This window comes from Crinia signifera, chromosome 2, assembly GCF_055691185.1.
Source record: "Crinia signifera chromosome 2, ASM5569118v1, whole genome shotgun sequence".
NCBI lineage: Eukaryota > Metazoa > Chordata > Amphibia > Anura > Myobatrachidae > Crinia > Crinia signifera.
In genome coordinates this window covers 74,256,984-74,390,284 of record NC_139218.1, presented here as the reverse complement: position 1 = coordinate 74,390,284, position 133,301 = coordinate 74,256,984, and the positions used below count along the sequence as shown (strand labels likewise).

The 133,301-nt window shown below is 45.0% G+C and overlaps 1 protein-coding gene across 1 annotated transcript; it reads right to left on the bottom strand.

The window, feature by feature from the left end:
- Nucleotides 1–15,175: 15,175 nt before the first annotated feature.
- Nucleotides 15,176–132,603, bottom strand: P2RX5 (purinergic receptor P2X 5). Its single transcript, XM_083172405.1, has 12 exons — nt 132,290–132,603; nt 76,752–76,902; nt 76,609–76,680; nt 60,040–60,115; nt 45,551–45,650; nt 44,499–44,579; nt 39,077–39,215; nt 33,162–33,283; nt 28,679–28,772; nt 26,991–27,056; nt 21,680–21,762; nt 15,176–18,546 (listed from the first exon to the last, which is right to left on the bottom strand). The coding sequence occupies exons 1-12, from the start codon at nt 132,424–132,426 to the stop codon at nt 18,450–18,452; spliced, it is 1,218 nt and encodes a 405-aa protein (XP_083028531.1). The 5' UTR covers nt 132,427–132,603; the 3' UTR covers nt 15,176–18,449.
- Between the last annotated feature and the right edge of the window lie 698 nt (nt 132,604–133,301).

The following is a 133,301-nucleotide window of genomic DNA, read 5'->3' as shown; positions in this document are numbered from 1 at the left end:
TGCGAGGACACTGGTTGCTTGACGACACAGGCACACTAAAGTAATATAGTAAATGTCCTTTATTGTAAATATATACAATGCAACATTAAAAATTACAAGCCAGTATAGTATTTCACTAATATCCAATTCAGATCACAATGCAGGGTCCGACCAGGGATTGCAATCATGGGTCTAGTGATTTCACACTAAACCCAGGTTGGCCATTATATAGAGAGTGATCCGGGTTTAACACTTCTTATAATGCCGGGTTGTTCGACCCGAGTTATACATTTTGGTACTTTCGCATTGCACCTCGACCTGGGGTTGGTACGCCACTGACCCGTCAGTAACACAGGTCGAGAATGCGGTGTGGAGGGGGTATTACTAAGATCCCATGGTATAGGATTGAAGAAGTCTGTGATTGCTGTCGGTATTCTGGTGTCTCCTGGCCTGGAATACCAACTTGCATAGCGCCCTTTACCTTCTCTATAAACTGACCATAACTTTCAGACTAGATGTCTGGTTTCTTGTACACAATCACGTGTATGTGATCAGATTACCTGCAGCTCTAGAGGTAAGAGGTTGCTACTTCTCCTAAAATATTCCTTATGGCGCCCATACAATTATGCGATCGGGTGTGACAATGTCCTTGGAAAATCTTTCTTGTCTGGATGTGGTCATTATGCCGACCATGTCTAGGTTGAAAGTCAAAAGGTCCACACATCAAAAAGGTTGACATTCTTAAAGTTGGACATGCGTTTTTTTTTTTTTTTTAAATAAATAAAACTAGCTTGTTCATACTTTACCATCCCAGTGGGCACAGAGGGAGAATAAATCAGTGTGCCGAGTGCAGTGGTACACTTATCAGGTGTCCATGGTGACTTTTGTTGGTCAAAAACAAAAGTGAAAAACTCATGTCCACCATTCTCATGTTTTCTTTTCCATAGTGTTGATCTTTTGACCTAATGCATTAGTCAACCTTTTGGCTGTTGACCTAATGACCCATAGCCATCTTGGCACAAGAAAGTGGTATGGTTTGGGTTTATTCCAGTTTCACTGCCTTTGAGGCAGCCACCTAAATTGCGTGAAGGTATCACCAAGGTTGCCTTCCTCAACTATACCAATAGTAAACCTGAAAAAGGTATCATTTATACTCGCACTAAGGCCCTTATTCTGATCGGTGCGGATATTCCCGCATTCTTACGGAGCGGTCCGTACGCCACGGTGTTTTGCCGCGTGCGGCCATCGTCCGTAGAAACGCCCACGTGTCCTCCGCATTCGGACGGACTCACTCTTTAAGAACAGGGCGTGTTTACGGACGACATACAAACCATGCGTGTGCGGGAGAAACACTCCGATTCTGCACGGTATTACAGAGTATTACAGAGTATGCTCGGGAATACCGCATCCAAACGGGAGCCAAGCGGTGCTACCGCCCGTAAGCGGAGTATTTACGCCAAACAACCCACTATGATGTATATTCTGCAATACATCACATGACCCACTTATTCAATTACCTATCCTCATAAAAAAATGCTTCTTTGGAATTGGAATCAATTAGATGCCAATATATACTTACAAGCATGCCTAACACATGCATTGCACACATTAACCCTTACAGCAAATCAAGTGCAATGGTTTGTATTAGACCCTGTGTAAAAGATTATAAACAATCTACACATATACTGTTTAATGGGCAAAGAAAACCAACAACTTTCAACTTGCATAAATAGTTTATTATGCTGAACAAATAAATACAAAAAAATAATCAAACATTTTAAAGTAGGAGATCGCGCAGGTCCTGCAGGTCTGCGATGAGCAAGCGCAAATGGTGGCCCATCCGCAGCAGGGCCCCACGAATTCCCTCATCTGCCGGCGTTGTGGCATCTGTGGGCATGTCAAAGGGGCAAAAATTAGTCATGATATTCATGCATACATTTCACATACTGCTACATACATTGCAGAAATGCTAGGTGACATGTCTGTGTATGTATATATATATATATATATCTATGTAGAGAGATAGAGACACACATAGATAAATAGATATGACACATACATATATACATACATGCAAACTTCTTTGCTACATACTGTGTTTTTTGCCCTCTAGCCTTTACTCTGCAGAAGACATAACAGTCATAGTGTTTCTTCTCAGTCACAACCCACCCATGACTAACCAATGACAAGCATGTCATGGCCTCCGTCAATAAGAACTTGTCACAATCTCCTCAGTCTAAGTTCAGTGATGGTTCGTGCAATGGGAGTTATGCAAATGTCAGGAATGCACAGTACACATCCTCAAAATCATCATTCAGTCTAAACCAACCTACAAATCTGTGAGGGCAAAAAAACAATCTGAACTACAGGGGGTGTTTAGGTAGAGTAGGCTCCTGGGACACTGGCAACTTGTGACTCCATTCCAAGGTAGGCCGGGCCCTACTCCATTTATAGCATACATCCTATAGTTTATAAATAACATTCACCAACAATATAGATTCCACTATTTGATGGGTCATAATCAACGCTTGCAGCAGGTGAATTTAATCCACAAATGATCCACTCATCCCTTTACTCCAGGATCCTGTTTAACTACAACGGTTATGTGGCAGTCAAAATGGAGCTCCAAGCCATCCCCCAAACCAGTGTAATTCAGAGGTGTCCTGGATGAAAGGGATGCCTTGGACACCCCATCTAACCCGTACCTGTATCTGTAGCTACCCACTTTGGGGTCTGTATTAATAGTATTGGAACAAAATTTTTAATCACCAGTGCTACATAACAAATACCACTACAACTACTTCATGAATGATGCATTATGTAAACATACCGATCTGATGGGACTCCGGGGCCTGACACGCCTCCTCCCCCTCGGATTCCGACACCTCTGGGGCAACCCTGGCCTCCTCAGCCCCCTCCTCCGCCAGCTCCTCCGCCACCGTCACCTCGTCCACCTCCTCCGCCACAACCACCTCCTCCACCACCTCCACCTCCTCCGCCACAACCACCTCCTCCACCACCTCCTCCACCTCCTCCTCCGCCACCAACACCTCCTCCTCTGCCACCAACTTCTCTTCCACCTCCTCCACCACCACCGCCTCAGGCACCTCCTCCTCCTCCACCACCACCGCCTCAGGCACCTCCTCCTCCTCCACCACCTCCTCCACCATCTCCTCCACCTCCTCCACCATCTCCTCCACCATCTCCTCCACTTGCTCCTCCAACATTTCCTCCTCCTCCTCCACTTCCTCCTCCTCCACCCTTGCCGCCACCTCCTCCTCCGGCTCTTGGCCCTCCTCCTCGGCCAGGGCTGCCTCGGCCTCTTCACGGGCCTGTCGGGCTCGGGCTCGTGCTGTGTGGTAGAAAAAAAAATCATGGTCAATGTCGGGTCATTGGGGCACATGTATTAATCCATAACAAGACATACATGGAAGGGTGATAATGATGGCAAACGATGCTGGAAAGTAGCTCCTTACTGTTAATGGACTCCAAAATGTGACATTTCAATTATTATGTGATTGTTAGTAATTTGTTCAAACATTACAACCCTGGCATTTATCAATGTGTAACACATATTAGATCTGGCACATTGTATGCATCAGAATCATCAATGCTATGTCATTACATATAAAAGCCACATGACTGCATGTTAACCAGGAAGAAGCACACATAACAGTCTATGGACTTTTAAACCCATGGACACCCACTTATCATGAGACACATTTTATTGTTTCTAGATGCTATGTTGTAAGTGCGAAATTTCATAGCTAAAATACTCACACTCAGCTATTTCGCCCCTAATTTGCTGTAACAGCTGGGGCTGGCGCCTGCGGAGGTCCGACCACCGCCTCTCGAGCTGGCCGATCGTCCTCCGCACCCGAGTGCGGGCGTAAATCCGGCGGCCTGCCGCAGCATAGGCCCTCCGCTTATGGCGGTTACTGATAAAGGGCCCCGCACGGCCCAGCCTTGTCTCCATGACGGAGACAAGAACCCTCAGCTCCGCAGCCGAAAACGGGTCTGCCCTTCGTGTCTCCGCCATGTTAACAATGGCATCAATCAACCAATCAGGTGGTGGCATTGGTTTATCACAGTTATTTGTGTTAATAACTTTATTGTTCATCTTTACATGAACAGCGTCTCTGCGCCAACACAAATGGTGACAAATTCGCATGCCTTCAAAACAGTAGTGCTGATGTATGGCAATGAACAAATCTGATATATATAAAACACAGTGTGTATGCACTTAGCAAATCCAATGACGCCTCGCTCCGCCAAGCAACGCGTGCTATAGCTTAGCAACGCATAGCTGTAGTTAGCATTACTTACTCTATGCATCTATGTGTATGCGTACATTTATGTTTAAAAGACACATACACATACTTGCAGGTATCCTGAGTCCAGCATTATACACCAGCCCTGCCTGCCTGCCTGCCTGCCTGCCTGGGTGCCTGGCTGCCTGCCTGCTCCTTGAAATTTTTAAACATGTTAATAAATTCAAATATCATATATATATATATATATATATATATATATATATATATATATATATCTGCAAACAAATCATACATCAACACAGGAAAAAATCCACAACACATTAGAGAATAAATCAATGTACTCACCAGTCATCAGGGATAGTATCAACTACAATAATGAAGATATAACAAACACATAAGATCCCTTGTACAAGGTATAATAATGAGCACCTATATTGAACTTCCCCCAAAACTAAGCACATATGATAAATATCTACTATTTCTTTGCCATTAGGAGGGCAGGCTGCCTAATTTTCGTTTTGTAACACTGACAACTAACACACTGTACTTATTTGAAGGGGTGATTTTTACTAAAATTGGTGTGTTCTGTCAACTAGATAAAATGTACCTGAAGTATCTTTGCGCCACAGAGTCCCGCAGCTGGTATCCCCTCCGGCATTCAGGGGCGCGGGATGGGCGCATGGGCGGATCTTGCGGCTCAGATGGTACCTCCCACTCATCAAAGGGTATCTCACGCCGCACAGCAATGTTGTGGAAAAATATACACAGGCCCACGATCCTCGACACCATTTGAGGCGCATATTGTAAGTCACCACCAGTGCGGTGGAGCACTCTAAATCGACCCTTTAAAAGGCCAATTGAGCGCTCCACCACTTGCCTGGTGGCAACATGCGCCCGATTGAATGCCTCCTGTGGGCCCGGTGCTGGGTAGCTGTACGGCGTAAGTAGCCAGGGCGTACATGGGTAACCGGAGTCACCCAGAACCCACGCATCACGGCCTTCCAGCTCTTGTAGTCTTTGCCATATCCCGGTTTGTCGGATGACATGAGAGTCATGGGCACTTCCGGGAAACTTCGAGTTGAAGGCGAGAATCTCCATGGATGGGCCACATACCACCATCACGTTCAGTGAGTGGAACAATTTGCGGTTCCTATATATCTTCTCACTTCGAGATGGAGGCACAAATGGTACATGGGTGCCATCCACAGCCCCTATCACATTAGGGAAGCCAGCAATTTGATGGAAGGCCTGCTGGCTTCTGCGCAGGGTCTCGGTGGCAAATGTCATGGCCATGAAGTGCCCCTTGCGCCTGAACATGGCCGACGTCACACGCCTCAGGATTCGGCAGAAGGCCGGCTGAGATATTCCAGCAAGTACTGCCACTACTTGTTGGAATGATCCTGAGGCGCAGAAATGCAACACCGCCAGCAGCTGTGTGTGAGGCGGAATTGCTGTCGTGATCCCGTGTAGAGGTTCCAGATCACTCTCAATTAACGAGAGCAGATCCAGAATTACATGTGGCGGTAACCGGTACCTAGTAAGTACCTCATCATCGGGCATAGCAAACAGAGTCACCCGTGTGCGATAGATTCTAGCACGTCCTGGCCTCCTTGGGCGACGAGTGGGGAGAGCCGCAAGTGCCCTTAGCCTCCTCTCCATGTAGCGCATCATTGCTTCAGCAACCTATAAAGAAATGAACATAAATACTGATGCACCTATGCACATAATGGCCATATCCGACTACAAATAGATTTGTAGGCTTCAATACGTACAATAGATGGCCGCCCCGTGAAATCCCGCAGATCCATTTGACTCTATAATGATGTAACAATAATATGAACTCAATACACACCGTCCTAAACACACAGATAAAGGTGTCAGCATTTTTTGCCGACATCATGTACTATGAGACATTTCATCTATTGCTGGGACATGTTGTCCTGCAATAGATGAACACACACAGGTTTAAGACCTGTGAGTGAAATAGTGAACATGTGACATGTTGCAATAATGCGACACGCACTTTGCTGGCCCAACAATCTGTAGGCAGTGAGGCAATGGTGCATACATTCATACACTTACATTGTTAATAGATATCATATCTACAAGGAGCATGGAAGAGCTTACCTTAGACCCTGACAAGTCCAGATCTGGAGACAAATGATTCTAGCAGCCAGTCACTATTTATAGGCCTCTCACATGTGTGGTCTATAACAGTAGAGATGAGTATTGCATGACTTGTGGCCTGGATTATCTAAGGGATTGGGCTACTTTTAGCTTGCAAACAAACTCCACAATACCACAGTAGTCATGAATCAAATGTCATGTCATGCTAGCAAATAGCATGTGTATTGTGCAATAGTCACAGGTGTATCAGAAGATTCTATGCAATGTTAGCATTGGTGACCAGTATTTCATGTCGAACTTTCGCCAGGTTTTACACAATGGAATTTCCGCCACCGTATGCGGCGCGAAAAAACAGCGACGTACGCTCACGCACGGAACGCAGCTGCCGCTGATGTCCGCCAAACAGGATACACAAACAGTATATAAAGGTGTATTAGAAGGTGACAATGTTGTTGCTAACATGTCTGGATCACAACCAGAGGTGGACCCAGAGCTGCAGCACCTTTTTGACCATCTGGACTCCAGCACCACCTATGTGCCACTGCACATGCAGGCAGTGGGTAATGAGGAGGCTGCTGGCCCTTCTACAGCAGGGCAACCTGCACCTGACCATTCTACAGCAGGGCAACCTGCACCTGGCCCTTCTGCAGCAGGCCAACCTGCAGCTGGCTCATATGCACCATCAGCAGAATTGTTTGGAACACAACCGGGGACTTCACAAGGTAGTACCATGGCCAGCACTTCAAGTGCAGCGACACGTGACAGGGGGCGTGGCCATGGACGTGGCAAGGGGAGAGCCAGGGCAACAGAGGAACCACCAAAAAAAAATAAGGCATATGAAGCACAGGAGCTTGCCATCCTGGTTCCCCGAGCACGTGATTGGATTGAGTGTCCATCGGAGAAGCTGACACACACACGCAGATGGAAGATTTGGGAACAGATAACGGCAGAGATTAATGAAGTAGCGCCACAAGTTCGTGAGACGGACCATGTGAAGAAGAGGCAAGTTGTTTTGTGATACATGTGCCCAGTAATAGCCAAGTAATGATTTAATTGATGCTTAGATGGATTTTGCAAATGGCCCGTGAGGTTGTTACGATACACAGACATTATTGACATGTTATTTCGTTGAGAGTTAGAGTAGGGTGATTGTGAATGTGTATTGTAACGGTTGATATCATAGTTGCATGTAATATTATCTATTGGACATTAATCACATGTCGTAATATGTAGCACAGAGCAATGGCTGCAACAGCTAACATCTGGAGTGACATGTATTAATATGTCAACTTACATTGCAGGTGGCAGGACTTCAAAACCAACCTGAAGAGGAAGATGACCAAGCGGTGGGAACACAGCCAGACATCTGGGGCCGGGCCCATGCCATCAGGGCTAGAGCTCACCCCCCTGGAGTTGATGGCCGAGAGCTGTATATCAGTTGAGGAGATCAGGGGGGTGAGCACGATGGATAGCGAGGCCCCAGCTGAAGTGTTTGCGTCTTTTATTGAAGGTAAATATTGCTCATGCCATAAACTTGTGCAAGTAATTATCTTAGAATGTGTCCTAATTTTGTTTATCTTTTTCCACAGACACCCCACCGCTTGGTGCCGACTCTGCTCAGGAGGTGGAGGAGTCCGTGCCACCTGGCCCCAGGGGTAGGCCTGTGCAGCAGCAGCCATCGGACCAAGCCGATTTGGCCGCCTTGGCCAACATGCTTGGGGACATCAACCAGCAGGGAGAGTTGGCATCAGAACGGATGCATAGGACCGAGGAGATCCTGGCGAGCTTGGTCAGCACCCAGCAGGCCATCGCTGCGAGCATGCAGGCCATGGCTGAGTCACATCAGGCCATGGCTGCAAGTGCTCAGGTGCTGGCCGAGCAAGCCACCCGCCAAAATGATCTCCTCCTCCACCATAATGAGCTTATGGTGGAGCTGGTTACCAGCAACAGGGTCCTAATGTCATCCGTTTCTGGTGCATTACCACCGGCAACACTCCCTGCTGGCAGGAGGGGTAGACCAGCCAACCCCTCAACATCATCTGCTCCACCTGCCCCAGCATCTGCCCGTGCCAGAAGAGCTGCTGCACAGGCCAAGGAGCCTACCAAGGCCAAACGTGGTCGCAAATGAACTTGTGGCTGCATTAATCTCCACCGTTATGTGGTCCCAAATCTTCCATTGTGCTGTGTGTGTCAGCTTCTTGTGTCCAATCACGTGCTGAGGGTAACCAGATGAGCCCTTGCTTCATATGTCCTTTTTGGTGCCCCTGTTGCCCTCTTTTGCCTGCCATTACTGTCAGCTGTACTTGAAGTGATGGCCATGGTACTATCTTGTGAAGTCCCCGGTTGTGTTCCAAATGATTCTGCTGATGGTGCATATGAGCCAGCTGCAGGTTGGCCTGCTGCAGAAGGGCCAGGTGTAGGTTGCCCTGCTGTAGAATGGTCAGGTGCAGGTTGGCCTGCTGTAGAAGGGCCAGCAGCCTCCTCATTTCCCACTGGCTGCATGTGCAGTGGCACATAGGAGGTGCTGGAGTCCATCTGTGTGCAATTATATTTGTTTTGTTTTATTATTTATTTTGGGACATTCCTGCCATGTTGTTTATTTTTGGGATTTTGTATTTTTTGGTCATTGCATCACAGTGGCATTGACTGTGACATGTATAGAAATAAATTTGTTTACTTTACCAAAAATGTGTGGTTTCATGAGTACATATCGAATACACATGTGTATTGATAGTATTAATATTCAGTCATGTCCATTGTTAGCAGTTTTTAAGTGTCTGACAAGTACAGCATATGTGGGGGATTAGTAAGGTTTCCTTGAAGCAGCAATGGTTTCAATTAAAGCACTGACAAGCGGCCTATTAGTGAGTAATGAGTAAAGGAGTAGATTCTATTGGGTTCAGGTGTTAATGCTTGTAGTCATTAGGCGGTACGTTCGCCTACCGCATGAACGAGTGGTGTCCGCAAAGCAATAGTACACTTGTGGACACCGCACATTTCTGCCCTTTTTGATCGCGTGCATTCGGAGTGGTATCCGAATGTACGCCCCCCAACATAAGTGTACTCCCCCGTGTCCGCCCATGTTTCCGCCCCGTTTTGCCCACTTTGAAACTACGCCCATGTGTCATTCCGCATGACGCCCATAATACGCCCATATTTCCCGACTGATTGCGGGGAACAGTTTTGGACGGGATTTGGCCGAACAGGTACGGAGTCAAGGCGTGGCACATGCGCGTTGCGTTCTCCACGCATGCGCAGACGCCGTAAAGACGCGATCCGAAAGTATGCGGTAAAGTACGCGTCAATCAGAATAAGGGCCTTAGTCGTGTGGTTCATACATGTCAGTGGGTGACATCAAATAGCAATCGGCATGGCCACAAGCTCTCTTATTCGATTCACTGCATTGCGTTTCATCAGAACTCTCCTACAGTACGGAGACCACCTTCCCCATAGAACTCTTAAGAGCACTAGGTTTATTAAGGCCCTGTTTTTGTGATGCAATAACTTAGAATAGAGAAGATAATTGGGAATCTCCATGGGCATTTGAAACCGTGTACTGCTGATTCAGGTCCTCAGCACATTCAGGGGAAGAGGGGCAACAAACACGCATTTAGAAACATAGAATTTGATGGTAGATAACCATTTGGCCCATCTCGTCTGCCCCTTTTTTTTAACCATATGGTTACTTCAAACCCTAGTTGCCCATTTGAATCTTATTCTTTATAAAGATATCCTTATGTTTATTCCAAGCATGTTTAAATTGCTCTATTGTCTAAGCCTCTAGTCTACCACCTCTGATGGGAGGTTATTACATTTGTCCGCTACCCTTTCTGTCAAGTTATTTTTTTACTCAGATTTTCCCTGAACCTCCCTTCAGTGCCATTGCATATTGTCATGTTCTAATACTTCTCTTTATTTGAAAAAAAATGCTTCCCTCCTGGACATTTTTAAAACCCTTGATAGGATATATATATATATATATCCTATCATGCCCCCCTTCCCCATCTCCTTTCCGGCCTTTACATTTCCAATAAAGTGCAATTATTACTATATAGTATTTACTGTAACCTTTAAATATTTGAGACCCAAGTGCATGAGTTTGCCTTTTTGGCATTAAACTGTAATTGCCATTCTCTTGCACATTCCTCTTGTCTACCTAGATCATCAATCATTTGACTTACCCCTCCCGGTGTGTGTACACTGTTGCATACCTTTTGTGTCATCTGCAAAAAGGCATATTTTCCCTTCAATTACCATTTGCAATGTCACCAATAAAGATCCCTGGGGTACCTTGTTGGAAATATTACCATCATGTGAATAACTGAATACACTCCATTTACTACAACTCTCATTTACCTGTGATAGGGGTTTACCAGAGGGTCAGAAAAATAGTTATACTCCAGTTGTACCCCTGGAACGTTGTTCAAGAGCAGTTGCCTGGGCACACGGACAAGAGAATGTAAACACAAAACTCATGAGACTGGGTCTATCGCTAAACCTACTGTAGCGATATATCACATAGACAATTTTCACGGAATAGTGCAGGGTGCTAAAATGAACACCACTTGGCCAAACTCACATTCACTTGTGTGGCTACATTAACAAGATGAATGTTTGTTACTGGGTAGAAAATCATCCTCATCAGCTTCATGAATAGGCCTTTATGCAGCCAACGGGGCAATCTAAGAGCTAAGTCTACAAACATCTGCCTAGAACCATTAATGATCCGAAGGCCGATAAACACAAAGATATCAAATTCAATACCAATTGAAAACAAACTGTATTCTATGCATGTTTGGATCATGTACTAACATTTTGATTAACATTTACCATGCATTTAGTGGTAACCTCTTAAATCTGGGCTGTTTTCTTTGCTTCACCGTCAGTGAGGGGAACATTTCCTAAGAAGAGAGTCCTATTGATGAGGGGATGTTGTCCATAGCAAACAATCAGCTTCTACTTATTTATTTAGCACTTCCTATAAGATAATAGATACAATCTGATTGGTTGCTATGAGGAGCATCTCATCTTCAATAGTGCTCCCATCTTAGTATATACCCCATATAATCACAGACAGAATTATTGTAGCACTGGCATTCTTTGGCTAGAAATCGTATCTAGAGTTTAAAGAGGATTTAACTTGCTGCAGGGCACATTGGGGGAAGAGGGGGAGGATCAATCCAGTGTGATATGAATAGTGCTGGGAAGGAGGTCCTAAAGCTATTCAATTGATTGTGATATTATGACCAACTAGAGGATTTCTGCTTGCACCCTTTCTGAGCTGCAAGCAGAAATCCAACTAAACTGTGCAGCAATGCTATTTTCTGCCTAAAGGTGGCCATACACCAGAAAGACCAGTCATACAATAATGATTGCACTCACAATCTGTCATACAATCCATCTGCTGTATGATTGAAGCTTAATTTAAAAAGGGGGCTTGCCTACTAGGATCAAAAGATTTGGAGTACCAAATATCCATTTTTTTTTTAATTTACAGGTTGCCACAACTACCAATGTGCTCACATCTGCTCTGTTATGCCATTATTAAATAGCCCTAATGCAGCAATCCTCTGAAAACTGTTTTTAGAGTGGTGACAGAATTGAGCAAAAGGACGTCCACCTCTCTCTTCAGCCGCCCGCTGGTCTCTTGAGCCGCCCGCCGGTCTGCTGCTTGGAAGCCTCTGCGGCTCCCAGCATCTTCACTGCCACTGGCCGCCAAGAATCTGCACCACTCTTCTCTGCTAGTCAGGGAGGGAGTGTCACATGACCCCGATTGTATGAGCCATCTAATGACAGATTGCATGTCCTAAAAAAATCATGCAATCTGCTCCCAATCCTCCAATCCCCCGGGGCCGGCATTCTATGATTGTGTTCACACGATGTGCATACAATCCATTTTACAATCCATTGAGATTGTATGATTGGTTGCAATGTCTTTCAGGTGTATAGCGGTCTAAAGCGTGTGCGCAAACAACATCTACAAAGTGCAGGGGACAATTGAATTGCTCCAGGACCTCCTTCTTGGTGCCATTCATATCAAGCTGAATCGATGATTGTTGATCTCCACAAGAATATAGATGTTATATTCTGGTGGTTGGAAGCTGTATATAAACAGCAAATACAGTTATTTACACAGACTGTTTGTTGTACTTGTCTCCCCTGTTACTTTTAGTTAGCCTTGGCTCCTAGGAATTTAGGCAGCCGTCTGCATTCTGTATGACTAGGTATGTATAATGTGCAAATGTAAATAAAGCCATAATGGATCGGCAAAAAAAAAAAATTATTCAAGGTTGGTAAAACAGTTTCCGTTTGGTGTCCTGGTTTCCAGTTGTCCCACATACTGTAAGTCCTGTATGACTGGATTTGCTTGACTTTTGACTAAACACTGCTTGATGGCTGAGCTTAAAGTCAATATCACATTGTATGAGGGCTCCAAATAGTGTAAGCCTAAGAAGCCAAATAAACAGCTGCCTAATTACTTTATTAATAGCACATTCCCAATGAGGCCAATCAGCGTCGCTATGGAAGGTGGTGCACAGTGATGTTCACAGACCATATAGAACTGTTCTCCAACACACAAACTCATAACATTGTACTCAGAAAAACTGTATTAACCCCCAACCGTACCTGTTAGATTTCCAATGGGCAGAAACGTCTAGCATTTTATTCAACAATTTAAGACATTTTGTAGGATTTTATATAAATCACCAACCACATTATTTGTTTTTCTCCATTTCCTGAGAAATATTTGGACTATGGGCCTTATTCTGATGACTCGCAAGGCAGCGAAATTTGCAGCCTTGCAAGTCCATCAGACGCCGCCCTCTGCCCGCAGTGCCGGCCGCCCCCACCCCCTCGCACGCCATGCCCCCGCGCATGGCTGCGAATGAATGATTTACATAATCATCCATTTGCAGGCAGGGAGAAATCATTCAATGGTCGCTGACCATCGAATGATTTCTCCCGTGCACGCAGTTCACAGTGACCTATATAGTTAGTCTAAACTGCGGGCGCCCTGTGCAAGGACAGGGCGGGCAGCTGACATCCAGTGATGTTAGCTGCCTGCCCCCCGCATGTCCGTAAGGCCTCATTAGCCTGGGAACGCCCATGGAACGCTGGGTGTTCCCATATGCTAATGGGGCTGCCCGGGCCCCCCGCCCTTCTCTGCACCCCCCTCGGCGTGTAGGAAGCCGTGGGTGCACGCACCCTGTGTCTGCACTTGCGCAGAAACATGCCTGCGCATGCGCAGACACTAAACATCGGTTGCACGGTGAGTAGCATATGAAGTGGGAGGTGAAAAGGGTGCAGGGTTGGTCCAGGGGAAGGGCCAGCCCAAAGTGACTAGTACCACACTGTAGGGACTGGAGCTGACTGGGTACAAGAGGGTGAAGGGCCCAGATGGAGAAGATGGTCTGTGTGAGCAGTCAAAAAGAGCCTCTGTCCTCTTATTGACCATGGTAACCCTAGATCTGGGGTAGCCAACCCTAGTCCTCGAGAGCTACCAACAGTGCATGTTTTGCAGGTCTCCTCACAGAATCACAAGTGAGCTAATTAGCTCCATCTGTGGATCTTTTAAAATGTGTCAGTGATTAATGAGTGCAGCTGTGCAGCAGCTAGGTTGTCTGGAAAATGTGAACTGTTGGTAGCTCTCGAGGGCTAGGGTTGGCTACCACTGCCCTAGATGATGGCTGCACTCAACCCTATGACCATGACTTGCATACTTAATTGAATTCCTGCACAGCCTGCATCTCACAGGCTAATGCATAAATCTGCCCCAAACAATGTGCAGCTTAGTGCTGATCAGCTTTCCTGTGCCAACTCAGGCAGTGACAGCGTGTCACTCTTCGCCCTGTGCTCTGTTTCCCGGAGGCTGGCGTATCCTCAGTCTGTCACAGCGCAGTCTAGTACATAGGGGTGTACTGATCAGCATCAGCGTGGCACTCCCTTTTCCATGGGGGAGGGGGTAGAGAGGAGATGTGATAGAACTTACACAGGGGAAGGGGAGGGGAACATGGCTGGCACTGGGTGGGGAAAAGGTTGTCTAAATTCAAGTGGGCTAAGGGACCTTGTCAGGTGACAGGGCAGGAGAGGGGACGGAGAGAAGAAGCAAGGTCAGAACAAGGGGCCCAAATGGACAATCGCCGGCACAGGCTAGATTGTACAAGGCTATATGACAACTGATGTCACAAACACAGGGTGAACCAAGGTTGAAACCCATGTCCCTAAATGTACCCTTGTGGGCTTGGTGGCTCGCTCTGCTCCACTTCACTCGCCACCAGGTAACTATGGGGAATAGATGTTAAACATAAATAGTAAAACTGGTCAGGGTAACATGTTTGTGATGTCAGAGGTATTTTAGCCCAATTGGATCTAGCATCGACCCCTGGCTCACACAGGAGATTGGGGGCTCAGGGATTGCACTCACAGAGTGGTAGGAGAATATGGCTCACACATGAAGTGGGATGCAGTTATAATCACGGAGGTCGGAATGCCGGTGTTCAAAATCCCGACCGCCGAAATCCCGACACTTTCTCCCTCTATGGGTGTCCACGACACCCATAGAGGGAGAGTAAATTAGTGTGCCGAGCGCAGTGAGGCACCGGGCCCGACACTTTCTCCCTCTATGGGTGTCCACGACACCCATAGAGGGAGAGTAAATTAGTGTGCCGAGCGCAGTGAGGCACCGGGCCCGACACTTTCTCCCTCTATGGGTGTCCACGACACCCATAGAGGGAGAGTAAATTAGTGTGCCGAGCGCAGTGAGGCACCGGGCCCGCAGGGGGGGGGGGGGGGGCGATCCACATCCCCTCTTGTCGGGATTTAGGGGGTCGTGATTCCGGCGTCGGGATTTCGTATCAAACACCATGGGGTAGGGGGAGACATCATTCACACAGGGAGAGGGAGTATATCGCTTATACAGGGGGAAATGGGTCACACAGAAGGGATGGGAGGATATTGCTCACACAGAAGGGAGGGGGGACATGGCTCTCAGGGTTAAGGAATGGGACATGACTCACAGAGGGGCCAAAGGAGGAGATGATGACACAGGGGCCCATAGTTATAATAAAATGGAGAGACACACCATGCAGCCAAATAGAGGGCACCACAGCCTGAGGCTTAGACACGTGATCATTGTAGTTTTTGATTTTCCTATCAGCACTGATGTGTTTGCTATTTTTCTGGTAAAGCCAATGGGCGGTATTCAATGAGCCTGATTCGCCATGTTTTTATGGCGAATTTGTGCTGTTTGGCGAATTTCTGACTAAAACGGTGAATCACCCTATTCAATGACCACATGGCGAATACATTTCAAGGTTTTTTTCACCATGATTCACCGAGTAGCAATCGCTATCTTTTTATGGTGAAGTGGAATGTGAACTTTTAAAATAAAGTGTTTTGTTTTTTACATTTGGTGTCAAAAAATCAGGAATTTTATTCTGAGGAGGGGCATGCTATTTTTATTCATGTGTATATATATTTAATTTAAAAAAAATATATATATATTTTTTTTTTTTACACAGCAGCCAGCAGGGGGCGCCGGAGCAAAGCCGCTCATTACATATTCATATATTCACTGCACACGATCGTTACGATCGGGTATAGTGAATATAGGTCCCCTGCTGGCACCCCCGGGGGGCAGCCTGTGCTGCCTGGCACCCGGGGAGCCCACCTACCCCCCACAAAGTTCTGGAGCAGGCAGAGAGACTTCCATCTCTTTGCCTGCCACCGTCCTCAGGCTCCCTGCGGCATACGCCGCAGGAGCTCATATTCGTCAGTCAGGGGCAGCGAGCCCCTGACACGTTGAATACCGGAGCCCGCCGGCTCCGGAACGTGGCGAATGTGCAGCGAATCCTAAAAAGAATTCGCTGCACCTCGCAGGTATTCACATTGAATACCGCCCAATGTGTTATATTATTATTTTCATTCTGGTGGCCTATGCGCGTTATTCTTTTACTATCAATGCCAATGTGTCTTATTATTTTCCTGTTGGGGCCTATGAGCTTTTTGTGGTGGCCTATGAGCTTTTTGTGGTGGCCTATGTGCCTTATTATTCTTTTATCAGTGCTAATGTATGTGTTTGTATCTACAACAAGGTCAGTAATGTAATGTATAGAGCGGTCAGTGATATAGTGTAGGGTACAATGGGGTCAATAGTGTTTGGTAGAGTATAGAAAGGTCAAAGATGTAGTTTAGTGTATAGAGGGACCAGTGATGTAGGGTAGGGTATAGATGGGTCAGTGAAGCAGTGCAGGGTACAAGGGGTCAGTGACATAGTGTTAGTTTATAGAGGTGTCAGTGATGCAGAGTAGGGTGTAGAGGGATCAGTGATGTAGTGTAGGATATGGAGAGGTCAGTGATGTAGTACAGGGTATAGAGATGTTATGAATGTAGTAGAGGGTATAGAGGAGTCAAGTCACGTACTAATAATTTTTTTCCTAAGGGGAACAAAATATTTATCTTGCCCCAGGCAACTGGGATGAAGTTACGCCACTGGCCCTGCTTACCATCTTCCTTTGAAACTTCTTCATTACTCATTGCATTAAGTGGACAAAGGGCAATGTGTTTTATTTATGTGTCAGGTATTTACAAATTAATTATTTACTTTATGACCTCGTTCAGCTTCCTAATGATAGTGCAGGTTTTACACTATGGAGGTATCAAGTATAACAGCCAGGTCACTTCAGTGTCATCACCATTTCTTGTTTATTTAAATGTTGTGCGAAAACTGTCACCACTACGGTTTCGTTCTGTTCACACAATGGGGGTGATTCAGGTTGGTTTGCAAAAGCAAACTCCTTCTTTAATGGACAAAACCATGCTGCACTGCAGGTGGGGCAGATGTAACATGTGCAGAATTATAGTGTGTACACACGCAGTGGCGTAACTATCATGTGGCAGACCCTGCGATGGCTTGGGGGAGCCAGGTCTGCGGGGTCTGTGGGGAGCGCCTTGAATAAACTGAAGCTGCTATAGGTACTTACTGAACCCGCAGCCGCAAAACTGTTTTGGCTGGGGGGAGCACAATTTATAGTTACGCCACTGTACACACGGTACAATCCAGCATAAGATTTTGACTATATAGTCAAAATGGTATCGGGATCGCATGCAGATCGCACAGGTTTTTTACCTTGCGATCTCGATACACGCTCCCGGGACAGCACAAATCGAAACCCAGAATGACTATATAGTAGAAATCTAATGCAGAAAGCATGAATTGTATGTAAATAGAACATGAGTTAGCAAAGATTGCATAGCAAGTCGAATAGCAAAGGAATCTCACCGTGTGCACACACCATTACATTTGGGAGAGGTGTGTTCAAACTGAAATCTAAATTGCAGTTTAAAAATAAAGCAGCCAGTATTTATTCTGCACAGAAACAAAATAACTCACCCAAAATGTAACTCTCTGGACATCAGCCCCACCTGCAGTGCACATGGATTTGTCCATTAAAGAAGGAGTTTGGTTTTGCAAACCAACCTGAATCACCCCAATAAGTGATCTACTGTGCCCTGATCTGCCTCAATGACTAGTACAGCCCTGTGTCCATATGAAACAAAACATCATCATTTGGTTTATATCTTTCATTTTGGCTTCCTTTACTTTTTTACTGGACTTGTTACCGAGCTGTGCAATAGTTATGACAACTAGGGTCCAATCCATGCTTCACAAAGATAATTATTGACAAAAAAAGGTGGTCAAGAAGTAGGAAGCTAAAAAACAACACTGCCCTTTAGCTGCAAAGCAGTGAATATTAGAAGCAGACATCCCTTTATGAGTCTCTGAAGTGTTTGCTCTCCAGGTAGAATACATTATTGAGCAACCTTTCATTGAGCATGGAGAGTTCTGTAAATACATTGCCTTGTATAAACAGTAATGTAGCAACCCAGTAAATAAATAGGTTAATGCGGTAGTATCTGATAGAGCAGTTCTTATACCCAGCTCCTTGCAGCACAAAAAGAAGCAGTGGATGGAACAAACAGTTGATGGTCCAGCACTGGACCAGTGTGTCCAGCCTTCAAAGTATCCAGCCCTTTCTTTGTAATAAAAGTTCATTCTTGCATCATAATTTATGTTTCCACACTCTGTAGCTGTTTCATTTGGTCTATTGCATCGTGGCTTTTGGATTTCTTTTGTCCATTAATGTGCATTGCTTTCTTAAATGATCTGTAGATATAAATGTATTAGCCCGATATAACATGAATACAACAATCAATAGTGACCAATTATATTTCATTTTAGTCTATAGCAGTGGTTCCCAAACTGTGTGCTTAGGCACCATGGTGTGCCACAATACTTTTTAGGGGTGCCCTGGGTTATTGGTTCAGGACCAGATCCAAGGCACAACCAGTGCTAGTGGATGCCAACAGAGGGAGAGGGCAATTTGTTGAATAAATGTTACAAATATTTGCATGTTTATAAATTCATACGTTCTGCAAAGGTAGTTGCTATATCCTCATAGTCGCTATATGATACTAACCAGAAATATACATATGCTGTACTATTCAAGATATATATATATATATTATACAGTATATATCTAGTGTCAGTGAGTCTCAGAAACACTGCCATCTGCTGGCAGAGAGTGAAACGACATCTCTTTCTCACACATGAACAAACACAGAAGGTAGCAGACTAGCTTCAAGTGGGCTTACTTATTATATACTAGCTGACCCGCCCCAGCGTTGCCCGGGAAAACCTCATCTTATGATGGCCAAGATTGTGATTTGTTAAAAACTCCACCAAAATGTTAGAATGTGTTTGCATTGATACTCAATGCCAGCAAGGAAATCAGGTGTGGTGGTGTTGACTTGATAGCTAGTGTGTGTTGATGAATTCCACATCAGGCTCTCCTGAAATTTAGTACCTATGATGCATTTTTTTGTGTGTGTTTGTGTGTTGTACTGTTTTTGTGTGTGTTGTAATGTATGTGTGTGTGTACTGTGTGTGGTGTGTTGTGTTGTGTGTATCTGCCCAATGTGTAATTGTGTGAGGTGCGCTATGTATATGTAAATGTGTGTGTGCAGTAGTCAAAGTGGAAATTTTGAAGTGGGGGTATGGGAAATTAAAGGCTGAAGTTATGTGCACACTCCAGAAAAAGATTGTCCTGGCACTCAAAAGGGGGCATGTCCTTGAGTGTAGTGTACCATGCCATATGCTCCTTATAAACATTAACCACTATGCCACGCGGAAAGAGCCAAAATTCCCCTTATGCGACACAGAATGAGCAAAACAAATTCACATGGAATGAGCCAAAATTCATGTTATGCCAAACTGAAAGAGCCAAAATTCACATTATGCTACATAAATTGAGCCAAAATTCACATTATGCCACATGGCGGGGTGACGCATGGTCAGAGATGGTGGGGTGACACATGGACAGAGATGGTGGGGTGATGCAGGGACAGAAATGGTGGGGTGACGCATGAACATGCACCTCTATGTCACACTAGATGTCACATTCCTCCCACCTGCTACCTGTCACATTCATTTGACCCGGCTCCTGTTTACATCAATGGGGGATGCCCAACCTCCGGACCACAACGTCCTGCGGTCAGTATGGAGGTTGGATGGGGGTCGCACACAGCCTCCGCTGCTGTGTACTCTGCAGACAGCAGCGGAGGCAGGGAGGAGGTGAATGGATGCCTGTATGCGGCATCAATTCACCTCGCGGATGGGGGCTGGGGGGGTGCACGGGGGCTGGGGCAGCCCAGCAGCTTACCTTGGTGCTGAGCTTTCCCCCAGCATGATGATCGGAGGTCCCGGCAGGGGTGATCGCCATCCCAGCGCTTGGAGATTATGTCATCTTCAAGCACTGCCTCAGTTTACACTGCAGGTAGGCACCGCAGTGTAAATGGTGCAAATCCTGGATCTCACCTTGCTTGGATCCATTTTCCAAATGCTTGGTTGGATCTGGGATTTTTGATGTAAAAGGAGTATAAGCGTGTGTGTGTTCTGTGTATTTGTGTGTGTTGTACTGTTTTTGGGTGTGTTGTAGTGTATATGGGTGTGTGTTGTACTGCTTGTGGTGTGTTATGTGTGTGTGTGTGTGTGTGTGTGTTTGTTTGTTGTGTTGTGTGTATCTGTCCAATGTGTAAGTGTGTGAGGTGTGCTATGTATATATGTGTGTGTAGTCTGTTGTGTGTGCGTATATGGTGTACTGTGTGTGTGATGTGTGATCTATGTATTTCCCCAAATATTCCCAAATGTTGAAAGCCTCCACCATAATGTTAGACTGTGTTTGCATTCATAAGCTGTGTACACACGGTGCAATATCGCTGGCTATATGGTCGCTGAGCGACCAGATTGCCAGTGATTTGTTTGTGTTGCAGCGATAAATCGCCGGGTGCACGCTCCCATGTTCAGCCTCCTAATGGTCGCTGGTCGATCAGCTGTTTCCCTCTGAGACTCCCCTGGCAGAGTCTCCTGTTCAGTCGCTGATGAAAACTGCACCCTGTGTACACAGCTATACGTAATGACAGCAATGAAATCAGGTGTGGTGTTGTTCCTTTGTCTTCAGTTTCCCAGATCAGCAATCTTTTTTCCAGATCATCAATTAAGCCAAATTGAACCTTGGTGTTTTTTATATTTATAAGTGAAATTTCCCAAAAACGGCTTCGAGGTGCACACCACCAGGTCAAGAGGAACCTTGTTGCCGAATTTGGCGGCTCTGAGTGCCACAATGTGCCTGCAATGCAACAGACATGCACACAAACACACACACTCCAACTTATTATATAAAGATATATCTACAGTATATAGAGCAAACATACTGTGGTGGCACTCGTTCAATAAAGAGTCAAACACATGTCATATGTGTCAATGTTTCAAGGCTTTTAATGCGCCTCTTCGTCAGGACATCAATAAACAAATAGCCGTCACTGCATGCAGGTTGCGTCAGTGCTGTGGATTGCGCCGACGGACGTGCTAGGCCAGTGCTGATGACGTCATGATAGTGGGAGCGTGCCGGAATGCGGGTACTCTATGGAGCTTATTGGTATGTATTTAAACCCCTTTTTCACGGTTATTTGTTGATTGATGTCCTGACGAAGAGGCGCATTAAAAGCCTCGAAACGTTGACGCATATGACATGTGTTTGACTCTTTATTGAACGAATGCCACCACAATGTGTTTGCTCTATATAGATATATATATATTATATATCTATATAATAAGTTGGAGAGTGAGTTTGAGTGCCACCACGATATGTTTGCTGTCTTTGGCCCTTGATTTGTGTATTGCTGAGGAGTGCTGCTTCATACTGGAGATTTATATATATATAACCTTAAATTCTACTTACTTTACTTCTTCAAATTTCTTGTCTCTGTAAAAGTTGCTTTTTTTGATAAAATACAGTAAGACCATGTCACAGAAGAAGGCTCCCTAAAATGTAAGGAAATGTAAGTGAATACACAAACACTCAATAACTATCCAATCAGATACTGTAGGTTCACATCTAGGTCAGTGATGGGCACTGAGACCAGTTATGCCAATGATTCTGTACCTCTATAAACAAGTCTGAACATAAATCTTCTAAGGCCCTTTGCTTTAGAGACGGGAATATTCATACCTCCTAAATTTTAGTAGTTGGCAGCAGAAACTTTGGTACTTGTTTCCTAGCACGGCCACAACGATCATAATCACGGTCATCGGGGGTAAAATCGGGGCCATCGCAGGCATTGCATGCGCAAAAAAATCGGGTGCGATGGGCCAGACGCGATGCCCGCGATTTCCCCATAGAGAACAATGTTAAATGCCTCAATTTACCTGCGATGACCACGATTTCCCATAGGAAACAATGTGAAATGGCTCAATTTACCCAAATTATCATAGGAACAATGGTAAATGGGCCAAAAACACCCCTGAACATTGAAATGTCCCCCCAAAAGTAGTTTACCCCACCACGTGATCAACGTGAACCCGAAGCGTGGCGAGCGTAGCGAGCCCGCAAGGGGCGGCGGTACGCGTCCTCCGACCTTTTCATACCCCTACTATCCACTAGGGCGTGGAGTGAGAATAGAATAGTGTGGCGAGCGTAGCGAGACACCGAGCCCAAAGCGTGGCGAGGGGACGCGGATACCTGTGAAGGCCGCGAAGGGACGCGTTTACCTGTGAAGGTATCCGCATCCCCTTGCGGGGCTCGCTGCGCTCGCCACGCTTCGGGCTCGGTGGCTCGCTGCGCTCGCCACACTATTCTATTCTCACTCCACGCCCTAGTGGATAGTGGGGGTATGAAAAGGTCGGAGGACGCGTACCGCCGCCCCTCGCGGACTCGCTGCGCTCGCCACGCTTCGGGTTCACGTTCATCACGGGGTGGCGTGAACTACTTTTGGGGGGACATTTCACTGGTCAGGGGTTTTTTTTGGGCTTTCTGGCCCATTTACCATTCTTCCCTATGATGATTTGGGAAAATTGACCCATTTAACATTGTTTCCTATGGGAAATCGGGGTCATCGCGGGTAAATTGAGGCATTTAACATTGTTCCCTATGGGGAAATCGCGGGTGGACCATTTAAGCATTTTTAGGCGCACACGACGCGACCGACCCGATTTTTCAATGCATTTCAATGGAAAAATCGGGGGCATCGCGTCGGTCGCGTCGCAGGCCACTAAAATTACCCCCGATGGCCAAGATTTGTGGCCGTGCTAGGAAACAAGTACCGAAACTTTTGGATGGTGTTACTGCTTCATGGTGCTGTGCCTCTAACTGCAGTCAGTTTCAATTTGACAAAAGAGTTTCTAGACAGTGACAATCTACATTACATGCACCAACACCCAACACTGCTGTGTGATGTTGCAACAACCTAGGGATGGCCACCGACCATCATTGATTCAAAATCATTGATGGTTTGTGGCCGAAGTAGAATAGTTTTGCCATGGATGGGCGAGAACCAGTTGGTTTCCCACCATCGATGTCAAGCATAAACGAAGAGTTTCTTTTTTCTTTTTCCCCCATGTTTTGATTCACAGGCCAATCTGTCAAAGAAAGTGGATGACCATCGATAGGAAAATATTGATGGTCATCCATTGCAAAGTATTACACTATCGATGGCCAGTTGCACTATTGCCATCGATGGCAATGGCAATGATGGCCATCCCTACTACAACCCAGCCAGTGCTAGACCCATCTCCTTACTGGTGTCGCGCACAACGGTCTCGCTTATCCAGGAATATTGATTGTCTGTTTTACCAGCATGATTTAAATGCTAACCATGTGTAGGTACAGGTTGAGTATCCCTTATCCAAAATTCTCGGGATCAGAAGCATTTTGGATAATGGAAATTATTCCGTATTTCATAATATTGTTATGACGTATCTTGCATTCATATTGTATAAGCATCAAACACATGAAATACACACAAATATATATTATTTGTGCATGAAACAAGTTTTTAACATAGTTTGTGTACTATCTCAGGCACTGAACTTGAATGTCAAGCAATCATTTTCTTGCACATATTTAGTGCCAGTTACATATAATTACCCAGTAGTGCCAGTTACAGATGTACCCAGTAGGTTTTTAGCAAAAAAAAATGTACATTTTGAGAAGTATGGTTTTCAGAATAATTTAGATAACGTAGTGTTCATTCTAGCACCCGCCATATTTGAAAACCCAAACAGTTCCTCTTCCCTGCCTGAGGTGTTGCTGTCTGCTGTAGTGCTACTAGCACAGTGTGGTCTGTATATCAGCACTGATATGCAAACCAGACCTATGCTAGAAACACCACGGCAGAGAGCGACACCCCAGGCAGGGAAGAGGAACTGCATGGGTAATCAAATATGGCGGGTGCTAGAATGAACACTAGATAATGGATATTTGGATAAGGGATACTCAACCTGTATTATATTGCAGCCCATCAAGGTCTGCCATGTTTTATCAGAAGAAACTTTTTGACAGTATGGTGGAGATGTACTAAGCCTTGTAGAATGAGAAAGTGGAAAGCAATAAAGTATCATCTCCTAACTGGCAAGTTTCAGGCTGTGTATGAAACAGTGGTTGGTAGTTTATCTCTCACCCAGTGCTATTTTTCAGCAGGAACAAGCAGGAACTCAGTTCCTGAACCTCTAACTAAATATGACATCATCAGGAACTAGGTTCTTGAATCTGTTCTGGGCCACAATGTACTTTCCATTAGATAAGTTTTATTTTAAAGTCATCTGCGAGTGTCTTTGTTTCTAAGTACAATATATACATCTCTCTCTCTCTCTCTCTATATATATTTTTTATTTATTTAATCGATCCACCCCCAGACCCGGAGTTCCTGGACTTATTTTTACCAGAAAAATAGTACTGATCTCACCACTTTATCACTCTCCAAGTCTTAGTACATCAGCCTCTCTAAATGGGAGACTCATTAGACCCCTACCCATGTGTGGAATCCTGTGTGCTCTTTAAGTCATTGACTGGTAGTTTCCCAACAATGGGGGAAATTTACTAAGAATACAAATACGAAATTTCGTATTTGTATTCTTACTACGACTGCATACGGCTGTTTCAGCCATATGCAAAGTCATGTTCCAGAGGGGAATTTACAAAGCAGTCATATACGATTGCTTTGTAACCCTCCGATGTCGTAGTAATTCGTATTAGCGGCACATATATAAGGCCGCTAATACGAATTTTTCAGGCGGTCTGCACGGATCAGTCAGATCCGTGCAGGCTGCAGTGTGTAAAAAAAAATGGAAAAAAATTTAAATAAATAAAAAAAAAAACGCGTGGGGTCCCCCCCCAAGGCTGTAACCAGCACCAGGCTGAAAGAGCCGGGCCGGTAATAAAAAAAATCAGGAAACCCGACAAATAGGGGTTCCCAATTTTTTTAAAACCAGCCCCAGGCTCCAGGTCCGGGGCTGGTTCACAAAATACGGGTGTCAAAATGACTAGGGGGTCCCCCGTATTTTAAGAACCAGCCCCAGGCCAAACCAGCCAGCAGGGTAATGTCACAGCCGGGGGACACTTATATAAGTTCCCGCGGCCAAAACATCACCCTACTGATCAGTCAGCCTGGCCAGGGGTCCTGGGGGAGTGGGGACCCCCCAATGAAGGGGCCCCCCCTCCAGGACTTACCTGACCAGGCTGAAGCCTGGTGCTGTCCCCGGTGGCCCTTGAGCGGTGGCCACCGGGCTGATTGAGTGTAAAAAAATAGAATAATAAACGGTACTTGTGAGTTATCTGGGCTGCCGATTTTTTGATTGTATGCCTTAAGTTAAGGCATACAATCAGATGCGATGCGATGCGATATCGCATCGCATCGCATCGCATGCGATCATCGGATGCGATGACCCGATTTTTCCATAGGAATCAATGTTGAAATTGACTGAGTCCATTTTAACATGGAATTCAATGGGAAAAAGGGGTCCTTTTCATACCCCTACTATCCAAGTGGGCATGGAGTTGGATATAAACCTGTGGCGAGCGTAGCGAGCCACCGAGCCCGAAGCGTGGCGAGCGAAGCGAGCCCCGCGAGGGGACGGTATTCTGTGTCCCCTCGCGGGGCTCGCTACGCTCGCCACGCTTCGGGCTCGGTGGCTCGCTACGCTCGCCACAGGTTTATATCCAACTCCATGCCCACTTGGATAGTAGGGGTATGAAAAGGACCCCTTTTTCCCATTGAATTCCATGTTAAAATGGACTCAGTCCATTTTAACATTGATTCCTATGGAAAAATCGGGTCATCGCATCGCATCGCATCCGATGGTCGCATGCGATGCGATGCGATGTGCCCGATCCGACCCGATTTAGAAATCGGCAGCCCGGATAACTCACAAGTACCTAATAAACTATTGTTTTTAACTGTGGAACTATGACTCCCAGCAAGTCTCCCCCGCAAGCTTGGACTTGGAGAACCACAAGTCCCAGCCTGCGGGGCATTAAAGGGCCCGCTGGCACTTGTAGTTCCACAGTAAAAAAAATAGTGAAATAAACACACACTGACACACAATAAAAATAAAACTTTAATACATCCAAAGCCCATACATACTGATACTTACCTATCTTGAGCCCGTAGGTAGGTCCCTGGGTCATGGTCCGGTGCTTTGTCCTGTTCCGGAACCATGTCGGCATTCGGCTCCATGTCTATGTCCATGTCGGCGGCGTCTGTCGGCGTCCATCCGGGTCCGAAGAACTCCATGGGGGACCTGTGGAAGGAAATCACAGTTGGCGGCACCTTTAAGTGAACCAAGGCAGTAGCCCAGGGTGCCAATGGCTAGGGTATGATTAAAAACCTGAATGAGTGACATAATTATCTAGTGGCTTTTATAACCACATGGTGACCCCACATAGAGGATTGCCAGCTTCTTATTGTGAATCTTTCAGTTGCTGTTCCTCCTCCATGACAGTATTACACTGGGAGTGCCGCACTCGGCTATACAGCCCAACGCAATATTACCACTCAGAGTGGCACCAACTGTGATAGGGGCACAACTTTTGGTGTAAGTTATGCCCATATTGCCAGCAAAGTTTGCACCAAGCCTGTGTGCAGTTGATTCAAAGTGGCAAGAGACAGGTGTAACGTTATTGCCGGAATTTAACTAAGAAAAAAACACTAATCTCCCTCCCAATAACAATATGAAATTACAGAAACACAATTATTAAATAAATCAAATTTCCTTACCGCACCCATTAGAGCCAGGCCAGAAGCAATGTTGATAATTGTTGGAATGATATTAAATTTCCCAGCCTGCAGAAATACACATACAGTACACAATTTATCTTTATTATGTATCAGGGTAGATTTACTAAGATGGTAGTTCTATTGCAGATGGGATGTTGCTGATAGCGATGTATGTAATTAAGTTTTATTTTCATACAGTGTGTGTCTTTGTTTTAGTATTGGTTATGCTGTGGACCTACAAGTTCCTGCGGGCCTTTTAATGCCCCGCATGCATGCACTTGTGGCTCTCAAAGTACCTGCATGCAGGGGAGGCTTGCTGGGACTTGGGTTCCACAGCTGAACCCAATATTATTGTTAACCATTTATTTTACACTTAAAAAGCTATCAACCCAGCACCCACTGCCCAGGGGTGCAGGGATCGCCCCGGACTTCAACCCTGGCCTTGAGGGGACCCCAACCAGTTCTGACCAGTCACAGAGGTAATGGCATGGCCTCAGGACCTTATAAAAAAAGTGTCCCCCGGTTGTGGCTGTTGGAGCCCGGTGCTGGTTTCAGAAATACGAGGGACCACTACTTAATTTTTCCCCTGTATTTTTGGATCCATGCATGCTTCATCAAATATGAATGGAAAATGTGTCGTATTTTTCATTCGTATTTTGAGCTGAATTCGTGGCCTACTACTAAAGATAGTAAATTGGACGATCCGATAGCACTCTATGACCATAAGCGGCCGAGTTCAATCGATGTTCTATTCATTCATACAGCCAAATTCGGCAAAGCTTGGCGTTCGTAAAAACGGCAACTCAGCCAAATTCTGCTGTTTCTAAATCTGCTGACCACCGGGCCCTGGCCGCAAGTAGAATAGAATAGGTATGAATGGATGCATTAGTAGTACCCACTCGATCTTAGTACATTTTCCTAACAATATTTCCTGACAACACTACTGAGCAGCAGTGAAGACATTTTGGGCGGGATTCTCTAAAATCCGCAGCCCAGTATCGCCGGCATTCGCATTTCTAATGACCGCATATTCTCTAAAATATGCGGTCATTAACGCAAGGAACAGCTCTTGCGGTAAGAGCTGTCCCTTGCGATCCGGCGCCGTTGCTGGACTTCCGGATCTATGACCCGGGAGTCCGTCTGCGCATGCGCAGACCGACGCTCCGGCCGCGGGGCATGCTGGGAGGGATCCGTAAATCTCGCCTTTTTTCCCTCTGTGTAATTCCTCAAATCATACCTCCCAACCGTCCCGATAATGGCAGAAATGTCCCGGTTTTCGGGGACGTTCCAGCATCCCTCCCGCCACTGGCAGTGTCCCGGGGGGGGGGGGCAGTTGGGAGTCTCCCCTTAGTTGCTGGCGAGCGGAAAATAGATGCTGTACGCATGCGCACAGCGTCTATCCCCCACATGCAGAGGGGCTGGGGGCTTGGCTAGAGGCTCACAGAGCTTCAGGGCCATGTCCCCACAGTGTAAAACAGGGGCGTGGCCTCGCGGATCGACGCGATTATAGGGCGCGCGCAAGTGTCCCTCCTCGGACAAACTAGAAGTTTGGAGGTATGCCTCAAATATCTCCACATAGTTCAATTACCAAGCAGTGAAGACTATTACCCATTGTATACTATAACAGGTACTGGTGTTACACTGAATACACTCTTATTTAGCATGATAGTATGAATGTTATACAGTACCTTTCCATTCACCATGATGTCAAAACGAATACCATAAGCTTTAATCAGCGTCCTGTAATCAGTTCCATTAATGTCATGGTAATACTTAGCGTACCTTGATAACATAAGGAACATATGTAAAATAAATGATAATATTGCATTTCTTTCATTTCTAAAAACAGTCCTGTGCTTTTTTCACTTATTTATTTATTTATTTATTACATTTTCTGATATATGTGCTAAAAGGAAAAGAAAAGGTTATGGGACATGTTTAGGTAATGACGTGTGTTAGGCTCTAATACAATCGGATTGGTCATCTGGGTCTGCATATCAGCTGTGACATGTACAGTATAACATGTTTCCAGATATACCAAAAATCTAACAGGTCTGGTTTTTCACATAAAAACTTTATAGCGATAGTCCCACTGGAAGGGGAAGCACTGCTGGTGCAATGGTTAGCATTACTGCCTCACAGTGCTGAGGTCATGGGTTTGATTCCCACCATGGCCCTAACTGTGCGGAGTTTGTATATTCTCTTCGTACTTGCGTGGGTTTCCACCGGGCACTCCGGTTTCCTCCCACAATCCAAAAATATACTGGTAGGTTAATTGGCTCCCAACAAATTAACCCTAGAATGTCTGTGTATACCTGTGGTAGGGAATATAGATTGTAAGCTCCACTGGGGCAGGGACTGATGTGAATGTTCTAATATTCTCTGGAAAGTGCTGCGGAAAATGTGTGCACTATATAAGAAACTTATTAATAATAATAATAATAATAATAATAATAATAATAATAATAATGACTGGGTATGATGAGTATATGGCAAGGGGGAAAGAATGGGCATTCTTCCTGATGCAGGAGATATACAAATCAGTGTTCACGTTCCCAGGGCCGGAGCTACCATTAGGCAGCTTTAGGCATTTGCCTAGGGCGCTGCACACTGGAGGGCGGCACAACACGCTTCTGATGAATAGTTCCTTTGCTATGTACTATCAGTACAGCTCAGCCCTTCCTCTCCCACACATCCGCCCCCTCTGATTATCCCCCCTTCCGGCACCAGAATAGTCCCGCTATTCGCCGGTATTCACATGCCGGCTGCACCAACCATCTCCTCCAGACCCGCTCCCCTCACCACATACACTCTCACTTTAACTGGAGCAGCGGCAGGAGGTGTCGCGCCGGTGTTACCGCTGGCTCTTTTTTTCTATCTCCTGCTGCTGCTTATGCCGCCAGCGCCGAGGAGCAGTAGTGCCGAGCCTGCTCGGTGCTCAGCAAGGTGGCTGTGAGACTACAGTCTCCAGTCAGCGCTGGGCTGAGGTTTTTCCTATTCACAGAGAAGCCGCGGACCCTCTAGCCAGCATATACATGATCCTGGCTGTGGTGAGTCCCCTCCTTCCTGGCACTCAGTGTGAAAATCATGGGGGTTATTCTAGTTCACTCTTTCTGACAAAATCCTTCTTAGATGGACAAAACCATGTGCACTGCAGGGGGGCAGATGTAAAATGTGCAGAGAGAATTAGATTAGGGTGAGTTATTTTGTTTCTGTGCAGGGTAAATAAGGACTGCTTTATTTTTACACTGCAATATAGATCTCACTTTGAAGTAAAACCCCACCCAAATCTAATTCTCTCTGCACAAGTAACATCTGCCCCACCTGCAGTGCACATGGTTCTGTCCATCTAAGAAGGATTTTGTCAGAAAGAATGAACTAGAATAAGGCCCCATATGTGATAATGTGCACATAATATGTATACGAGTGTATATATATATATATATATATATATATATATATATATATATATATATATATACCAATGATGGCACTTCAGAAGCAGGTTATAATAATATAGTCAATCAGGTGTATTCAGTAATCTGATTGATTATATTATAACCTGCTTATGGAGGGCCATCGTTTCTGGATTTGGTATTTATTTTATTTGGGCACCAGAGCCAGGTGATTCACTATTGTGAGTGCTGGCTGACTTGGACATATAGATAGAGAGATATATATATATATGTCCAGGTATATATCCATCTAAGTATTTATATGTGTGCATGTATGTGTGTGTGTGTGTGTGTGTATATGTATGTGTATATGTATATACATACATATGCACACACACACACACACACACATACACTATTAATGTGTATATGTATGTCAAGGATGGGGGGGGGGAGGGTGTTGTGCTGACAATTTGCCTAGGGTGCCAAGAAATCTTGCACCGGCCCTGCACGTTCCTATGCACTGGCATCCCTGCAAAGGCATAGAAACCTGAAGCTGGTTTTTTCTTTGCAGACACTTCAGATACATACAGTAAAAGGTAGCGGTTCATAGATTCCAGGAATAACTTCAGCTATATTTTCTGAGAACTTTGAGGCAGGAGTACAGCAATATTGGTACTATATGTAATATAAGCACCCCATATGGCGATATCCAGGAGAATATCTTATTCCAAATTTTCATCTATCTCAAGACAACATGAGGCATTTTCTCTAAATGTCCTAATTGAAGCAGAACATTCCTGATTTTCAGGTGCTGTAAAACTATTTTGCTGGTCACAGTGATCAGCCAAACCTGCTGCACACAGGGAAATGCAATCAAAGAACAATAGTAAAGTGTTTAAAGTTTGTGCACAGTATACCATAAACAATGCTATTTTTATGGTATACTGTGTTTAAAATTATTATGTTTAAAAAAATAAAATTGTGTTGCATAAGGTTTAAATTAATGTTCTGGACCTATTTAACCCCTTCACTAGTAATCCCGAGAATTTTCCGGGCTATGCCTTAATGCCAACACTGGCAAGCCCGGAAAATTCTCTGGATTCCCAGTGTGTAGCCTGGCTCCCTTGATATTGCGGCCTTCTCAGACACGCTGTGTCCTCTTTTCGCCCCAATCGCCGCCATATCATGCACGAACCTCGACGCCTCCCTCTATAACGACACCCTATCTTCGGCATTGTACTCTGCCTGCCGTCCCTCCTCTATCCCCCTTCGATGCTCCAACCCCCAACCGTGGCACTCGCCTATCACCCGATTCCTTAAAAAGTGCTCTCGCACTGCTGAGCGCTTCAGGAAGAAATCACGCTCACTTGCGGATTATCTCCATTTCAAATTCATTCTTTCCTCCTTCAGCTCTACCCTTGCTCTGGCCAAGGAATCCTACTTTAAGTCCCTCATCCTTTCCCAATCATCCAAACCCTGCAGGCTCTTCGCCCCTTCGACTCCTTGCTCTCCTCCCTCCTCCAGCTCTTCCATCTTCCATCGTAGCCGATGATTTTGCTACCTACTTCTCAACCAAAATCTCCTCTCTCAGGACTGCCATCACTGCTGCCATGACCTCACCCTCGCCCTCCTCCCCTCCTACATCTCCACTCCCCTCCTTCCTACCCCTGTCCTCGTTTTACCCCACCACTGCCGCTGAAGTCCATTCTATCCTTCAATCCGCTTCTCCCTCCACCTGCCCGCTCGATCCTATCCCCTCCAATATTATCCGTCGTCTCAGTCAGTCGGTCTGCTCCCACCTGGCTCACCTCTTTAATCTTTCCCTATCCTCTAAGATCTTCCCCTCCTCCTTCAAACATGCTCTTGTATCCCCAATTCTCAAAAAAAAACAAATCTGGACCCTAACTCTCCTTCCAACTACAGGCCCATCTCCCTCCTCCCTTTTGCCTCCAAACTCCTAGAACGTCTGGCCTATAATCGTCTCCTAAGCCACCTTACTGATAACTCCATTCTAGACCCCCTCCAATCCGGGTTCCGCCCTTTACATTCCACTAAACTGCCCTGACCAAAGTCACTTACGATCTACTATAGGCTAAATCCAAAGGCATCTTCTCTATCCTCATCCAGCTTGATCTGTCGGCTGCCGTTGACAATGTTGACCACCCTCTGCTGCTCAACACCCTCCACTCCTTTGGCATCACTGGCACGGTCTTCTCCTGGTTCACATCAGACCTCTCCAATTGCTCCGTCTCCACTCCGAGCTCCTCCTTTCCTACTGCCCCACAGCCAGACGGTGTTCCTCAAGGGTCTGTCCTTGGCCCTCTCCTCTTCTCCCTCTACACCACCTCTCTGGGCACCCTCATCAGCTCCTTCGGCTTCCATTACCACCTTTATGCTTATGATACCCTAATCTATCTCTCCTCTAACGACCTATCCCCATCACTCCTGTCTAAGGTCTCCAAATGCCTCACGGCCATCTCAGCCTGGATGATCCAACACTTCCTGAAACTAAACATGGCTAAAACTGAACTTCTAATCTTCCATCCCCCAAACATCCCCTCTTCTCCCACTAGCTCCTTCAGCATTGTTGAAACCAAGATCACCTCCACCTACCAAACGAGCTGCCTCTGTGTCATCATTGACTCCTCCCTCTTTTTCACCCCCCCACATCCGTGCTCTCTCACAGTCTTGCCGCTTTCACCTCCGCAACATCTCGTGCATCAGACCATTACTCTCCATTGACGCGACCAAAATTCTCATTCTTTAGCTGTACCTGAAATTGTATCCAGAGGAGATTCTGTTATCCAAGCGAATGAAGGAATAGCGCGGGTGGCATTCAGACACGTCCCTATCCAAGTTACAGTCCCACTCTATCTGAATGCCAATGACTCCACCCTGAGAGAAGACAGTTATGTTAAAAGGGCATTTATTATCTTATCAAATATGTATGTATCTGTATGCATACTATAATATACTGTAGTGTTCATTCTAGCACTCGCCATCTTTGAAAACCCATGCAGTTCCTCTTCCCTGCCTGGGGTGTTGCTGTCTGCTGTAGTGCTTCTAGCACAGTGTGGTCTGTATATCAGCACTGATATGCAAACCAGACGTGTGCTAGAAACACCACAGCAGACAGCGACCCCCCAAGCAGGGAACAGGAACTGCATGGGTTTTCAAAGATGGTGAGTGCTAGAATGAACACTATACTGTTAATGATAATTACACATAAACACATAAAAAAGTTCAGTTATAAATTTTTTTTTTAAATAAAACATTCTTGAATATCACTTGTTTATTGGCGAGATGCTCCAAACAAAAAATGCCGTAAAAACCCAGTTTTCGGGTTTTTTACAGCATTTTCATATGCAGCAAAGCCTCACCGCCGGGGCTTCACTGTGGGGGGTTACGACAGCAGGGAAGGACTCATAGGCAGTCACAATAATGAAGAAAGATCAGGTGTGCCGCACATGCGCAGTAAGGTTGGTGGGGTGCGCATTGCAGCAGGGAGACAGTCGACTCAGGCTCAGCCTCTGAGTGCTGAGCGCCGGCTGCAGCCTGGACTGACGGTGCCGGCGGAGTCCGGACACTTTGAGTGACACATCAGCGCTGGCATGCGCTGCGGCAGCCTTCAGGAGAGACCAGGGGCGGTGCGCGCAGTCACACAAGTGAGTCGGGCAGCACACAGACACTAGACTGCCATGGCCAAGGGGGGAACACACAGACGGGCCCTGGGGCCCTTCAGATCGCCAGGGCCCGTCACACATGCCCCCCTTGACCCCCCCCTGTCGCCGGCCCTGCACCAGTCTCGCCGCCAGGAGGGAGGTCCCAGGATGGGTGGTCGGACGGCCAGCCGGTCCGACCACCTGCTCAGATCCGATGCGCACGGGACAGCGCATTGGACCTGAAGGCATGTCAAATACAGCTGATTTGGTCCGATTTAACGGCCCAATTGGTCACAATCAGACCAAATTGGCTCAGTGTATGGGGGCCTATCGTTTTACACTATCGATGGAGTTGCACTTTTGCCATTGATGGCAAAGGCGCCGATGGCCATCCCTAGCTCCTGGGTCCTAAACCCAGAAATCTTTCTATACCAAAGAACAGCTCTTATCAGGAGAGATGTCCTTCGCATTTCCAGTTACATACCGCTGTTATCAACACCAGTAAGTACCAAATGAGTGGTGAGATGCATCGTAGTGCATCCTGCCCAAAGTATGCCAAATGATGTATGTTCAAAATCAGACACTAATGTCATTTATGAATGTGTAAAATGTATTTGCCATTTTGTGACATCTTGTGGCTGTTTTTGTGAAAATGCACCAATTTGTGAAGAAGATGGATCTGCCCATCCTTATACAGTACCATGGTTTATGGCTGTTCCTATTGAAACATGGGTTGAGTTCATGAATGAATTGTGCCCACATGACATAAAATGTATCATGATTTTTGCCATGTAGATAATGGACCAAAGGGATCATTGGTCCAGAATTAAATGGACAGAATGAATGCATATTTTGCCACTCATAAAACGTCTCATTAATATATGTAGTTCCTCAAATTGAACAGAAGAGGGAGACACAGCTTTCATTTAGAAAATGGTAAAGGCAATTTATTTTCAAGCTTTTGATGCCAACACATGGTGCTATAATCACCCTATTAATTTCTCATATATAGTTTTGTTCACAGCAATTTTGGTTAGTCCAGTGATCCATATTTTGACTGACTTCTAATAATAATATGCCTCCCTTTGCCTCAAGAAAATCACTGATGTAAGAAAGAACTATCCTGCTCCACAAAGCAAAATGCATTTTATAAAGGTAGATTAAAGGCAATGCTTTGTGTGGGTGAGTTCCTGTCATAGTTTGTAATTATAAGATTTTTCAACGTGAAAGCAAATTCTAGTTTTTTTTGGATGAATTAATGAACAATAATAATAATAATACAGGTTGAGTATCCTTTTTCCAAATATCCGTTATCCAAATTATTCAGAAAACCATAGTCTCCAGAATTAACTTTTTTTTTTGTGCTAAAAACCTACTGGGCACATCTGTAACTGGCACTACTGGGTGCATGATATGTAACTGGCACTACTGGGTGCATTATATGTAACTGGCACTACTGGGCACATCTGTAACTGGCACTACTGGGTGCATGATATGTAACTGGCACTACTGGGGACATGATATGTAACTGGTACTACTGGGGACATGATATGTAACTGGCACTACTGGGGACATGATATGTAACTGGCCCTACTGGGGACATGATATATAACTGGCACTACTGGGGACATGATATGTAACTGGCACTACTGGGGACATGATATGTAACTGGCACTACTGGGGACATGATATGTAACTGGCACTACTGGGAACATGATATGTAACTGGCCCTACTGGGAACATGATATGTAACTGGCACTACTGGGGACATGATATGTAACTGGCCCTACTGGGGACATGATATGGTACTTGTTTCCTATCTGGGCGCCCGTCGTGGTGATCGCGGGTACATTTATGTCTGGCCGCGACGCGACCGACACGATGCCCCCGATTTCCCATTGAAACCCATGTTAAACATGGAAATCGCGTCGGTCGCGTCGCGGCCGGCCATAAATGTACCCACGATGCCCGCGACGCGATGCACCCGATTTCCCATAGGAATCAATGTTAAATGGCCCGACCGACGCGATTTTACTGTTAAATGCCTCAATGGACCCGATGTGGCCATAGGAATCAATGTTAAATGGGCTACAGAGCCCAAATAGGCACAATTAACCCTTAAATGTCCCCCCAAATTTTTAACGCCACCCCACGATCCACGCCAACCCGAAGCGTGGCGAGCGCAGCGAGCCCGCGAGGGGCGGCGGTACGTGTCCTCCGACCTTTTCATGCCCTACTATCCACTAGGGCGTGGAGTGAGAATAGAATAGTGTGGCGAGCGCAGCGAGCCACCGAGCCCAAAGCGTGGCGAGCGCAGCGAGCCCTGCGAGGGGACGCGGACACCTTCACAGGTAAACGCGTCCCTTCGCGGGCTTCCCAGGTGGCCGCGTCGCCATGGACACCTGGGAAGCCCGCGAGGGGACGCGTATAACTGTGAAGGTATCCGCGTCCCCTCGCGGGGCTCGCTGCGCTCGCCACGTTTCGGGCTCGGTGGCTCGCTGCGCTCGCCACACTATTCTATTCTCACTCCACGCCCTAGTGGATAGTAGGGCATGAAAAGGTCGGAGGACGCGTACCGCCGCCCCTCGCGGGCTCGCTGCGCTCGCCACGCTTCGGGTTCACGTTGATGGCGGGGTGGCGTCAACTACTTTTGGGGGGACATTTTTATGTTCAGGGGTGTTTTTGCCCCATTTCCCATTGTTCCCTATGATAATTTGGGGAAATTTATCCATTTAACATTGTTTCCTATGGTAAATCGCGGTCATCGCGGGTAAATTGAGGCATTTAACATTGTTCTCTATGGGAAAATCGCGGGCATCGCGTCTGGCACATCGCACCCGATTTTTTATCGACCGCGATGCCCGCGATGGCCCCGATTTTACCCCCGATGCCCGCGATTAAAATCGTGGGCGCCCAGATAGGAAACAAGTACCCATGATATATATAACTGGTACTGCTGGGGACATGATATGTAACTGGCACTACTGGGGACATGATATGTAACTGGCACTACTGGGGACATGATATGTAACTGGCACTACTGGGGACATGATATGTAACTGGCACTACTGGGAACATGATATGTAACTGGCCCTACTGGGAACATGATATGTAACTGGCACTACTGGGGACATGATATGTAACTGGCCCTACTGGGGACATGATATATATAACTGGTACTGCTGGGGACATGATATGTAACTGGCACTACTGGGGACATGATATGTAACTGGCACTACTGGGGACATGATATGTAACTGGCCCTACTGGGAACATGATTTGTAACTGGCCCTACTGGGAACATTATATGTAACTGGCACTACTGGGGACATGATATGTAACTGGCCCTACTGGGGACATGATATATATAACTGGTACTACTGGGGACATGATATGTAACTGGCACTACTGGGGACATGATATGTAACTGGCACTACTGGGGACATGATATGTAACTGGCACTACTGGGGACATGATATGTAACTGGCCCTACTGGGAACATGATATGTAACTGGCCCTACTTGGAACATGATATGTAACTGGCACTACTGGGGACATGATATGTAACTGGCCCTACTAGGGACATGATATTTAACTGGTACTACTGGGGACATGATATGTAACTGGAACTACTGGGGACATGATATGTAACTGGCACTACTGGGGACATGATATGTAACTGGCCCTACTGGGAACATGATATGTAACTGGCCCTACTGGGAACATGATATGTAACTGGCCCTACTGGGGACATGATATGTAACTGGCCCTACTGGGGACATGATATATATAACTGGTACTACTGGGGACATGATATGTAACTGGCACTACTGGGGACATAATATGTAACTGGCACTACTGGGGACATGATATGTAACTGGCACTACTGGGGACATGATATGTAACTGGCCCTACTGGGAACATGATATGTAACTGGCCCTACTGGGAACATGATATGTAACTGGAACTACTGGGGACATGACATGTAACTGGCCCTACTGGGGACATGATATATATAACTGGTACTACTGTGGACATGACATGTAACTGGCACTACTGGGGACATGATATGTAACTGGCACTACTGGGGACATGATATGTAACTGGCCCTACTGGGAACATGATATGTAACTGGCCCTACTGAGAACATGATATGTAACTGGCACTACTGGGGACATGATATGTAACTGGCACTACTGGGGACATGACATGTAACTGGCACTACTGGGGACATGATATGTAACTGGCACTACTGGGGACATGATATGTAACTGGCCCTACTGGGAACATGATATGTAACTGGCCCTACTGAGAACATGATATGTAACTGGCACTACTGGGGACATGATATGTAACTGGCACTTTCTGGAAACTATAGTTTTCTATAGCGGGGCGCCGTGCAGGTGACAGCCAAGGAATAAAATTACTGTAGGGCCTAGCTTATTCCATGCTAGTTAGCTGTCACCCATCCCGATGTACTGTGTGTGTGTGTGGGGGGGGGGGGGTAAAATTCTTACAGTGGCTAAGCCAGATGGCTGCACCAATGTACGTAACTTATTGTTGAAACCATTACTTGATGTACATTGTGCTACAACTCCAACTGGACCGCCTAAGGCCAACGCCTCCCTCACAGGCCACAAGCATTAGATCGTACATGCCAGTTATATAACCTTCGTTACATGTACATGGGCAGTATGACCGGCGAGTCCCTGAGCACCCATACACGTGTGTTTAGAACTATTACATGGGAAGCTACATGCATTAGCCTATGAGACACCTGGACACAGCTGATAATTAACCGCAATGAACAAACTGACATTATGGGCCAGATGCACTAAAGCTTTAAAAGTGATAAATTGGAGAGTGATAAACTCCCAATCAGATCCTACCTTCCATGTCATAGACTGTGTTTGAAAAATGTCAGGCAGGAGCTGATTGGCTTTTTGTTTATCACTCTCCATTTTATCACTTTTGAAGCTTTAGTGCCCTATGAAAGAAATGCATTAAATAGTGCTTAGTGATGTACCTCCATTGCCATGTCCTGAAATTTATTCCCACTCCATGAGACAATTTCCCCCAGGTTAAAGATGGGGCAGTAATGATTCTCTTTGCTATAGCGACACTTCTTCAGGTATGAATCGTCTTCTGTGTTTAAAATATTAGTTCTATGAGGGAGAATAAGAACATTAAAGTCAATGGTGTATTCCAGTCACCAACACATTTATTGGAGAAAATCCTAAAGAAGGAAAACATGTAAAACTTACTGTTCACATTAGGTAAAGTTCACTCATTTATGATAAATGAACCCTGTCTTATATGGCACCCAATGTCACTAGCTCCCATAGTCCAGTGTTGTTCACCTCTCTGCTACTAGAACATGAATGGGAAGGTCACAGGTGAGGGGCATCGTGTATAAGGGCCAGCACACTAATACCCCTTTTAGACATACTACCCGGGATTTTGGCCAGGTTTACCCGGGATTTTCAACCCAGGTCACTCCCGGGATTTTAGTAACAGACCCCCTTTCACACTTCACCTCAGACCTGGGAAAAACCTGGGTATACCCCTTTCACACATAAGCCAGGCTTTTCAAGCATTTCAGTGTTTCATCATTAAAATGGGACACTTTGCTGGCTCACAAGAATGACATCATGCAAAGGTGGGGGCTGACTACAAAAGGGCCTGTCGGGAGTTCCCACAATACATTGCTGTTATGGCTGCTGAGAACATGTGGAGGATGGAGAGTTTGTATGCTCTTGTGGATTTGCTGTGTTTTGCAGGCTGTGATGCTTGGATTAAGCTACACATGCTGTTCATTGTTGCACAGTGTGAGATGCAGAGAAGGAGGTATCATTTTTTGGTGGAGAGGGAGGCTAATTGCCGGCATTACTTACGCCGGAGGAGAACTTTGATCATGTCCAGCATCGCATCTATACTCATGACCTCATCAGAAGACGCCCGAGCAGCAAAAAAAAAGCGTTGTCACATGTGTAAAACTGAAAAACCCGGGTAAACCCATTCAGACATAAGCCGGATATTATACCCGGGAGTTAAATACCGGGAAAAACCCTGGTCAATTGCAGGTGCTCAGTATCTGGGAGTGAAGTCCCGGGTATACCCTTTCAGACATACGCTAGTCCCGGGTTTGGGCGCGTTCATGTGAAAAAACCCGGGATTTTCGCGTATGTCTGAAAGGGGTATTAGCTTCAAAAGTGATCAAATGGAGAGTGATAAACAGCCAGCCAATCACCTCTTAGCTGCCATGTCAGAGGCTGTGTTTGAAAAATGTCAGACAGGAGCTGATTGGTTGGTTGTTTATCACTCTCCATTTTATCACTTTTGAAGCTTAGTGCATCTGCTCAAAGACCACCTTAGTTAGGGCCTAAAAGCTTGTTCTTGATAACAGCGAGTGACAGCGAAATGCATCAGTAGCTTATTGGCATCCCCACTCTGCTGCCACTCACATGGACCTGGACTTATGCTGAAAGATACCCGTATCTCAAGGCACAGACTGAGGACTCGTGGTAACTATACCAGGGGACATATCACATTCCATGCCCTGTTAATGAGGACATATATCAGTATCATTCGAACGGACTGTCATACTTACTTGCTAATATATGCATAGTGTGAGAAAGGTGGCAGAATATGTACTTTATCATGAAATAATAAATTTAGCAATTTCCACATTGGTTGGTTTTAGCACTAATGTTTTTAATAGTTTTTTTTCCTTTTGAATATACACCAGAAAACGTCTATCTCTTGTGGATGTTAAGCTGAGTCTACACCATCCGATGGTGTGACATTATGTAGTGGTGCATTGTATCTACTCTACACACTATCGGCCTTATTCTAGTTCACTCTTTCTGACAAATTCCTTCTTAATAACTCACCCAAATCTAATCTCTGCACATTTTATATCTGCCCCCCTGCAGTGCACATGGTTTTGTCCATCTAAGAAGGATTTTGTCAGAAAGAGTGAACTAGAATAAGGGCCTAACTGATCTACTGCATGATGGCGCAATGTATGGTTGCATGCTGCATATAGCTACACTGTGTCTGCCATGGAATTTTCCCTTTGAACATCTGTACATCCAATAAATGATTGCCAGAAATGACAATCTGGGAGTACAAACTATTATGATGTGTACAATATATAATATATCATTCTAATCTGGTTTAGATGTGTACAATATACAATATATCATTCTAATCTGCATATATATATATATATATATATATATGTATTTATTTACAGTTTCTTATATAGCGCAGCATATTCCGTTGCCCTTCCAATCCAAAAATGTATTCTTTAAGTAGGCAAAAGATTCAAGATAAATGTGTTCGAGCATGGCAGGCTTGCAGGGGACCCTGTTAAGTTTTGAATTGAGCTGCTTGTTTTTCCCACTGCATGGAATTTAAAACTTTTATCTTGAATCTTTTGCCTACTTAAAGAATCAATTTTTGGATTACTTTTTGGTGTGCCAGTTTCTAATACTTTGGAATATATATATATATCGTACCATGGCTCTCAATCTGGTCGGTTCGCTACGTTGCGGGTTGAGACCAAAGTTTCCTACCTGTGCATCCACATAATTGCTTATTTCCATTGCAGGCCCCTTGCAGACTTGCATAGTCTCCATGGTGCTCACACAGGGGGGCATGCCAGAGGCGGGTAGGTGGTGTCCACATGTAAATGCCCTGCGTTTCCTGGGCATACCGAGGAAAACACTGAGTGCACCCAGGAAACCGCTGGGCGTCCCCATGTGAACATGGGCAGTTGACGTCACCAGATGGAGCCGCTAATCTAAGTCAGCAGAGACTGACTTCGATTTACAAGCGCTACAGAAATCATTCGATGGTCATGGAATGATTTCGGGGGGTGTGGTATGGGGCTCCGACAGTCAGTATCCCGACTGCCAGTGCTCTGACAGGGAGGCGAGCACAAAGAAGCCCCTTGCGGGCCCGGTGGCTCGCTATGCTTGCCACAGGTTGTATTCTGCCTCTATGGGGGTCGTGGACCGCTACAAGGGCGAACAGCCCCTGTGAGTCGGGATCCCCCAGGTTGCTCTGATTTCTGGTGCTCTACCAGCAGTCAGGATTCTGATGTCGGTATACTGACTGTCGGGATCCCCACTGTTGGAGCGTCACTCGGCACCCTATTTCGGGCACCCACGCAAGGTTGGGAATGGATGTTTATGCAAAACATCCATTCACAGCGCTGTGGGGGAAATCAGCGAATAGCAGGGGGGGGGAGGGGGGAACATTCAAGCGCACAGCGTGCTACAAAGCTCACGAAGCAACGAACAAATGCTGCTTTGCGAGCCAACTCCAATGAGGGCCAATATGTATACCCAGCTTTAGGGCCAGATTCTCTAAGCTTCAAAAGTGATAAAATGGAGAGTGATAAACAGCCAGCCAATCAGCTCCTACCTGCCATGTCACAGACTGTGTTTGAAAAATGTCTGACAGGAGCTGATTGGCTGGCTGTTTATCACTCTCCATTTTATCACTTTTGAAGCTTAGAGAATCTGGCCCTTAGTCTTTTGGTGACCTGATAATGAAGGTGATCAGAAGCACTACTTGGCTAGCCATCTCCATCTGTTTGTACATGAGTGTGTCGGTTTATTGATAACGTGATAACTTCTCATTGTATGTCATGAAATAATTTAGCTTTTATCATCCAGAGCTATTACTGGCAACAAATGCCATTTTCTCTCCTCAGCACCATCGGGTCTTTCATATTACTGTTTCCAATATGTACAAGATTTCACAACCGCTGATTAATTAAATTACTGCCCTACAAGAGTCCTTGGTTCCCACAGTCTTTAATCAAGATAAAAGCACATCATTAATTAAGCTGCCATATATTCTGACCCTATAAATATGGAGTCTATGACTCATATGCCTCACTATAAATAGAGCTTTCTCCATAATGCATTCTGGGTGCAGTCTGGGAGCATCTTTCTTGTCATTTGTCCAGCCCAGCATGCAGTGGTCAGCATGACTGACGTCTGCTTATACTGCATTCACCTTTTGGTCATAGATGTGAAGGTTAATGTTGCTCGGGCGCATAAACGGGTCGACCAGGGCCTTTTGAAAAATCCCTAGTCCTGTAACCTGGAAATCTGACCCGGGTCCCATTCAAACTATTGGTAGGAGCCAGCTTGTGGGTAAATTTACACTATTCTCTGAATACAGTGAAAACTAACTCAGGGTGTTAAGTTCTGTAGATCTGACAAGTATAGGCAGAGCCAAGGTGAGTATCATGCTAAGTGCCAGATGTATCAAGCTTCAAAAAGTGATAAAGAGGAGAGTGATAATAAACCAGCCAATCAGCTCCTACCTTTCATTTTTCAAACCCAGTCTGTAACATGACAGGTAGGAGCTGATTGGCTGGTTGTTTATCAATCTCCATTTTATCACTTTTTGAAGCTTGATACAGCTGGCCCTAAGGGGGTAATTCAACATTGATAAGATGGGACTGAATACGTTCCGACGGTGGACTGTTCTGCACATGCGTGTATTTGCACATGTACAGACCCCGTAAGCAAACGGCTCCGGCAAGTTTCGTACTTTCTGAGACATTTGCTCCAGAGGGGGTGGGCGGGGGGGGGGGGGTTGGCGGAAACTGGGCCAGAGGAGAGGAGCACCCAGTGTTTTATAAAAATGCTGTGCATTCCCCTGGGAATCCTGGCGGGTCAAGGGTGGCCAGCTGCCGTCACATTACGTCAGCGCCCACCCCCTCTTCCGCGGACTACCACCAATATTGGCGACCAGCGAATAATTTTGCTCCCCTTCAGCAACATGCGAGGGGATGTGTTCTTGTACACATGGTACCGAGGGGATTTGGCAGTAGGGGAGGCGGGCGATCGGCCGGGCGGGCGGCTTTAACAACTGCTGCTTAGCAAGCGGTACAGAATCAGGACCTACCTGTAGGGGTTTAATACACTGGAACCAGGATTGGACTAACAGTAGTTTGTGGAAATGTATGACCTGCTAATAGGGCTGGTCCGACTTATATGCTAATTAGGCTGGCGCTTGTAGAGGCAGCCAGCAGAATGTGCCATGAGAAAGCAATCCAGGATTGTACAGAGCAGCTCTGCCACAACTCCAGAGACACAACAGACAGAAAAGGAATGTAATCAGGGCAGGGGCTCACCTGGCTTCCCCTGCAGCCTGCTGCAAACCCTGCTCAGGAGATCCCAGTACTCCCCTCAGCAGCAATGCATGAGACCTGGGGGGGCACAATGTACTGTTGTTGCAGCTTACTACATCTATAAGGAATAGGATTGCCACCTACTGTATCATCAGCAGGTGGGTGGTCAGCAAGCTGTATGCAAGCATCACTAATAACTAATGAAATATTAATCTTCATTACCAGCATTTTGTTAATGTAGTACATTAGACTATAACAGTATTACCGTAACAAGGAAACAAGCACTTACTTTGAAAAGCGAAACTTTGGAAACCGGATGGAGTTTTTGATGTAGACTGTAAAGTTCTCTGCTTTTCCAAGCAATGGCAGCCTATGAAAGAATAATGAGAACATAAATAGTGAGAAAATCCCACACATTTTCTAACAATAATATTAAAGGTGTTTTTAAAAGTCATTATTATGTAGTAAGGACTGGTTTTAAATGCAATGGATATGAAAACTATGATTCAGACCTGTTTGCTAGCCTGCGTATACTCACAGCCTAGAGAACAGGTCAGCGCCGCCCCACCGAAAGATCGTACGGCTGCAAATTCGCACAGCAGTCAATTTTTTGACAGTCTGGGCTACAATGCAAAGTTTCTTAATAATAAAGTTTGTTGTTATTGCTGTCCAGGGTACTACCAGAACAAGTATGGCAGCTGCATGATCCTTGCAAAATAGGCTTTTCCATGCAGAACCAACAGCAAACTGTAGGGTGAAGCCCTGCCACTGGTGAAATCACTATTTGTCGGCCATTGTGATCTTTGCCATTTTTAATTATTTTTGACCAATTTCACTGAAAGACATTGATGACCAATTTCCCTTGAACCCAGAGTCCTGGAGGAAAGATGATGAAAGACGAAAGATCTAGCTACAGTTTATAGGCTTTTTTTGAAAGATATCCAAATTGAGCTGCCTGCACAGTTGACGAACAACCTTGATGAACAACTGGTGGGTATGCGCCTCATCATTCATCGTTCCTCGAATTCACGCCGAAAGATATTTTGACCAATTTTGTTCAGAATGGCAGAAATTAACAAAATTGGTCAAAAAAATTGATCAAAACAATTGTACCTTAAATGTTAGAGAATGGTAATGGCTAATTTGTACCGGGAAACATGATTCTAATGGCTAGATTTACTAAATGTCAGGTTTACTCTTGCCCTTTGAAATCTTTCAGTCAATACCGCTGACATTTAGAAAACCCAAAGTTTAGAAAAAAAATCTACCCTTAGGGGGAGATTCAATCTCCCGCCGCCATTCCCTACGGGGGAAATGGGGGACATGCTAAATGGATCTTACTTTGGCTTCTGCTTCTTCTCCAGTGGACACCATGCAAATATTTCACATATTCCTGTTGTGTTTTCAGCACCTGTCTTTAAGCAGCGTCCGGTCCTCACCCCTATAATCATACATATAATAAAAGACTGTAGTTGAAGGTTTTCTCATTTATTTTGTTCCATAAATATTCCACAGTAAATAATGTAGTACAAACTGCCAATGAAAATATGTGATACACATAATAAGACCAATCCCTAACAATTGTGTCATCAATACTATAATTAATTATAAGAATACAGACCACATAATACACCCCAACCCCTCCCATTTTGATTTCTTATCCCCTCTCCTCCCCCACACAATGGTTGCCCCCTCCTAATTTACTCTTACAGATTATTAAGCACTATAGTGTCATTAAGACCTTGTGGAGTCTAATGGGGCCTACACACATGCCGATATTAAGGCATTTTCTCAGCAACTTTGCTTCGTTTGGCAAAGTCGCTTCGAACTGCCCCTACATCGGTGTGTGTGTACAGGCTATAGTGACAGCAATGCATGTCCCCGCGCGTTGCTGGCCAAGATTGATGGGCACTGTAAATCAATATTGATGATCGCCATCTTGCTCAGCACACAGCGCTTACAGCAAGTGCTGTGTTTGGGCTGTCAGCGCTGTGTGCTGAGTGACAGCGGTGCAGCAGAGGCCTACCTAGCTAGGAAGTACTACACACATCGCTATGTATGGGGCCTTACCCTTGTAAGGGAAGAGACTTGTTGCTATAAAGCAGGGATTATTGGGTCTATACAAGGACATACTACAATTACCATATGGTCAGTGGAAATATCTATACTCTGAAGTGGGACTGGTAGTCTATAAATGACTTTCTACATAATACAGCCTTGGCACTGGTAGTCTGTGAATGACTTTTGCATATTACAGTCTTGTTACAGATGGAGCGCCCTGTCAGCGCCGGGGCTTGCCAGAATGCCCCCACTGGCGAGATGGTGCTCCGTCTGACTCCGCTTCAGGGAGACGGGCAGGGTTGGGGGGGGGGGGGGGGCAGGGAGGTGGGGGCGAGGCAGGAGAGACTGGTGGTGGGGACCGGCGGGGTGCTCTCTTGTAAGGAAACGCATGGGCGGCCCTTTCCGGGGGCTGGCGGTTGGTGATACGACCGCCAGACCCCCACTGTATGGAGTGCGCTCCATCTGTATGTATGCATGCCTCTCCTCTCCATCTGTCAGTCTATGCCCCCTTATGGTGATCTGTGTTTTCATCTATAGTCCCCCCATCTGGCCATCTTTGCCCCATATGGTACTCTTTCCATCCATCTATGTCCCCATCTGCCAATGCTGCCCCCCCCCCCCCCCATCCATCATCTGTCTGTTTCCTACCTCTGTTCTGTGCTGTAGTCAGGTTGTGTCTTTCCTGCTCACTCCCCCTCCCTGTTTCTCTTTACCTCTCTCGCTCTCTCTCCCTCCCTCCCTCCGACATTGTCGCTCTCTCCCTGATACTCTCTACATCCCTCCCTCTCTCTATCCTTGACATGGTCTTTCTACATTATCTTGCTTGCACCTCTTTCATTCCCTCTTTTCCATAAAGCCCTCTCTATCTCCCTCACTTTCTCGCTTCTCTATCTCTTTTTCTCCCTCTCTTTCCCCCTGACAGCCTATTTGTGTCTCATTCCCCTCACTCTCTCTGCTGCCCCCTGCCTGGCATTGAAGTCACATTAGTGTGGGTGTGGGCCTTTCAATATTTTGCTATGGAGCTCATAGAGTTCTAGTTATGCTTAAATACAGGGGAATTTAATTGAAGGGGCACGCCTGTTTTCTTCGAATTCATCTATATGACATTGGACATTAGAGATGCATAGGTACAGACAATAATTGACTGCAAAGGCTGTTCTAATGTGAAATTGTAAGAGTTCTTCAAAATCCATAAGTTTTTCAGTCATACTGACAGAAAAGGCAACTATGCCTTAGGGTAGGTTCTAAGGCATAGTGGGGTCCTAGTGCCTTCAGGAGTACTACCAGTGGTACTTTCTTTATTGTCTGAACAGGACACCCAGGTTATTATGCAAAGGGAAAGCAACGATTTAGAGATCCCAAGTCCCATGCATCACAGGAGTTGCCTAATAATAGAATTAATAGAGCTTAATCCTGTAAAAGAAAGCATATGAGGGCTATACCGTAATTGTATTCTTCATTAATCTGGTACATGCATGCACTAACAGGATTCTCTCTCTCACACACATCCCCTCTGGGGACCGGACAAACCCCTAAATAGGGCCCATGTCATTGTATTTGCTGGTGGGCGCCTCCTGCATTAGCATATTAATGATGTTCCTGCTGATTTTATATAAGCAGCAGCGATCGCTACTCCGACAACATCAGAATAGGATCCCATTGGGGGAAAACCCCCACTGAAGCCCATCTTGGGTAAAATGAAGGGCCGTGCTGTTATGAATAGCGACAGTATCTGCCCATTTTTTCTTGGAGGACTGAATTGGGGAACTCTTCATTAAGAAAATGATTTGTGTTACAGAAAGCCACTGTGAGTCCATTTGCATCTACATCAGCAGCAGCATTCTATGGCAATTTGGCATATGGCAAGTTCTCTCACTGTGAATTCCTTATTGAGTGTTCCACCAACTCTTGCTATTAGAGATCAGGTCCCTTCCTATACTGTCAATGAGAAGCAGTTAACATCGCTGCCATTTGTTATAAAGCACATTTTTGTTATAAAGCACTGGAAATGTATCAGTACTCTCGCTGAACTTTTATGGGTTTATTTATCAAGTATCCAGTTGTTAGAACCTGCTGTTGCTGACCGTGTTTATATTCAAAGGACAATGATTTAACTATCAAGATACTTAGTAAATATATTGCCCTTATAAGTATTGTTTAACACACAGTATTTCTCTTGGTTGACAATGAAGTTATCAATTAACAGGGTTCAACACCTGAAACGATAGCTACCTATTCACACAATAAATGTGACATAGGGGGCAGAACATAGAACATAAATAGTGCAGATTATCTTTGATTAAAAGGTATTTTAATATAAGTCCACACTTACAAGGGTAGACGTTTAAAACAGCATATGATATCCCCAAGAGGCAAACAGCTGGGCATAGATGGTAATTGCAGGCTCAGATAAAGGTCCACCAAACAAGTCTGGAACAAGGGATGGTTTCCTTGGATCGGCGCCGCGTTGTCCACGCTGAAGGCTTCTTTTCAAATGGGGGTACCAGTCACACTCAACGCGTTTCTGTATCTTCCTTCATCAGGAGTGTATAAGATATACACTCCTGACGTAGGAAGATACCATTCCATTTGGAAAAGAAGCCTTCAGCGTGGACAATGCGGCGCCGATCCAAGGAAACCATCCCTTGTTCCGGACTTGTTTGGTGGACCTTTATCTGAGCCTGCAATTACAATCTATGCCCAGCTGTTTGCCTCTTGGGGATATCATATGCTGTTTTAAACGTCTACCCTTGTAAGTGTGGACTTGTATTAAAATACCTTTTAATCAAAGATAATCTATGTTCTGCCCCCTATGTCACACTTATTGTGTGAATAGGTGCCTATCGTTTCAGGTGTTGAACCCTGTTAATTGATAACTTCATTGTCAACCAAGAGAAATACGGTGACTTTGTTTCAATTTATATTGTAAAAAAGGTTACACTGTGTGCTGTGTGTTAAACACCCCTTGTTACCTTCTGGGTATTTCTGGATGTTTACACTTTTTGGTGTTATATATACGTGGTTTGCACCTTGTTTAATTGCGCACTCCTGTGGTACTTCCAATTTTTTCCTTATAAGTATTGGCCATAAACACGATCAAAGGCGTTGGGGTTTACAAGCACATGCTTCATAAATAAATCCCCAACACTGACATTTTGTGGTCTATTAATGAGCCTAAAATAAGTCATGTGTCTTATGAACGCCTTCAAGTAACCTTACAATTAAGGCTTTATTTAAAACATGGGCCCCGATTCAGACCTAATTGTACGGGTTCAACAGTGGGCGATTATCGATACACTGGGTACGATTTACAGTACGCATGGGCGAGGCCGTCCTGCGATGAACTCCTGTAGCTAGTTCTGTTCGCTGACCATTCGCATGGTGATTGGCAGGGAGTGGGCGTGTGGGGATGGTGGTGGAAACCAATCGTTTTTTTGGGAGTGCTAAGAAAAATGTAAGGCATGTCTAGAAATACCCAGCTGGGAGTGTCTGGGAAAACGCAGGCATGCCAAGCTGCCTTAGGTGAGGGTTTGTGATATCAGCTTTAGCCCAGATGTGCCTGTTTTTCATTGCACCGCCGCGTAAGTCTCAGGCTACATGGCGCCTGTGATGACTTGCGCGCTGTGTAAAAATCAATCGATGTTGAGTCTGTTACGAAGGATTTTGGACATATTCGCATGGGTGCAAACGGATGTGCACCCTTACACATTCATTTGCACAGCGAGCACATTAATTGGCAAGGCGGGATTTCACTGGAGCAGGGAGGAGGCTAAACGGATTGCTGGCTGCTGCTAATTCGCAGTCATGTGATCAGGCTTGACTAACCCCCCATAGGCAAATTCTAAATGTTAGTATGTATGTGTATGTGTATGTCAGTATCAGCACTTCACTAACTTTACAGAGCTACAAAATAATTACTGTATGAATTAATAATGGTAAATATTAGTCTAGTTGGTCTTGCAGCAAAGTGACGGGAAGCCTGACCTGCTTCTCTGCTATTCTAATAATAAAGCTTCCTGCAATTTATTGGCATCTGCGCAAACATTATCTACAAATTCTAACTCATTAACGTTCAAGTGTAATAAGAGAAATTAATCGAACCAGATGACCATATATAAGTAGCTGATAATAAATATTTACACCAAAAAAATATGGAACCGCTAAAATTATTTTGTATGGAGACATAAATGACACATTAACTAATATTTATTAGCAGGGCAGCAGTTTTTCTTTATAAGTGTATTTAAAAGTATCAATGCGTGCTTTAGCTATTATACTTCAGTAAGGCAAAATCGTTCCCCTTCTGACTTCCTAAAGGCCCATACACACTGGGCGACTTTGAGCTGTTTTAGCTTAGCGAGCAGGTTGATGCTGATTAAATGAATGCCCGCTCCCCGCCAGGGGGTTGTCGCATGGAGATGCCCAGAGTTTCCTGGGCATGCCCACAAAAATGGTGGGTGCATCCAGGAAACGTGGATGTCACAGGACTTCAGCCATCTGTTCTCAGACCCGGACGATGCAAATATAGGTCAGTCAAGACCTATAGCAATGTGGCGGGGAAATTCACACTGCAGCAGGGGGCGGGAATCACTCACCTGGCAGGCAGCGTTAGATCGAGTCAAACAGAATCAGGCCCAGTATTTTACCAACATGCAAAAAAACAACAACTATATTTTCTGCTTGCATTGCAATTTAGTTTGTGCAGTTACAAATCGTATCTTTATTTCCACCACAAAATTAGGCTCTCTGGGCCTAATTCAGTACGCATTGTAGTTTTTTTTATAATTATAGTGTACTGGCAGACTTGTGCTCTATGTAAACTTGGCTGAAACTAAGTCATTTTAATCAATTTAAATACATTGTTATAAAAGCATAAATGAGTACTAATTATTAGCATAAATGCACCCGTCTCTTGCCGGCCAATTGAAATGTTGTTCCGAAAGGTATTATATAAGGCCTATTGGCTCTAAATAATTTTTGGCTGATAAAAGCAACCTGATATTGGGATTAATAACCGATGGCCATTATCGTAGTACCCAAGTAGAGGACAATTTTTAATGGGACCCAAGAAAACAAATGGGCTGTTTATCAGGCACACAATGCATAATAGCCAATAAGAGAGGGTATTGGGGAAAAGGTTGCTGGCATTGGGGCAAGGAAAGCCCCGGGTGAACCTATCAGCAGGGGGTAAAGAACTGCTGCTAATAGGAAACCCCCATAATACTACTTTGCTACAAAATACAATATTAATGTATGCATAAGTAAATAGAAAAATTAATAGTAATACATGACTCTTATTTGACCTTGAAACTTGTTTGCGGTCTGTTAAGCTACCAAATAAACACACCATAGCAAGCAACCATTGCATCTAATGTAATACACCTATTGATTGTTATATGGCCTACTGTGACATTAATAGGAAAACATAACAATGAAGTAAAGGATTGCTTTCAAAAATAAACCCCATTGATCTACAGTAAGATGCAGCAGGGACAGAGATAGAGTATACATAGAAAATATGTACCAAAAATATATTTTCACTACAAGGTACTGTACATTGAAAAATATATGCCTCTACCCAGAGTCATCCATGGGCTGCTCTATGCAGTTATTTTCCCCAGGGCTCCATCATTCTTCATGTTGACCCCTTATTTGAAAGTTCTTTGAATCTGTAGGGCAGGAGTTCCTAACCACAGGATCAAGGCACACTAATACGCCTTTCACATCGTAAATGCCACCTGAGATTTGTATACGGGCCCATCCCGGGAGCAACCTGTCATATGCGATGTATAGAAGCTCACAGCTGGGTTGCTGACATCATACAGGGGTGGGGTGAAGCTGCAGCGTGTTATAGGGGGTGGGGGAGGAGGCAAAGATTAGAGCTGACGCTGTATCCAAGGGCTGCCTTGACCTGAGTCACTCGACCATGCTGCACAGTAACCAGGGCCCGACCGGGGATTAACCCTTCTTTTAGCGTGGGTGAGAATGCCGGGTTGCTGGACCCAGGAAATTGTTGACCCGGGTTATTTTTGCGATGTGATAGGAGTACAACAGTCAAGGTTTGTTAGTGTGGTTATTTTGTTTTAAACATCTGGATATTACTAAAGCCTGAACTGTTAAGGTGCGTTCACTATATATAGTTAGCTATACACACGCTAACAATATGGTTAACCCCTTCCCGACATTTGACGTACATGTACGTCATGGCCGGGATGTACTTCCCGACACATGACGTACATGTACGTCATGACTTCAAAGTGCCACCGCGTCTACAGACGCGGTGACAGAGGGACGATATCTGCAGACATCTTCCCTCATTGCCCAGGGCGGGCAGCGATACCCCCCCCCCCCCGTTCGGCGATCGCTGTGATTGGCTGTTCAATGTGAACAGCCAATTACAGCGTTTTCTGTGTACCGGCGAATAACGTTCGCCGGTGACACAGGGATCGGTGGTGATTGGTGGTGTCACCCCACCTCACTCCACCTGCGCCCAAAAGGCTGTGATTGGTCCGTCGGAACGACGGACCAATCACAGCCATTTCACCTCAAATGAGGTAACGGAGACAGCCCTGTAGCCGCCATTCCGGTCAGGAACAGCGTGCAGAGCGGTCTCCGTGCCCATCTGTGCCCTATACTGACCTGATCGTTGGTGGCATCCGTGCTGCCAGCTCCTGGTGTGACTTCCTTGTGACTTCCTTGTGTTGCTGCTGCTGCTGCAGCAGCGTCATTGAGGCAGAGATTTAAAGTGTGTGATATTATTTTGTGCTATAATTTTGTATCTGCTCCCCCCTGCTGCCCCCCTTTTGTGCTGATCACTATAAACTAAGTGATCAGCACCTTTTTTTGGGGTGCAGGTTTTTTTTTTTTTTATATTTACCCTGTCAGGTTGCACCCACAGTTGTGTGCCTGCTGCCCCTCACTGCTAATCAGTGTTGCAACACTGTGTTGCATCACAGTGTTGCATCACTGATCAGCAGTTTTTTTTTTGGAGAGTGCTGTGGTTGTTTTTTTTTAAATTGTTTTTACACCCACGTTGCTTTTGTTGGTGTCCTGTGGCCGCTGAGCGCTGATCAGTGACGTACATCACTGAACAGCATTTTTGGCACAGGGTTGATATAATTTTTTTTCTGCAGTTTTTTTTAATTGTTTTTTTTTGGAGAGTGCTGTGGTTTTTTTTTTTAAATTGTTTTTACACCCACGTTGCTTTTGTGGGTGTCCTGTGGCCGCTGAGCGCTGATCAGTGACGTACATCACTGAACAGCATTTTTGGCACAGGGTTGATATAATTTTTTTTCTGCAGTTTTTTTTAATTGTTTTTTTTTTGGAGAGTGCTGTGGTTTTTTTTTTTAAATTGTTTTTACACCCACGTTGCTTTTGTGGGTGTCCTGTGGTCGCTGAGCGCTGATCAGTGACGTACATCACTGAACAGCATTTTTGGCACAGGGTTGATATAATTTTTTTTCTGCAGTTTTTTTTTATTGTTTTTTTTTGGAGAGTGCTGTGTTTTTTTTTTTTTTTATTGTTTTTACACCCACGTTGCTTTTGTGGGTGTCCTGTGGCCGCTGAGCGCTGATCAGTGACGTACATCACTGAACAGCATTTTTGGCACAGGGTTGATATAATTTTTTTTCTGCAGTTTTTTTTAATTGTTTTTTTTTGGAGAGTGCTGTGTTTTGTTTTTTTTTAAATTGTTTTTACACCCACGGTGCTTTTGGGGGTGTCCTGTGCCCGCTGAGCGCTGATCAGTGACGGACGTTACTGACCAACATCTGTGCTCAATTTTTGGCGCAGGAGCTTTTTTTTTTTTCTTTTAAACTTACACGTGTTAAAGCACTACATACACACTACATACCCCCCGTGTTGAAATAAAGTTTGTACCCCCCCCCCCCCCTACACTATACACGTGTTGAAACACTACACTTAAAAATAATAAAAATGTCCCAATCATCGCAAAGACTGTTTTCAGCGGAGGAGGCATATGCCCTTCTTGCCTCTGACACTGACACAGCCAGTGAAGTAAGCGATGAATTGGCATTTGTCTTAAGCTCCTCTTCCTCCTCTAGTGATGAGGGACCCCCTCAAAGATGCCCCCGTAGAGCAGCTGAGACCCCCCCCCCCAATGATTGATCTCGTATGGACCCCACCACCAGACAATTTTGAGCCCCAGGTTCCTGAGTTTTTGGCCAACCCAGGAATCCAATTTGATAGTACAGGCCTCAAAGAAATTGACTTTTTCAAAGTCTTTTTCTCTGATGATTTTATAAATTTAATGGTGGACCAAAGTAATTTATATGCCCAGCAGTTTATTGCCCAAAACCCCACGTCATCATTTGCTAGGTGGACCCATGTAGATGCAGTAGAGATGATGACGTTTTGGGGTCTGGTGTTACATATGGGCATAGTTAAAAAGCCAGAAATTAGGCAATATTGGAGTACAGATGTTCTGTACAGCACCCCACTTCATCGTATGGCCATGACCCGGACTCGTTTTGAGACGATCCTTAAATTTTTGCATTACAACGATAATGCACAGTGCCCACCCAGAGATGATCCCACCTTTGACCGGCTATTCAAAGTCAGGCCGGTCATTGATCATTTCAGCGCCAAATTTGCTGAGATGTACATCCCCCAAAAATTCATTTGTGTGGACGAGTCACTTATACATTTTAAAGGAAGGGTTAAATTCTGCCAGTACCTTCCCAATAAGAGGGCAAGGTATGGCATAAAAATGTATAAGCTGTGCGAAAGTACCTCAGGGTACACCCACAGGTTTAGGGTATATGAAGGGAAGGACACAAGAATTGAACCGCCAGAATGCCCCCCCTCCCTCGTAGGTGTTAGTGGAAAGATTGTCTGGGATTTAGTGCACCCCTTCCTGGATAAAGGTTATCACCTCTATGTGGATAACTTTTACACCAGCATCCCCCTGTTTAAGGCCCTTGGTTCAAGAGGTACAGCAGCTTGCGGTACTGTGCGCAAGAACCAAAGAGGCCTCCCAAAAACGCACGTTGCCCAATTACTGAGAAAGGGTGAAAGCAGGGGAATATGCACCGAAAATATGTTGTTGGTCAAATATAAGGACAAGAGGGATGTCCTTATACTGACAACAATTCACGGAGACAGTACCACCTCCGTCCCTGTACGAGGTACCAGTACCCACACCTCAAAACCTATTTGTATCCTAGATTACAATAAGTACATGGGCAGAGTGGATCTTTCAGATCAGGTACTGAAGCCATACAGTGCCCTGCGGAAAACAAAAATATGGTACAAGAAGCTGGCCGTGTATATCATCCAGATGGCACTGTATAACGCTTACGTACTATTCCGTTCTACCAGCCAGACGGGGACATTTATGCACTTTCAAGAGGAAGTCATAAAGGGCCTAATATTTGGGAACCAGCAGGCAGAGGGCCCCAGTACTTCTAGTACTGGCCCCAGTACTTCTAGTACTGGCCCCCGTATTGTATCAGGGCAGCATTTTCCAAACGAAATCCCCTCCACTGGAAAAAAGGGCAGGACACAAAAAAGGTGCAAAGTTTGCTATAAAAAGGGAATACGAAAGCAAACTATTTTCCACTGTGAAACTTGCCCCGACAAACCCGGCCTATGTATGAAGGAGTGCTTTAAAATATACCACACATCTATGGATTATTAGGTTCCTCATTTCACCGTGCTTCGGGGGTCTTGCTAATGCGACATAGCACCCACCATTCATTCCACCAGAATCTATGCTGCAAAATCCAAATATCACTCCTTCCCTTCTGAGTCCTGCCATGCACCCAAATGGTATTTTTTGGTCACATGTGAGGCATTGCGGTACTCGGGAGAAATTGGGGCACAGATTTTGGGGTGCTTTGTCTCCTTCATTCCTTGTGAAAATTAAAAATTTTGAGCCAGAACTGCATTTTTGTGTAAAAAAATGTAATTTTTCATTTTCACAGCCCAGTTGTACCACAATTGGTGAAACCCCTGGGGGTTAGAAATGTACACTATACCCCTAGATGAATTCCCTGAGGGGTGTAGTTTGCAAAATGGGGTCACTTGTGGGGGGGTTCCACTGTATTGGTGCTTCGGGGGTCTTGCTAATGCAACATAGCACCCACCATTCATTCCACCAGAATGTGTGCTGCAAAATCCAAATATCACTCCTTCCCTTCTGAGTCCTGCCATTTTTGGTCACATATGAGGCATTGCCGTACTCGGGAGAAATTGGGGCACAGATTTTGGGGTGCTTTGTCTCCTTCATTCCTTGTGAAAGGTGTAGTTTGCAAAATGGGGTCACTTGTGGGGGGGTTCCTAACTTTTAGCATCTTATGGTGCCTAGAAACCTACATGGTGCCTAAAAAATAATCTCATAAAAAGGAGGCTCCAAAATCAAGTAGGTGCTCCTTCTATTATGAAGCCTGTGGTTTGGTCAACGTGCACACTAGGGCCACATATAGGATATTTATGAAAACAAAAGAATTGGGGGAATCAATTTTTAGTCACATTTCTCTAGTAAAATCTACTGTGTTCCTTAGAAAAATGTATTAAAATTGAAAATCTGCAAAAAAAATGAAATTTTGAAATTCCACCTACACTTTGTTTTAATTCCTGTGAAACACCTAAAGGGTTAACAAACTTCCAAAATGCTGTTTTGAATACTGTGAGGGGTGCAGTTTTTGAAATGGCATCATTTATGGGGGTGTCTCACATACAAGTCCCTCAAAGTCACATCAGAACTGAACTGGTCCCTAAAAAAATCAGTGTTTGAAATTTTCTTGAAAATTTGAGAATTTGCTATTCATATTTTAAGCCTCCTAGTGTCCAAAAAAAATAAAAGGAGGTTGAAATAATGATGGAAACATAAAGTAGACATATGGTCTATGTTAGTTATTAACTATTTTGAGTGGTATGATTATTTGTCTCACAAGCAGAAAATTTAACATTTTGCAAATTGCAAAATTTTCAATTTTTTTACGACATTTTGATATTTTTCACAAATAAACACAGATTGTATCAACCAAAATTTACCACTAACTTGAAGTACAATGTGTCACGAGAAAACAATCTCAAAATCACTGGGATAAGTAAAAGCAAAAAAAAGTTATCCCCACTTAAGTGATACCTGTCAGATTTGAAAAAAAGGGCTCTGTCAGGAAGGCAAAAACAGGCTGCGGCGGGAAGGGGTTAATGATATATCGTGCCCGCACTAAGTTAATGATGCAATGTCCTCTGTCATCTGAACATGGCTTTATTGTCAGCAGTTATTATAACTGAACAATATCTTTAACAATCACAGCATTTTTTTGTATGAAACTTCAATGTAACTCCATGAGCGAGGTCAAGAAACACTGAAGAAGGAAGGTATGATTGAGAAGATCATTAAAAAGCCACACAGAATGTAGCTTCGGTACTTGTTTCCTAGCACGGCCACCCCGATTTACATCGGGGTGGTCGTGTCGGAAAAATCGGGTCGATCGCATCGCATGCGATTTGGTCGCATGCGATGCGATCGACGCGACCGACCCGATTTTTTGATTGAATGAAATGTAAATCGGGTCCCTGGGACCCGATTTTACATTGGATTCAATGTAAAATATTCCCAACCCCCCCAAATTTAACGGCGTAAACCCCACCCCACGATAGACGCCAACCCGAAGCGTGGCGAGCGCAGCGAGCCCGCGAGGGGCGGCGGTGCGCGTCCTCCGACCTTTTCATTCCCCTACTATCCACGTCGGCGTGGAGTTGAGAATAGAATAGTGTGGCGAGCGCAGCAAGCCACCGTGCCCGAAGCGTGGCGAGCGTAGCGAGCCCCGCGAGGGGACGCGCATACCTGTGAAGTTTTACGCGTCCCCTCGCGGGGCTCGCTGCGCTCGCCACGCTTCGGGCTCGGTGGCTCGCTGCGCTCGCCACACTATTCTATTCTCAACTCCACGCCGACGTGGATAGTAGGGGAATGAAAAGGTCGGAGGACGCGCACCGCCGCCCCTCGCGGGCTCGCTGCGCTCGCCACGCTTCGGGTTGGCGTCTATCGTGGGGTGACGACAGGGACATCTATAATGTGAAATGGGTCATATTGGCCCATTTCACATTTTTCACATTTTCTCACGATTTCAATGTTAAAAAATATTTTAACATTGAAGCCTATGGAAAAATCGGGGGCATCGCGTCGGGACCATTGTTAATGGTCCCGACCGACGCGATGCACCCGATATTTTACCTTTCCCGACACGATTTCAATGTTAAAATATTTTTTAACATTGAAGCCTATGGGGAAATCGGGGGCATCGCGTCGGTCGCGACGGGACCATTGTTAATGGTCCCGACCGACGCGATGCCCCCGATATTTTGTCTTAGCCGGCCAAATGGACCTGATTTCAAAGGAAATCGGGTCCATCGCGTTAATCGTGTACCTTAACTTAAGGTACACGATTACTCCCGATGTGGCCGTGCTAGGAAACAAGTACCGTAGCTTCTTATTGGTCCTCATGCCACACTTGCCTAATCTCCCGGAAGTTGTGTCAGAGTCCCAATTTTTTATTTAGTCCCTTTACCCCTAGAAGATTAGACAGATCTCCTGCATCCCACCAACTTCCTAACGAAGTGGACAGGACTGAGCAATAATGCGGGGGAATCTCTGCCCATAGATAGGGTGCGTATTAAAATGACATGAATCACTTTATATTAGCCATATGCAATGTTGCCGGGCCTTTCGCATGGATTGGTGCAGGTTGGGGGTGTGGGGGGTGCCGGCCCGCACCGCATCAACCAGAATGAGGACCATAGTTTATAAACAGTACCTGACTGCCTGGGCACTGACAAGTCGACCGTGCAATGGTAAAATGGTGTGGGCATGGCAACTGTGTGGCCACGTCCATGTGAAAAGAAAACTTAATTTGTGCAGGGTGCAGGTTGGGATCTTCATCGCGCACACAGAGGGAGTATGTGCTGAGCTGGGGAGAGAGGCTGTGCTGCAGAGGAAGCTGGTCGTCTCTCTCCCCACTGCTAAGAGGGAGGGGGAGCAGGACCTGCGCCCCCCAAGCAAACCCGGTCCAGGTAAGTCCCCCCCACATCAACAACACTGCCTGACTACACGGTGATCCTCAGTCAGTTACTGTGTGCTAGTAGTGGCAGCTGCTGCTATGCTGGGGCTGAGCAGCAGGCCCTCCATGTACTGCAGACAGTGGGACTCTGGGAGTGCAGGGCACATCCACATCACATTATGATGTCACGCAGTGGTCGCACAGTCCTTATCTGGGAACATATTGCATAGTCACTGTAACAGAGCTCAGTGCCTGAATTGTGGATATTAATACTGATATGCTCTCCGTTAATGAGCCTTCTTTTAAATATTTAACTAGAAGTCTTTGCAATGGATCATGGACAGTCAGTATTTTGTGAGGCCTAGACATGGGCCCCTTGTGAGCCGCTGGGCCCCAGGTGGATGCCTAGGTAGCCTTTGGGAAATCGGGCCATGAAAAGACGTATAATATTAATAGAAAAGATGTTCTGTATACGTATATTCATAGCCTGATACGTTTAGTAACCATCTCCACTGTGAGTTATTATCAGTGTACTGTAAGTGGCTAAACTATACCATTTGGGATTTTTTCCTTTTTATGCTATACTTTATTTTGTCACGTTCTCTGCTTCACCTCATATAATGAATGCAGTTTCCTCTACAGATTTATGGTGTTTCTACTTTAAGCAATATCATTTATGCAATGAAGAGGAGACAATGCCAGCACATTATTCAGAGGTCTATAAATATGATCAGGTTGTACCATTTCCAGCAACAACTGCTTCACCCTCCGGACAATCGCTGTTCTTTGAACACTCTGCATCAGGGATTCCAACACTCTGCAGAGACACAAATACAGACAATGATTTCATGAAGTTATTTAGTTCAGGTTCTCTGTCATTCGTCACGGGTGTGCAATAAAGTTACAATAAAAAAAGTCAACGTAGTTAGCTACCAAATTGCCAAATAATTACGTTGTAACCCGGTAATACACTAACGTCTTTTTTATGTAAAGGCTAACTGCAGAAACCCTGGATTTTATTAAAATCTTAGGGGCCGATTCAGGTTCACAGCTTACCAAGAGCCTGAGATGCCACCTGCTGCCCATCCAAACTACCCCCCCCCCCGCCCGCTGCCACCGATTCCACTCATTAACATACGAGAGGATGTGTAATGAAAAATCATTTGAAATCATTCAATGGTTGCCAAACATCGAATGATGTCTTCGCAAATAGAAACTGACTATTATTTGCGAGCACCGGGATGAAGACGGCAGGCATCGACCAGCCAGCATACACATGGGAATGGCCAGCATTTTCATGGGGATGGCCATAAAACGCTGGGCATTCCTATGGGTAATCTCAGCCCCCGGTCCGCCTCAATGCTTGCGAACGGCTCAGCGACTATGCAAGTCATTCGCAAATGGGAGCTACACATGCGCATAATAGAGCATGCATATGTGCAGTCCCCAATACATCGGGATGGGGCCGAACTCGCTAAATAGCGAGTAAACTAGATTAACCCCACAGTTCATATTCATTTATAATTCCAGCATACATGACTGTAAAGAGAATCTTAATTAGATATTTCATTTCCTACCAAAATTTATTGTAGAACCTAATCCCCGGGAGGAATTCGGTGTAAGTTGAGTCCGCACTACTATTGTCTAATGAGTATTTACCAATTTATTTGCCTGTCTTGATGAATAATGACTGCACTGGATTGGTGGTGCTCCCAAAATGTTTTTTTAATGAAACAAACATTTTACAAAGGCAAACAGATAAAACAAGGTCTTTCTTGGACATGCTTGACTAAATGCAAATATATACAGAATATAATATAACTTTTATTTAAATATACTTAAAAAGTCCAAAGGTACTGACACGTAAATCATAAAAAAACATGAAAATCACGTTGCACTTCAGGTGAAATTATTAAAATGAGATATCCTATTACCAGGCTCTACACTATAGTACTCTATGATACACTGTAACATTGACTGAGACTGCTAAGAGGATATCTCATTCCCTCTATAATACTGACTAACGAGTTTGAAAAATAAGAGTTTAGAGAAAAAAAAATTTGAGTTTGAAAAAAAAGTAAATTTCACAATAAATGTTTAATATACGTGGGGTGTGCTGCTCATAAAACAGACGTATCCTTTTCTGTATGTATGTTCTCCAACAGATTATAAAGGTACCTCCCCTTCCCCTATAATAGTTACCGATGTCATTATTTATAACCTGCAAGGTAGTTGTCTCGACATTCATGAAGCCTGTTCTCAGGGATAGAGGAGCACTCCCTGAAAATATGGATCAGTCCTCAGCTGCTGCCCCTCTAGCTTTCCATTTTCTTACTTTATGTGAAGGGCTGAGCCTGGGTACTTTTGGGTGTGGCCTAATTATGGGACGTGTGGTCCCACTCCGTTAGGGAAAAAAGGTGTTTGCAGCACCCTCAACTATCGATAAATCCAGGGTATGAGGGAAATCAGTGTGTTCACCCCATAACACCCCCCCCCTCCTCCACCCATGCTCAAGGAAACAGCTCAACAATGGCAGCAGCCTCCCTGGCCCCATTGCAGCCCAGCATACAGTAGTATTTTCTGGGCTGGTATGAGATGCTGCGGCTGACAGGTAGGTTGGATAGACCTGGGCCCCTGCCAAGTCCTTCCAACAAGCATGTGCCAGGATAATTTGCACCTCTCCCTTGATAGCCCTACTTGTGTGGAACAAGTCAGTGACTTATCCTCTGCTCCTCTGCGGCACACTGTAAATGTGGGGGGTGGTTCTTGACATCATAGCCCAGTGAACACTGTCAGCCCAGGAGTTTTATCATTTGCTGGTTGCTGCTGCTCCATTGTTAGCAAATGACACAGTCTGTGAGCGCTGCATCACTCATTCAGGAGGAGATATATCAACCCTTTGAGACGGATAAAGTGGAGAAGTTAAAAAGAAGGGGGTTATAGGAACTGGTTACCTGCTGGTGCTATTGCAGCCTCGAGTCTGTACTATCGCACAGTTATCACCTAATAACAATTTACAAGATCATACAATAGAACAAGATTGGGGTTCCGGGCTTCTGAGGCGCAAGGATCAGTGGTGAGACTATCAGATGGCGATGTTTCCCTTGGTCTTATCGCTATCTTGAATGTTCACACTCGATGAATATGAAAGAGAACCAGATGAAGAGAAAACCAACTGTTATGTGTTGTTCCTCATTTAAACCCAAAGCAGATATGAGAGAAAATTGATAGGCATACCCCACTCACAGTATTAGCGGAGGGGTATAGGCACGTATCGTTATCTTTACGGACCCTCTGGTTCTTTACATCAACTTTTCGTTCTCCCAGTGTATATGCATACAAGTAAACAAATAAACGAAATATTCGCCTATACCCCTCCGCTAATACTGTGAGTGGGGTACGCCTATCAATTTTCTCTCATATCTGCTTTGGGTTTAAATGAGGAACAACACATAACAGTTGGTTTTCTCTTCATCTGGTTCTCTTTCATATTCATCGAGTGTGAACATTCAAGATAGCGATAAGACCAAGGGAAACATCGCCATCTGATAGTCTCACCACTGATCCTTGTTCCTCAGAAGCCCGGAACCCCAATCTTGTTGTAAAGTGGAGAAGTTGCCCATAGCAACAAATCAGCCTCTCACTGTCCCATTATAGACTGCTAAATAAGAAATTATATCTGATTGGTTGCTATAAGCAACTTCTACACTATGGCCCTCATCCAGATTGGTTTGCTCCCCTGGGCGTTCACACAGGGGAGCAATGTTGTGCAACTGCGCATGCACATAAACTTTTATGCGCATGCGCAGCCACTTTGTGCAAGTGGCTGCGGGAAATTGATTATTTGCCGGCCAGTTCCCACATAGCACTGCGGGCGGGGGGATTGGCGCGACAGCTGGGCGTTCCCATGTGGATGTGGGGGGCAGGCAGCTGACATCACCGGATGTCAGCTGCCCACCCTCTTCCCGTCCAAGGGCTCTGCAAACATACTGTAAGTAACCACCATAGAGTGACTTAGATTTGCGAGTGCTGTAGAAATCATTCGATGCTCGGTGACCATAAAATGATTTCAACCCTGCATGCAAGCTGTGAGCGAGTGTTTATGCAAAACGTCCATTCGCATGTGTGCAGGGAAATGCCGCATGCGAAGAGGGGGGGGGGGGGGTTTGATTGCCTCCCAAAGCTGCAAAATCTACAGCTTTTAGAGTCAACCAGAATGAGGGCCTATATCTCTCCTGAAGGTTTTCAACATCGTCCCATCAATCTGTTTGCTGTTTCCTAAAACTTGACACCCTAGACAACCACCTCAGGTTGCCTAATGATAGCATGTTTGTTATGTTTCTTCTTGTTATAAAATACCCAGGGTATTAAATTAGACCCCTAGAGTCACACTAATAAGGTCTTCGTCCAATAACAGATGCCCATTGTTCCCTTAGAGTACAACACACCGGTACTTAGGATGCTGCCTGGACTTAAGCTGCGTACAAATTAGTACAAGATTCATAATGATGTGGATGATGATGGGTTCTGAACAACAACTTGTTTACATCATCGTGCGTATGCTCTGTCGTGATGCTGATGCATGTTTCCACTTATCGTTTGTCACTTTAACAGATCTGTTGAATATGATCTGTATATATTGTTAACAACACCATGCTCCTGGATGTGGGGATGGATGATATATTTTTGCAAGACTAGACAGGGTGTTTGCAGTATATTGTTTGTACACGAGATCAAGTGAAATCACTGATGACATTGCATCATTTGTCATCTAATGTGTATGCACCATTAACTAGGAAGATTAAGGCTTATACAGTCGTGTGGTGAAGACAAGGCAAATTTTGTAAACATTGTGGCATTCCTACTATTTTCTATCTAGTTGCAAAAGTCAAATCAGTACAATTTTTTTTTTTTTATATACAAGTCACCACAAGCTGAAAACAAAGCCTTTTTTAGTTAACATGAAAAGCAGGAGGACAACCAGTATGGGTGCAGATCTGGTAATTTCAAGAAAATATCTGCATTCTGTTGTGATTCCTGAATGGCTATCCATAAGATCTGATAACTTTATCAGCCAATATTTCTTCTTATCAATATTTGTTAAATCTTTATAGAGATGTCTAGTTCATTGTTAGTTAATACATCCGAGCGAGGTGCAATACAATTTCCATTGTATAAGAAGTGAGAACATTTGATCTGATCACTAGTAGTTAATATAAATAATGTCTAGCTTGCAGATACATTTAGAAGCGCCAGTTCAAGATTGATTTGTTCTCTTTCAGCACCCCATGGCTATATAATACCCAGCCTTCAGGGTCAAACACTTCACAGACAGAATAAAATGCTGACTGTGTTCTATTTGGAGGAAATTTAGGCTTATCCTATCATATATAACACTTTGAGATACAATGTTACTCAAAATAAAACAGAACAAAACCTTGTGTGGAATGTTACACTTTGCAGTACGGAAGAAAAACCCCATGTCGACCTAATGCTTGTGTCAACCCAATGACCCTGTCGACCTAACCCATGTCGAACTCCTAACCCATGTCGACCTCCATGCAAGTCGACTTTCAGTCAAGTCGACCTTCATGCATGTCGACCTAGTGGTATCGACCAAATGCTTGTAGACCTAGTGACCGTATCCCGATTCCGTGTGGGGTCCGTCCTCTATTGCACATGTGCAGATCTTCAGAAGCATGGGGGGTGATTCTAGTTGAATCGCTCCCCGGCGCATTTGCACTGAGGAGCAAGTTTTAAAGACTGTGCATGGGCAGCCTCTGTGTGCGAGCAGGCATGGCGAATTGATTATTTGCTGGTCACTTGCACACAGCAGTGCGGGTAGGGGGTGTGGGGTGGTGGGCCTTCGTTGTGCCAATGGGAACGCCCAGCGTTTCATGGGCATTCTCATGAAAAACCTGGGCGTTCCCATGGAAATTAGTCCATTACGCAGCTGACGTCAGGGGATGTCAGCTGCCCTTCCACTTCCTGCACTTCCTGCCCTTCCACTTCCTTCCACTTGAGTGCACTAGAGCACGCAGACCACAAAAAAAATGGCGCGATGGACATTTTTTAGGCGATTCTTGCAGTGCTGCTGCCTTCATCGCCGGACTTTGGAGGGGTAAGTATTAAAAATGGGTGCAGTGTGTGGACTCAGTGGCCTGTGTGCAATGCGCACATTGCACCCATTATAAATAAGTCACTGGCTCACCACCATAGTGAGGAGAAACAGGGATGTGACACACCCCACGACGGTGTATAGTTATCTTTAAGTTTAAAATCTTGGTGTTCCGGACCCTTAAACATCAGGTACAGTACACAAACAAATCCTCATTCTGAGTAAAATAGTCAGGGTCAAGCAATTTATTCCCCCAGAAGCTCTGAATACAGTTATACATGCATATGTATCATTACTCCTAGACTACTGCAATGCCCTCTACCTTGGTCTCCCAGCAAAATAATTTCAAAGGAAATCGGGTCCATCAAGGGTAATCGTGTACCTTAAGTTAAGGTACACGATTACCCCCAATTGTGGCCGTGCTAGGAAACAAGTACCCAATAAAGATAATAAAACTAATCGATAAGCTCACTCCCAGGATTGGATGAAATCATGGATGTTAATTGCTCAATAAAGATTAAACTGAAGGTAAGTGCACTTTACCAAAGACACTAAAATGTAGATCACTATTCCTGAATAATGAAGGATTGGAGTAACAAAGGTCCTGTCTTTTAATACGGTGTCCTGAAATGGTGCCGCTGGAGGAATCTGTAGAGGGATCAGGATGCTTGAGACCCCAAATTTGGCCCAAATGACCTCACTGATGACACGGTGTCCCCCCAAGAACCACTGGAGGAGATGTAGTAGGGCGATGTACAGACGGTGAAAGAGTCCTCTTTTGGTGGTATTAGGTGGAAAATTTCACCTGGAGGTTGTCACTTAGGGGTATCCAAGTGGTGTGGGTTGGCTGGAGAACCAAAATGAATCCCATGGGAAATTCCACAATTGGAGAAGTGATCAAGTTGAAGCAAGGTGATCAACTTGATCACTGTAGAATCCTTCAAAAATAGATTTAAGACTTTCCTGTTCTCTCAAGTATTTTAATTAAATACCCCTGCTAAGCTTGTTTTGTTTCTGTAAAGGCCAATGTAAAGCACTTTGGGTCCTACTGGAAGAAAAGTACTATACAAATAACATTATTATTATTACGTTTAGATTTGTTGATGAATTGAATATATTTTTTAAGATTCAGGCTATAAATCTAGATTGTTTATATTAGTGCTAGTTTATATACTTTAGTTTTCCCATTAACGTCTAAGAATTTTTTCACAGAATCTATGAAATTTTTAGCAGCTCCTAATATCAGATCAAAAATTACTGTTGCTAAAATTACATTTGCATCTAAATTTTTCCTTCAGACTTTCAAGGTGCTGGATTCCTGCCAATACTGAAATTTAACACACAACTTCTTTCCCAAATTAAAAAGAAAAAACTGCCTGACCCCTATTAATGGAGAAGATCAAAATGTTTTTCAGTTATTCAGCCAGAACTTTAATGAGTATTTAACATTACCTGGAAATAGGCCTTTATTATGCTGGTATCTTTGGATAACATTCAGGAGCAGATGGATCAAGGTGCCTTTAATATTTGTAAAATAGCGGGTCCCGCTTCTCCTGCATAAGGAGGAGAAGCGGACATCTGTATCACCCTAATGTACAGGTTCTCAAACTCGGTCCTTAAGGACCCCACACAGTGCATGTTTTGCAAGTCTCCTCACAAAGGGGGTTATTCTAGTTCACTCTTTCTGACAAAATCCTTCTTAGATGGACAAAACCATGTGCACTACAGGGGGGCAGATGTTACTTGTGCAGAGAGAATTAGATTTGGGTGGGGTTTTACTTCAAAGTGAGATCTATATTGCAGTGTAAAAATAAAGCAGCCAGTATTTACTCTGCACAGAAACAAAATAACTCACCCAAATCTAATTCTCTTTGCACATTTTACATCTGCCCCCCTGCAGTGCACATGGTTTTGTCCATCTAAGAAGGAATTTGTCAGAAAGAGTGAACTAGAATAAGGCCCATAATTACAAGTTAAATAATTAGCTCCACCTGTGGATCTTTTTACAAGTGGTCAATGAGTAATGAATGCACCTGTGCACCTGCCAGGTGACCTGGAAAACATGAACTGTGTGAGGTCCTGAGGACAGAGTTTGAGAACCCCTGCCTAATGTATTAACTTCCCCCTTCTGCTGATAAGGAGAGCCGTTATGTTCTGCATCCTCAGCTCTCCTTATCGTCACCTGCTCCGTACTGCGCATTTATAAAATAATGGCCGGCCGGCCGGCTGTAATACACATGCATGAGAAATCGCTATTATCCCGAGATCTCGACTGCAGCCCGCAGCAAGCAGCAGGGCCAGATTTGTTCCTGCTGTGAGAACAGGACGACGCTAGCCCAGGGTTGGCGAAGCCTCCGGAGCGGCTTAATGCAGGCCATAAACAAGAGGGATATTGAAGGGGACCAGGGGCGGATTGGGAATTAAAACCAGCCCGGGAAATATCTTGAGGCAGCCCTAATGGGGGGGGGGGGGGGGGAGTGGCTGTTGCGCGCCCAGGTTTTTTGGGGGCATGGTCTATCAATATGGGGGTGTGGCCTATTTCAACGAGGTCACACCCAATTTTTGCCGCTGTGAGGGCATGGCTAGTGGCTCTCTGAGCTGCTGGCTATGTCCCCAGCCCCTCAGGCTGCAGAATAGGCGCATGTGTACAGCGTTTATTCTGCAGCCTGTAGGGCTGGGGAGACAGAGACAGGGGGGGGGGGGGGGTTTGACAGGGAGTCTCCCAGCACAGTAGAGTGGCAGGGTGGAAGAGGATGCAGGGAGGGAGGGGGGGGGGGGGGACGGAGGGTGGCGTAGAATGCTGGGAGGGGAGATGCAGAATGGCTGAGAACGAAGGTAGTGAGGACTTACACAGGTTGGCACAGGACGCAGAGTGTGAGGGGGGCATGGTGGCACAGGATGCAGGGTAGGAGGGGGAAAGCAGAGTGGCAGGGGATGCAGGGAGGGGAGTCACAAAGTGGTGGAGGATGCAGGGAGGGGAGACAGTGATGCCCATTATACATATGCCACACACCGGGATGCCCATTATACATATGCCACACATCCTGATGCCATTATACATATGCCGCACACCTTGATGCCCATTATACATATGCCACACACCCTGATGCCCATTATACATATGCCACACACCGTGATGCCCATTATACATATGCCACACACTGTGATGTCCATTATACATATGCCACACACCTGATGCCCATTACACGTATGCCGCACACCGTGATGCCATTATACATATGCCGCACACCGTAATGCTCATTATACATATACCACACACACCATGATACCCAATACAGATATGCCACACACTGAGATGCCCATTACATATTATGGCACATAAGTGCTGTACAGAGAATATTATTACCAGTTATTTATATAGCGAACACATATTCCGCAGCGCTGTACAGAGAATATTATTACCAGTTATTTATATAGCGCACACATATTCCACAGCGCTGTACAGAGTCTATTATTACCAGGTATTACAAAGCGAACACATATTCAGCAGCGCTGTACAGAGAATATTATTACCAGCTATTATATAGCGCACACATATTCCACATCGCTTTACAGAGAATAATATTACCAGGTATTTATATAGCGCACACATATTCCACAGCGCTGTATAGAGAATATTATTACCAGTTATTATATAGCGCACACATATTCCGCAGTGCTGTACAGATAATATTTGGTCACTAAAATCAGTCCCTGCCCCAGTGGAGCTTACAATCTATATTCCCTACCCAGTGGTGCAAGTAGGAAAAAGGTCTTAGTGGTACTGTGGTCAGGGGGTGTGACCAGGGGCGTGGTCATATGACACTAGGGGGAGTGGCTGGAATATTGCACGCCAAAGGCACACGGCCAAAGTTTACACAGTAATGCCTGTTACGCGTCACACACCCAATACATATGACCCATACCATAATGCCCGTTACACATTATTCCCCACACCATAATGCTCATTACACCGCACAACTGATGCCCATTACTAATAGGCCCACACAGTGCCAGATATGCCCCCACAGTGCCCCAGTGCCAGATATATGCCCCCACAATGCCACACATATGCCCCCAGTGCCAGATATGCCCCCACAGTGCTACACATATGCCCCCAGTGCCAGATATTCCCCCACAGTGCCACACATATGCCCACAGTGCCACCCATATGCCTCCAGTGCCAGATATGCCCCCACAGTGCCACACATATGCCCCCAGTGCCACATATGCCCCCAAAGTGCCACACATATGCCCCCAGTGCCACATATGCCCCCACAGTGCCACACATATGCCTCCAGTGCCAGATATGCCCCCAGTGCCACACATATGCCCCCACAGTGCCACACATATGCCTCCAGTGCCAGATATGCCCCCAGTGCCACACATATGCCCCCAGTGCCACACATATGCCCCCACAGTGCCCCACATATGCCCCCAGTGCCAGATATATGCCCCCACAGTGCCACACATATGCCCCCAGTGCCAGATATGCCCCCAGTGCCAGATATAATATGCCCCCACAGTGCCACACATAAATGTCCCCACAGCAGCACAACTCACCAGTGCTGGCTGTGTCCGGGGCAGTCAGGTCCTCTCCCCCCTATAGTCCCCCGCTGTTCTGCTTCCCTGGGGAGGGGAGGGGGAGGGAGCGCATCTTCCGTCTCTTCTGCCTGGCTCTGTCTATCTCGCGGGCTGGCTCCTGATTGGCTGCCAGCCCGCGAGCGCTGATTGGCTGTCGCCTGACAGCCTAGTCTGAGTGACACAGGGAGGGGAGGGAGAGAAGCGCAATGCGCTCCCCTCCCCTCCGCTCCGAAAGCAATCAGCTGTGGCGGGGCGGCGAAAACCACGCCCCCCGCCACTTACATATGCGCGCATGCGCATTAAACACTTTGGGGCAGATTTGTTATGGCGGTACGGGGTACCGGCAGTATTTCTTTTAATGGTACGCCGTACCACCCCGTACCGCCATACTTGCAGCGCTGGGTCCCTACCACACATACACACAGACAATCTAGGGTTAATTTATTGGGAGCCAATTAACCTACCAGTATATTTTTGGAGTGTGGGAGGAAATCAGAGTACACAGAGTAAACCCACCCAAGCACAGGGAGAACATACAAACTCCACACAGTTAGGGCCATGGTGGGAATGGAACCCATGACCTCAGCACTGTGAGGCAGTAATGTTAACCATAACACCGTTTGTGTATCCTGAAATCTGCCAGCATAGAGCAATAATCCCAGAAATGGCAGAATGTCCTGAATTGTTCAGCAGGGGGTGAGGAAGCTGAATGCTGGGGAAAACCTGCCCCCAATGTATTGTGCGAGGTGTCAGGAAGGGCCGTTAGGATTTAAATCACAATGTAGGGTTTCCCAGAACAGCCCCCCCCCAGCAATGCGCAGTATCCGTGGGACATGTTACAGAGTGACCCATGGTGCCTTTCATCCATCTCCGTATAAACTCCCAGCAGTCGGGCACACAGTTACTGTCTCTTTGTCACTTACACTTTTGTTTTCAATATCCATAAAATCGGGAACATGTGGCACAACCTGCCCTGCCGAACGCTCCTCCTAATGCCCGTCCATTTGTCCTTTTGACAGCAACAGCCGCTAAGCAGGTAGCGCGGCGCCGGGACTGCTGCCTGAAATAGGAAGGAGGAGGACAGGCCGACGGAGCGGTGAGCTGTCACTCTCAAGCTCCGCAAAGGGTCTTGGGAGGAGCTGCGCACGGCCGCGCATGTGCAGTGCAGCAGCCCTCCTGCGGCCATATTGGATTAGGGCAAAAACACTGTGGTCGCGGCCGCGAATAGCTGAGATTGCGTTCGTGCGGTCTGCGGCCCTAATAGGGGGGAGAGCAGCCTATTTCAATATGTTAGGGTCCGGCCCACCGGGAAATGGCCCGGTTTCCCGGTGGGCCAATCCGCCCCTGAAGGGGACAGCCGCGCCAAGTGTTCAGTAGCAGGTAGTTCCTAATGCATTTTGAGTGCACTATTAATAAGTTTTTTTTAAAGTTAACCCCCCCCCCCCCCCCAGATAACTAGCGTCAGTTCAGCATATACACTTAATGCAGGTTAATACATCTACCCCGCAGTTTTATGAGTAACGCATGTATAAGTTGTGTTAAAGTGCTTCAGACTATGATGAAAAGATATTAATCAAATATTCCAACAGGTATTTAGCTAACTTACTGCCCATGAGCTTAAACATCGCCCCCGTGACCTTCTCTGGTTTTGGGTGTTTGAAGGGGTTAGGTGTGTCTGTTATGTTTAGCACCTTTTCATTAGTTATGGAGTTACAAATAGCTGTGCTGGATGTACAGACATTGGGGTAAGAGCATTTCAGAGAAAGATAGATTGGACAGGAATCTTCCTATGCACCCAGCTTAACTATTGCTTACTGCTGGTTACTAATTTATCCGTTTGAAGGAGCCATTATATGTCTGCACTCAGCGTTTATTCAAAGTTTTATTGTGACAGTATAAATTATGAAGTTTTACTTATAAAATATTCTTTATGTCAAGTCAAGTTTATTGTCATAAGCAGAAGGAGAAACTCTCTCTGCAGACGAAATTGTATCATACATAAAATACCAGTACAATAAAGTAATATCTGCATATAACATACATAAAAAAATACATAAAACCAAACAACAGTCAAGCATTTAACATACGTACTGCTGATGGTAGGAAACTATTGTGCAAACGGCTTGTACGTGCCCTCAGGGTTCTAAACCTTTTAAGCGAGGGTAGTTTCTCAAATGTACTAAAAAGGGGTGGCTAGAATCAGCTAAAATATTTTTTTGTTCGCTTTAAAATTCTGGAATTATAAAGCTCCAGAATTTTGCCTGCGGCCTTTACAATACGCTCTAGTTTTGAGCGCTCCCTAGCCTTGCAGTTGCCAAACCAAACAATGATACAGAGGGTCAAGATACTTTCGATCGAACATCTGTAAATATTTGTCATGGTGGGCTTGCTCACACCAGCCGCTTTTAATTGCCTCAAAAAAAAGAGACGCTGTTGGGATTTTTTTATTTGAGTCAGAACATTGCCAGACCACAACAAATTAGCTGATACCTAAAGACCCAAGAACTTGACTGACTCCATAATTTCTACATCTGGTCTCTTCGGCACAGCTTGCTTTCTTCTGAAGTCCCCATTTCTCTGCAATTTATGAGAAGTTATGAATGACTGAATGTTGATTATAGTGATTATATGAATAAATCCCTTCACTTGGACAGCTCTCCTTGTTCTTTTAAAGTTTATGTACCTCTCTGATGGTGGGGCAGCTGCTCAGTACCCGTTCTGCGTGATCACACACAGTGCTCAACAGTCTGATGAATAGGCTGCCGGTGTTTGGGATGGGGATGAGCAGAGGTCGTCAGGGTTCCCAAAATCTTATTTTCTAGGAGTGCCGAAGCCACGGCCTGCATTTTTAAATGCAAACTTCTTGGCCCTGGATGAGCCATTCCAGTGGTCATTCTAAGTAAGATCATTTATGTAACTCCGATGGCAGCATCCTAAATCATACTTATAAATCATGGAGAGGAGATGCAGCTGACTAATAGAGTGAGGGGAAGCAAGATGCTTTTCTTCATTAGGTGATGTGTTTTCAGTGCAGGCACCATGTTACTCATTAATGACAGGGGAGGCACTGCCTCACCTGCCTCCCCTGACTGCACGTCCCTGGGAGATGCAGCTGACTAATAGAGAGTGAGGGGAAGCAAGATGCTTTTCTTCATTAGGTGATGTGTTTTCAGTGCAGGCACCATGTTCCTGAAGACCTACAAATGATGCTAGAGAGGAGGGGGCCCGCACAGAGCCTCCTCTGAGAGGATGCAGCCTACATTTTCCTGACCATTCCTTTTGCAAACATTGCTTACACAAGACCGACACTTTCCATTCTGTAAGAAATATAGATGTGATTTAAATGCATGGTTCTGCTGATGCATTCTTGGCATTGAGGATAACCAATTTCTGTGTCTGTACAATGATAGTTTATAGAAAGTCACATCTGCATCACCTACAGTACAGCAAAAATATTCTCTGCACGTCATCCTGCAATACACCCACAAACTACCTTCCATTGTAAATAATCCATTTCCTAGTGGTTAGTGCTTTTATTTCTCCAATTCTATTTTATCTTTTAAGCTCTTTAAGCCATTTATTGTGGTTTGTCTGCTATTATACACATCTACTGAACTAGTACATTATTTAAAGTAAGTGGGTTGGTAGGAGAGAAGAAGCACTGATGTGTATAAGCATTAATAGAAAGATCTACTGGGTAACCATATAAGATAATGAAGACCTAGGTGCTAAAATATGATTTTGGTTCCGTCCCTACCTCAATCCCCAAAATATACAAACATTTAGTTACATAAATAAAATCTGTTGTCCTATTTATTCAGACTAGTCTCATGACTTATATGCAAGCAGCCAGGGCCGCCATCAGGGGGGTACTGGGGGTACTACAGTCCCAGGCTCAGAGAGGCCCCCATGGAGTGCAGAGGCTTCTACCTGCAAAAACACATGAAGCAGTTTGCTGCTAAAGTAAGTAACGCTGTGGCTGGGGGAGGCTCAGTAATGGTGAGAACCGTGGGCTACAGCTTCCTGCTGCTGGGCTGGAGCACATTATTCTCAGCCTCAGCAGAGGGACACACCGCCGGGGAGAGAAGCAGGACAGCACAGCAGCAGATTGCAGAGGGAGGAGAGAGCACTCCCGGCCAATCTCAGCTGCCTCACCCATAACGGCAGTGACTCTGTGTGACCCCGCCTCTTGCTGCAATGCACTATTGGGAAGGAAGAGCTCTCTGTGTGCCTGGCCTGCAGGCTGCTTCATGATATGTTTACAGCAGGAGGAGGCCCCTCAGCAATAAAAGGAATAGGTAGATATGCAATATTTTTAGACTTCCCTGCCCTCTGGCCCCCTAGTACAGCCTTCCATGCCCTATGCCTAATCTCCTTAGTGCAACCTTCCCTGCCTTTGCACCCTAGCACAGCCTTTCATGCCCTGGCCTAAACCCCTTAGTCCAGCCTTCCCTGCCCTATGCCCTCTAGCCCTGCCTTCCCTACCTTCTTTGCCAGATTTTCCTACCCTATGCCCCCCTAGCCTTGCCTTCCCTACCATGTGCCCCCTAAGTCCAGGCTTTCCTGCCCTGTGCCCACACTATCTCTTGTGTAGATTAGAATGGGAAATAATATGCTTTTCAGTGTAAACCAAATTTCTTTCTCCATCATTGTTTCCTTACACCCGCGCATCATTAACGACCCCCTCCTCGGCTGAACATGAGGTCCATTTTGGCTATATAGCCAATGACCTTAATGTTGAGCTTTTCCCAGTGATGTCACTGAATGATATTGTTTACTACTATTAATAATAATGTATGCTTAATTCATCTACCTGCAGCCGATATTGTTTACTATAACGGCTGTGGTGCAGGTCATCTTGTCTGTACGGGTCTTTTTACATTGTGGTAGACGGGGAGAGAAGGGGCCCTGCCTATGTGATCTGTCCCGAGCCCCAAAATTTCTGATGGCAGCCCTGCAAGTAGCCCCCAGCCTGACTGGTAGTGGGCGTGCAGCTAGTACAATCCAGATCTCAGTCAAGTGAGGAGCCCCTCATAGACCGATGCTATCATAAAAATCACAATGGGTTGATTAGGGACCATAGTATTTTCCACCAGCCACACTGATACTGGCAGGTATCCCATAGGACAGAATTGTCGTTATTAATAAGAACAATGTAATATTGAACAGAACGCAAGAGTCTGGTATAAATATGCAGACATCCAAGAAGGGTGGTTACACAGTACAATGTGATGTATAGTATAGAAACAATTCTGCCAAAATAGAAGAGTTAATCGTTTATTTTTATCAATTAAAAAAATGCAATGTGAATAAACTGAATAGAAATCTAAATTAAATGAATAATATTTGGTGTGACCACCCTTTGCCTTCAAATCCGCATCAATTCCACCAGGTACACTTGCACAAAGTCAGGTATTTTGTAGGACTATAGTCAGGTGTATGATGAACCAATTATACCACACACGTGATAATGATTAGCATTTTCATATATAGATTTAAACATATGGGGTTATAGACCTGATCACTGCTCAGCTAATACCACTTTCACACTTCACCTTAAACCCGGGTTGATGTTGTTTCGAGGTGTGGTGTGGTGTAAAAGCATCAAACCTTATAAACCAGGTTGACCAACCCGGTAATTCAACCCGGTTTATAAGAAGTCACCCTGTGTATAATGTGTGACCTGGATTTAATGTGAAAGTCCTGGACCAGGACCCGTCATATGCGATGTGAAAGAGCTACAAATGACTGTGATCAGGTATTTGCCATCCAGCCAATGTGAAATATCGCCCTGTGGAGGCCTCCAAAATGCTTATCAATTACCAGGATTGGCGTTTGTTGCAAATCCATTCGCTCACCATCAAATGATATTCCATGGTGTGCAGTGTAGCCCAGGACTTACTCGGCAGCTGCGATAGAAGCAGTCGGATTGAGGCCGGAGCTGATGTCACACGGCTTCCCCTCAAATACCTGGGCACACCTGCATTTTCCCTGACACCCCCAGAAAACGGACGGTTACTACCTCCAAACACCAGCTACCTGTCAATCAACTTATGTACGATCAGCAGGATGGCTTTGCACGTGTGCGCTACAATTCGTATGCATGTACAGATAATCGCCCAGCCTGTGAAATCGCAACAGTGCAACCAGGTCTGAATAACCCCCAATATTATGCACACATACAGAATGATTGTGTAAACGATCAGTGGATTAGATGGGTCATTTAATGACTGCAAATCATTAACACATCACTGGCACATCGTTCATCATGACTACACATGGAACGATTACAAGACATGTTGTGCTCTTTCTGGACATTACAGGGATCAGCGAGCTAGATGACGACGGGCGGTTTACGCGCATTGAATCTTTATCATGCAACACACGGAAAGTTATTAAAGGATCGGTCGTTCCAATTGGTCGAAAATTGGCCAAATCTTTTTAATATCTTACCGTGTGTGGGCAGCTTAAGACACATGAGCAGTAGGGAAGTAAAACAACCACTATGTCCGGCAGTGCATTTACCTCTATATGTTTCAAATGATATAATAAAAAAACACCCTTTTTTATTATTATTATTATTATTATTATTATTATTATTCACTTACCTCACGGCATTTATCTTGCCTCTGATTTGGGGTGACAATCAAGTTTGTTACTACAAAAAATACATTTTCACCCTGAAAGAGAAAATAAAAATTAGACCAATTTTCTATTGCAAGTTATTTTACTAAAGTGAAACGTCTCTCACCTGAGGTGGTATTACATAATCCGCCACATCCCACAGTCTCGGCCCAAGATCGCTGGTGTTAGTATAGGCTACTCCTTTTAACTTTGTGATGACCGAACTTTGTATGGATGTGTCTGTGTCTTGGTAACCCTTTTTAACCACGAACACCCACCTGTACAAGAAATGAGAACTTCATATTAAAGTTCTGCTCTTTTTGTCAAGGATTAGTTACTTCGGTACTTGTTTCCTAGAAGGGCGCCCATCGCGGGCATCGCATGTACATCGGATGCCATTATAATAGCATGCTATGTGACCGATGCGATGGCCGTGATTTTACATAGAAATGCATGGTAAAATGTAAATCGCGCCGGTCGCATCGCATGCGGCCAAAAAAATCGCATGCGATGCCACCGACGCGATTACCGATTTTACATAGGGAACAATGTTAAATGGGCCACAGACCCCAAATAGCCACCCTGAAGTGTGAAATGGCCCCCCCCCAAAGCGTGGCGGCGGTACGCGTCCTCCGACCGTTTCATACTCCCACTATCCACGTCGGTGTGGAGTTGACAACAGAAAGTGTGGCGAGCGCAGCGAGCCACCGCGCCCGAAGCGTTGCGAGCGTAGCGAGCCCTGCGAGGGGACGCGTAACACGCTCCCGAAGCGTGGCAAGCAGACACGGATTACTTAACATGTATTCCGCGTCCCCTCGCAGGGCTCGCTGCGCTCGCCACGCTTCAGGCTCGTATTCCGCGTCCCCACGCGGGGCTCGATACGCTCGCCACACTTTCTATTCTCAACTCCACGCCGACCTGGATAGTGGGGGTATGAAAAGGTCGGATGACGCGTACCGCCGCCCCTCGCAGGCTTCGGGTTGATGTTGATCGTGGGGTAGCGTTAACAATTGGGGGGGCCATTTCACACTTCAGGGTGGGTATTTGGGGTCTGTGGGCCATTTAACATTGTTCCCTATGTGAAATTGGGTCAATTGGGCCATTTAACATTGTTCCCTATGTAAAATCGCGGTAATCGCGTCGGTCGCATCGCATGCGATTTTTTGGCCGCATGCGATGCGACCGACGCGATTTTTTTCATTGCGATGCCTAAGATTAAAATCGTGGGCGCCCTTCTAGGAAACAAGTACCGTTACTTCAATCACCAGATTATTATTACGGGTAATTAGTTCTCAATGTCATGTAACCTGAAACAGGATCGTTGCTTGCTAAACTGTGAGACTAAAATATCTTAGAAAAACTAATAGCTGTACTGATTAAATCAGTAACGGTTACACAGATTACATTTAAACTATAGTGTTAATGTGAATAATAAACTTTGATATTTTAGATTTTTTTCCCCCAAATATACTGTATTATAAACATGCTAAAAGAAAATAATATTTTATATACAATCAAATACAAGAAATTCCAATATCTGGATAAGCACTAGAGCAGTGGTTCCCAAACGGTGTGATTAGGCTCCCTGGGGTGCCTCAGGACACTTGCAGGGGTGCCTTGGGTTGGTGGACCAAGATCAATTCATATTATTTATGGTCAATGTACCAGGCAAAACCAGTGCTTGGGGCTGCCAATCATAATACACAGTATGTGGACAAACAGAAGCAAACCCTGTCCCTCACCAGATGACTGTGGCATTTGGCCTAGGGACGCCTTGAATATATTTTGATGCTCTAGGGTGCCGTGATTCAAATAAGTTTGGGGTTCTTGTTTAGTTTCACGAGCCACTGAGCCCATAGCGTGGGCGAGCAAAGCGTGGGCAAGCGAAGCGACTGCTGCGACTAAGACCCTGCCGCCGTGAAACTAAACAAGTACCAAGTTTGGGAACCACTGCACTAGAGAAAGAACAAAAAGCTCTAGCCAGTGTTTCACAATTCCAGTCCCCAGACCGCTAATACCCCTTTTTCACTAGCAACCTGGGTCAGACCCGGTAATTTGTCTCTGTGTCAATGCTGGGTTGGACCTGGGTTTAAGACACATTTCCACTGTAGTGCTACCTGGTAAATTGCTGGATCAGCCTCGTTTACACTTAACCCGGGTAAGGCCTGTTTTTTCCTATAGATTATATAAGAAAAGGCCTTTTTGAAGGGCTTTACCAATGGGGAGGTCACAAAACAGGGCCACCATTACCCAAAAGGGCCACCAATAAAGAAAACATTTCCTGATTAAGGAAAAGACAAATATTTTTTTAGAAAAAAGTTTGTGCTTTTATTTAAGTCCCAAATATGAAACCTTTTCAAAAGTGTCTTCACACAAGACATGTATAACTTTTGTAAAAACTGTTTGCAGTATACCTGAGCCATTGGTGTACCTAGACCAGTGGCGGCTCCTGCTATAGGGCTGCAGGACTGCAGCCATGGCCGGCGCAAGCCGCTCAGCAAAGCCTGCAAAGCAGGGAGGCGCTGGGCTGTATAGGCGCTCTCTCCCTGCTCTGCGACTCTGCCACTGTGTAGTGATGCTGTCAGTGTATGACAGGCAGCAGGGGTCGATTGGCCATTTAAGTCACCAGGACCTTTCCCGGGAGGCCGGCCGCATGTGAGGCCGAAAGTTGCCCAGACATAGATGGCTCCACCCACTCGCGGGTGTAGCGCCACCCACACAATTCGGCTGGGGACTCAGGTGGTTGGGTGCTGCAGGGCAGGCTACCAACACTCACGCTGAAGTCCTGCTGCCGCCGCCAGTCTCTCCCTCCTGGACTGGACAGCGACGACAGTGACTGCCAGATGCACTGTGCTTTGGGCTGGCTGCCGTAATCGGGACTCTCAGCTCCAATCAGACAGCTGAGCCAGGACCCGTCTGCAGCAAGTGAGGGCAGCGGGGAGGTCTAAAAATAGCCACAAGAGGAGTGCTGCTGTGCCTGACCAGCAGTAGCAGCTCCTCTTCATATTATGATTTAATTGTTGCTCCGCCCCTTCGTGGCTATATGCGCAAATTGCTGGTCTGTGCGGGGGGGGGGGGGTTGATTGAACTATGGCATAAGATCTCATTAAATTGCATCATATTGGCCCCGCCCCCTCCCGCCGACCCGCGATTCGCGGCAAAATGCTGGGGGGAGGGGGTGGGGCCTAATGATGACAAGTGATGTTCCCCAGTCCTCCATGATCTCCTGTGGCAATGGCATCCTCCTCTCTCAGGACTGGGCACTCTAAAAAACGTAAGTGTCTGTGTTTCTGTTGTGTGTTTGTATAGGTTCTGTGGGGGTGATTCGGGACTGTTCGTAAAGCAGCAGTCGTTCCCTGCTTAGCGAGCGGCTTATTGCCACCCACCAGGCAAACAAACGCCCGCTCCCCGGACGGACGTTCAGTGCTATTAATGTCGGCAACTGGTTTGGGCATATGTATACGCTGTGCTACTACTGTCAGTATCTGGTGTGGGCATGTGTGTAGACAGCGCTACTAACGTCGGCAACTTGTGTGGGCATATATCTACGCAGTGCTACTACTGTTAGTATTTGATGTGGGCACGTGTATAGGTAGGGCTACTAATATCGGCAAGTGGTGTGGGCACGTGTATAGGCAGCGCTACTAATGTCGGCAACTGGTGTGGGCACGTGTATAGGCAGGGCCACTAATGTCGGCAACTGGTGTGGGTATATGTTTACACAGTGCTACTAATGTCGGCAACTGATGTGGGAATATGTATAGGCAGAACTACTAATGTCGGCAACTGATGTGGGCACGTGTATAGGTAGGGCTACTAATGTTGGCAATTGGTGTGTGCATATGGTTATGCCTTGCTACGACAGTCGGCAACTGGTGTGAGCATGTGTATAGGCAACTCTACTTATGTCGGCAATTGGTGTGAGCATGTGTATAGGCAGCGCTACTACTGTCAGCAAATGATGTGAGCATGTGTGTAGGCAGCGCTACTAATGTCGGCAACTGGTGTGGGCACTTGTATAGGCAGCGCTACTTATGTTGGCAACTGGTGTGGGTATATGGTTACACAGTGCTACTAATGTTGGCAACTGGTGTGAGCATGTGTATAGGCAGCTCTACTACTGTCGACAACTGGTGTGGGCACTACGTATAAGCAGAGCAACTACTTTTGGCAACTGGTGTGGGTGTTATGAATAAGCAACGCTACAAATGTGGGCATATGCAGGAGTACTTGGGGAATTATGTGTTGCATAATGTGTGTCAATGTCATATGGGCATTATAGTGCATGGCATATTATATAAGGGGAATTACGGTGTATGGCATAATGTGTAATGTGCATTACTTTGTGTGGTTACTACTGTGTTATGGGCTTTGAGGTGTGAAGCATAATGTGTTATGGGGATTATGGTGTTATTGGTACTTTTTATGTGACCACGCCAATTCCCCATGAAGCCACGCTTCTACAATTTTGTGCGCGCCTTTGCCGCGCACTGTCCCTAATTTTTAACACATGGCACCAAAATGGCTAGTTACGGCACTGGTGCTGTGTTAGCTGAATAAGATTGTGCTACTGTGTGGTGTAATTTGGAGTGGGAGCACTATTGTGTGGCCACACCCCTCCCTTTGTAAAGTTTGGGTGGGCGCAAATTTATAGTTTGCAGGAGGGCGCCGAACCCCCTAGCACCGGCCCTGACTGCAGCCCCTCCATTTGAAATCAGACTGTATAAAGCTCCCGTCCTGGGGGGGAGGATGCACACTACCTCCGCAGCTCTAGTGCTGGCTGTCTGTGTCTCTCCTCTCACCAGGCTCCATATGTAACCTTCTCTCCTGTGGGGAGGAGTTTTCAGCATGTTGCAGATTCCTATTGGAAGCTGCTACTGCTCATAATACACAGGACTGGAACCCCCCCCTCCCCCCTTCTTGGGCTGCCAGTATGTGATGTAATGACAGCAATAGCTTCCAACAGGAAGCCATTCTATGCAAATCACCCAGAGCTAGAGTGCATCTATGGGCTGCTGCTGCTTGTGCAGCCCAGAAGCAATTCCGGTACTTGTGTATTATCATGGCGCCCATCGCACATCGGAGCCCGATTTTTAATCACATCGCATCGCATGCCATTGCATGCCATACACAGCGATGTGATTTAAGCCCTTTAGACGATGTTAAATTGTATAAGCACCCTAATGGGTGTTTTTACGCACCCTAATGGGTGATTACAATGTTAAATGCACCCCCACGCCACCCCCAGTATGATCGTGAACCGGTGGTACGCGTCCTCCGACCTTTTCATACCCCCACTATCCACGTCGGCGCGGAGTTGATTTTATATAGTGTGACGAGCGCAGCGAGCCACCGAGCCGGAAGCGTGGCAAGCGCAGCGAGCCCCGCGAGGGGACGCGCATTACTTTACATTTATTCCGCATCCCCTCGCGGGGCTCGCTGCGCTCGCCACGCTTCGGGCTCGGTGGCTCGCTGTGCTCGCAACACTATATAAAATCAACTCCACGCCGACGTGGATAGTGGGGGTCTGAAAAGGTCGTGGGACGCGTACCGCCGCCCCTCGCTGCACTCGTCACACTTTGGGTTAACGTTCATATTGGGGGTGGCGTGGGGGTCAATTTAACATTGTAAGCCCCCATTAGTGTGCTTATACAATGTATAATCGCATCGCATTGTATGCCATATACCAGGGGTGGCCAACCCGCGGCTCTCGAGCCGCATGCGGCTCTTTGCTTAATGAGCTGAGGCTCATTTAATCACCCCTGTCGCAGTGCTAAAGTTCTTCCCGATCACTGTGGTCAGCAGCGATCGGGCAGCCCGCGTCTCTCTACACAGTGAGCGGCAGCGGCTGCATAGCAGGTCCAGCCGCGGAGCAAGCCCCCCCCCTAATATATGATGGACATCCAGCGTCTTGCCCCCCGCCCCCTTACCCACGCTGATGAGAAGACGGCGGCGCATAGGAGATGATGCTGCGGGAGCCAGCGCTGGGGCCAAGGAGACCAGCCGATGGAGGCTCCGGGGCTGAGGGAACAACAGCCATTGCAGGAGCCAGCTGCTGCTGCAGGGAAGTCCAGCTGCTGCTGAAGCAGAGGAGGCCAGCTACTGTGCAGGAGCCGGCGCCGGGGCATAGAGAAGACCTGACATTGACTACGTAGCCGCAGGTTAGAAGGAAACGGAGTCCAGGAGATCTGGGGGGGGGGTGGGGTGGGGGGGGGGACAGGGGGGGGGGACAACCCTTTTCTAACCCATGCTCTCTCCCCCTGCCTTGCCTTACTTACATTCGCACTCCTCCCCTCACCCCCTCTTCCCCCACACCTCTCTCTATCTACCTACCTCTCACTCCCTCTTTTTGTCATCTCTCTTGCTCCACCTCTTTCGCTCTCACATGGTCCATCCCCACTGCTGCGGAACGTGGAAGCCGGCATCAGGGCACAGGAGACCTGACTGCTAGTACTGGGTGGGGGAGAATAGCAAAGTGAACCCCATGGGCTTCAATAGTGTTAACCCCCCCCCCCCCACACACACACACACACACTTTTTTGAGGGTGGCAGTGTATAAATGTATGTATGTATGTGGGTGGCGTGTATAAATGGCATGTATGTATGAGGGTGGCGGTGTATAAATGTATGTATGTATGTATGTATGTATGTATGAGGGTGGCGGTGTATAAATGTATGTATGTATGTGGGTGGCGGTGTATAAATGGTATGCATGTATGAGGGTGTCGGTGTATAAATGGTATGTATGTATGTATGAGGGTGGCGGTGTATAAATGGTATGTATGTATGTATGTATGAGGGTGGCGGTGTATAAATGGTATGTATGTATGAGGGTGGCGATGTATAAATGGTATGTATGTATGAGGGTGGCGGTGTCTAAATGTATGTATGTATGAGGGTGGCGGTGTATAAATGGTATGTATGTATGAGGGTGGCGGTGTATAAATGTATGTATGTATGAGGGTGGCGGTGTATAAATGGTATGTATGTATGAGCGTGGCTGTGTATAAATGTATGTATGAGGGTGGCGGTGTATAAATGTATGTATGTATGAGGGTGGCGGTGTATAAATGGTATGTATGTATGAGGGTGGCGGTGTATAAATGGTATGTATGTATGAGGGTGGCGGTGTATTAATGTATGTATGTATGAGGGTGGCGGTGTATAAATGGTATGTATGTATGAGGGTGGCGGTGTATAAATGGTATGTATGTATGAGCGTGGCGGTGTATAAATGTATGTATGAGGTTGGCGATGTATAAATGTACATATGCGCATGATGTTGGCTCTTCGTTGTCCCAAAGCATATTTTTTGGCTCTTTGTCTATGACTGGTTGGCCACCCCTGCCATATACAATGCCATACAATTTTAACATTGTATGACATCGGGGGACATCGCGGAACATCACATCGCATCGCATACCATCGCATGCCTTATGGTCTGCGATGTGATGGGCGCCGTGATAATACACAAGTACCGCAATTCCTCTGCAGTGAGCATGCCCAGACTTCAGTGAGTCACACAGAGTGATGCAGATGAAGGAGGTTATGCCAGAGAGGTGCATGGAAGTTTTTTTATTTTAATTACTGTATATTTGAGCCACTGTGAATAATATTTTTTTTAACTGTTATTTGTGTGTAAATCTTTATTAACAGTATCATTTTGTGTACTTTAATTAATATTAAAGTTATTAAAAGTGTGTATTTTGCTCTGTACCTGTGTTTGGATGCATATGACTACAACATGTATTTATAGTAAATGCACAGAAAAACTAGTACAGAGCAAATCAAACTAATAACCTGCAAATATATAATGACCATTTGCAAAGAGCAGTACCCATAAAATTGCAGCCCCCCTTAAGTCTAAAGGCAAGAGCCGCTGCTGAACTAGACATGTAAAAAGTGCACATAAACATGTACAAAATGAAAATAAAAATACCCCAGAAGCTCCAATCAGCTCTGTTTGTTTGGGTTGGGATCGTTTCCTCGATCCCTCGACCCGGTCGCATCCTGGGTTTAACCCTGGTAATTACCTGGGTTGGATTGCAGGGGAATTCAAACCGGGTTTTTTGACAAATTTATTTGACAATATTCCACTATATAACCCGGGTTGATGCTCATCCCCGCGGAAATTACCGGGTTATTTCTGGTAGTGGAAGAGGGGTATAACAGTCACTGGCATCGCCACGTAGGGACATGGGACAGCATGTTGCGGTTGGACAGGTTGGCAGGATGAACGGATTTTAAGGAGAACAAATACATTTGAATGTATGTGTTCACACAGTGAGACATCCGTACTGTATTCTACATTCTACTCTGCGGTGTTTGTGATGGTGCCTCTCTGTTCACAGCCGCCACAAATGTCCTTCAAATTACTATTTTTTCCCCCTATTCAGTCTCATTCATAAAATTCTGTAAGGTGTTGGGTACACACTAACGGTACAGGTTTTAAGAATAACCAAGTTTGGGTACAGGTGATTAAATTACTATCTCAATCAATTTGATTATCCATCTGTGTTCAGCAATGGCTATCCTTAAAACCTGTACCATTAGGGTGCCTTGAGGACCACTTTTGGTAACCTTTGGCCTACAGCACAGTTTGACTGTAACATAGCAATGTAGGGGACTTATTTATAATACCATCAGAGTGAACATTAAATCAGTCAATTTATATTTATTTAATGCACACTTATAATTTGATATCAAAGAAGCCCTGGTGAACTGCACAGTTCTAAACTTCTGAATGCAATATCCAAGGACATGGCTCACAAGCTAGCACATCTAGGACTAATGTAATACTGTACACTTAGAAACCATAAACATTTAAGGGACAAAAGCAGCCAAAGATAAAACTTGAAAACCTAGGTCCCAGTAAATTAGGAAATAGGAAAGTAAAGAATTGCTACTGGGATTGGCAACCTCTGGCAGCAATGAGTTTGGCAATTTCAATGACAAAATCATAATTACCTCAGTGCAATATTTTTACACAACTTGGAAGTATGAATACATCATATTAAATTACTTGGCCTCAGCTCAAATGATGTCATAATTAAATATCATATTGGCAGTGTTAGGAAATGAATTAAGAATCTGCAGTCTTAGCAGGACTGAGCAGTTACTAACTGAAGTATGTTTTTGGCCTGGGTTTGTAATGAGTGAAGTGTTAATAGTGGCACGTAAAATACACTATGTGCTAAAAGTTATATATCATTGCCAAAATGTAAATGTATTGCACAATGCTACTTTCTGTCTCTCTGTTAAAAAAGTGTACGGTACTTGTGTAATAGCATGGCGCCCGGCTATGCTACGCTTTCAGCGTAGGCTAAGCTACGCTGTCAGCGTAGCCCAACGGCTGCCTAGTGTACTTAGCGTAGTGACTCCGCAGCAGCCCAGCGGCTGTCTAGAGTAGGCAGCCGTTGGCTCTGTCCCCGGTGTCCATGGCTCTGTCCCCGGCATCCATGGCAAGCCTAGTGAGCGCCATGACTCTGCGGCAGCCCGGCTCTGTCCCCGGTGTCCATGGCTCTGTCCCAGGCATCCATGGCAAGCCTAGTGAGCGCCTCTCACACAGCGCCGTTAACCGTCAGGTCCCCTGCGCTGGCAGATGCCGGCGGAGAGGGGATCATGCGGGCGCCGGCGGAGAGGTGCTCCATCTGTCTGAGATGCAGGTGCATCTCAGACGCTCCTGCGTCTCATTATTATTGCGGCAGGGTATGGCAACCCTGCCCATGTCCGCCTCAGGGAGAGCCTCCTTTTCAGACCCCCACTATCCACTCCAGCCCAAAGCGTGGCGAGCTCCACGAGGGGACGAGTTATGCGTCCCCCTGACCTGTTCATACCCCCACTATGCACGTCGGCGTGGTGTCGCAAGCGCAGCGAGCCCCGCGAGGGGACACGGATTACTTTACATGTATTCCACGTCCCCTCGCGGGGCTTGATGCGCTTACTACCCTAGCGGGATACTGCGCAACTTCTGACTGACTACGCTAACTACACTGGCCGCACGAACACTATACTGATTTTGACAGGGATGCTTCGCTAACTACGTAACGGGTGCCGTGCTATTACACAAGTACAAAGTATACTACTGCACCATCAAAGTTGTAGGTGTCATGATACTCATAGGCAAATGCGGGGAGGGGGAGGTAGGGGAGTTCCTCTTGCCTGGAACCACCCTGGGCCAGCAACTCAAATCTTAACCACAATTGCAGCAGTATATACTATGAATGGACCAGAGCAGCAGCCACAGCATACAGTATAGGGGCAGAACAGAGCTGCTGCACACAGGGATGCCATCATAAATTGTGGGGCCTAACAAAATAGGCAGGGCACCCTTCCCTTTTGAAGAAGTCTGATGGACGAAACACGTAGGGATTTCCCCACTGACCGCCCATGCATGAAAAAGATAAGATTTTATTATTTTTAATTGTTTTATAATAGTTGCTGTAAAAAATTAGTATTTGTTATCTATGTTAATTACATCTAAATATTTTTAAAATAAGTTTTGGTATTTGTTTCCTAGCACAGCGCCTAATTTTTTCATCTTATGGCATCTTACGGCATCTTATGCCATCGCATTGCATCGCATGCCATATAGCCGCATGCGATGCGATACGATTTTTTATTGTATAAGCACACTAATGGGGGCTTACAATGTTAAAAGCAGCCCCAATACGATTTTTTATTGTTACGATTTATTACGATACAATGTTAAATGCACCCCCACGCCACCCCCACTATCAACGTGAACCCGAAGCGTTGCAAGCGCAGCGAGCCCGCGAGGCGGTGGTACTCGTCTTCCGACCTTTTCATACCCCCACTATCCACGTCGGCGTGGAGTTGATTTTACATAGTGTGGCGAGTGCAGCGAGCCACCGAGCCCGAAGCGTGGCGAGCGGATGCGTATTACTTTACATGTATTCCGCATCCCTTCCCCACGCTTTGAGCTCGGTGGCTCGCTGCGCTCGCCACACTATATAAAATCAATTCCACGCCGACGTGGATAGTGGGGGTATGAAAAGATCGGAGGACGTGTACCGCCACGCTTCGAGTTCGCGTTGATAGTGGAGGGCATTTAACATTGTAAGGACCTATCTGGGTGGTTGTACAATAAAAAAATCGTATACCATCGCATTGTATGGCATACAATTTTTTATTGTACAACATCGCATCGTATCGTATCGCATCGCATACCATATTTAGTCTTATGGTATACAATGCGATGGGCGCCGTGCTAGGAAACAAGTACCGAAATTTTATCGTTCAGCAGATTTATTATTATGTATGATTTTAACTATTTCCACCATAGGTGGCTGAATACCTCTATTCCCCCCTTATGTTAATATATATGTATAGTGTTAATTGTTAATGCTGTATTATTGAACCAATGGGCCTAATTCAGACCTGATCGCAAAACCATGTGCGCTGCAGGTGGAGCTGATGTAATATGTGCAGAGAGAATTAGATATGGGTGGGGTGTGTTGAAACTGAAATCTACATTGCATTTGAAAAATAAAGCATCCAGTATTTACCCTGCACAGAAACAAAATAACTCAGTCAAATGTCTCAGAACATGTTACATCTGCCCCACCTGCAGTGCAGCATGGTTTTGCCCATTTTGAAAACAAATGTGTCCTGCGATCAGGTCTGAATTAGGCCCAATATTACAAATGTAGCCTTTCATATTTACTAAATGCTAGTGATATCTCTGAGGTAAATATGCACATGCAGGTGATAGGATCCTCATACTTCTATGTCATTTCTACTTTTTAGCAAATTAATAGTCTTCATTCTTAAAAATAGCAGTCCCCACGGCTGGCTGTTTCCACCATACACTCCATATGCAGTGACAATCTTGTATGATAGTTCTACACGGCTCATACTTCGACGTTAAGCCTTTGAGTGCCAAGGAAATTTTGTCAAAATAGGTGTCAAAATTGGCAAGCAAACATTTTTATTCATCATAATGACCTGTAATGTTTACCTTACAGCATATAGGAAATATAACCTTTTTTTCACACAATTTTTATTTGAATTTATATAACAAATGTGATAGATTTCAGAAATTGGTTTCAACACCCACTGTGTCCCTCTTTGTGGCGGCACGGACACCACAATTTAATGCATTCAATTATAATAATACATAACACCCTGTATTTTTGTTCAATGAAACTGAAAACGCCCAATTATGTTTTTGCACATTGCAGTAGTAACAAAGTTAGAAGATTTGCATAATAAATTTATGAGGTTGAATTATGAGTTTTCTACATTATAGGCAAGTTCTTTATGGGTTGGCACTTATCCAGACAAACACTTATTAACCTGTTATTATAAGACATTTGACACAGCATGGGGTCAGAAGAGAACCACATGGAAAATTGTGCTGTAATAGCCCCCGCTGTGGCTTGGAGGTGCTGTGTGGCTTGTTGGTGCCAGGAGTCTGTGGGGATTATTGTTACGCCATTGCCTGGTGCTGAAGATACTTGTCTGCAGGCCCATTACACCTGCTATATTGAAGAATGTCCCTCCCAAAATGGAAGCCTCAGAGAAGAATGTTATCAAAGTTGCTAGAGAAGGCAATGGCCATTTTGAAAGAGACATTTTAATGGGGGCTCATAGGACAGACCTGCGACGGTGGCAGTGGAGGAGTGGAATCCCCTGACAGCTAGCAGGACTTCTGAGAATGGGAATTAGGACATGAGAAATGTGTGACAGGACCGCATATCCACGGTGAGGGCGGCCAAGAGGGGGATTCCCTGACAACGAGCAGATACAGATGTGTCCACATCCACCTAGCCTCATTTCATGTTACACAGTGGTCCTTTATCCAGCACTAGCAATAGGCTCCTTTCATATATAGCAATTAGCTGAGTAGGTAAAAGGGTAGCAAATGCAGGTGGGCTTTATATTACAGTCACTCTATCCAGCTTTAGCAATAGGCCCTTTAATATATGTAGCAGGTAACAAAAGCTGTTTGGATTTAAATTACAGTCAATTTAATCAGAAATAGCACTCATATGAGCAGGTGAGTATGTACTACTCTATTAGATAGCGCTATTCTCTTCTGAACCCGCGTTCTTTTCTCCCCAGATCCAGACGACTCAAGGAACAGATATTCAAGGTCGGTAAGTATTTCTTTATTTGTAGGTTCTTTCTCTCTTGTACATATATTGTAGAAACACCACTGCGGCCTGTTCTTTATAATATTATGCAGGATTCAGGATTCAGGTCAGACTCAGAGCCAAGGAACTTAGTGATCGTCTATCAGAAAGAGGCTATAGCAAAAGGAGCATCAAACAAGCTTTTAACGAAGCCAAAACCTATGACAGGGAACGACTCCTAATACCACGACAGAAGGATAATACCATCTCCAATGAACCTGTGAGATTCATTGGAACCTACTGTAAAGAGTGGCAATCCATTCAGAGCATTCTCAATAACCATCTAGCAGTGCTAAGAACTGATCAAGATCTGGCTACCACACTTGGGGATAGAGTCCAGATGAGTTGGCGCAGGAGTCGCAACCTTCGAGATACCCTGGTCCATAGCCATCTTGATAAACTAACTAAGCATCCATCCCAGAGATTGGGATCCTATAAATGTGGATCTTGCAAAGCATGCACATTTATGGTTACAAAACAACAATACATTGATAAATACAAACATACCTGGAAGATCAAAGAGTACATCACCTGCGACACGGCAGGCATCATTTACAACTTAGAATGTCCTTGTGGAAAGACATACATAGGGAAGACGATCAGGCCCCTCAAAAAGAGAGTACTGGAACATATCTCCAGCATTAAGAACGCAGAGAAAGATAGACAGGCCATGAAAATGCTCACCCCAGTTGCACGCCATTTCCTGAAATACCACCAGAGTAAAGTAACTGGTCTGAAAGTATTTGGTATGATGAGGGTCAACATGGGTATCAGAAGAGGGGACTTGGACTCCGAATTGTTGAGACAAGAAACCAGATTAATCTTCATGATGGGCACCATGTCACCAATAGGCCTCAATGAGGAAAACAGCTACGCTGCGTTTCTATAGATACTCCTCCAACATGACCATCATTTTTTCTCTATATATTATTTCTCTCATCATATGTGAACAACTTGAACCACAGGCCGATATCAATACATCACTCATACCTGTGTCAAACTTGTGAATAATTCGAACCACAGGGTGATACCAACATATCACATATACCTGTGTCAAACTTGGGCATACTCTCTTCCCTTTTTTCTTTCCAAGTATTAGGCGAAAATATGAAATATATTAGGGTCATTAATACACTATGAATTCTCACGTCACCTAGTGATTGATATTATTATTATATTTCTCTTCAGTCCTGATTCTCTTCTTGTTTTATCACATATGGACATTACCCAGTACGAATATTCCAATACCCGGTACCAATAATAATATTTTGGTACTTATCACTACCTTTGTGGGGTTACCAATATGGATGACCTGACACCTTCATTTTGTACTATGTATATTTATGACTAGTTTAAAAGATTTCTAGTAATTTCTTCCCTCCAATTTATATTTAATTTTTTTTTTTACCATTATTCACATATTTCTCTTTTTCTATATACCTTCTATACTCTTCACTCTATTTCCTTTTTATTCAGATTACTAATTGTCTGAGTATTTTTTTGCATGCCACTATACTCCTCTGCCACGAGTGTGTGATTCCGTTTAGATTTCACCGAATTTTTGTCACCTTTTAACCCCTTCCTGACAGAGCCAGTTTTTGCGTTCCTGACAGAGCCCTTTTTTTCAAATCTGACATGTCTCACTTAAGTGGGGATAACTTTTTTTTGCTTTTACTTATCCCAGTGATTTTGAGATTGTTTTTTCGTGACACATTGTACTTCAAATTAGTGGTAAATTTGGGTCGATACAGTCTGTGTTTTTTTGTGAAAAATACCAAAATGTCGTGAAAAAATGGAAAATTTTGCAATTTGCAAAATGTTAAATTTTCTGCTTGTGAGACAAATAATCATACCACTCAAAATAGTTAATAACTAACATAGACCATATGTCTACTTTATGTTTCCATCATTATTTCAACTTCCTTTTAATTTTTTTGGACACTAGGAGGCTTACAATATGAATAGCAAATTCTCAAATTTTCAAGAAAATTTCAAACACTGATTTTTTTAGGGACCAGTTCAGTTCTGATGTGACTTTGAGGGACTTGTATGTGAGACACCCCCATAAATGATACCATTTCAAAAACTGCACCCCTCACAGTATTCAAAACAGCATTTTGGAAGTTTGTTAACCCTTTAGGTGTTTCACAGGAATTAAAACAAAGTGTAGGTGAAATTTCAAAATTTCATTTTTTTTGCAGATTTGCAATTTTAATACATTTTTCTAAGGAACACAGTACATTTTACTAGAGAAATGTGACTAAAAATTGATTCCCCTAATTCTTTTGTTTTCATAAATATCCTATATGTGGCCCTAGTGTGCACATTGACCAAACCACAGGCTTCATAATAGAAGGAGCACCTACTTGATTTTGGAGCCTCCTTTTTATGAGATTATTTTTTAGGCACCATGTAGGTTTCTAGGCACCATAAGATGCTAAAAGTTAGGAACCCCCCCACAAGTGACCCCATTTTGCAAACTACACCCCTCAGGGAATTCATCTAGGGGTATAGTGTACATTTCAAACCCCCAGGGGTTTCACCAATTGTGGTACAACTGGGCAGTGAAAATGAAAAATTATTTTTTTTACACAAAAATGCAGTTCTGGCTCCAAATTTGTCATTTTCAGAAGGTATGAAGGAGACAAAGCACCCCAAAATCTGTGCCCCAATTTCTCCCGAGTACGGCAATGCCTCACATGTGACCAAAAAATACCATTTGGGTGCATGGCAGGACTCAGAAGGGAAGGAGTGATTTTTGGATTTTGCAGCTCAGATTCTGGTGGAATTTTGGTGGGTGCTATGTCGCATTAGCAAGACCCCCCAAGCACCAATACAGTGGAACCCCCCCACAAGTGACCCCATTTTGCAAACTACACCCCTCAGGGAATTCATCTAGGGGTATAGTGTACATTTCAAACCCCCAGGGGTTTCACCAATTTTGATACAAGTGGGCAGTGAAAATGAAAAATTACATTTTTTTACACAAAAATGCAGTTCTGGCTCAAAATTTTTCATTTTCAGAAGGTATGAAGGAGAAAAAGCACCCCAAAATCTGTGCCCCAATTTCTCCCGAGTACGGCAATGCCTCACATGTGACCAAAAAATACCAGTTGGGTGCATGGCAGGACTCAGAAGGGAAGGAGTGATTTTTGGATTTTGCAGCACAGATTTTGGTGGAATGAATGGTGGGTGCTATGTTGCACCAATACAGTGGAACCCCCCCACAAGTCACCCCATTTTGCAAAGTACACCCCTCAGGGAATTCATCTAGGGGTATAGTGTACATTTCAAACCCCCAGGGGTTTCACCAATTTTGATACAAGTGGGCAGTGAAAATGAAAAATTACATTTTTTTACACAAAAATGCAGTTCTGGCTCAAAATTTTTCATTTTCAGAAGGTATGAAGGAGAAAAAGCACCCCAAAATCTGTGCCCCAATTTCTCCCGAGTACGGCAATGCCTCACATGTGACCAAAAAATACCATTTGGGTGCATGGCAGGACTCAGAAGGGAAGGAGTGATTTTTGGATTTTGCAGCTCAGATTCTGGTGGAATTTTGGTGGGTGCTATGTCGCATTAGCAAGACCCCCCAAGCACCAATACAGTGGAACCCCCCACAAGTGACCCCATTTTGCAAACTACACCCCTCAGGGAATTCATCTAGGGGTATAGTGTACATTTCAAACCCCCAGGGGTTTCACCAATTTTGATACAACTGGGCAGTGAAAATGAAAAATTACATTTTTTTACACAAAAATGCAGTTCTGGCTCAAAATTTTTCATTTTCAGAAGGTATGAAGGAGAAAAAGCACCCCAAAATCTGTGCCCCAATTTCTCCCGAGTACGGCAATGCCTCACATGTGACCAAAAAATACCAGTTGGGTGCATGGCAGGACTCAGAAGTGAAGGAGTGATTTTTGGATTTTGCAGCACAGATTTTGGTGGAATGAATGGTGGGTGCTATGTTGCACCAATACAGTGGAACCCCCCCACAAGTCACCCCATTTTGCAAAGTACACCCCTCAGGGAATTCATCTAGGGGTATAGTGTACATTTCAAACCCCCAGGGGTTTCACCAATTTTGATACAAGTGGGCAGTGAAAATGAAAAATTACATTTTTTTACACAAAAATGCAGTTCTGGCTCAAAATTTTTCATTTTCAGAAGGTATGAAGGAGAAAAAGCACCCCAAAATCTGTGCCCCAATTTCTCCCGAGTACGGCAATGCCTCACATGTGACCAAAAAATACCATTTGGGTGCATGGCAGGACTCAGAAGGGAAGGAGTGATTTTTGGATTTTGCAGCTCAGATTCTGGTGGAATTTTGGTGGGTGCTATGTCGCATTAGCAAGACCCCCCAAGCACCAATACAGTGGAACCCCCCCCACAAGTGACCCCATTTTGCAAACTACACCCCTCAGGGAATTCATCTAGGGGTATAGTGTACATTTCAAACCCCCAGGGGTTTCACCAATTTTGATACAAGTGGGCAGTGAAAATGAAAAATTACATTTTTTTACACAAAAATGCAGTTCTGGCTCAAAATTTTTCATTTTCAGAAGGTATGAAGGAGAAAAAGCACCCCAAAATCTGTGCCCCAATTTCTCCCGAGTACGGCAATGCCTCACATGTGACCAAAAAATACCAGTTGGGTGCATGGCAGGACTCAGAAGGGAAGGAGTGATTTTTGGATTTTGCAGCACAGATTTTGGTGGAATGAATGGTGGGTGCTATGTTGCACCAATACAGTGGAACCCCCCCACAAGTCACCCCATTTTGCAAAGTACACCCCTCAGGGAATTCATCTAGGGGTATAGTGTACATTTCAAACCCCCAGGGGTTTCACCAATTTTGATACAAGTGGGCAGTGAAAATGAAAAATTACATTTTTTTACACAAAAATGCAGTTCTGGCTCAAAATTTTTCATTTTCAGAAGGTATGAAGGAGAAAAAGCACCCCAAAATATGTGCCCCAATTTCTCCCGAGTACGGCAATGCCTCACATGTGACCAAAAAATACCAGTTGGGTGCATGGCAGGACTCAGAAGGGAAGGAGTGATTTTTGGATTTTGCAGCTCAGATTCTGGTGGAATTTTGGTGGGTGCTATGTCGCATTAGCAAGACCCCCCAAGCACCAATACAGTGGAACCCCCCCACAAGTGACCCCATTTTGCAAACTACACCCCTCAGGGAATTCATCTAGGGGTATAGTGTACATTTCAAACCCCCAGGGGTTTCACCAATTTTGATACAAGTGGGCAGTGAAAATGAAAAATTACATTTTTTACACAAAAATGCAGTTCTGGCTCAAAATTTTTCATTTTCAGAAGGTATGAAGGAGAAAAAGCACCCCAAAATCTGTGCCCCAATTTCTCCCGAGTACGGCAATGCCTCACATGTGACCAAAAAATACCATTTGGGTGCATGGCAGGACTCAGAAGGGAAGGAGTGATTTTTGGATTTTGCAGCTCAGATTCTGGTGGAATTTTGGTGGGTGCTATGTCGCATTTGCAAGACCCCCCAAGCACCAATACAGTGGAACCCCCCCACAAGTGACCCCATTTTGCAAACTACACCCCTCAGGGAATTCATCTAGGGGTATAGTGTACATTTCAAACCCCCAGGGGTTTCACCAATTTTGATACAACTGGGCAGTGAAAATGAAAAATTACATTTTTTTACACAAAAATGCAGTTCTGGCTCAAAATTTTTCATTTTCAGAAGGTATGAAGGAGAAAAAGCACCCCAAAATCTGTGCCCCAATTTCTCCCGAGTACGGCAATGCCTCACATGTGACCAAAAAATACCAGTTGGGTGCATGGCAGGACTCAGAAGGGAAGGAGTGATTTTTGGATTTTGCAGCACAGATTTTGGTGGAATGAATGGTGGGTGCTATGTTGCACCAATACAGTGGAACCCCCCCACAAGTCACCCCATTTTGCAAAGTACACCCCTCAGGGAATTCATCTAGGGGTATAGTGTACATTTCAAACCCCCAGGGGTTTCACCAATTTTGATACAAGTGGGCAGTGAAAATGAAAAATTACATTTTTTTACACAAAATTCAGTTCTGGCTCAAAATTTTTCATTTTCAGAAGGAATGAAGGAGACAAAGCACCCCAAAATCTGTGCCCCAATTTCTCCCGAGTACGGCAATGCCTCATGTGTGACCAAAAAGTGGCAGGACTCAGAAGGGAAGGAGTGATATTTGGATTTTGCAGCACAAATTCTGGTGGAATGATGGTGGGTGCTATGTCGCATTAGCAAGACCCCCAAAGCACCAATACAGTGGAACCCCCCCACAAGTGACCCCATTTTGCAAACTACACCCCTCAGGGAATTCATCTAGGGGTATAGTGTACATTTCAAACCCCCAGGGGTTTCACCAATTTTGATACAAGTGGGCAGTGAAAATGAAAAATTAAATTTTTTTACACAAAAATGCAGTTCTGGCTCAAAATTTTTCATTTTCAGAAGGTATGAAGGAGAAAAAGCACCCCAAAATCTGTGCCCCAATTTCTCCCGAGTACGGCAATGCCTCACATGTGACCAAAAAATACCATTTGGGTGCATGGCAGGACTCAGAAGGGAAGGAGTGATTTTGGGATTTTGCGGCTCAGATTCTGGTGGAATGAATGGTGGGTGCTATGTGGCATTAGCAAGACCCCCGAAGAACGGTGAAATTATGAACCTAATAATCCATAGATGTGTGGTATATTTTAAAACACTCCTTTATACATAGGCCGGGTTTGTCGGGGCAAGTGTCACACTGGAAAATAGTTTGCTTTCTTATTCCCTTTTTATAGCAAACTTTGCACCTTTTTTGTGTCCTGCCCTTTTTTCCAGTGGAGGGGATTTTATCAGGAAAATGCTGCCCTGGTACAATACGGGGGCCAGTACTAGAAGTACTGGGGCCCTCTGCCTGCTGGTTCCCAAATATTAGGCCCTTTATGACTTCCTCTTGAAAGTGCATAAATGTCCCCCTCTGGCCGGTAGAACGGAATAGCACGTAAGCGTTATACAGTGCCATCTGGATGATATACACGGCCAGCTTCTTGTACCAGATTTTTGTTTTCCGCAGGGCACTGTACGGCTTCAGTACCTGATCTGAAAGATCCACTCCGCCCATGTACCTATTGTAATCCAGGATACAATTAGGTTTTGAGGTGTGGGTACTGGTACCTCGTACAGGGACGGAGGTGGTACTGTCTCCGTGAATTGTTGTCAGTATAAGGACATCCCTCTTGTCCTTATATTTGACCAACAACATATTTTCGGTGCATATTCCCCTGCTTTCACCTCTTCTCATTACTTGGGCAATGTGCGTTTTTGGGAGGCCTCTTTGGTTCTTGCGCACAGTACCGCAAGCTGCTGTACCTCTTGAACCAAGGGCCTTAAACAGGGGGATGCTGGTGTAAAAGTTATCCACATAGAGGTGATAACCTTTATCCAGGAAGGGGTGCACTAAATCCCAGACAATTTTTCCACTAACACCTACGAGGGAGGGGGGGCATTCTGGCGGTTCAATTCTTGAATCCTTCCCTTCATATACCCTAAACCTGTGAGTGTACCCTGAGGTGCTTTCACACAGCTTATACATTTTTATGCCATACCTTGCCCTCTTACTGGGAAGGTACTGGCGGAATTTAACCCTTCCTTTAAAATGTATAAGGGACTCGTCTATGCAAATGAATTTATCTGGGATGTACATGTCTTCAAATTTGGCACTGAAATGATCAATGACCGGCCTGACTTTGAATAGCCGGTCAAAGGTGGGATCATCTCTGGGTGGGCACTGTGCATTATCGTTGTAATGCAAAAATTTAAGGATCGTCTCAAATCGAGCCCGGGGCATGGCCATACGGTAAAATGGGGTGCTGTACAGAACATCTGTACTCCAATATTGCCTAATTTCTGGCTTTTTTACTATGCCCATATGAAACACCAGACCCCAAAACGTCATCATCTCTACTGCATCTACAGGGGTCCACCTAGCAAATGATGACGTGGGGTTTTGAGCAATAAACTGCTGGGCATATAAATTAGTTTGGTCCACCATTAAATTTATAAAATCATCAGAGAAAAATAATTTAAAAAAAATCAATTTCTCTGAGACCTGTGGAATCAAATTGGATTCCTGGCATGGCCAAAAACTCAGGAACCTGGGGCTCAAAATTGTCTGGTGGTGGGGTCCATACGAGATCAATTATTGGGGGGGGGGTCTCAGCTGCTCTACGGGGGCGTCTTTGAGGGGGTCCCTCATCACCAGAGGAGGAAGAGGAGCTTAAGGCGAATCCTTCAAATTCCCCGCTTGCATCACTGGCTGTGTCAGAGTCAGAAGCAAGCATGGCATATGCCTCCTCCGCTGAATACATTCTTCTGGATGACTGGGATGACATTTGGGATGACATTTGGGATGCCATTTTTATTTTTGTGTTACTGGTAGTGAAATGTTTCAACACGTGTATAGTGTAGGGGGGGGTACAAACTTTATTTCAACCCGGGGGGTATGTAGTGTGTAGTGTGTATGTAGTGCAGAAAAAAAAAATACTTTATACAAAAAAAAAAATTGAAGGGGTTAAAAAAAAAAAAAATTGAAGGGGTTAAAAAAAAAATTGAAGGGGTTAAAAAAAAAAATTGAAGGGGTTAAAAAAAAAAAAAAAGGTCCTGCGCCAAAAATTGAGCACAGATGTTGGTCAGTAACGTCCGTCACTGAACAGCGCTCAAAGGCAACAGGAATTTGATCAAAAAAAAAAAAAAAATAGATCAACCCTGTGCCGAAAAAGATGATCAGTGATGTACGTCACTGATCAGCGCACAGCGGCCACAGGACACCCACAAAATCACAGTGTGTGTAAAAAAAAAATTAAAAAAAGACCCCACAGCACACACAAAAAAAAAAAGGTGATCAGTGATGCGACACTGATTACCAGTGAGGGGCAGCAGGTGCACAACCTTTGGTGCAACTGACAGTGCAACTGGCAGGTATATATAAAAAAAAAAAACCTCTGCACCCCCAAAAAGTTGCTGATCACCTCAGATATAGTGATCAGCACAAAAGGCGGGGGCAGCAGACACAAATTTAGCACTCTCTATCACTCTCTGTCACTATCTCTCTCTATCTCTCTATCTCTCACTATCTAACACTCTATGACACTGCAGCAGCAGCAGTGACAGGTATATATATATATAAAAAAAAACCTGCGCCCCCAAAAAGTTGCTGATCAGTTAATTTATACTGATCAGCACAAAAGGGGGGGCAGCAGTCAGTTATATAAAAAATATATAGCACAATCTGTCACTATCTCTATCTCTCTCTCTCTCTATCTCTCTCTATCTCTCGCTATCTCTCTATCTATAACTATCACACTGCAGCAGCACAAAATATAGCACTCTCTGTCACTAGGCCTCTCTATCTCTCTCTCTCTATCTCTCTCTATATCTCTCTATCTCTCTCTATCTCTCTCTATCTCTCTCTATCTCTCTCTCTATAACTATATCACACTGCAGCAGCACAAAATATAGCACTCTCTGACACTATCTCTCTCTATCTCTCTCTATCTAACTAACGCTATTACACTGCAGCAGCACAAGTTCACAACACAGGAAGTCACAAGTAACAGGATCCAGGAAGCATCCAGCACACTACAAGCAGTGATGAAGCAGGCAAGATATTTGCAAGGATCAGGTAAGTATTTGGCAAGGTTCAGGTCAGTATACTGCGGCAGCTAGGCACGGTGACCGCACTGCATGCAATTCCAGACCGGAATGGCGTCTGCAGTGCAGTCACCGTTAGTTTAAACCCCCCTCCATGGCTGTGATTGGTCCGTCGGTCCGACGGACCAATCACGGCCTTTGGGGGCGGGCGGGGTGAGGTGGGGTGACACCAGTGTCACCCTTACACCCCGCGGTGATTGGTGCTGTACTTTACAGCACCAATCACCTCCGATCGCGTGTCACCGGCGAACGTTATTCGCCGGTGACACAGAAAACGCTGTAATTGGCTGTTCACACTGAACAGCCAATCACAGCGATCGCCGACGGGGGGGCGGCATCGCAGCCCCCCCTGGGCATGCACGGACATGTCTGCTGTCAGGGACAGCAGACATGTTGAAACTGTCACCGCGTCTATAGACGCGGTGACAGTTAAATGCCATGACGTACATTTACGCCATGTGTCGGGAAGTACTTCCCGACCATGACGTAAATGTACGTCAATTGTCGGGAAGGGGTTAATGCTCAGATAAGTATCAGCTATTAGCATATTTTTAATTTTCACACTAATATCTTAATACACCATTAGTATTCATATGTTCTCATTTCACCAGCTAACTGTACACCTAGATATTTTAATTCTGATCACCCATGGAGCTTACTTCTGTTACAAGAAGTCTATTTCCGGGGTTATAACACACATTTTCACTTAGTCACCAATATCTGTGCTCCCCACACATTAGAGAAGAATTATGCCCTGAATGATAAACATACGCAGTAATTTCTGGACACTAGTCATTAATACTCTGACACTCAACTCTTCTATCCCCACGAGTAATATACTATCAGATATATTGTTACCAGCAAATATCAATATCCCGAACCACAAGTGTAATCCTGGATATACGATGCACAACGATCGCCATGGTAACCAGATGCCAAAGGACGCTATGCGATAGGACCATCATGGCCACGTGACACATCACTACTAGGTTACTGTGTCAACAACGGAACACCCGATGTCACACTGAACGGACCACATATTATTGGTCCAGAACGCACTTACGTCACGTGTGCGCCAGCGCCACCATGTAAACCAACGTGGTTACCATGGCAACGACGCTAGACGCAACATCATGGTAGAGATATGTCATGAATGCGCCCGCTTCCACACGCTGTGACACAGCGTTACCATAGTAGCGAGGCACAACATTCACGCTCATAGGATACCGCCTAGGGGTCCGCCGTATACTGGGCTCCTGATTGGACTCCATTTTTCCCGCCAAGTCTGCGGGGGCACGCCGCAATACACACACTGCTATTGGATGTACACATATCATTAAGGGTATTTAAACCCTGCTTATGCTCAGACGGGTTGGCCCTGAGGAAGCTAAAATCTGCGAAGCGCGTGCCGGCTAGCGGTGTGCAGGCAGATGTTTGCACCTGTTTATTATTTTTCTTACTAATGTTTAATAATTATTGAACAGTGTTTTTGCCGCTACAGCCCTTTTAAGGGCATTCACTCTAACCAGATACGGTCCATTTGGAGGCGACTCCTTTGGACCAGCACAGTGAATCAGAGGTAGCACCGCATTACCTATTAGGTCTTTATACCAAGCATAGTTTATAATCTATGGAACATCTCTCCCTGATTAGTGCATTACCCTGATCTATCATACTATATATTTATTGTTTCTGAGTGATCAAGCTTGGGATTCTCCTGTTGGAGATAGAGTGAATTCTCACCCATACACTGTTAATACTAGAAAGTGTATGTCTATCCCAGTTCTGTTTATCACCAGTATACAAAAATATCTCTAAGTGATCCAGACTTGGACTCTCCTGTTGGAGATAGAGTGAATTTTCACCCATACACTGTGAGATACTATAAAGTGTATGCCATCCAATGTCTGTCACGAGTATGATTACACACATATGATCTTATCTAAAGTGACCCAGACTATGGTTCTCCTGTTGGAGACAGAGGAAAATTTATTTTCACCCATACGTTGTGAATTACATGAGTATATGTCAATCCACAGTCTGTTCGTCACTGAATAAAGATACACATTGTGCTTTGACTGGTATAAGTGAAATAGCGGAATAAAGAGCAATAATCCCGAGAGGTCATACCCGCTCTTATCTATACTTACCTGATTTTTTGGTGTAATATAACCCATTTAATCACGAATACACACTGTTCTAAAGTTGAAATCAGTATACTCTACAGGTTTCATCACAAACATCTGCCTGCCACCTTAGTTTTAAAAAAGTGTCATCCCACCCCTTTTCTTTGTTATTATATGTATTTTTTATCTCGCAGTTCTTAAATGAAACACAATAAAAGTTAAATTTTAGAAATCTTTATTGGTGCACCGATATAGGACATTCTTTCTCTTTTTTGCTCTTGTCTAAACCCTTGTGTCCGAGGTTGCACACCCCCAACTGGAATACTAAATATTTCAGACTATATCCTAAATTTTGAGGGGGTCCTCCTAATGTTTACTATTGTCTTGTGCGACCTACCCAAAACCGCCCTATCCTTTCAGTAGTGAAGTAAACTCACTTTCTTGAAGGTCAGCACAGACTGTATATGCATGAGAAAAACTTTTTCCAATTCTTTATCTCGTTATCTGGTATTAGTATCACCAGTGTAAGATACTGCACAACCCGACTGAGCATAACGGGGCATCCTATTCCCTAGATTCTTATTATTAGTATAAAAATGTCAAATCCTGATAATAGCAGTGGTCCAACCCCCACTTTCAGTCTAAGCCAAGAGCTAAATAATAGACAACTTAATCTCCAGAAATGTATGGAATCCTTACTGGAGAAAGATATCTCACACATCAATACATCTGGAGAAGATTGTCTCAATGACCTACATCAATTAAAGTTTGCGTTAATCAAACAGTCCAAAACTTTTTGGAATAAAATGACCTTTGAAAGTTACCTAAAGCAGAGAATAACACCAAGAGGGCTACGACCCCGGGTCTTTCCATCATTTGAACTGGCCAACGAGACATTAAAAAATGAATGGGAAAAAACTTTAACTCACTGCTCTTTCGAACTGATAGGTATTCTCATCAAACACGATGAAATTGTATTAGAAAAGCATAACTCAGATATTGCTAAACTCAGCAATAAACTGAAAGAATACGAAGGACTGGACAAATTTCAGAAGACATATCACAAATTTAAACTTGAGATCGAAGGGATGGAGAAGGAGATCATAAGTAGGAAGAAGAATGAGCTACAGAGAGATAGGGATGACTTTTCATCAAAAAGGGTGTATAGGTGGCACACGCATAATAATAGAAAGACACCCTCATCCAACCCTCTAAATGTCAGTAGCACTGATCTTGACTCTTCCGACAATGACTCCAACCCTAGCACCTCTACCTCCAACTCCCGTAGGCCTTTTTTAGGGGTGAGCCCCCGGGACACCAGGGAACATTTAGGGTGGGATACAGCAGGACAAGGAGGGGGGAGAAGAAGGAAAAGACCAGTGAGAGAATGGCGAGAAGATCTGAGGGAACACCAGAGGTACCGGAATTAACAACATCCAACCCGGACTCCCTTAAGATCATTAACTTGTCAGACCATGTTCTCACTAACCTGCAAATTCAGGTATTACAAAAAGGCCTGTCTTTCTCCCCTACTACCTCCTTTAACAGATTCGAGATTGAAAAAGACTTGAATTTGTTTGCCCGCAAGCTACTTATCAAAAAATTCTTTTGCAAAAAAGACGATCAAGACCCTACTGTGAAACTTCCACCTAATGTTTCCCCTGGCCCCAGGCCCCTTTGGGACGAGGAAGAAATACAGGCGTTAGCCGATCTCGAGAGCCTACGAGGAGATTTTCCCTCAGATCTCCCTAATTTTCCCCCAAATCCCGATACCAACAGACAACTGGGAACTCTGAAAAAGAAATCCAAATTTTATCCTCACTTTCAAGTTTGTCCAGTAGTAAAAACCTATGTCGACCTGGTCAGCCAAGATCTTGACCATCTCGAAAGTAACAAACATGTTCTCCAGTTTGAGGACAACCTCAGTAAACAGGAGAGAGAGGCGTTAAGAGTAATTAAGAGCTGGGAAGACACCATTGTCAAACCGTCTGACAAAGGCGGCAATGTGGTCCTTTGGTCACGGACACTTTATGTAAAGGAGTTAGACAAACAACTGGGTGATCGGAATTGTTACAAAAAACTTACTTTTAATCCGACCCAAGACTACTTATCCATCTACTCCAAAATTGTGGAGGAAGCCGCACACTTGGGTACAATCACCAAATCCCAAGCAGACTTCCTAAGGGTCAAAGACGTCAGAATACCTACCCTATATCTGTTGCCCAAGGTCCATAAAAATGACACTACACTGCCTGGGAGACCCATAGTGTCCGGCATTGGTGGCCTCACTGAAAAGGCCAGCCAATTTGTCGACACGTATTTGAGAGAGCATGTCCTGACACTACCATCATATGTCAGGGACACTATGGAGGTACTCACTAAACTCCAGGATGTCATTTTGAGCAAAAACTCTTGGATCATCACATGTGATGTGGAAAGCCTCTACACTAGTATTCACCATCAGTACGGTGTAGAGGCTGTTAAATACTTCCTCCACATGGGCACAGAAAACGACTTCAGCAACTTTCTCATTCAACTGTTAAGATTCGTATTAACTAAGAACTATTTTGTTTGTAATGAGGGCTTCTACCTCCAGGTACGGGGGACTGCGATGGGTAGCACTTGTGCCCCCACGTACGCGAACCTGTACCTGGGGTGGTGGGAGCGAGAAGTCGTCTTTACTGAAGCCAATGAAAAATATACAGATCATATATTATTATGGCTCAGGTATATAGACGATCTCCTGATCCTATGGGAGGGAGATAAAGCTCTTTTCATTGAAATGATCAACATGCTCAATCAGAATCCTCTCAATTTACACCTAACCTATGAGATCAGTCAAAAGGAGGTCAACTACCTGGACCTCCACATTACCATCAAAGAGGATGGATCCCTCCACACTGACCTATATAGGAAACCTACGTCGACCAACTCCCTGTTACACAATTCAAGTTCCCACTTCCCCCCAGTCATCAGGGGACTCCCTAAGGGAGAATTCCTAAGAATCAAATGAAATTGTTCAGATGAGAATACCTACAGACTCAGAGCCAAGGAACTTAGTGATCGTCTATCAGAAAGAGGCTATAGCAAAAGGAGCATCAAACGAGCTTTTAACGAAGCCAAAACCTATGACAGGGAACGACTCCTAATACCACGACAGAAGGATAATACCATCTCCAATGAACCTGTGAGATTCATTGGAACCTACTGTAAAGAGTGGCAATCCATTCAGAGCATTCTCAATAACCATCTAGCAGTGCTAAGAACTGATCAAGATCTGGCTACCACACTTGGGGATAGAGTCCAGATGAGTTGGCGCAGGAGTCGCAACCTTCGAGATACCCTGGTCCATAGCCATCTTGATAAACTAACTAAGCATCCATCCCGGAGATTGGGATCCTATAAATGTGGATCTTGCAAAGCATGCACATTTATGGTTACAAAACAACAATACATTGATAAATACAAACATACCTGGAAGATCAAAGAGTACATCACCTGCGACACGGCAGGCATCATTTACAACTTAGAATGTCCTTGTGGAAAGACATACATAGGGAAGACGATCAGGCCCCTCAAAAAGAGAGTACTGGAACATATCTCCAGCATTAAGAACGCAGAGAAAGATAGACAGGCCATGAAAATGCTCACCCCAGTTGCACGCCATTTCCTGAAATACCACCAGAGTAAAGTAACTGGTCTGAAAGTATTTGGTATGATGAGGGTCAACATGGGTATCAGAAGAGGGGACTTGGACTCCGAATTGTTGAGACAAGAAACCAGATTAATCTTCATGATGGGCACCATGTCACCAATAGGCCTCAATGAGGAAAACAGCTACGCTGCGTTTCTATAGATACTCCTCCAACATGACCATCATTTTTTCTCTATATATTATTTCTCTCATCATATGTGAACAACTTGAACCACAGGCCGATATCAATACATCACTCATACCTGTGTCAAACTTGTGAATAATTCGAACCACAGGGTGATACCAACATATCACATATACCTGTGTCAAACTTGGGCATACTCTCTTCCCTTTTTTCTTTCCAAGTATTAGGCGAAAATATGAAATATATTAGGGTCATTAATACACTATGAATTCTCACGTCACCTAGTGATTGATATTATTATTATATTTCTCTTCAGTCCTGATTCTCTTCTTGTTTTATCACATATGGACATTACCCAGTACGAATATTCCAATACCCGGTACCAATAATAATATTTTGGTACTTATCACTACCTTTGTGGGGTTACCAATATGGATGACCTGACACCTTCATTTTGTACTATGTATATTTATGACTAGTTTAAAAGATTTCTAGTAATTTCTTCCCTCCAATTTATATTTAATTTTTTTTTTTACCATTATTCACATATTTCTCTTTTTCTATATACCTTCTATTCTCTTCACTCTATTTCCTTTTTATTCAGATTACTAATTGTCTGAGTATTTTTTTGCATGCCACTATACTCCTCTGCCACGAGTGTGTGATTCCGTTTAGATTTCACCGAATTTTTGTCACCTTTTAATGCTCAGATAAGTATCAGCTATTAGCATATTTTTAATTTTCACACTAATATCTTAATACACCATTAGTATTCATATGTTCTCATTTCACCAGCTAACTGTACACCTAGATATTTTAATTCTGATCACCCATGGAGCTTACTTCTGTTACAAGAAGTCTATTTCCGGGGTTATAACACACATTTTCACTTAGTCACCAATATCTGTGCTCCCCACACATTAGAGAAGAATTATGCCCTGAATGATAAACATACGCAGTAATTTCTGGACACTAGTCATTAATACTCTGACACTCAACTCTTCTATCCCCACGAGTAATATACTATCAGATATATTGTTACCAGCAAATATCAATATCCCGAACCACAAGTGTAATCCTGGATATACGATGCACAACGATCGCCATGGTAACCAGATGCCAAAGGACGCTATGCGATAGGACCATCATGGCCACGTGACACATCACTACTAGGTTACTGTGTCAACAACGGAACACCCGATGTCACACTGAACGGACCACATATTATTGGTCCAGAACGCACTTACGTCACGTGTGCGCCAGCGCCACCATGTAAACCAACGTGGTTACCATGGCAACGACGCTAGACGCAACATCATGGTAGAGATATGTCATGAATGCGCCCGCTTCCACACGCTGTGACACAGCGTTACCATAGTAGCGAGGCACAACATTCACGCTCATAGGATACCGCCTAGGGGTCCGCCGTATACTGGGCTCCTGATTGGACTCCATTTTTCCCGCCAAGTCTGCGGGGGCACGCCGCAATACACACACTGCTATTGGATGTACACATATCATTAAGGGTATTTAAACCCTGCTTATGCTCAGACGGGTTGGCCCTGAGGAAGCTAAAATCTGCGAAGCGCGTGCCGGCTAGCGGTGTGCAGGCAGATGTTTGCACCTGTTTATTATTTTTCTTACTAATGTTTAATAATTATTGAACAGTGTTTTTGCCGCTACAGCCCTTTTAAGGGCATTCACTCTAACCAGATACGGTCCATTTGGAGGCGACTCCTTTGGACCAGCACAGTGAATCAGAGGTAGCACCGCATTACCTATTAGGTCTTTATACCAAGCATAGTTTATAATCTATGGAACATCTCTCCCTGATTAGTGCATTACCCTGATCTATCATACTATATATTTATTGTTTCTGAGTGATCAAGCTTGGGATTCTCCTGTTGGAGATAGAGTGAATTCTCACCCATACACTGTTAATACTAGAAAGTGTATGTCTATCCCAGTTCTGTTTATCACCAGTATACAAAAATATCTCTAAGTGATCCAGACTTGGACTCTCCTGTTGGAGATAGAGTGAATGTTCACCCATACACTGTGAGATACTATAAAGTGTATGCCATCCAATGTCTGTCACGAGTATGATTACACACATATGATCTTATCTAAAGTGACCCAGACTATGGTTCTCCTGTTGGAGACAGAGGAAAATTTATTTTCACCCATACGTTGTGAATTACATGAGTATATGTCAATCCACAGTCTGTTCGTCACTGAATAAAGATACACATTGTGCTTTGACTGGTATAAGTGAAATAGCGGAATAAAGAGCAATAATCCCGAGAGGTCATACCCGCTCTTATCTATACTTACCTGATTTTTTGGTGTAATATAACCCATTTAATCACGAATACACACTGTTCTAAAGTTGAAATCAGTATACTCTACAGGTTTCATCACAAACATCTGCCTGCCACCTTAGTTTTAAAAAAGTGTCATCCCACCCCTTTTCTTTGTTATTATATGTATTTTTTATCTCGCAGTTCTTAAATGAAACACAATAAAAGTTAAATTTTAGAAATCTTTATTGGTGCACCGATATAGGACATTCTTTCTCTTTTTTGCTCCTGTTCAGGTATTAAATATGCAGGTTAATCAAATATGCCTTCATGGCTAACAAGACATTGCAATGACATTCAAAAACAAATATGCAAGTCCAACAAAAATACTTTCAAGATTTTGTATAACTTTATGGTAAACACTGCGTGAGTATACTATTCCTATTATACGAGTGTACGCTTTCGTGTATACTAACTATACCTATTACCTATACACGTACCTTTCGTTTATGCTAACCACTGACTATTATCGCTAACAATATGATAACGCTACCTTCGTATATACAATAAATTCAACAAAGATTATCTCTACCTCTTCGCAGAGAGGCCTTCTACTATACGATAATATATTTAAACTATACTAATACACTAGGGTATAACGATTTATAAGAGCGCCCTGATGGGCAGACTATAGAATGGTGCTATTATAACAGTTTCTGTTTTGTTCACTGAGGGTATAGTCTAATGTTCCCTATACAAGCAACTTGTATGCGTGGTATTAATAACAAGGGAAGAGAAGAAAGACTGTTATGTACGTGACGCACTGTTAGGACACGAAAAATTAATAAAATGTAACCTTTAATTGTTTATTTTAAGATTTGCGACATATAAAAACAATTGCCAAGGAGGCAAAGAGGAAGAAACAAAGTGTTTTTAAAAAAGGGGATATAGATCCTCTCAAATTGAACCCCAATGTCCTGTTCCCAGTGTAATTGCTAGATTAGGTGCGTGTTGCTGTATATCTTACAGTGTGTACCCACTCATGAAATGAACAAATCTGTTACAATTTTCACTTAATTAAGTTACTTTTGTTTAATATTAGTTTATAACACAGATTGCTCCCAAGGACTGTGCAGATAAATTAGGACAGCAAAGTAAATATGTCTGTTTGGTCCTTTTAAACATCAAAAAAAGGGGGTTGCCGCCTAGTATCTGCACAGATATTGCGCAGTGTGTAGCACAGTCTTAAATAATAACAGACTACGGGGCCGGCTGGTAGTATACGTGCCTAAAGTGTACCCGTTAGATCTGATCAGGTGATGAAGCTGGTGACCAGACACACTTAGGAGGTTATTCTGATCGTAGCGGCCAAACGTGCGTACGTTCGCTATTAACGTACGCTATCCGTACGCGGCCGTTGGGGTTAAGTCCACCCACAACTCAGCCGCATACGTACGGCCAGAAACAACGGCAAAGGGGAGTGGCGTACAATTGAGCGTACGCCAACGTACACGGACGGGCCAGCCCTTACACTCCGACAACTGGCGTACAATTGAGCGTACGCCACCGTTTACGGACGTCTCTCGTCCGTCTTCCCACCGACTTCTTGCTGCTATCTGAGCGTACGCCAGCTTGCACGGACGGGTCCCTATTGTTTTCAATAGAAAACTCAGCTTATGTCACCGCTCGTGAGAGTGAGCGTACGTCCGTGTACGCTGGCATACTCTTCACATATATGGACCTGCAAATCTTGCCTTTCAACTATAATTATGAAAATTAATTAATTGATTGAATTAATTAATGTGCAAAATAGTGGGCATGGGCTTAAAACATTGCTGAAACATCCTTTGTAGGTGTTAGATGTGGTTTATGTTATTGTATCATAAATACAAAACATATGTTTGTATTAGAGTGAACACGTTGACACATGTCGACTTGTGTAGATTGAGTGTGCTACTGTGTAAAGTCTATGAAAGCACGTAGTGAATGTGTCTAACTGTTTAACAAATACCTACCTTAGCATATATAAGCAGGTCTTAAAAAGATTCTTACCTTAAATTAAACAAACCTTTAAATGTAGAGAAGTATAGAAAGATAAGCTTCCAATGTGTTTGAGTGCTGTGTGTGGCTTGCAGGTAGTGAAATCATGGTTTGGACTTAATAGACTGCAGCATTGGTTATTACATTCAGGTGTATGTGTTTGGTAGTAATCAGCGTAAATTAGCAAACCCAGGCGCACGCTGGCATGCGGTATCTGTAGGGGTGGTTTGAGATGGCGGTTGGCGGCCGCCTGTTTTGTGTCCGAAATGAACGGTGCTTTAGTCGATCGTGCGGTAGTAGCACCGCTCATTTTTGGTGCACACCCCCGTGTACGCCCATATTTACGCCCATTTTCCCTCATTATTTCGGCCGCTCCCCTCATCACGCCCCTATGCCGCCCCCAATGCCCGTACACTCGCGTATAGGCTTTTTCGCACGTAGAGACCCGTCCGTAAGCGTTGTTGAGTGTTCGCGCCTGCGCATTAGCGAATGTACGCATGCGCAGATCATAAAAAACCCCGGGACGTACGCGTACGGCCCGGCCGCACCAACCAGAATAAGGCCCTTAGTGTGTGAAATATCCCCATGTCCCCTTCCCCCATGAAATGTATTTTAATTGATGTATAGGGCGTTACAGTATCCACTCACAGAGGGCGCATCTGATAGGAGCTGTGGGGTCAGAACCTGACCACGGTCTCCCAAGACTCAGATGTGATTACAGCACGCCAGTGCAGATACAGCACCCGGCCGGTGCGTCCCTCTGTTAGGCGCAGTGTCAAGTGACGGAGCGCGACGTGGGTCTGCGAGTTGGAGAATCACAGCCTTACCACTGACTGTGATCTCCCCACAGACACCGACGCACTACCAGCACAGCCGGGAACAGTGGCATACGTACAAGCCACTTTCCCTGCGGAGAGGAACCAAACAAACGGCGGAGAACACTAACAGCCAATTTGTGTTCCCAATATCAGATCTAACGGGTACACTTTAGATGTGAAATACGGCACGTATACTACCAGCCGGCCCCGTAGTCTGTTATTATTTAAGACTGTGCTACACACTGCGCAATATCTGTGCAGATACTAGGCGGCAACCCCCTTTTTTTGATGTTTAAAAGGACCAAACAGACATATTCACTTTGCTGTCCTAATTTATCTGCACAGTCCTTGGGAGCAATCTGTGTTATAAACTAATATTAAACAAAAGTAACTTAATTAAGTGAAAATTGTAACAGATTTGTTCATTTCATGAGTGGGTACACACTGTAAGATATACAGCAACACGCACCTAATCTAGCAATTACACTGGGAACAGGACATTGGGGTTCAATTTGAGAGGATCTATATCCCCTTTTTTAAAAACACTTTGTTTCTTCCTCTTTGCCTCCTTGGCAATTGTTTTTATATGTCGCAAATCTTAAAATAAACAATTAAAGGTTACATTTTATTAATTTTTCTTGTCCTAACAGTGCGTCACGTACATAACAGTCTTTCTTCTCTTCCCTTGTTATTGCTCAAATTACTGTTGAAGTGACAGCACACCCCACATAATAAAACCTATGAATATTGATTGAAACAAGGGGTTACCTTATAAACACTGCCAGTGCGATTGTTCACCCCCCCTCTTTTTATGCGTGGTATTAGTTTAGCCCAGCAGGTAGGTAATGATTAATGGTGTTATCTCTATTTCACAGAGATACTTCCTTACTGCAGTTAACAACAACTGTCTGCACTGTCCAGATAAATTCCTGAGGTTATTAAGGAGGGCGAGATGTATCAAGCTTCAAAAAGTGATAAAATGGAGAGTGATAAACAGCCAGCCAATCGGCTCCTGCCTGTTATTTTTCAAACCCAGCCGATGACATGGCAGGTAGGAGCTGATTGGCTGGCTTTTTATCACTCTCCATTTTATCACTTTTGAAGCTTGATACATCTGGCCCTTAGTCTGTAAACTTTTATGACCCTCTAGTTACCACTTTGTCTGTACTGGGTGCACTTCTCGTGCGCCCCACTGGGGCTGTCTAGCTTGCTATACGTAGGATCTGTATACTGACTGTTTGTACATCATAAAGCTGACTTCTGCGGGGGTAAGGCACTAGAAGGGACAGATTCCTGGGTTGTAAGCTGTCACTTTGGGGAGGCTGGTTCTGCTCCGATTATGCGCAGCCCTGTGTTCGCTGTAGATGCCGGGTTTAGACCTCTCTGAGGCCCTCCCACGGCTACTCACGATTAGGGTATCCAGTGTACGGCTGTTCTCTCTCCCTCTCTCTCGTTAACGCTGTGTGAGGCCGCCTCTCTTCCCCTGCTTTCAGCCGTCGCCGGTCTCACTCGCAGCCGGGTACACAGCTGATCTCTGGGCGTCGCTGTAGACACGGATCACGCCTCCGCTCCGCCCTGCGCTGTCACTCCAATCGATGCTCGCCGGCTTGTAGTAGGCCGTCCTCCGGGACTCCGCCTACTCCATCTCGACCGCCGCCTCCAGGACCGCCCACGATGGCGTCACACCTTTGGGGTGGACCAGTGCTCTCGCTTCCAGCGCCGGTCACCTGAATGCAGCAGGAGATAGACCGGGAATTCGACGTCCAGGTAATTATATCTGCGTCACACTGTCCCGCTCTCCAGCTCTGTGTACCAGCCTCCTTGCGCTCTCTCCCCGGAACCGTTGTTCCAACGTTTATTGCTCTGCCTTATATCCCCCCTGGAGACTCGTGCAGTCCAGCTTTATTGTTCCCTGCAATGCAGTTGGCACGAGCCTGCCCTCGTGCTTAGCCCACGTATAACCTGCCAGTCTTCTTGGTGCTGAGGCTGCGGGCTCCTCTGAGGGCAATTCCCTGTGGCATTCACCGTCCTTTAGATGCTGGTGTTACATGTACTTTACAAGTCCCATAGTCTCCTCATCACTTGTTATCCCCCCACAATTATGCTTATACAACACCATGTATCTACAGGACATTACAATTAGGTAACAAATGCAGTAATCACAGTTACTTTAACCTACAGTAGTAATAGGCTCCTTTCATATTGCACAAAAATAATTACTGTAGGTAAGCAGGTAACAAATGTTGGATGGCTTTAAATGAGAGATAAGTGAACCGAATCACTCCAAACTTCCTGATCTGAGCAGGGATCTGAGTCCGGCTCGGGTTTTCCTACCAGACTCGGATCCCAGAGTGAGGCAAAACGTCAGCATCCCACGATTGGATTTTTGGATTCTGAATTACAGGGGTGCTGCCTGCCTGCCTGCCCTAGAATTACAGGGGTGCTGCCTGTCTGCCCTCTAATTACGGGGGTGGTGACTGTCTGCCCTTAAATTATAGGGATGCTGCTTGTCATCTATAGAATTACAGGGGTGCTGCATGTATGTCATAAATTACAGGGGTGCTGCCTGTCATCTCTAGACTTACAGGGGTGCTGCCTGTCTGCTGTAAACAGAAGAGCTGTCTGTCTGCTGTACATTACAGGGTTGCTGCCTGTGTGCCCTAGAATTACAGGGGTGCTGTCGCCCTGCCTTAAAATTACAGGGGTGCTGCCTTTTTGCAGTAAATTACAGGGTTGCTGCCTGTCTGCCATAGATTTACAGAGGTGCTGCTTGTCTGCCATAAATTACAGGGTTGCTGCCTGTCTGCTCTAGAATTACAGGAATGCTACCTGTGTGCCCTAGAATACAGGGGTGCTGCCTGATAGATAGTGATGATAGATAGATAGATAGATAGATAGATAGATAGATAGATAGATAGATAGATAGAGACTCTCTCCCCTCCCCCAAGGCACTTACCTGGTTAATTAAAAAGGTGGAGTAGGCATTAAGATGGTTTACTGGACCTTTTTCCTGCAAATCTCCTCACACTCCTGCATTAAGCCACGCCCCTTTTTTCTGCACTCTCTATATTTCCTGGAGAAGGAAACCATGGCTTCTCATTGGTGGGCGGCTGCCATCTTTGTGTAGTCTGTATGGGGGCAGCCATCTTCTTTTAGCTCCTGCTGCATGCTCAGCACGCAGCATACAGGAGCAGAGCCATCCTCTGCATATCCTGGCTTCCGCAGCTAGATGGCAAATACCAGATGACAGGTAACCGGGGCCGGGGGGAGAGGAGAGGAGAGAGGGGGATTGCTCTACATACAGTATGTTTGTTGTCTGTGGCAGAGCAGACAGCATAATAAAAAAAAACGGAGTGCATTTTTTTTTGTGCCACGTGATCATGGGGCCCCTCCGAGCCTTGGGGCCCGGGTCAGATGTCCCCCTTGAACCCCCCTGTCACTGGGCCTGCCTGCCGACTGCACCATTGCCTAACATGGGAGCAGATTCGTTCGCATACACATCTGCTCGTATGCGGCCAAACGGGAGAGAAATCATTAGATGGTCGCTCACCACCCTCTCCCTTCCGGAGTGAACAGGCTGTTTGCTTCTGGGGTTTGCACCTGCACATAATTACGCATGCGCAAACCCGGACTCAGAGACAGGGCCAAATTTGTTCCGCTACCAGTTGGCCTCCAAGTCAGTTATTTGTCTCCTGAGTTACAAAATGAGTTTATCAATTTACTTGGTAGTGAAGTGAGGAACACAGATCTGAAGAAAAAACCCTGCAATATACAGTACTATGCAGCACTATTTGACAGTACGCCAGATATATCCAATGGGATACGGTCATTGGGTCACCAGCAAGTTGTCAGACAGTCATTAGGTCAACATGCATTTAGGTAGACATGTGTCTAGGTCAACATGCAGGAAGGTCAACATGAGTCTAGGTCAACATGGGCTTAGGTCGACAGGGCCATTAGGTCGACATAGGTTAGGTCGACAGTCAAAAGGTCGACATGGGGTTTTTCACTGTTTTGTGAGCCGACATGTGCCGACAGGCGCTATTTCATGCTCTACCATCCACTAGGGCGTGGTGGGAGAATAAAATAATGTGGCGAGCACAGTCAGGCACCACGCCCGAAGCATGGCGAGGAGACGCAGTGAGCTTTAACCTGTGTCCATGTTGACTGTGTTGACGTTCGGGTCAAAAAAAAACATGTCGATGTTTTCACTGTCGACCTAACCCATGTTGACCTAATGACCCTGTCGACCTTATGACCCTGTCGAGCTTCCTGCATGTCGACCTAAATGCATGTCGACCTAATGATGTTGGCTTAATGACTGTCTAACAAGTTGCTGGTGACGAACTGATCCACACCCTATCCAACACTGACCAACTGCCTCAAATAATTTGTTACACTCACTGAAATGAAGATGGCAACTGTGAAATTCTGGAAGACTGGAGAAGACCTCACAGAGCAAATTATTTTTTGAAAAGATGGGCCGGACATCATGACCTGTCCTGGTCATGGATATGTTTTCTTCCTCAGCTAAAAGACTGCTTAAGAAGCATGTATCCATTACTGTTAAATCTCATAGGAACACAAGGTGGTCTAGTCACGCCCAAACTGTACATGCACTTTGTATGGATTATACACGCATCATTACAGCTTGTGAGGAAATGAGAAACAGCAATTGCTTTTCTCCAGAAGCAGCATCCGATGCAAGAAGTCTTTCACCACAAATTATCTCAATTAACTTTATCGTTCTGATGGTGGTGTGGAACATAATACTGAATACTGTAGATAGGAAAAAGAAGGTTTTTCAAAGGCAGGATATTTCAGTGGTTGAGTGCTCATCACACTTGCATCCGTGACAAAACCAGCACTGATGGATAGCTGGTTGAGGCAAAGAAAAACTGGTCTGCCAGCCACATTTCCTAAGAAAAAGAGTCTACAAAAGGAAAAAAACAAAACTTTGATGAATCTTCATCAGAAAAACAGGATGACTCAGAGCCTTATGAATGGGAGTCTATGAGAAGGTCAATTCTAGAAATGATGGATGCCATTTTAAGCCAGTTGAAAGTATGCAGTCTGTGTCCAAGATATTTGCTTTTTTACATGGAGCAAAATTTGCTTCACGGACAAAAGTAGAGCTGTAAAGTGAATTAGAAGTAATCCAGAGTTACGGAAATGTTGTGTTTCCACATCTCCAATCTCTCACTCCAGCTCCTTCAAAATATAAAAACTCCACGATTCTGTTGACAATATCACTACTGCCATTCCTATATCTCTCACCTTACCTGTTACAGTGGCGATATGTGAGCGTTCTCTTAGCAAACTATAGTTAATGATAAACTATCTCAGAACAACCACTGGACAAGATCGCTCTTCCAGCTTAAGCATCCTTTCAATTGAATATGAAACTGCTACAACAATAAACTTTGACTCAATAATCAATACTTTTGCAGCTGCAAAATTAAGAAAGATTAAGTTGGCATAAATAGTTATATCTGTGTGTTGAACACTATTCTAAGGGACTGGAGAATTTAGTTATTTTAAAAAAGTAACCCAAGTTCACCATAAAAGTAATATATTGAAAATATTATTTAAAAGATTAATGGGGTATTCAATCTCAGCCGCTACTTCTGCCGGGGGAAATAATGGCAGCTGTCTATTGAATGCTGCCGTTCCCAACAGCATTGAAGGCGGATTCCACCAAAACAGATCCGACTTTATAACATATCGGATCGGTTTTATCGGAAATGGCCGCGGATTTTCAAATTCACAGCCATTTTTTGACAATCAGTGGCCGTTTTCCCTGACACAACCACTTTCTGACACTCAACAGCCAGGACATTGAATTCCGGCTGTCGAGTTTGTCCAAAACGGCCCGGGATTCCCACTGTTGGGACGTCCGACATACGGAATCCTGGATTGAATACCGCCCTTATTGCATTTAGTTTTAGAGTGTATTGTTACAAATTTTCAGAACTTATTATATTATCTTGGAGAGATTTAGAGATTTTCATTTGATGAGGGTTTGTATATACAGTTCTTTTTGATTGAGCCTTTTATAATAAATGTTATAAACAGCTTTTAAGCCCATTTATCTTGCTGCTTCTCACTTTCTTTAAGTATTGTATTTCTGGATAATAAAACAGAATGGACCCTTTCAACTATTTAAGATCTTTTAAAAGATTTTTTATTTTCTAATGTAACATGATGCCACATGTTAGCCACACTAATTTATTACAGGGGAGGGGGGCGCAAAACATATCCCTTCTCCGGGCACCATTGCACCTAGCTTTAGCTACGCCTCTGACTGGTTAAAAACCACATGTGGTCGCTCCTGCAATCGGATAGATATGTGCAGCACATACTATCTATCGACGTGATATTCGACAACGGGCCCGCGCATCACGTGGAATGGTCCCTAAAATATGCATACAATCTTTACATTTATCAAACAGATGTGTTCGAAATCGAATGATTGCATGCAATATCTCACAAGTGTATGGGTAGCATTAGCCTAGAACTTCCACTAATCTGCTAAAAAACCAGGCTAGAAGTGGTCATCGCTGATGCCAGAGACCCACCCAAAAAATGCCTTGGCGCACCTGCGTTTCCACAAACACACCCGGAAAATGCCATGTTTCCATCCCTATATGCTGGGATCTTTTCTAACTGTGACTGCTATGCATAGAGATATTTATTTGCAACATGTGTATGTGCATGCACAATAGCGATCCATGCTGAATTAAGCACAATTTGTCTATGTTTTTTTTCCCTCAAGGGGAGGCAATTTTAAGACATTGTTCATTAGGCTGCACCCAGGGCCGGCGCTACCCGCTCAGCAAAGCCTGCAAAGCAGGTAGGCGCCGGACCTGAGAGGCGCTCCCTACTCCCCACCGAGTGACAGCTGTAGGGGGCACCTGTTTCATTAATTGTCCCTCCTCCCTCCTCCACAAGCAGTGACAGCGAGACTGCGTCAACCTCCTGCACAGTGCACAGTGCACCCTTGCTGCCCGCACACTCACTGTGCGGCTCCTCACCTCAGTCAGGCACACTGCACAGCCTCTTTCACATGACAGCGGCACGGGCACCTTCCCTTGAAGCCCGCACACTCACTTTTTCTCCTCACCCGGCGGCTCCTCACTCAGGCATGCAGCACAGTGCAGCCTACAGAGCGCCAAACCTAGGACACAGCGGGGGAGCTCCACGCTGATGCTGATCGGTGCTCCCCCGCTGTGTCCTAGAGGCTGTGCAGACTATGCCTGACTGAGGTGAGGAGCCGCACAGTGAGTGTGCGGGCAGCAAGGGTGCACTGTGCACTGTGCAGGAGGTTGACGCAGTGTCGCTGTCACTGCTTTTGGAGGAGGGAGAGCAGCTGTGGACTCTGCTATTAAAGCCGGGCGTGCAAGAAGGGTGGAGATCTGCGGCAAGGCAACACTGCTGGACACCTGGTAGGTCTCTGTCCCTACATCCCCCCCTAGTCCCTGTGTCCCCCCCAGTCCCTGTATCCCCCTAGTCTTTGTTACTGCGCCCCCCCCCCCTTTGTTCCTGCAGCCCCCCCCCTTTGCCCCCCAGTCCTTCATCTTCCCCCGGTCATCCCCTGGTCCCTATCCCTGCGTCATTCAGCGGTCCCTATCCCCCCCCCCCGGGTCCCTGTGTCCCCTCCGGTCCCAGTCCCTGTGTCCCCCCGGTCCCTGCATCCCCCGTTCCCCGTCCCTTCATCCCCCCCTGTCCCTGCATCCCCCCTGCCTTGATCCCTGCCTCCCCACGGTCCCTGTGTCCCCAAATTATATGTAAAGTTTGGCCCCATCCATGACAAAAACGTGAATTTTTTTTTTTAGATCCAGGGTATGGGTGAAAACCGGACCAAGACAAAACCCCCGGACCGCCGGACCGGACATCAAACTCTGCATTTTGGAGCTTGTAGCCTCCGGTCCGGGGGGGGGGGGTGTCCTGTCCGGGGTGGCTGCCTGTCACACCTGTAACCAGGTTGAGGAGGAGGGGTAGAATAAAGTCTCCTTGTATAGTCCGGGCATGTAGCAAAAACCGGACGGTCCGGACCACACGGGGAGGCTGTAATCTCCCCTTCTCCATGTCCCTGGTGATAGCTATCATAGGGACCCCCCCCCCGGACAAGACACTCCCCCGGACAGGTCACCCCCCGGACCGGACCCCACAAGCTCCGGACTGCAGATTTTGATGTCCTGACCGGCGGTCCGGAGTTTAGTCCGAGTCCGGTTTTTCATAGTCCCTTAGATCCATGTAGCATAACATAAATTTTATCTCAATCTGGATGGCATGATGTGAATTTTGGATCAATCTGGGTGGAATGATGTTCATTTTGGATCAATCCGGGTGGCATAACGTGAATTTCGGCTCAGTCCGGGTGGCATGATGTGAATTTTGGCTCAATCTGGGTTGCATGATGTGAATTTTGGCTCAATCCGGATGGCATGGCGTGAATTTCGGCTCAATCCGGGTGGCATAACGTGAATTTCGGCTCAGTCGTGGCATGATGTGAATTTTGGCTCAATCTGGGTGGCATGATGGGAATTTTGGCTCAATCTGGGTGGCATGATGGGAATTTTGGCTCAATCTGGGTGGCATGACGTGACTTTTGGCTCAATCTGGGTGACATGATGTGAATTTTGGCTCAATCTGGGTGGCATGACGTCAATTTTGGCTCAATCTGGGTGACATGATGTGAATTTTGGCACTTCATTTTGGCATAAAGGTGCCCATACACAGTGCGATCCTGTTTTGCGAGGCGATAAGCGGTCCCCCACATCGCAAAGCACAAAAAGTATGCTGCATGTACTTTTTGAACTAGATCGCACCACATCGCATCTATTTCAAAACAACGCTGCTTTAGCACATTGCATATGTTTTTAACTAGATGCAACGCGCTCTAGTTCAACGGAGCACATCGGTCCATGTATGGGCACCTTAACATGAATTTTTGCTCCATCTGGGTGGTATAATGTGATTTTTGGCTAAATCCTTTAGAATTTTGGGTCATTGTGTATCGCATAAAGTTTAAGGGGCAAGTATTATGCGGTCTACTATTGTGTTGCATAATGTATTTAAGAGGTATATGGTGTGGCACACTACACTCAAGAACATGCCCCTTTAAAGTGTGCATACCTCAAGCATGTCTCTATTATAAGATATGGGAGGGCGCAAATTTATAGTTTGCAGGAGGGCGCCCAATACCCTAGCACCGGCCCTGGCTGCACCTTGAAAAAGGTTTAAAAACACTGCTCTAACCAAGACAAGGGCAGATTTGAGGGTGGATGGTGGATGAGATCAGATTGCAACCCCTCTTCTAGCAGTTCTCCTCTTCCTTGTACCGCTGGCCACTGCATAGCTGTGAATCAGGAGTGGTGCTTCATGGCAGGAAGTGAGAGAGCAGGATCCTACACACACTGTCCTGGGCTGCATAGGATCCAGGAAGGCTACTGTTACTACAGTATCTCCCTGCCTGTCTGCCCTAAAATACTACTGCCACAGCACTGTTGAAACTTAAGCTAGCAGTGGATGGATGCTTAATATTACAGGTTATGAAAGGGGAAATGGGCGGGGTGTGTGTGTGATGGGTGTGGGGGGGGGGGAACGTACGATTGCACTGATCTGCCCCTGAACCAAGAGATACATTCCAGAATTTGGTCCTTCAACAAACAAATAAAAGGCTTCCACAAAGAGTGTGATGTTGAACGTTGTACTGTATGCTTCATAACACATAGGGAAAAAATCAGAAGATGTTTTATTAAAATTGGGTTAAATAAATTTTAGCTAAATGTGCTCAACCTTCATAATAAATTAAAACATTTCCAATTAAGTCTGTTTTGTTCAAAATATTAGCCACATACTACAGTAAGTGATCAATGTTGTCTACTATTGTAAAGTGCAATGGAGTCTGCTGCGCTATATAAGAGACTACAGCATACCTCCCAACTGTCACGATTTTAGAGGGACAGTCCCGATTTTCGGGTCCTGTCCCTCTGTCCCACCCGCGGCAGGCATTGTCCCGCTGCGGGGGGGTGGCAGTTGGGAGACCCCCCAATCTAGTAGAATAGACGCTGTGCGCATGCGCACAGCGTCTATTCTCGTATGAAAATGAGGTCGCGGCTAATTAGCATAAGCCGCGCCCTCATTTGCATACGCCCCACCCCCTTTTCGCGCGCGTGTCCCTATTTCTTCAAGCCAAATGTTGGGAGGTATGCTACAGTATTAATAAATAAATGTAGTCAGTATTGTACAGTACTCATCATCTGACTTCTTGGGGGTTTGGGTGAGGGTAGTGACCTGTATAAACAGAAAATCTATTCATATCCATTGTAGATGATGTTATTCAGTTTAGGAATAATCCTTCTTTAGTAACAAATTTCATGCTTCGCCAGATGCTACTTTTGCAGAGCACTGATGTGAGTTTAAATCATGTGTAAAGGAATGCATATGGAGCAGTTTGTAGTTCTGTGACAGGTTTCATTTGAAAGAATTACAAATATTTATATATTTATATAATTTTGGGGCCTATTAGGATGCAGGAACACTAGCCAATTTCCAGAGCACAGACTATATTCAGCACCATAATGAGTGGCAGGTGCCCAGTGCAGATGTCCATGATGTGTACCTGAAGTTTCCGCTACGGTTACTGACGCAAACTGTATCATTTTGTGCTGGGTGCCTCCAAAGGTGCTGCAGTGTTCAGGATGGTTATATAGAAAGGAAGGCTTACCATACTATCTGGACACTCAGTAATAACACAGGAATCGTGTGGTAACCCTAGGCATAGGGCATACTTCCCAACTGTCCTGATTACAGCAGGAGAGTCCCACTATTTACGTTACAAAAAAGGGGGGGTGTTTCGATCGCACAGGAAAATTTTTATCTATAGATATAGATACCTTCAATTCACCATATAGTCTAATTGACACAATTAGGTGTAAGGTGTGCTACCGCCGAGCACTAGAGGGGATAAACACAAGAAATAACAGAGTGCTTTTTTTGCGGTGCACCAAAAGGAAAATAAACAGTAAAATTTAACTTTTAATAGGTATGTAGTAAAAGTATTGCGAAGATAAAATACATATAATACACCAACCGTATTTAATACGGAACTGTGCAGGCAGTGTGTCATTTGGGCACATACTGCCAATAATAAAGTGACAGTAATCCACTGACATCCCTGCAGCTAACAACAGCAGCAAATTATCAAATAGCAGAGAACTGCATACTCATTTAGACAGCATCAACCTTCTCACTCAGAAACTTTAATTGGTAGCGGACGGGACGCCGCCGCAATCCAATCTCTTGGTAATCAACCGACCTGAAGGCTATACAGGGACACGGTTCCCCTTTCAGTGGACGAGTATATTAATACCCACTGCTTTCTAGGATCGCTCATTGCACCACATATTCCCTACCAATAATAAAGAACCCAGCTTACATCCCCGCCACGATAGGAAGTCCGATTCCTTTTTATCCAATTGTGTGTCCTGTGTATTATATGTATTTTATCTTCGCAATACTTTTACTACATACCTATTAAAAGTTAAATTTTACTGTTTATTTTCCTCTTGGTGCACCGCAAAAAAAGCACTCTGTTGTTTCTTGTGTATGTGAGTCCCGCTATTTGGAGACTAACCCGCTGTCCCTCCCGCGGCTGAGACAGCGGGATGCTGTGCAAGCGCACAGCATCTCTTCATTGCAGGGAGGGAGTGCATTAAGGGAGTTATGGAAAGCCGTCCACCCACCACTCATCTGCTGGTAATAAAAGCAGATGAGCAGCGGCAGCTGGCGATAATGCGGGAGCACGCATCAATGCTCATCGCCAGGCCATACAAACTGGACGACTTTTGAGCTGAAATTAGCTCAAAAGGTAAAAATGAGCTGCTTTCAGCTCAACATCGCCCAGTGTGTATGGGCCTTAAGGAGGACATATAAACACAATATACTGTACTTAATTAATTTTTTTTTTCTAAATATCTCAAGAAGAAAGTTTTGGCCTATGGGTGCTCTGAAAACAATTCTGAGGTAAATTACCTCTATATATACATTCTATATGCTTGCCCGGCTGTGTGTGTTACAGTACTGAAGTGTACAAGGACCTGAGAGTGCAGTGCATCAGGCCCTTGTATATAACACGCTTCCCTGTGTGATGCCCTGCCTCCAAGTCCGGCCCCTTCTTCAGTAGAGTTGACTAGTTGCTGCGCCATCTCGGCAGTGTGCAGTCTGTTCTGCCGCTGTGGCGCTGAGTTTCTTTGCCTGGTTATAGGCTCCTGTCACGGTATACATATCTCTAGTCTAGGCCTGGACGTCCCATTATCAATGGCTATACCACGCACAGCCTGGCAGCCATTGATGATGATGATGATGACCATGTATGGCTGTGTGGGGTACAAATTTTGTACCCCACGCAGCCATACATGGCAATTATCATCATTATCAATTGCTGCCAGGCTGTGTACCGCAGGATATATCATCAATATCTGGGGGTACAGTGCATATTACAATTATATGAATTCCTTAGTTTCAAATATAGAGGGTAAAGTTTGCATATCTAAATATATTTTGGGGTAAAAGGTAAAAAAGATCCCTGACATAGAGTTATGCACTTGTGCTGACATTATTATACTATTATCCTTTATTCATATGGTGCCACAAGAGATCTGCAGCGCCTAATTACAGAGTACTCTACATAAATGAATAAGATAAACAGGAAACAGTGACATACAGTTGAAGACAATAAAGGGTCAAGTACATATACATAGCTGCATCAGCACACAACACTGAAGTAAGTATCAGAGTGGCAGAAACCCACGGTATTTGGTGTCATCAAAGATGGTTTCAGTAAGAGAAGAAAAAGCACATGAGGAAAACTGGGTCAGCTTACATTCTAAAGTTCTTCTTCATTCTTAAATACGAAAATATACATTTGTGCGTTACTTCCTATTGGGGAAGTATTATTATTTTTTAACAGTTTCTTATATAGCACATACATATTCCGCAGCGCTTTACAGAGTATAGTTGAACATTCACATCAGTCCCTGCTCCAGTGAAGCTTAAAATCTATATATCCTACCACATGTACATGCACACACAGGCATTCTAGGGTTAATTTGTTGGGAGCCAATTAACCTACCAGTATATTTTTGGATTGTGGGAGGAAACCGGAGTACTCGGAGTAAACCCACGCACGTAGGGGAAGAATATACTAACTACGCACAGTTAGAGCCATGGTGGGAATACACATGACCTCAGTGCTGTGAGGCAGTAAAGCTAACCATTACACCCTCCTACTGCCCCAAGTATCTGAAGATCCTTCCCTGGCCAAGCCTTCCTTATAAAAATAATACGTTTTCTCGTCTGAGTGGCTCTCAGTGTGTACAGGGCAGCGATGAGAGGTGGGAGTGGACGGCTTTCCATAGCCTCCTGCTATGGAAAATCATCCACCCATGGGGAAAATGGATGGGCAGGGAGGAAATCGCTCAGTGTGTATGCACTGAGCATTTTTCAGGCCAGCTATATCCCTCTCATCGTGCACCATACACAATGGGCATAATCACCCAGTGTGTATGGACCTTTACAGCACAGTTACATATCTCCATATCAGTATCAGTTTTGTGTATCCTAATACACTATTTAATTTTCTACGTTTTAGCATTTGCAAGTGGTTTCTGGTGTATTATTAGATTGTGCCACTGCCAAGCACAGGTCAGGGTTTTTGCAGGGCAATACAAGGATATAATACCCAGGATAAGATTGCTGAGTATAGTATCAGGTACCATTCCTGTAAAGTTGCAATAAGAGAGACCACTGAACTAGTGATTCATTCATTATACAGTAGCGTTGATTTAACAGTCAGTTTAAATCATTTGTGGGATTAGTTGGAGTCCAGTAACAGGTTAATTACTATGACTCAGTATCACTGGCCGAGCAGTAAGAGGTCAGGCAGCCTTGAGGAATACCTTACAAGTGACTGCAGACCTGTCAATCCGAAGTTCCTCTCAGATGCAGACTGTAGAGTACAATGCTGCATGGTGCTGGAGGGTCAGTATAGCACTGAAAGAACCATTCCAACAACATTTAACATTATAAACATGTAAAATAAAGGAGTGCATCAGATTGTCAGTATACAGTTATATGGGGAAGCGGTCATCTATTAGAATGAACTTAGGTCTACAGTCATTAGGCCGACCCCACTAGGTCGACTGGCAGGAAGGTCGACCTGACTTAAGGTCGACATGGGCCAAGGTCGACATGACTTAAGGTCGAATTTGCATAAAGGTCGACATGAGGAAGGTCGACTGGTCATAAGGTCGACATCGGGTTTTTCACTGTTTTTTGAGCCGACATGTGCCGACAGGCGGTATTTCATGCCCTACCATCCACTAGGGCGTGGAGGAGGTTATCAAAGCTGTGGCGAGCGAAGCGAGCCACCGTGCCCGATGCATCGCGAGCGAAGCGAGCACTGCAAGGGTCCGATTCTCATTGCCAACTGTGTCCATGTCGACTGTGTCGACATTCGGATCAAAAAACAGTGAAAAACCCATGTCGACCTTATGACCAGTCGACCTTCCTCATGTCGACCTTTATGCAAATTCGACCTTAAGTCATGTCGACCTTGGCCCATGTCGACCTTAAATCAGGTCGACCTTTCAGCCAGTCGACCTAATGGGGTCGACCTAATGACTGTAGACCTAAGTTCATTCTGACAGATGTACCGATTCCGTTATATGAGCCTGATGAGCAAAACAATTCACTACTGCAATATTATAAAATGATATTAACATTCCCATTACACCACTTCAGTTATATTAGTATATACATCATATATACATCAGCTATAATTACTGTAAAATATATATTTGCTTATTTTCCAACCATAATAATAATGCAACTGTGTGAAATCATGAACACAAAGTAGCACAGTCAGTGCCCTGGTTACACAGCTGTAGGTAAAGTACTTGATGGGATTCTGTCATTATGCTCATGTCATTAGGCCTTGTCCCCTTTACTCTCTTGTGTAGGTACTATGACCAGTGGCAGCTCCCCTATTTGAAGATTTAACTGTGCCGCAGGCCCCCCTCCCCCCAACCTCCCCCCATCCCTCTGGAGCCGCTAAAAATTTGTCCCCTGGATGAACATTTTGAACTTGCGCAGAGACATCATGGGCCTGTTTCTGAAGGTTTTGTGCCTCTATGAACTTTCTTGCACAATAGAACCTATTTTATACAGTAATTCACATAGTGTTCTACGCAGTAGCGAACTTCCCATTAAGCACGTGAGGCACGTGCCTAGGGGCGGCACATGTTTGGGGGCGGCACTTGGATGCTTGTGATAGTACTGTCAGCCTCAAATGTACCAGTAACTGCAAACTATCCACTGTACTACTGTACCATATTCCAACTTGAATAGAGTCAGGGCCGGTGCTAGGGTGTCCAGCGCCCTCCTGCAAAACATAAATTTTGCGCCCTTTCACATTGCCATTGCAACAAGCTGCAGCCAGATTGTGGGAGTGTATGCAACATGCGATCCTATGGAGGATCTCGGGTACATGTACATGTATGAATACACTATCTCAGTGCTGTGTCTGCAAAATGTTGCAGGCACTAAAGGTGCCCATACCATACTTGCCTACCTGACCCTCTCCATACGGGAGAAAATGCTCTGTTTCTGGACTTCCCTGGTAATGTATGATTGCCATCACCTGTGGGGAGCTAGGTAAAGGTGTTTCACCACAGGTGATGGCAATCATACATTGCCAGGGAAGTCCAGGAGCAGAGCATTTCTCCCGCATGGAGAGGGTCAGGTAGGCAAGTATGGCCCATACACGCTGCGAGAATCGCATACGTTATGTGCTAGATCGCATCGCACGGCACGAATGCAATGTGTGTGCGATGCAATCCGAAAGCAGTACAAAAAGTATGTGCAGCACATGTGTCCGTGAGGAAGAGGGGGCAGGTCGCAGGAGGAGGACAGTGTGTGCACGGAGCAGGGAGCAGCTCTTTATACTGCTGCCCGCCCGCTGTCAGACAGGTGCTGTGGGCGGCATGCAGGAGGCAGTGACAGTGAGGGCTGAGGCAGCTTTAGCAGAGCAGGGAGGGAGACAGCGCCTTTTCAGCATGGCGCCTCCCTGCTTTGCAGGAGCTGCTGTGTGGGTAGCGCCGGCCCTGAATAGAGTGTAAATGGATAGGACATGCAGATACTGCCCCTGGAAACTGTCCTACTTAGTAAATAAGTATTCATAATAAAAATCACAGTTAGTGGCTTTTTTATTAATCAATTAAATGGGCTATTATCAAGTGAAGGCTTAAGAGTAATCAAAAATAATACAATTGGGGGAAGGGGTGTTATTGTTGTGCCTAAGGGCGCACTCACCCCTAAATCCGCCCCTGGTTCTAATGAATATTATGACATTTGGTAGATTTTGAATCGTCCACAAACCCATCCATCTATGGGTGGTAAATTGTGGTATGCAAACGTACTATTCCAGTGGACCAACAAATTCCATTGCAATGCAGTCAAATGGGACCCCTAAAATAGAGATTGACACTAATGGCACCCTCAAATGAGGTCTTTGGCTTGCCTTCTGGCACATTGTTGGCATATTCTCTTTACTTCACACGTGATTAATGGCCAAATGAATTGGAGTACAATACATTCCAGTGTTTTCTCTTCCCAGAGATGTCCTCCCAAATATGCTAGTGGTATATGTACCCTGGGAACCAATAACTGCTCAATCTTATTCCCTTGCTCCACTTTGACTCTATGGGGGGTATTCATTTGGTGCCAAATTTTTTGGCTAGACACTTTCCTACCTTTTTAGGTCAAATTTCGATTTGACCTATGCAATAAATGTGCAATTTTTCGCCTAGGAATGGCAAATTAATTACCAAAGCACGTATTTTGGGCGAAAGTGAAAGCATTTTCTCCTGGTTTTTGGTGTTACCAAAAGAAAACTGAAACTGCATCTGAGAAAAAAAGGACTTAAAAACCAGGCGAAAAAACGCCCGCAATTGAGTATATAGTTATCGAAAACATTCGTTGTTTTTAGCCAGCTGAGAAAACGGGATGAATTGAATACCCCCCTATGTAGCAAATCGGCTTTAAGGACAAAATATGGAGGGCCCTCCTGTGGTTAGGCTGTGTTTGCCACACCATTAACTTCTATGACATTAGACATGATATTCCAGAGGGCAGAATCATTCTGTTGATACCGAGCAAAATTTTGTAATTGCATTGCGGGGAGGGTCCTAATGCTGAATTACACTGTGCTTGTCATAAACAAACATGGGATTTTTTTTTGTTCCCCTCTAATATAATTCCAATCCTGGGGAGATGTATCAAGCATTGGAAAGAGATGAAGTGAAGAAGTTGTCCAAAGCATCTGACATTTATCCAGCATATAAACTGATTGCTTGGGGCAATGTCTTCACTTTCTCTCACCAAGGGATTACAGATCTTCCCCTCTGACAGGCAAGATTATTGATCAGCAAGCTGTTCAAGCTATCTCAATTGTGTGAACTATCTTTTTCTGTCACTAAAATGGCAATTTGCCATGTGGTCTATAAATTTGCCTGTTAATGTATGGAACTGTTTGCATACCTCCAATATAACTGTCATGATGGCAGTTTTAAACCATACAGTTTAAAATCACGTGCTTTGATGGATAGTTTGACCTCAGTGAGTCACATGATTTGCAAACTGTCCATCTCCACAGCAACACCTGCTGCTTAAGCAAACCACAGGTTAATACATCTCCCCATGTTTTTCTTATTTTTTATACGGATTTCTTTTACAACAGCTTGAGTTAATATAACCATTGCTTTCTTTCTTCGTGATGCATATGGCCCTACTTGCCTCATTCATTTGGCAGCCCTCATCACTGTGATTGTATGTAATGTATTTGTACAAGTGGCTGGTTTGCCCGGGGGGCAGGGGGCCACTCCACCCCCAGGCCAGTACAATTCTCCAATTTAGGGACTGGGGTGCATTGTCAGGGCTTTCAAACACACTGGTTTTGACCAGACATTTGTTCCTTTCACATGCACCGGCTCAGGGAACCAGTGCTGTGTAAATTTGGGGGTGGGAATTACAGTGACATCAGGTTGGGAGCAGGGGATAGTTAAAACGGCAAACCAAATGACCGGTGTGTGTGAAAGGCCCCCATCTCCCTCTGCACACACAGCCCAGCAGCCGTCCTTTCCAGTGGTTAGATCCAGCTGCTACCCAGAGGCCGGGACCTGCCCGTGTGAAATGACACATTAGCTGTCCTCTGTGAATTATATGAACGGAATGGCATTGCAGCTGGATTTAACCACTGGAAAGGATGGCTGCCAGGCCGTGGCCATCCCGTCTTAATCAGTGTGTGCAGAGGGTGATGGCAGCCTTTCACACACACCTGTCATTTGGTGTGCGGTTTTAGCTAACCTCTGCCCCCAACCTGATGTCACTGTAATTCCCGGGTGTGGTATATGGGTCCGACAGTCAGGATCCCGACAGTCATTAGCCCGACATCGGGTTCCCGACTGCCCTGACTCAGACAGCATGGTGAGCGCAATAAAGCCCCTTGCGGGCACGGTGGCTCGCTGCGCTCGCCACCTATTCTATTCTTCCTCTATGGGGGTCGTGGACCCCCACGAGGGAGAATAGCAGGTGGCCGTCAGGAACCCGGCTGTCGGTGTTTTGACAGTCGGTATCCCGACTGTCGGGACCCCGTCTGGCACCCGTAATTCCCATCACCAAATTTACACAGCACCGGCTCACGGAGCTGGTACACATCGGGACAAAACCTGAGTGTGTGAAAAAAGCCAGAAAGGCAAAAGCCACGCCGGACATGTTAATCGGTAATGACAGCTAATGTGCTATTTCCTAACATGTCAGGGCTGCACAGGGAGCTGCACATACCCCATTTTTGTGTGTTCTTTTTTAGCTATCCCCCACCCCAACCTGACATCATTGGTCATTCCCACCCCCAAATTTACACAGCACTGGCTCACGAAGCCAGTGCATTTGAAGGGACCAAATGTCAGGCAAAATGCCGGACATAGGCCCTTATTCAGACCTGATCGCAGTACAAATTTGTTCTCAAAATGGGCAAAACCATGTGCACTGCAGGTGGGGCAGCTGCCATCTGTGCGTTGTAGGGAGACATCCTGCAGGAGATTGGAGCGCACCTGGGGAGAGTCCACGCAGCATACTACAGGTGCATGCCGACCGCGACTTGCTGTGGACCGCAGTGCCGACTGTGGCATCGTTATAGGGCACTCCCGCCTGACTGGATAACATGACTCCTCACCTGTGCCAGTGTGGTTACAGATGGCGGCTACAGTGTCATCTCTGCCACCTGCCAGCTTCGGAGAATACATACACAGAGCGTGGCCCTGCGAACTGAACTATCACTGAAGTTTTGCCATCCATTATTACAACCCACTGCATTGATGAGGTGAGAACAGGAGAGTGCTGAAGTCTTATATTTAAATTCACTGACTGAACCACAAAAAGACAGCACTATTCCTTTACATCATAATTACAGCACTTTGTTCATCCTCTGGAGGTGAGAGCTCCAGGCAAAGATTGTATCTGTATATTGCAATTAGCAACATAAGACTGCAAAAGTTTAACCTTACATAAGTAAGAACTGCATAGTCAAAGTTTAATCAGGGGGACAACTGCATTAACATCACAATTCACATCAATGCATCGATCTTAACTTTTCAAAAAGTCCTTGGCTGCTTATTATGCATTTTCATTTTTTTTATTTTTCATTCATATTTTTATATATTTTTCTGATCCACCTTGCAGAATTCATACATCTGAAGGATTTTTTTTATATATATTTTTTAATATATTTTTTATATGTTCACTAAGTGTGATTATATTTGCGTGTTAATGTCTATATGTTTAGAATAAATATTTCTTTAAAGATCACCAGAATCAACTGTATACCTATATCCATATTAATCCTGTTTATTCATTATTAGCGCAGAATACTACAATTTATTGTGTCTTTCCATGTTCTGCAGTACTGGGCCCAGGTAAGGTAAGTAAATTGTAATATTTGTCTCCAACCGCTTGTCACCCTCATGCCACCACCGCCCACTGCTTGTCACCATCATGTCACTATTACGCTCACACCACCATCAATCTCACACCGCTGTCACCCTCATGCCACCACCACCCACTGCTTCTCACCCACATGCCACCATTACCCTCACACCGCAATCACCCCTGCACCACTGTCATCCACATGCTGCCATCAGCCTTACACTGCATTTACCCACTGCCTGCCACCCCCATGTCGCTGTCACACATATGCGCCACTCATTCACATGCCACCATCATCCACTGCCTGTCACCTACACACTACCATCACCTTCTGTCTGTGAAGATCGCAGCTTACGGAGTCCCAGAGTGCCCCCACCACCCCCACGAACCCCCCTTCCTCCGCCATATCCCCTTGCAACCATGTGACTGAGTGGAATCATGCAGTGGAGACTGACTTATATTTGCAGGCACCGGTACAAAGACAGGACGGGCGGATGACGTCACACTTTGTCCTGCCCGCATTTGCATGGGAATGACCATGAAACGCTGGACATTCTCATGTCCCATTTCCGCCACCACCCCATCCTGACCACTTCCCTCCCCACTGCAAAATGCCTGGCGACAATCTAAATAGCTGAGGTCGCTTGCCCTTGGGGTTTGCACATGCAAACCCCGGTCATCGGAGCAGTGTGTGTACGCACTATGGGGCCGAATCGGCCCCATAGTGCGTACACACACTGAACGACTTTAAGAATTTGGTGCAATGAATAGTGATTTTCTGCAAATTCTTTTAAAATGTTGTCTATTGTGTACCCAGTTAGTAGCACTGTCAACATTTAATATAAGTGATGAACACACTGGAATAACAGGAAAGTGGAACTACTAGGTGAGCAATTACAGATTACTGCTCACACAGAAATTTCATTCATACTTAGTGGGTGGGTCCAATGACAGCAAGGGGTGGGGCTATATTACAACGAGTTGATAACTGTTAGCATCAAAAAGGGAATGAGTGAGTGGTTTTCCCATTCAACTTTGTAGCATCAATACAAGCTAAATAATGAAATAAACATGTAGCATGTTCTAAGTAAAATCACACATTCTTACAGGTATTCTACATTTGTTTCACACAATATTCAGATTACATAGTGAATCAGAGGCATCAGAAATTCTCTCATTAGTGGTTAAATAAATGATTAAAATATCTTCATTACCTACTTGCTTTGTTCCGATGCCTAAAGTGTCTCACCCTCGTCTATGCTATCATTTTAAATTTTTATAAGTGAATTGTCTACACAACGTGAGCCTTTTACATACAGATTATTGAGACTGATTTACAAACAATTCTTCAAAAAATAATTAAACACCTGGTTTATTTGCAGTTTAAATGATACAACAACATGTATATAAATGACACCGTGATATATTTTAAGAAAAGAGAGAGAACACTTTATGCATTTTGTAAAATATATTTCAATATATTTGCAATGATTTTACCCCATAGTATACATATAGAGATCTTGATCTGCAGATACCATAGAAGCTTTCATAAAACATACTGTAGTCAGCACAGTCACGCAGAACATCAATATATACAGAAAAGATAAAGGAGATCTTACCCCACTAGATAAGCCAGAACGGTCAGCTGGATCACACGGAATAAAATCCCCACCTTTTTGTTCTTGGCAATGACATATTTTTCAGTCTTATAATCAAAGAGTGACAGGAACATGCCTTTCATAGCGACCTGCCCCATTCTGTCTGCTCACATTGCAGCAGTAAGAGAAGGAGGTGAAGGGAATACAGCAGTAATTCAGACACGCGTTCCGTCCTGAAACATGATGAGAAACAATCAGCTGAGTCTTGTGCTACTGCTCACTGCCTGCACAGCCAGAGCATCACAGTACAGTAGCTCCACCACCTGTGTATGGGACACCCTGGTGTCATTGACAGAACATCACTCAGACTGCCAGAGCCATAAATATACATTATAGTGCCCCCCCCCCCCCATATTTCAAATAGGTGTAGTCCAAATGAGGAAGGAGTGTGACAACACAAAGTACACATTCACATTACACTACACAGTAGTGTCCGTTATCCAAATTACACAAGACAGAAGTTCCCCTTATATACATTAAACCACACAGTAGCAGTGCCCATTACCCATTATACCCAACACAGTAGCAGTGCTCCTTACATATTTTCCAACACAGTAGTAATGCCTCTTACAATTATGCTCAAACAGAAGCAATGCCCCTTACACTTTATGTCCACACAGTAGCAGTGCCCCGTACACATTATGCCCAGACAGTAGCAGTGCCCCATACACTTTATGTCCACACAGTAGCAGTGCCCATTACACATTATGCCCACACAGCAGCAATGCCCCTTACACATTATACCCAGACAGTAGCAGTGCCCCATACACATTATGTCCACACAGTAGCAGTGCCTCATCACCTAGATCAGTGGTTCCCAACCCTGGTCCTCAAGTACCCCCAACAGTGCAAGTTTTCCAGGTCACCCAGCAGGTGCACAGATTATTCAGGCACATTTTAAAAGATACACAAGTGGAGCTAATTATGTCACTTGTGATTCTGTGTGGAGACCTGGAAAATGTGCACCGTTGGG

What these genes read in the sequence shown, in the direction of transcription:
- P2RX5 (XM_083172405.1), bottom strand. Translation starts at nt 132,426, where the DNA reads ATGGGGCAGGTCGCTATGAAAGGCATGTTCCTGTCACTCTTTGATTAT. An exon ending in GGCAAGATAAATGCCGTGAG is followed by an intron (nt 60,116 to 76,608) that starts GTAAGTGAATAA and finishes GTGTCTCTGCAG; the next exon opens with AGTGTTGGAATCCCTGATGC. An exon ending in GAGAAGAAGCAGAAGCCAAA is followed by an intron (nt 44,580 to 45,550) that starts GTAAGATCCATT and finishes ATTCTTTCATAG; the next exon opens with GCTGCCATTGCTTGGAAAAG.